This window comes from Gastrolobium bilobum, unplaced genomic scaffold (assembly GCF_033153095.1).
Source record: "Gastrolobium bilobum isolate Gb01-03AN ecotype WA unplaced genomic scaffold, APGP_CSIRO_Gbil_v1 utg4848, whole genome shotgun sequence".
Classification (NCBI taxonomy): Eukaryota; Viridiplantae; Streptophyta; class Magnoliopsida; order Fabales; family Fabaceae; genus Gastrolobium; species Gastrolobium bilobum.
This window is the reverse complement of record NW_026899359.1, coordinates 519,868-660,124: the sequence shown is the minus strand read 5'-3', so window position 1 is coordinate 660,124 and position 140,257 is coordinate 519,868. Positions and strand designations below refer to the sequence as shown.

At 33.3% G+C, this 140,257-nt stretch overlaps 10 protein-coding genes and 1 long non-coding RNA gene across 17 annotated transcripts; 3 read left to right on the top strand and 8 right to left on the bottom strand.

Moving 5' to 3' along the window:
- The first annotated feature begins 20,194 nt into the window (after window positions 1–20,194).
- Window positions 20,195–23,008, top strand: LOC133289847 (ras-related protein RHN1-like). 2 transcript variants are annotated; one of them, XM_061487855.1, is made up of 7 exons: window positions 20,195–20,392; window positions 20,765–20,842; window positions 20,950–21,117; window positions 21,695–21,743; window positions 21,905–21,978; window positions 22,164–22,257; window positions 22,457–23,008. In XM_061487855.1, exons 1-7 carry the CDS (start codon window positions 20,354–20,356, stop codon window positions 22,552–22,554), a joined length of 600 nt encoding a protein of 199 aa, XP_061343839.1. In that variant the 5' UTR covers window positions 20,195–20,353; the 3' UTR covers window positions 22,555–23,008. The 2 variants fall into 2 exon arrangements, with proteins under 2 accessions (XP_061343839.1, XP_061343840.1); XM_061487856.1 differs by having other exon boundaries at window positions 20,215–20,396.
- Window positions 23,009–25,645: 2,637 nt separating this feature from the next.
- Window positions 25,646–26,526, bottom strand: LOC133289839 (uncharacterized). Its single transcript, XM_061487842.1, has one exon. The coding sequence runs from the start codon at window positions 26,524–26,526 to the stop codon at window positions 25,678–25,680; it is 849 nt and encodes a 282-aa protein (XP_061343826.1). The 3' UTR covers window positions 25,646–25,677.
- Window positions 26,527–27,091: 565 nt separating this feature from the next.
- On the bottom strand, window positions 27,092–30,903 carry LOC133289874 (uncharacterized). The gene is made up of 7 exons (XM_061487896.1): window positions 30,764–30,903; window positions 30,493–30,625; window positions 30,129–30,232; window positions 29,245–29,389; window positions 29,011–29,151; window positions 27,458–28,880; window positions 27,092–27,371 (listed from the first exon to the last, which is right to left on the bottom strand). Exons 1-6 carry the CDS (start codon window positions 30,802–30,804, stop codon window positions 27,468–27,470), a joined length of 1,977 nt encoding a protein of 658 aa, XP_061343880.1. The 5' UTR covers window positions 30,805–30,903; the 3' UTR covers window positions 27,092–27,371; window positions 27,458–27,467.
- Window positions 30,904–53,639: 22,736 nt separating this feature from the next.
- On the top strand, window positions 53,640–55,721 carry LOC133289838 (indole-3-pyruvate monooxygenase YUCCA2-like). Its single transcript, XM_061487841.1, has 4 exons — window positions 53,640–54,332; window positions 54,906–55,154; window positions 55,328–55,450; window positions 55,533–55,721. The coding sequence occupies exons 1-4, from the start codon at window positions 53,643–53,645 to the stop codon at window positions 55,719–55,721; spliced, it is 1,251 nt and encodes a 416-aa protein (XP_061343825.1). The 5' UTR covers window positions 53,640–53,642.
- A 15,228-nt stretch (window positions 55,722–70,949) lies between these two features.
- On the bottom strand, window positions 70,950–72,847 carry LOC133289885 (uncharacterized). Its single transcript, XR_009748543.1, has 3 exons — window positions 72,552–72,847; window positions 71,730–71,820; window positions 70,950–71,209 (listed from the first exon to the last, which is right to left on the bottom strand). It is a non-coding gene; the product is annotated as an uncharacterized LOC133289885 (long non-coding RNA).
- A 4,042-nt stretch (window positions 72,848–76,889) lies between these two features.
- On the bottom strand, window positions 76,890–77,606 carry LOC133289837 (uncharacterized). Its single transcript, XM_061487840.1, has one exon. The coding sequence runs from the start codon at window positions 77,604–77,606 to the stop codon at window positions 76,890–76,892; it is 717 nt and encodes a 238-aa protein (XP_061343824.1).
- Window positions 77,607–87,090: 9,484 nt separating this feature from the next.
- LOC133289836 (transcription repressor OFP8) lies at window positions 87,091–87,996 on the bottom strand. The gene has a single exon (XM_061487839.1). The coding sequence runs from the start codon at window positions 87,994–87,996 to the stop codon at window positions 87,091–87,093; it is 906 nt and encodes a 301-aa protein (XP_061343823.1).
- Window positions 87,997–94,970: 6,974 nt separating this feature from the next.
- Window positions 94,971–96,799, bottom strand: LOC133289863 (polyol transporter 5-like). 2 transcript variants are annotated; one of them, XM_061487879.1, is made up of 2 exons: window positions 96,605–96,799; window positions 94,971–96,428 (listed from the first exon to the last, which is right to left on the bottom strand). In XM_061487879.1, the coding sequence occupies exons 1-2, from the start codon at window positions 96,711–96,713 to the stop codon at window positions 95,017–95,019; spliced, it is 1,521 nt and encodes a 506-aa protein (XP_061343863.1). In that variant the 5' UTR covers window positions 96,714–96,799; the 3' UTR covers window positions 94,971–95,016. The 2 variants fall into 2 exon arrangements, with proteins under 2 accessions (XP_061343863.1, XP_061343864.1); XM_061487880.1 differs by having other exon boundaries at window positions 94,971–96,491; window positions 96,605–96,702.
- A 12,475-nt stretch (window positions 96,800–109,274) lies between these two features.
- On the bottom strand, window positions 109,275–114,574 carry LOC133289845 (subtilisin-like protease SBT6.1). 2 transcript variants are annotated; one of them, XM_061487848.1, is made up of 8 exons: window positions 113,558–114,574; window positions 113,157–113,273; window positions 112,740–112,924; window positions 111,971–112,234; window positions 110,761–111,832; window positions 109,837–110,334; window positions 109,613–109,673; window positions 109,275–109,523 (listed from the first exon to the last, which is right to left on the bottom strand). In XM_061487848.1, the coding sequence occupies exons 1-8, from the start codon at window positions 114,344–114,346 to the stop codon at window positions 109,435–109,437; spliced, it is 3,075 nt and encodes a 1,024-aa protein (XP_061343832.1). In that variant the 5' UTR covers window positions 114,347–114,574; the 3' UTR covers window positions 109,275–109,434. The 2 variants fall into 2 exon arrangements, with proteins under 2 accessions (XP_061343832.1, XP_061343833.1); XM_061487849.1 differs by having other exon boundaries at window positions 113,157–113,283; window positions 113,558–113,697.
- Window positions 114,575–115,807: 1,233 nt separating this feature from the next.
- LOC133289866 (uncharacterized) lies at window positions 115,808–118,236 on the bottom strand. Its single transcript, XM_061487882.1, has 3 exons — window positions 117,987–118,236; window positions 117,772–117,863; window positions 115,808–116,457 (listed from the first exon to the last, which is right to left on the bottom strand). Exons 1-3 carry the CDS (start codon window positions 118,134–118,136, stop codon window positions 116,052–116,054), a joined length of 648 nt encoding a protein of 215 aa, XP_061343866.1. The 5' UTR covers window positions 118,137–118,236; the 3' UTR covers window positions 115,808–116,051.
- A 1,912-nt stretch (window positions 118,237–120,148) lies between these two features.
- LOC133289854 (pentatricopeptide repeat-containing protein At5g21222-like) lies at window positions 120,149–124,625 on the top strand. 4 transcript variants are annotated; one of them, XM_061487868.1, is made up of 5 exons: window positions 120,149–120,205; window positions 120,478–120,533; window positions 121,271–121,389; window positions 122,319–123,230; window positions 123,451–124,625. In XM_061487868.1, the coding sequence occupies exons 3-5, from the start codon at window positions 121,384–121,386 to the stop codon at window positions 124,330–124,332; spliced, it is 1,800 nt and encodes a 599-aa protein (XP_061343852.1). In that variant the 5' UTR covers window positions 120,149–120,205; window positions 120,478–120,533; window positions 121,271–121,383; the 3' UTR covers window positions 124,333–124,625. The 4 variants fall into 4 exon arrangements, with proteins under 4 accessions (XP_061343852.1, XP_061343849.1, XP_061343851.1 ...); XM_061487865.1 differs by having other exon boundaries at window positions 121,271–121,412; window positions 123,451–124,624; XM_061487867.1 differs by lacking the exon at window positions 120,478–120,533 and having other exon boundaries at window positions 121,271–121,412; window positions 123,451–124,624.
- Window positions 124,626–140,257: the final 15,632 nt, after the last annotated feature.

Sequence of the window (140,257 nt, the reverse complement as noted above, 5' to 3'; positions counted from 1 at the left end):
AGCTAACCTCAAAAGAACAAAATTATTCTCTTTTTAATTAAAAATTAAAAACATCCAAACCCAAGACCTGTGCCACCAAAATTTTCTACCCTGATTATGTGGATCACATTCTGTATAGTAATAACTAAGGCACGTGATGCACGTGACAGACTGCATGTCATTGTCATGTGGAACTGTTTTCTTCTGGGGCAACTTTGCCATGTGGATCTGTGCTTAGGCGCAGCATTGATATACTTTTTCTTTATTTGATGTATGCTTTTTTATACATCATGCTTAAGAAAGATAGCCAGATTGAGCGGCATTCGCGACTGCAACTTTATACAAGCCCCGTTAAAATACCACTATTAGCCGGGGAGAACTAATTACTGAATCCACCTCCTGCTCAATAAGCAAGTTAGCTCGTACAATCCCGTTCTGATACCATTGCGAGCCGAGAACTACTACCAATATGGTAAGGCTTCACCAACTACACTAAATGTATCCGACACCAAGTTTCAACCAAAAAATTTTTAAGAGACTTATGTTTCTTCTCACTTATTTTTAGGAGGAGTTTAAATCATTAATCTTAAACTCGTCTAAAAAATGATTAACTCCACATAAATACATATGATTTATCTAAAAAAAATAAAATAATAATCTCCACTTTTTGTAGTAGGTGGAAAAAAAAGAAAAAAGAAATTTAACCTTGGGGGACAGGAAAGGAAGAAACAAAACAAGCCCTAATATCATGTGAAAATGCTTTACTCTAGCTATTCGCAACGATGGGGTTGGTTTTCCCAATAGTGACGTGTCACGTCTCTTATTCAAGATATGAAACCTTGTAGGTGATTTTCCCATCAAGGGTGAGCGGAATCAGGGGTCAATTCAACATCCTTACGGTGAAGTAACCCAAATCAAATTGAATTCAATTCAAATGATACTTTAAAGAGAGAAAGAGAGACGGAGAAAATACATGAACCACTGCGGGAAAGAATAAAAATAATAGAACAACTGCATCCTAATTTTCATTAATAATTACATAGCATAAAAGATTAAAAGAAAAAAAAAAAAGGAATTCCTGATATTTTTATCGACTAAATATTCAGAGAAAATATTCAAAAAATTAAAAGGATGAAGTAGAACAATAATCAATGGAACATATATGTGATTGCCAAAGCCACCAGCATGAGGAGGTAAGCAATTCCTTGATCAACCGCAGTGCCTGCATTTACAAAAAAAAAAAACAAAAAACAAAAAAAAAACAAGTTAAACACGTTTAGCAATGAAGAGTTAGTTATAAGAGAAAAAAATATGAAAATGAAAAGGCATTGTTTGGAGTAGTAATTACCATCGCTGGTAGGAGCAGGAGAAGGAGTAACATCGAAAGCTTGGCCGAGATCGGAGATGGCCAAGAGCACCAAACTGAGAATTGAGAAAGAGAAAAGCCTCAATGCCGTCATTTCCAACATTTTCGGGGAAAATTGACCCAAAAAAAAAAAAATAGGGAGGCGAGTGAGAAGTGAGAATGAAAATATCTGAGGTGGTTGGCGAGAGAATGGTGGAAGAGATATACTTATAGGAGAAGGAGTGAAATAAAGGAACTTAGGGGGCGTTTGGTACACGGCATTTGGCCGGATTCCCGGGAAACTGAATTTTTCTAAATTTTAAATTTCCGGATATTATGGTAAACTGAATGTAAAAATCATATTTTTGAAAATTGAGATTCCCGGACAAATAAAAATTTCTCCTGTACCAAACGCCCCATAAGAAGCGCGTCAATTGCCAACTGAGAGAGTTCCAAGACCCGCCACCATTCTCGACTTGAATCGGATACGACACCGAGTTGAAAACGTGTTTAATTTATTATTTTTTTAATGATAATAAATATAAATTAAATATCATTTTTTTTGTATAATTTTAGAGAAATAGATGTATCATTTTTTAGAAATTGGTTGTGTATGGTATAGACACAATTCATGTAGACCCCACCACTTTAAAAAAAAAAAGTGCTGGGGTTCATATTGATTGTGTCTATAACATGACACAATAATTTCCTACAACATAATACATCTAATTCTCATAATTCTATGAGTTTTATAATTGTTATTTAATATGATAATTGAAATCTTCCTATTTTCCAAAAAAAAAAAAAAAAATCTTCTTATGCATTTTTTGATCTCTGTGTTGAGTGGGTCTCACATATAATTTTTTATTTCTATGACATAAGATTTCAATTTTCATATAATTTGAGAATTATAAAATTCTAATTCTATATTTTGCCATTTTTTAGGATTGATTTTATGGTGTATATTAACTGGGTGTTGTTTTTCTCCGAAATAAACAACATTCTTCTTATTGATATATCGATTGTCGTGATTTCTTATTTTGTATTTTTAGCTAGTAGGACCCATAAATTTTTATCAATGCAGGAATTAATTTAATTTTTCCAACAGCATAACATGTATAATTCCCATATTAATTATTGATTATGACATGTAAAAGTGGTGTGTTTTTTTCATTCATTTCCTTTTTATCGAGGGAATATTTCCAATTCTGTTTCTCATATTTTCTTTCCTTTAAAATTAATGTAACAATCACGAGTAAAATAATTATAATTAGTCAGTCATAGGCATGTCTTCCACAAATAAAATCAAATGATGAATATATTATTAATTTTTCAAAAGAAACAACTATTAAATATGTATTGATTGAATTGAATCGGATTGATTCAAAAAAATATATTCTAATCCATAATTTTCTTGTAATATTATACATCTGGCTTCTTTAATTCAAAATTTAAATTTGATTCAATCTAAATCAATTTAGATTTGATATTTTTTATTTTTTATTCGAAAAATCTGAAATATTTATTAGAATACTTTTTTTATTGTACACAAATCATCAATTTCATCAAAATAAGAAAAATTAATTTCATCAAAATACATCCGTTCAAATATAAAATGAATATCAACACATAGTAAATGTAAATTCATTAAAATATAAATATAAATTCTTAATATAAAATGAAGTTAATTTTAATCTAACGATATAAGTTCAAATCAAAAAGAAAAAAAAATAAGTTTAACTTGTGAGATATGATAAAAAAAAGTTTATAAATAAGAGTAATATAGAATTTTTAATTAAAATATTATTAGGGAAAAGTTCACCAATGCCTTTCTAGTTTGCTTCAGAATCATCTATGTCCCTGTGAGTTTTTTTATCACATATGCTCCTTGATTGTAAAAAGTAAAAAATCACAGGAGTATGTGTGATAAAAAACATACTTTTTGCAAAATATAAAAGCATATGTGATAAGAAAAAATCACATGAGCATAAGTGATCTTGGAGTAAATCACATGGGCATTGGTCCACTTTTCCCGTATTATTATCTATATAATATATGTATACTTTAAGATCAACTTTTACATTTACATTGGAAAACTTATTCATTCCAATAATTTTTTTTCATTTTTTATATTTATTTCATGTCTTAGTTTTTTTAAAATTTTGTTTACATAATTCAATTTAAAAAACGCATCACAAATTATAATATCTCAAAAGAAAATAAAGATTTTTTTACCAAAAAAAATTAAAAATAAATAAAGATTTTGAATTTTAAAACCCTATATCTGTACCCCAGAACGCGCTGTGGGCCAGGTCCAGATGGCTTTAAAGGGAAGATTTGGGTCATGCCCGTCACCACAAGCAACATTTATGTGCGCTGATTTCTCGATGAAATTCCCATCCGGTGAAATCTCCCGAACACGAAGGGATGCGATAACTCTAATTTTCAAAAGAATGCTTTATTAAAGCATAATTAACGAAATTAAATACTAGGATAAATTAGATAATTAATTGATTACTCAAGGAAACAAACGATTTGCAATCATTTGATATTCTTTTTCGTTTTTCTTTTTTGTTGGTTATTTTGATTGCTGGGAGAGAGTCTCGAGTTGGATTACTTTTTTTCTTTCATTCACAATATTTAAAGGGAAAAGTGTTTGTTATTTTAAGAGAGATAGACACAAGAATTTTTTTTATTTAAAATTTAAATTAAAAAAAACCACTCACTTTCTCTTCCATGATTTTCATTCCTTGTATCTATCTCTCTTTTAAAATGACATAACTTATGTTATTTAAAATGACAAACACTAAACCCATATTTAAATATGATATTTTACTCAAAGAGAATTAGAATTTTGTGTAATGAGAACTAAATAAATCTTTTTATGTTTTATTTAATATGATATGATTACGTGGATGAATCATAATCATACAAACGTGCATCATGAACAATAATGATGATTTTATAATTACTTATTTCAATATATTTTTTCTCTATTTCTTCATTATTATTCATTCACCTTATTATGATTTCATCAAATAACCCTGTCATATTACCTCTCATGTTAAATAAGACATGGAGGATCACTATCACTAAATTATGAAATTTCCGTCGGAATGTAATGAATCTTCTAAATTGCTTTTGGACAATTTTATTATTAAGGGAAAGTAGCGCAATCAGATCCTTTATTTTCAGCGTTTGGAACTTGGGATTTGCTCGTGCAAAACGCATGGTCGTAACTCGTAGTCAAAGCTGATGAGCAGATGCACGTATGAAATCCATGTCAAAGAAATTTTGAAGTTTGACTATGCTATGGGTTGAAGACTTGCAGCGGACAATTTTACAGTGATTGTAAATTGAGGCTTTGGTCCTTTTATGGTTCACACAGATAGGTTCTAGAAAAGTCATATGTTGCCAAAATTCCATAAATGGTAACATAACTCGTCAACTCATGGCTCATTGCCAGGCCATCAATCAATGTCCTTTTTTACCCTTGATGAACAACTTTCATTGCAAGGAACAATAAAGAGTGGAAAAAAAACAGTTGTGAGATTAAAACCTATGGGGGCGTTTGGTACGCGGAATTTTGAGGGATTCTCGGGAAACTGAATTTTTTTAAATTTTAAATTTTCAGATATTATCGTAAACTGAATGCAAAAATCATATTTTTGAAAATCGAGATTCCCGGACAAATAAAAATTTCTCCTGTACCAAACGCCCCCAGAGGTACATAAGTTTCTCTTGGATGGAAGACTCACGCAATTCAGTATAATTTTTTTCCCAAAATTATTTATTAGAGAAAATCTCTAAATTTTAATCTTATCATGATTTGAAAATTCTTCAAAATTCCTTTTCAAAAATAGAATTAATTTATAAATTAATTTTATAAATTTTAAATTAAAAAAAATCAAAACTTTTTAAAACTAGTCAAAATTTTCAAATTAAACAAAATCAAATAAAATCAAACTTTCCATAATATTTTGAATCAGTTTTTAAACCAATTTTGATTCAAAACTAATATGTATATCTAAATGGGCTTCAAATCGGCTCAAAACTAATAAATTGATTTAAAAAAAAAATCACAAAAAATAAAATCGGCTGGGATTAAATAATATAATTCGGTTCTTTGAAAATCTGGTTCGAGTCGAAAAATATTCACCCCAATAACCAAAGAAAAGATGGGATGATCCAAGACAAATGACTCACCGGTCATAGCCTTTAGAAATTTAAGCCATAACACTCTCGACTCTCGAGAGTTGACTTATCCGCCAACTTTATCCCTTTCTTTTCTTGTTACCCACATATTCTTTTCTTTCCAAAACTCCTAACTTCATTAAGTAAAGAGCAACAAGGAGACAAGGAACAATCAATGTGTCACCAGGGGTTTCCTTTGGTGGTGCAGAGAAGATGGCATGTATTCCGGGGGGCACCTTTAGTGGTTGACGCTGCGGCAGAGCATGCACCGGCGGTGACAGGGCAGGCTTGCGGTGGTGTTTCTAGGGGAAGAGGCAGCTCCGGCGATGATGGCTCAATAAAGCGCTGCGTGTGCTCGCCGTCACAGCACCCGGGGTCATTTCGGTGCCGCCAACATCAATCCAATTATGTGTGGTGCAGCAGAACGGTCAAGTAGAAAAAAATTGCCCAGTGATTCAATGAGATGTATCAAAGCGAATAAAGAAATTACGAAGAACCAGTGCTTTCTTTGTTTTCTGTCTTAATTAAGCTAACGCAGTATAACTATTATCATTTTTTAGTAAACAATGTTTTCTATCCATTACTTATCATTTGATGAGTACATAAATTTTTTCTATGGATTGTTTGTCATTTTCTCTAATACTCATTTTTATGAGGAAAGAAAAAAAAAATGACGCTTCTAATTTGTAGAGAGTTGCTTCTGAGGGGAAATCAATGAGAGGAGAGTAGAGGAATATAGATAGTAGCCACAACTTCTTTGCTTTGAGAATGCCCCTTGAATTTAGTTCCTGACATATCTATTTCCTCTCTCTTTAAAGCCATGATTTTTCTATACCATAACTTTTTTAGCAGGACTTGGAAAAGCAAGGTGTGTGTGAGTGTGTGTGTGTGTGGGGGGGGGGGGGGGGGGGGGTGTTCTAACGTGTCATATCCACTTCACAGTGGCAACACGTGCATTTTATTTTTGTTTGTGATCACGAAAAGAAAAAAATAGTTAGTATTGAATTACTGTGCTTAGTTGCAGGTATAAGTTCTTCTTGGCATGCTTCGGCCTCGAAATAAGCGAGCATTACATCTCCTAATCTTTTTTCAACCAAAGAAAACAATGAATCACAGAGTATTGGTCTTCTTCCTCTTCCTCATGAGAATGAGAATTAGCATAAATAAAAGGTTTCATATTTTCTTATGTTGTAGGATTGCATGAGATAAAAAAAGTAGAGAGAAATTAAATGTGGGTCCCACATTTTATATTATAAAAAAAAGAAAAATTAATTTGCACGAAAAATAAATCTGTGTAGGAAAATTTTTTGCTCTCATGTGACATGAGAAGATGATTTTCCTAAATAAAAAGCATCCAATCCTTTATGGTACAAAAAAAAAAAAAACAAGTATATATCCTTCGTTTATATTTTTCCCCTTTTTATTTATTCTTGGTATATTTGCCACCACCTACAAATCTCATGCTCTATCAAATGTAGGGAGGAGTTAGAGAAGATACGTTGAATGAGTTGAAGTGAAAGAACATTTAAATTGTGTTGTGGACCCTCATATCGGTCCCACACGTTTTTGTCTCACTTCATTTACTCTATTCATAACTTACATGAAAATTCCACCAAATTATGGGATAATTTCAATATCCTTCTATGATAATGGGAACCTAAAATTAGCATCTACCACTCTATGATGACAAGAGCGGCGAATCTCCCTTTCAGGTATGCACCATTGAATTCTAATCACATCCTCCACTCTGGCCACACACTTTGACTGGAGCATTGGAGCACCAATTAGGACACACATCTGCTTCAACATTTGGGACTGGATACCATGAAGACCAGCTTCTAACCACTGCTCATTCTCCCTCGGGACCGAACAAATCGCAAGATGAAATTAATTTTATTGAATATGTGAATGATAAAATTTAAAAAAAAGAATAATAAATTGGGCAGTTGTGCACCCTTAACGTATACTGCTACCCTGAACCCCTGATCACATGTGGTGTTTCATTAATTAGATGTAAAATTCACGGGGCGCATTTAAAATTTTGTTAATTATTTTAAGGGTTTCAATTTTTTTTATGCAGTTGGAGAAAAATTTCTCACGATTTTGACACATTTTGTGTGGGGCCAATATCTATTAAAAAACAAAAAATATTGCACAAAAATCAAAGAGTCACCCATGAAAGAAAATAATTCTCTTACAACATGTGACATATTATCTGTAATATATGACAGTCGCACACCAAATGACAGCACCTCATGGACTCATGTGGTCATGTCATGTCGATTAGAGAAGAGTTTTGGTTCTTCGGAAGCATTAAATTTTAAGTAGTCAAAACCAATAAAAATTGACAACTAATCAAGAGAGAGAAGAGAGTAAAAAAAAATTTGTATACAAATATCAATCCTCCAATGGAATACGCACACGGGGACAGGACCACTAAATTTTTTTCTTTCCATTACAATGAGAATAGGTATTTTTTTATCAAAAATGAAAAAAATTGAATATGAAATAAAATAATCATAGAAATAGAAATAATATAAATATATCAAACAAAATTCATATTTAATAAAGGATGTACCTGACTAATAGTACATTTATAATACCGAATGAGGAGCAAATACTCAAGGATGTACCTGACAAAATATTTCCATTACAACAAGCGGAATGAGGAGCAAATACTCAAGAGGCCTCTCATGTAAAAACACTTTCACATAAATACTCCAAAAACGAAGAATATAATTTCACCTCAATTTTTATATTGGGTGAAACGTCACATCTATTAACTAAGAAGATGAAGCCTACAAAAGTTCGATTATGAACAAAGTGAAAAAATCTTTTATCATTTCAACAAATAAAAAAGGATATAAGCGATGGTGCAATCACTAAAATCGACTAACCCCGGTAAATTTTATTTATTAGATTTATTGATTATTTCAATTAATTTAATAAATAAAGAAAAATTTGATAGAACAGCAATAAGACTTGTAATATTATATGGAGCTTAATCTTGGCCAACACATAGATAATATAAATATAAAATGGAAGTAGCAGATATAAGGATGTTATGGTGAATGTATGATTATACGAGGATAAATAAGATAAGAAATAAAATATTCGACGTAAGGTAGGAGTACTATCGCTGGCTGAAAAGATAAGAGAATATAGATTGAGATGACTTTTGGACTTAATGAGAAGGCCCCTAAATTCTTCGTAAAAACAAAAATTTGTTACCAAGAGCTCGACAAAAAGAAATGTAAAAGTAGATCGAAACTTACTTGGAGAAATGTAGTAAAAGCAGACTTAATAGAATAAGATATAGATTGAGGGACAGTGTGCTTTAGGACGAAATGAAAAAAAAAAACTATTAGCATAGTGGAGAGTTAGACTCGTTGTTATTCTCATATTCAAGATTTTTTAGTCATTTTTCCCCTTTCTTCTTTTCCCCTTATTTTCATTTATCTCCTTTTCTTTTCCCCAACTTTTTTTATTTTTTTATTTTTATGTATTTTATTTATTTATTTACTTTACACCCTTTTATTTTTACATTTTTTATCTTTTATTTTTATCCCTTCATATTTTTTATTTGATGTTGATATTAAATTAATTATTCGAATACCAAAAAAAATTAATTATTCGACTAATACTATTCTAACACTAACATCAACCAAGAGCTTGTTTGTTTCCCCATCTAAAAAAAGTAACTTTATCTCTTTCTTATTTTATAAGTCATTTTTACAAAAGTTAAAGCTATTTATATTTTTATAAAAATATTTAGTTTTTGAAAAAAATATTTGGCTTTTGACTTCTGCTTTTTTTAGAAGTTAAAATTTTTAGCTTCTGGAAAAAGTAGGTTTTTGACTTTTTTTTGTGACTTCTGTTTTTTTTTAAAGCAGATATCCAAATGAACTAAAACTGAGAAGTGCTTTTTTTCAAAAAAAAAAAACAGCTTTTGGAGAAAAAAAAAAGCCCATCCAAATGGGCCCCAAGTGACTTAAGCAAATGAATAATGGACTACCAAATTCTTTCTTCTTGAAGTAGAAAAAAAAATCAAAAAAATACCTAAATGGGCTGCGTAGCCAATCCTACAAGTAGAAAAAGGAATTTAGCGAAGATTTTGAAATATTAACTGTTATGAAATCTCACATTTATTAATAATGAGTTAATTGAAGATTATTTAAATGCAAAATTCCATAAATTTAATACTTTAAGGGCCCATTTGGTGCACAGTACAAGGAATATATGATAGGATATATTATCATATCTTGCCTTTATCCATTGTTTGGTGAACAGGTAGAATATGATGAGCTTATCATGTTGGCTCGTTTTATCATGTCCGCAATAGGATAAGCTATCCTAAGGGAGAACTCAGGTTATGAATGGACAAGATAGGATCACAAATGTTACATCCTTCTTATTCCAAATATAGCCTTATACTCTTCTACAGCGAACATTACACTGAGAAGCTGCCACCGCTGCCTCTGCCAGCCATCAGCTACCTCTATCACCCAATACATCCACCACCATCACCACCAGCATCACAATAAGCTACCATCCACCACCATTGTCACACGCTCTGACCACCCCCAACCAACAAGCACCAACCACCCACCACCACTGATCAGCCCCCACAATTTCCCCCACCCACCACTGCCACTTCCACCAACCAGCCACCATCTCAAGCCTCCAAACATCGACCATCACCGCCACCACAAGCCAACATTACCACCATCCACTTTCATCAATTAGCCACCATAATTGCCACATGTCAACATCAGCATCGCCACCACCACCACCACCACTTCCACCAACCATCCTCATATGTCGTGATGCCACCATCGCACCAACAACTAGCACCATCACCACCGGTTCCATTGGCCATCTGCACCTCGAACCACCAATCACCAACCATCATCGCCATCAATAAATCATCATAATTGTCACCTATTATTACCGGCGCTATCACCACCACCCATTGCCACCTACCCCCACAACTAATATCACCACCAATTCAATCGGTCACTTATTGCACCAGCTTTCACCGTCACCACCCATCACTATCACTAATTATCGGCCACCAATATTAACAATTAATTTAAATATTAATTTTAAAAATTTAATTGGTGTGGATATACTTTTTAATATTTTTAAATTTTTTGAAAGTCATTTATGTATTTTAATATATTTATTTAAGATTATGACTTTTTATTTTTTTAAAATAAGAAATAATGTGTAAATAAGTAAAAAAAAAGTAGTTTTAAAAAAATTTATGAAATTCTATTAAAAGGGTATATTTGTCTTTTTATATCATATCATGACACTATATGATTTGCCCAAACACTGGATAAGATAACATTATCCTATCACACTGCTTATCTTGTGCACATCAAACACAAGATATGAGCTTATTAGGCTCATATCCTATCCTGCTCTTATCCAATCCTTTTATTCTATCCATTCATATCCTACTATGTCGACAAAATAAGCCATAAGATTTTAGGTTATGATATGATATTAAACCATATGATAGGATCAACTAACACAAGTGTAAGAATAATAAGTCTTACATCAAATTTTAACCATTGATTTTCGTGCATCAAATGTTGAAATTATTGGAAAATAATAATAAATTAATGAGTGAGACCCAATAGTTCTTCACATTAATCAACGGTTAAGATCTGATGTAAGACTTATTATTCTTATCCTAGTGTAAGATGATCCTACCCCTTAGACCATCTGTTACGGTTGGTCCACCCTCTTCGAGTATCTTTAAGGTGTGTTTGGGAGTCGATATTAAGAAGGAAAGGAAACGAAGATAAAGGTTTTTCTTATGTTTTCCCCCATATATGAGTTTTAAAAAATGTGGGGTGGGGGGGGGGTGGGGGTGGGGAATAAGAGATTTTTTAAAAATCCTCCAATATTCTTCTCTCCCTTAAAATCAGAGTTTTTCCAATTTGGGGGTCTAATAGGGAAAATATAAGTACATTATTTATATGCCCTTACTGTCTTTCTCAAAAATATTATTTTCTCTCTTTCTTAAAATTATTTGAATTTATTTGATGAAACTATTTTTTTTATTTCCAATTGCATTATTTTGAGATAAGTGATTTACTTTTATATATGTAATTTATAATTTTTTAAATAATTTTAATTTAGTTATAACGTGAAATAGACAATTTTAGAGATAAAAAAATAATTTTTAGAGAGTAAAATTTATTTTTAGAGGGATAATTATTTTTTAAATAATTTTTAGAGAGTAAAATTTATTTTTAGAGGGATAATTATTTTTAAAATATGAAAATTATATAAATATTTTTTTTTAGAAATTTTAATTTAATTTAATTTGTAAAATAACATAATTATATTGATATTTTAAGAAATGGTAAAATTATAAAGATATCTGATTAACTCTTCGTTTTTTTCCCTTATCATATTTTTAAATCCCAAACAAAGCAAATGTAATATCCTTTATTTTCCTTCCATTTCCCCTGCTTCCTCTTGAATCATCTTCTTTCCATTTCCCTCCAAACTCCTAAACACACTCTTAGTAAAAAATAATGTTATTAAAATCGGCTTGGTCATTGACCCGGTTGAGGTATTGAGTCACTGGTTCAACCAGTGGGTTACTGGTTCAACCACATGACCCGGTAATTATATGTAATTTTATAATTTATATTAAAAAATTATAAACATACTCAAATATCTAAAATAAATGATAAAAATTTCAAATATTTTAATATAAAAAATAATAAATCACATATTATTATCCAATAAAAGATCAAACAAAAATATTGTGATCGTGATACAGGGCTTTAGGTTCAAAAAACGACATCTCTAACTATAAATCAAATCAAATTTTTTTGCATAGTGCATAATTGAGATAATATTAGTGTTGTAGGTACATAATTTATGTAAGTCTATAAGCAAAAAATATTCAAATATGTCCATTATGATTTTATTTTAAAAAAAAAATTAGAATTTTTTTTTGGGACTGGGCCAGGTCACCAGTTAACCGACCGGGTCGCACCGATTCTGATGCATGGCCGATCCGTTATTTCAATCGGATGACCAATTTACCGATTTCCGGATCGACCCGGCCGGATCGGTTTGATTTTATCATCATCAATGAATTTAAACTATACCAATCACAATAAGTAGGTTAAATAATATTACTAATATTACTTTATAATTGATTAAAAAAAATGAAGCTTTATTAATGATAGATAGCTCACATTTTATGAAGTACCCAATTTCAGCAAAGTACTCTATGATTGTACAAAACCCATGTATAATGAATGTTCGAAGTAATAGTGATACCAATTGTCGTTTTGGATTTTTTATACCTTAGAAAAATGTGATAAAATGTGATATACAATGAAGATATGTATCTTTAAAATAATGCAAATGAATAAGAGTGACGACTCTCTGCATAACCTGACCATGTGACTAAAAATTAACAATGATTTCCTCATGAAAGATAATTAGCCGGCACCTATATCATAGCTAAAAGTTACTTCGAGCACAAATTAAGTTGAATCATCACGATTAATTACATCAGTTGGTGCAAATTTCAACCAATGTTAGAAACGCCATGACTATAGGCTTTGATTTCTTTTGGTTCAAATGTTGAAAGAGGTGGCATCGAACAATTATTTATTCAAGAACAAGTAATATTTAAAGACGGTGAAATGATCATCTTATTTGTTGTTGAAGTGGAGTATCATAGAATATTATTGTACAATATTTTTTGAAAGTTGGTGAAAAGGAATCCATTTCTATTGATCTTATCCAAATTGCATTTTGCTTTAATGTTTTTTATTCTCAAAAGAAGAAGGTAGTTGAAACGGAGGAAGAAAACGACAAAAATAACATAAATATATATATGTGGACACGTAACGATGTGTACAGTAGCATTGCATCGTCATTGTCAAAGGCAAATAATTACATGGTAATTTGGATTATTTTTTTTTTGGTAAATGGTAATTTGGATTATTTTACTTGTGCATTGAGTCTTTTAAATATGGCTTCTTTTTGTTTGAGACAAAATGATACAATAGTTAAAATCAAAATTTTACTAATAAAAATTGTCAACATCAACATCAACAACACTTTTATCTCAAATTAATTGGAGTCAGTGGTAGATGAATCCACATGAAAAATACAAAAGGGTTGAAAATAAAGTAAAAAAAAAAATAAAAAAAAATAATAATAACAAAAATAAAAATAAAAATAAAAAAATAAAAAATAATAATAAAAAAAATAAAAAATAAAAAATAAAATAAATAAATAAATAAATAAATAAAAATACACAAATAAAATAATAAAATAAAATAAAATAAAATAAAATAAAATAAAAATATATGTATATATAAATAAATAAAAGTAAAAAAGAAAGGGATAAGAAGAAGTGGGGGGAAATGAAGGGGAAAAGGACTAAAAAGGGACCATCTGGAACATAGAAACATAAAAAAATTCAATAAATCATTGGATATTGATAGAATTGCTATGCTTAGTGTGCGACTCGTTGGTTTTTTTTTATTGCTTTAAATTCAAAAAAACTAATCTATAATATGAATTTAATGAATAAAGAACTAATAACCAACTCATCGCTTTTCTTTATCCGAATCTCAAGAACTAGTAAAAATAGAAAATATAAATAAAGATTTGATATATTAGTGGATATAATTATGTTGGGCCCCGGGGGATTGACGGACGAACTGCTAGTTTTCGGATACGAGATATCCACTCTAGTCACTATGGACGCATTTGTCTGATTGACACGTCGGAAGGAATCAGTGTTGGACTTATTGGATCCCTAGCGATTCATGCGAGGATTGGTTGTTGGGGGTCGATAGAAAGTCCATTTTTTGAAATTTCTGAAAGATCACGTAAAAAAAATAATAAAAAATCATAAAAACATAAAAACTTATGAAATTTTGATAAAATCATTTTGATAAAATAATCGTAAAATCATAAAATCGTAAATTTAAATCGAAATTTTAACTGTCATAAATACCCCCACCAAAAAAAATCGATACAATACAAAAAGGGGGAAAAAGAAATACAAGTTATCACTCTTTTCGTTCGATATTATTTAATAAAAAATGAAAATATGTAAAAAAAATAAAAAATTTGACATGGCACATAAACTTCTTTGTTTATCTAAGACGAAAAAAGATAAAAATAAATAAATAATAAAACTCACAAAATTATAATCCCTCCAAAAATGTTCCTTCTTATATATAAATGCATATCAAATAGAGAATAAACAGAATCCCTCTGTTTTTTAATTTTCCCTTTCTTTTTTCTTCTCTAACATGGCCTACATGATATATGATGGATATCGAACATGGCCTACATGATAGATTGATATATCTTCTTCAATTTTATCATTTGCAATGCGCCTTAAATCACCGGCCATCCGAGGCACATCGAAGCCGTTTCGTTATTATCCAGAGAAACAATATCAATACACAATATGGGTGAACCAAACAAGGGTATAGGAATCATATATGTTATCATTCTGTAGATCATTAAATATCTTTAATTCCAATTTCTGGTGGATATACACCTAAAAAAATCGTATTATTAAGAAATTATATGAAATATTATCCTTATTCATTCATGAATAAATTAATTTAGTGCGTGGTATATATGCTGCTGCTGCTTCTTCTTCTTCTTTTGATTCTACAACAGCAAACCATAACTCCGTGATATATGCAAGAAAGTGCTTCTGCTTTGCAGTCTGGTGATCATGTTCCAGAATATAAATCTCTCAACTGTGGTAAAGCGTGCTCCTTTCTTATATGACAAAAACGTACATAGAATTATTGAGAAGAATTTTCAGTTAAAGTTCCAGTCTTACAGATCAAAACCTGGGCGATATTCAGAAGAATTTTCAAAATTTGCTTGAAATCAAACACCTTTCCTGTTTCCTAATTATTGAGAAGTTAAATACCCGAAAAAAGAAAATAAGGAAAAAAGAAAATCGCCTTTCAAATTAGTAGTGTGGTCTCTGAGTATGAGAAGACAGAGAGGAAATTAAGAGATGATTTGCTACAATGAAAGAGACATATACATGATTAATTAAAAACAAGTTAAATAGTGATTAGTAACAATTTGAAAGCTAGCTACACGATCCACCGAAGCATGATTTACACATATATATATATATATATATATATATGACTTACATGTAAATTAGAACATGACAAACTTAATAGCAGGCTTCAAAGCTTGAAGAACTCGCTCACTGTGGAGAGACAGAAACGACAGCCTTATTAGCAGGCATGGACTTGGATCGTTTCATCCAAGCTGGGGTGGATGATGAACCTGTCCCTGAGCGATGAAAACGGCACCGGAAGGACCCTTCATGTGTCGTTGGAGAACACAGGCACTGCCCTTTGGCAAACGACGCTGCTCCACCGCCGTTGCCACTATCATTTTCCAATGATGTCGAAACGGTAAGCTTGCCCTGACCCTGAGTTTGGGAAGCCATGAATGCCTATTTTGGGTGAAAAGGTTCAAGGTGGTCGAAAAACAGAGGACTAGAAGCTTCGGTTATATAGAAACCACACCAAGGCTAGAGTAGATAACTGAGAAAGAGTTATGCTTTTAAAATGCATCCTCTGGTATTAAAAAAATATGATAAGATTATATTAAAAATTATAATTATATAATAATAAATAAATAAATATAAAATTATAATTATTGATTTATTATAATTTGTGCGATGATATTTTTTTTTTTAATCTAAGAGGATGCATTTCAATAAAAGACGTGTGTACACATATTGTTATCCTGTCCTACATACAGTCCAAGAGTGCTGCCCTTCCATTGATCACTATTTTGTCCACTGTGTAACTGCATAGGATAGCTACGATATCGAAAACAAATATAGATACATTCAATTGCTCATGTGTACTAAAGTTTATCTCATAAAAATCAATAGTGACGTGTTCATTAATTAACTGATAATGAATTGATTTTTTTATCAATTTTTTTCCCTGCCTAATCTCTAACCAAAATTTCTTAAACAACACTTTAATTCGAGAATTTTCCTAAATCCTAACAGATTTTAATAAAAAAATGCTTACAAATATTCAGTATATATGAGAAGAAAAAAACTTACAACAGAAAGTGTCCTAGGTTCCCACCTATGGAGTGCAACCAGGGACCAAATGCGGGTAGCTTATCCCAGAATGGTCTGAGTTTGATGTGTTTTGTTTTGTAATCTTTCCTTGTTATCCAAAAAAAATAATGGTGTTGAAAAAATAATAATGATAACAGGAAAAAATCTTTTAAAATTTGTGATACATTTTTAAAGCACTACCATACAGAATAGATAAGTTCCGAATTTTTATAGATAGTTTATATATGTTAAACTAGGGCCAATTAACGTCAAGGCTCGGAGTAGGGCCCTTGTGATATCATGACAAAGCAATTGATGATAGTACATTATGTTTGATTTGTAATTGTAAGTCAATATTTCTAATTTTTGTGAACAGTCCAGATATTGTACAGTAGGGCCGATCAACGTCATGCTTCAGAGGAGGGCTATCATGGCCTCGTATATCTCGATACGTGATTTTTTTTAAAAAATTGTGTGTCCGACAAGCACACGTTTCGACACGCGATTAATATTTTGAGACACGTAATTAACTTTTTGACATGCTTTGACACATTTTCTAACACACAGTCAACTTTTTTCGACACGTGGTCAACGTTTTGACATGTTATTTTTTTTTAATCTTAATTTTATTTTATTAACTAAAAATAAAAAAACATTTATAAATCAATTTTTTTTTCTATTATATAAAAAATTAACAAGGTATACCACTAGGGTTAGCCTAGTGGTGTGGGGTGTGTGTATTAAGAGTATGTGTAGTATAGAGTGTTGTGTTCAATTTCTTGTAACCTCAAAAAAAAAAAAAATTAACAAGGTATGATTTTTTTTTTATATTTATGTTACGAAATTTAAATATTTGATTAGTTATATAACTTATATGGACTGTTATATGTATTAAATATAAATTATATTATATATATTAAAAATATTATTTAATATCAAAACGTGTCCCAACGTGTCCAAATATGTCATTTTTTAGAATTAACTTGTCGGCGTGTTGTGTCCCGTGTCAGTGTCCGTGCATCATAGATCATGGCTAGTCTAACAAAATGGGTTCGGCTTGACTTGTTTCATCCATCAAGTTGAATGAAGTGACCTGAGTTTTTCAATCCAGTTTTAAAAGCAAAACGAGCTCATTTTTTGATCGGCTGAGAGAGGCGGATCGAGGCGGGTCAATATAAAACATGTTCAGACTGACGGGCCAATATTTCGACAAAATGGGATGAACCAAGTTTTTTAGCCTATTTTCAAAAACGAGGATAGGAGTCCTAGGGGTGTAAATAGGCCAGACTCGCCCAGCCCAGCCTACATTAAGCTTGGCTTGGCCCAGCCTTTCAGAAAAGTAGAATACGCTTAGGCTTTTAAGAAAGTTTTTTTAACAAATAGGCCGTAGGCTAATTTTGTCAAGCCTGGCCCAAAGCCTTGTAGGCTGGCCTATTTAATTTATTAAAAATAAAATAATATTTATTTTATGTGGCACGACAAAGTACCAATACCAACCCTAATTTTTAGATGAATGACATTCTCTTGTAGACTTTATTTTAGCATCCAATAATTGTATTTTTCTTATTTTCCCCATTTATTTGACTCTATTTCTCTATGATATACATTCTAAAGCTGGGGTATTATGTTGACTCTTTCTTATTTGTTATTTTTTTCTTATGAGAAATATTAGTGCATTCGTGAATGAAACTTTCTTTGCTCTATACAATTATTTTCTTTGCTTAGTATCTACAGTGGTAGGCCTACAAGGCCTGTAGGCCATGTCGGTCTTTTTTATGTTTAAAAATAAGCCGGGCTTGACCTACAAATAAAGCCTTTGATAGGCCAGATAGGCTGAATTTTGTTTTACGTAGTGGCCAAAGCCCAGCCCATTTACACCCCTAGATAGGACAGACTAATTCAATTTTTGGAGGGTTGATGGCGAGGTGAGCGAGCTCGCCCACCCACTTTACCACCTCTAATCATGACAAAGTAGTTGATGAGAGCAACAAAGCACCGACACACAATTTCTTTTTAAAATTGCACGTCGGACACGTGTCGAACATCGACACGTTCCGACATGCATATGAAATGCGATCAATATTTTGGGACACGCAGTCAATGCTGCGACACGTTACGACACACGATAAACTTTTTCTGACACGCATCGAACACTTTTTTTTTAGATCTAAATTTTATTTTATTAACTAAACATGAAAAAATAATTTTTAAATATTTTTTATTTTATAAAAATTGACATGAAAAATTAACAAGGTACGAAAAATTATATTTGCTTTATATTTATGTTATGTAATTTGAATATTTGGTTGGTTATATGATTTATTATATGTATTAAATATAAATTATATTATATATTAAAAATATTATTTAATATCAAAATATATTTTAAAATGTCAAAATATGACATTTTTTAAAATTAATATGTAATCCACGTATTATATCGCATATCAATGTCGATGCAAGAGTATCAATCAATAATTCTAATTTGGAGGATTTAGGAACCATCAAATGGGTATTGGTAGATCTTTTTATAGAGTGCACAGTTATGTACCGCTTATTGAGGGGAACCACACAGAAGTTCGTGGTTGATTTCCGGTGTCGCTATTGGAATCAATTAGTGGATCCATCACTAATAAACACAGGTGATTGTTTTAGCTATAATTCAGGTTTTAAAAAACCTCCGTTTCGAAATATTTATTGCTTTACACGAGGGGATGCAAGACTAGTCTGATATGGATGACCAGAGTGACATGTGGCACAACGAGGTGAATTGCGCATCTATTCCATAGAAGATTAGTCTTGCACCCCATGTGTATTTGACAGAATCGTGCCACATGCCATGTCTTATGATTATCATAAATAATAATTGGTTTTAATGTTTATAAAATGAATGGATATCTATATTTACTCTCAAAATATCATCATTTTAAGTTGAAAAATTAAAAAATCATAATGTAAAAGATTATTATAACCTTAAAATAAATTATAATTATAAAAATATCTTGATTTCTGTCTCAAAATGACTTCGTTTTGGGCTCAAATAAGTTATCTACGTTGAATGTAGCAAAACGAACCCATAATAATAATTATATAATAATTAAGATTGTAAATAACGTAATTACTATTTTTTTTTTTGATAACAGTAATTACTATTTTTAAACATTAATATTGAATTTATTTATTTAAATAATAATTAATACCGTAAATAATATTAAATATCTGGTGTAATTTCAGACTTCTTTAAAATTTTAAAGCATTAATGTGTTTCCTGTTTTCCATAGTTAATTTGAAAATTTATGATATAATCATTTTGAACTAGAGATTGTAAATTAAATTCACGGTTTAGTTTTGCATTTATCTTATATATAAAATAGTCCCATAATTTATAAAAAAAAAATTTTGTCTCACTTTAATCTCAAAAAGAATTGACTTGATATAAACTCTTAACTCTTATGCGTAATGCAGGTGATTGATAATTTTATAGGATATGTTTTTTATTCATATTAGCGTACCTACAACTACAAGTCCAACTAACAAACTACCATTCTTCTTCGATTTTGTTTTAGGCTTCCAGCTCTCTCATTTGTCATTGCTATCATATATATGACTGCCTTCTCTTGTGTTCCCTTTTCAATCTTAGAAAATCCTTCTCTGCTATATTCAAGAAATTTTCTCCTTTTTTCCCCCCCTCATTGATCAGCTAAGTTATGGCGAGGACAGGAAACAAGAGTTTACAGGCCAAACTGGTGGGTATGTCTTCCCTTTTGTTTTCTTTGATAAAATAAGGATAAGTTCTCTTCAATAAGTAGAAATAGCTCCTGTTTGACATAATAGGCGTTAAAAACAGAACTAACTCATTACTAGTACTATGACAGGAGAAGCAAAGAACTTGTATCAGTCATTTAAATTCAACCAAATTTCTTATGTAAAATCTCTATTGGATTCTAAGATCTCATATTTGATTTTGTGACATAAATAGTTGTTTAATGCTTGTTTGATCATTGAAATGTGCTCTGCATGCTCCTTTCTAGCTATTTAGTTTCATATGAAGAAAAGGGCATGCATAATTTGCAGAATAAAATAGTCTCAACTTGTTAACATCTTCCATGATTTCCCAGGTACTTCTTGGGGATATGGGAGCAGGGAAGACAAGTTTGGTTCTTAGATTTGTTAAAGGCCAATTTTCCGAATACCAGGTTACTATTATTGCTTTTTTCTTACTTTATTATTTTAATTTTCTTTAAAAAACTCCTCACATCATCGTAGATTCGGAGTGGATTACCATTGATATATATGTCTGTAGGAATCAACAATTGGAGCAGCATTCTTCACTCAGGTTTTGTCCTTAAATGAAGCCACTGTGAAATTTGATATATGGGACACAGCAGGGCAGGAACGATACCACAGTTTGGCTCCTATGTACTATCGTGGTGCTGCTGCGGCTATAGTTGTGTATGACATTACAAGCATGGTAACTAGATATCAAGTTTCTAAGTGATGTTTATTGTTATCATTTCTGAAGTATATTTTCATTCTGCTTATAAGTGATTAGTTGTTTGATATATGAACTAGAAGCAAGGGATTTTCACTTACGCCCTTTCTTGATGTAGTGAGTACTTTATTTTGATAGTAAGCTTAACCTTCAATCTGTCCTACGTAAAATTAGAAGTTAATAATGTATTGGGAAAAACCAAATTTGGAAAAGCAACTATACATGTTTTATACAAAAGAAGAAGAAGAAGAATAAAGAATAAAGAAGGTCCATACATGGGGAGTGTATGAAATATGAATACAAATTAAACAGGATGAAGTCTCATTCTCTCCACAAGCTTAAGCTTTTGCAGTGAATGGTGATTCATCAATTTGGCGGATGAAATTTTCTAAAATATGCTTATTAGAAGTATATCACTAATTAATGATTATTCTAATGTATTTATCCTTTAAAAGATTCAGTATTATGTTTTGTTTAGATATTTATTGCAGAATGTGTAACTACATTTGCAGTGACAACATATCTGACTAAATAAGTGATGCATTTTCTGACTCAGGATTCTTTTGTGCGAGCAAAGAAGTGGGTTCGAGAAGTGCAAAGACAAGGTAAACTGCCAAAAAATGAACAAACTTGAGAAGCAATTGAGCTTAATATAAATTATCTGATACTAAACTTGCAAACGTTTGGCATGTATCATAAGCATCCAATTCATTTGTAAGAGTGAGATTTCTAATTTGATACTAATTTCGCGGTATACTCATGTCAGCAAATCCGAGTTTGACAATGTTTTTGGTGGCTAACAAGGCTGATTTGGAAAACGAGAGAAAAGTCAGAAACGAGGTATTTCTAGTAAATTGTTCTCTTAACTTTATGATTTCCATATTATATAATTTTCAGATATTCATTTGACTCTTAATGTCTATACTCAGGAACCTAAACTAGTTTACCTCTCCCCTATAGAGAGAGGAAGATTTTGTTTTTGGTAATCATCTTTCATATGATCGTATTTGTATTAATGTTTGCAGGAGGGAGAGGAATATGCCAAAGAAAATGGCCTGTCTTTTCTCGAAACTTCAGCAAAAACAGCACAGAATGTCAATGAACTCTTCTATGAAATAGGTAAAATAATTTATCATTCACCCTCTGTAGTATTTTGTCCAAGAGACAGTGTCCCCTCTGAAGTTGTTATACAACACATGCATTGCCTTTTGGATGGGTCAAATTTTGTTGAATCGTATGTTCTGGCCATCTATTCTGTTAAAGGATAACAACATCATTAAGAAGCAATTTCTCACTTATAGAAACAAACATTTTGCAGCTAAGAGATTGGCAAAAGCCAACCCTTCACGTCAAACTGGAATCAAGCTGCATAGCAGACCTCAAGAAACTAGGAGGAGACTGTTTTGTTGTGCTTAATGGCATGTTTTTAGTCTCATCATTTTGGAAGTATTGTTATTTATAATATTGGCATGTCTTTTGTACTCAAATAAACCCGGAAACATAATTCACTACCCACTGCTCTATGGGAAATCGTATCCACATCATCACTCTATCCATCATGAGTTAAACTTGTTAACCAGTGGGAGCGAGATACATCCAGAATCCAGGTCCATTGTTGATCTCTACCTACTTTCTCAGACAAGAAGAACAAACATTTGTTCAGTGTACATTTAAGATCTCACACCCAAAGTTAATTTTTACATTTTTTCCTTTTTAACGCTTACAACTGGTTTCTGTAAAGACATTATCTAAGTACAAAAGTGTGGCTCTGTTGGTAACGCTTGGTGTTGGCGAATTTTACATTGTACGAGTTTTATAAGAGTTATGTTGTAGTAAAAATAATTATATAATGTTATAGAGATTTATTTTGCGTGCTTAATTATTGTACGAGTTTTATAAGAGTTATGTTGTAGTAAAAATAATTATATAATGTTATAGAGATTCATTTTGCGTGCTTAATTTTTTTTGTTGTTGTTGATTTAAAAAGTGCAGGCCCCACAAAATGTTGTATGTGTAAGAAATTTTTTCTTATCAGGACAAACTAAAATCCCTTCATTTATGCGACAAACCGTCGGAAGAACTCAGTAAATATAGATGCTATTGTCAGAGTCATGAAATACCAATTTTAGCCCTTTCAAAAATGAACTGTACATTAAGATTAAGATGTGAACTGAAAGACTTTAAAAATCAAATTTTATCAGAGTTTTAACACTTTAAAGAGGGGAGAATGCAATTATATTAAGGCTATACAAACTGCTAGTGATAGGATTTGATGTTTTCATATTCGTTTACGTGCCATAAACAAAGTGAATTGTCTAAAAATAGTTGGATGAGGGCAAAAGCTGACAAATTTTAGGTCAAGGTAAAAGGAAAATAGTAAAATACACATGGGAGCTATCTGTGTACTGTTTCCCAATATAATGACATCGTTGGCATGTCTAGTAATTCCTACATTCAATCTTGCGAAATTTCCTACTTTGCCTACGCAGCACAATAAAACTTTGATAGCTTGACTTTAGTTTTAAAAGGTGTTTTAATATGGGTAATCTCATTTCACCTTTTAAACTAGTATCTTGTTATTTTATTTTTAAGAGAAAAAAACTCTTGTTAAATGAAAACGTTACTTTATTCATCTAGATCTTGGATTGTGTTTTGGTTATAGCAAACTTGTCCCGTTAGTTACTTAATTCGAGTAATTAAATAGGACAACCTCAATCCGTTCTTTTTCAAAACTGGACATTTGCAATTATATTACTACAGCAAAAAGCAGAAACATTTTCCCCATTTATTATTATTTTTGCTTTGCATTTTAAGGGTAAAGTGTTATTTTATGAAGTTATATTTTCTTTCCTCTCATTTTTTTTAGTATGACAAAAAAAAAATTTAATTTTATTTCCATTTTTTTTTCTCAAATTTGAAGAAAAAATTTACTCGTTCAAGTCTATTTTATCTCAACTTCCTTTCTTTTCTTTTTCTTTCATCTCATTTTTTCTCTCAACCAAACTAAGGCAGTGTTTCTTCTTCACTTCAGATTATTTTACTGTGAACATCCATTGCTCATTCGCTCCCAGTTAAATCGTATATCTTTCTTTATCTTAACCATACAAAACTACTGATCAGAACATAGCACAAGGCGAAAAGTGAAGCTTCTTTCCTAATGGGGTTCCAACAGAGCAACTGCGGTCGTCCTTATCGAAGTGGACTAAAAGTTAAAGACTGTGCTTACAGATTGCAGTAGGCGACAGTTTTTTTTTTTCTGAGCTCACCCTTCATTGCATTGCATTGGAATCATAACTCGAGGCAGTCCTTAATAACCGAGTTAGAAACATTTTCATTTGATTATTAGGTAAAATAAAACAAGAAGAAAATTATATATTTTTTCTACTAGAAAACAGAGCTGGCAAAACGAGTCAACCCGGTCCGACACGTCCCAACCCGAAAAAAACGAGCTAGATTAGGGTTGGTTCGAAAAAAAACGAGCCAGAAAACTCGACTCGACCCGAGTCGGGTTAGCGTTGGCTCAAAAATATGGTTCGTGGGTTAGCTTGAAAAAATAACTTGCAAGTTGGTTCGCGGTTGGCTTGAAAATTGCTCACGAGTTAACTCGTTTTCAGTCTATTTAAATGACCATGTAGTATTAATGCATCAGTTTACAAAATGAGAAATAAAAGCAAAATATTTTAGTTTCAAATTTTCTTACAAATTTGCATCAACATCAAGAAACAATCAGAACCACTTACTAATAAGTGTGTAAGATATTTGAACTAAACAGAACCAGCATAGCCTAACAATATAAAAATGACAGGATATGAGAAGATTAGAGACTTAGGTTTAGAGAAGAAAGAAAAATAATAACATGTGTGAGTTTTGTCAATTTTTATATATTATATTGAGATAAAATATTTTTACTACCAATTTTTTTTACTACCAACTAGTCTAACCGAGTTGGCTCGTTTTTTCACGAGCCAACTCGTCCTCGGGACGAGTTCATTTTTATTAACCCAACCTTTTGGTGAGTTACAAGCCAATCCGATTTGCCAACTAGGAAATGCAACTAGTTTACTAGAAAAAACTAGCGGTGTGCCAAATGCGAATGTAAACAAAGACTGTCCGTCCATATACCTAATGTAACTGGCAAGATAAATAAAAATAAAAATATAAATGAATTGCCATGTACCACGCTTGCAAAAAGAGAGTACTGATAGCTTTCTCTCAGATGCTGAGCTCATACTACTTTTGTTCTTATCACTTACCGGTCATCATTGGCACTAATAATATAGGATTTATGTTTATCTTATTTTTACATACGATAAATAATTTTTTTACACACTTAAAAAATAATTGGATCTCATCATTTTTTTTTCTCTCCTCTTGACCGTGGGTCTTAATTATAATTTTATTTCTACGTCATAAAATAACTATTTTCAATGTAAGAAAAGTATTTCTCGTAATATATTCACAAAACTACCCTCGTACAAAATAAACCAAAAACAAAAGCTTTCACGCTAGTAGTCTAACTTAGCTATTGAAGAATTACAATTACCATGAAGGAGAAGTGCAAGGGGAACCAGAGTATGAAGAAGAGATACCACTGTTGCAATGGGAATCACTGCCTCCCAAGGACCTTGCATCTCTAAGAGAAACAGAACAAGCCTCTGCAGGGAGCTTCTTCATTGGAGTCAGAGGAGGTGTACATGGAGGTGAGTGAGTACCACAAGGGGATGCCTGAGCCACGTCATCCTCCTCGGAAGAACCACTTATAAAACGCGAAGGTGAAGTATCTGGTGTCTCAAATGGAGTATCTGATCCACTGGCTTGGCTCTCATCGTTTTCATAAATGGGGTTGGAAATGTACACAAGGTGTTCCCCTACGCTGTAAGGTTTATCAGGACAAAGACTTGTTGTACTGGTACTACCCGGAAGTGAGTCTTCATGAGTTGGCTTTGGTTGGGAAGAAGCTGAGAGAACTCGAACCTTACACAGGCTTGCATTTGATTCTTGGGTTTGGATTTGAACAACCCGATGAAGCTCAGTATTCTGCTTCTTTGGCTCAGCTACGTCTTCTTTGCAAGAAACTGCGGGTAAAAGGATGCTTCTGGGAGCTTGGAGTACTCCTTGTGTATAAATGCTACTGAACGGAGGAGGAGGAGAGTACAGTTGTTGGGGGTGTTGTGTGTGTGAAGGTGAAGAAGCATTGGGTCTAGTTGTGGTGGTTTGAGTGGTGGCAGTGGGAATTGCGTTGGAGTTACTGTTTCTGAGCTGGCGACGGCGGAGTAAGAGAGAACAGTAGAGCTCAGCTAGCAGCACAAGTATAAGGCCTAGGACCACCGCAAGGGTCACCACCATTACCAAGGTTGCACCCATAATCACTTTGGATGTGTCTTTCATCTCTTTGGCGTCTGGACTCTGGAGTCTGATCTATCCCTCCTTCTCTCTCTCTCTCTCTCTCTCTCTTACTTCATAGGATGTGGTGGTGAAAGAGGCATGGCAATATAGGGAAGGTTAGAAGAACACCTTCTTGGCGGGAAACAGTCCTTTGCCTTTGGCAGTGGGTTGAGATGCAGACAGATGAATCTTAAAAAGAGAAATGGTCCTAGGGAACACAAGGGCTTTTTGTTCTGAAATAGTTAGGACTTAACAGTTCTGACATTCAGGGTCAGAGTAGTCAATTCGTTAATTTACTGGGAACTGCTCCCATGGCAAAACTAAAGTTTACAACTTGCATTCTTCCTCCACATTCATTTCAACTCTCAAGATTAATTTCACTTTCAACCTTTTACTAAGTTACTCCTCAATATTCATGCTTTGAAGCCTGGGAGAAGAGGAACAATCTTGGTGCAAGTCAAAGCACATTACTGTTTTCATTTGTAAGAGGTGACATAATCAAGATAAAATAAAATAAAATCAACTACAATTAAATAATAAAATATATATAAATATAAAATAATGCACGTCTACATAACGTTGTTGGAAAAAGAGTAAGGGATGGGTAAGAGCACAGAACCAACAGCGACGATCTCAACTTTTATCCTCAACCCGTAGAAAGTAGTGGAACACCATCAATTTTTGTTACAAACACTTTACAATCATAAAAGGCAAAACTTAAATTATGGGATCAGTAAGATGATGGCAGAGTTACTATTTCAAACCAACACAGGTAGACCATCTATGATAACTTTGTACACCTCCGGAGCAGTCAAGGATTTGCAATAAAAGCACCACCGTGCAATGTTCTGCAATTTCAGGTACATATGAGATTGAAGCGTGATGACCATAATGAGTGCAACCATACTAATGAGGGAGTATTTATTCATTATACCTTCTATCCTTTATCTTCCTCTCAAGGCCGCAAACCTAGCTGCTAAATCATCATAATCAGGTAACTTAGGATGCACGTGCGATGCTTCGTTTGTTCCATCTGGCTGAAATGAAGCAGCACGAGTAAATACTTTCTTAACTTCCACTGCTTTGGTTTGTTCACGAGGAAGGGAAACTGATCGTGGTGGAAGAGTGGCCATCTCCGGCGTCTCATCAGATCTATCTCCGCTTCCATTCTGCAGCCATTCCCTGGTAGAGTTATCCGTTACATGTGCATGGCTTTTAGACTTTCTTCTCACTTTTTCGGGAACAAGGATGGATGGTTTTTTGCTATAATGGATCAGTAATTTATCTATTACCCTTTCCTCTTCAGCATTTTGATACCGCTCATCATCAAACAAAATTTGCAGGCCACGTCTTGATTCATCTTGTCTCCTGCTTCTGCTCCTGGATTTTCTCACAAGTCCATTATCTTCATCAGTGGCATCATAGTGTCTAGGTCGAGATCTTGAATGCTTCCGCCTCGTAGATTTTGGTTTTACCACAGGGACTTCTTTAGCATATTCACGAATAGAGAATTCTTTTTCACGACTCTGTTTACTCAGTCTCTCATGTCTACTGGCCTGCCAATCCTTCTCAGAATTATACAAACCTATTTGGATCCTCTCCAACGTAGAAGGAGCATCAGGCTCGTCACGTGCTGAATGATATGTTGAGATGCCGCCACTATCAGTATGTGAAGATACTACATTGGCTCCACGTGTACTGTTCTGCTGCTTATAATTAGGTTTAACATATGGAGGGGGAATGACATTACTGTAGGAGGGCTTCAATGTAGGTGTTTCATCCTTTTGAACTTTTCTCTCAGGTTTATAAGTATCAGGTAGGCTAACATGATTAACAGCAAATGGCTCGTTTACATTACTGTTGAAACACAATCCTGCATGACTAGGAGACTTCCTAGCAGTAGCAGTGTCCTGGATTTCTCTTAGAGGGGTGGTATTCCTCAAACTATCATGCAGCATGGAACCACTTTCAAATTGTTCCACTGTTTTCTCCTGAGATGAACGTTCAATTGGTTTTAGCATACCACCCTCCTTCCCATATTTTCTATCACTCTTTTTAGCAGCAACCTCTTGCCTTCCTGTTAATGGACTCTCATGGCCACCCATTTTCCGAATGACTTCACAACCATTTAGTGGCTTGAATACATTTCCAGGATGTGGGGGTTTAGACTGAAGATCATGACCATCTCGGTTTAAGACAACAGCTTCCTTGTCATTCTGAAATCTGTACCCATCATTGGCATGGTTAGGACTTATCTCCAACAAAACATCATTCTTCATTCCTTTTTGGGTAGAATCCTTGCCATGTGATGGTTTATCATAATCAGGCAACTGGTTAGACATATTAGCATTGTGGCCCTGTATGAGTATTACCACAAATAATGACAATTTCAGATACATTCTCAAAATTTTTAAGTAAGAATTGGTTAAGTATTCAATTTGACAAGGAAGCCAGTCGAAAATGAAAAGGGAATGCGGAAGACAGCACCTGTGCAAATGCAGAGGATCTTGACATCCTCAGTTTAAAAGCCTTAGAGTCCCAGTTTATTGAAAATTCTGATGCAATCTCCTGCATCAAGCAGACCTTCTTCTCCAATGTAGAGGATTTAGAATTCAAATTTGCAGCAAACTGATAATGAGCAATTTAGTCAGTCAGTGCAGGAAACCAGGAAAGGTCATTAATATGTCAAGCTCTAATAAAAATAAAAATATGAATAGTCACCTCTTGGTTGACATAACATTCCAGGGAACTCCCATATCTCTCCTGAAATATCTGCCTAAGGTCACGTAACTCTGGTAAATCAGAAAATCTTGCAGCAGCAAACATCAGAGACGATACAGCCACCCTACATTCCTCAGGGCAACCACTGTAAAAGAAATGGAAGCAGTTATGTCAATATAAACTTCTGAATTTAAGAAAAAATATGAAACCGCTACCCAACCATAGCAATTTGGGAATGTATCCAAGCAATCATATCAGTCAACCAAAAATTAAATAAAAGGAAACATGAAATTCAACATCAGACTGTTTTCAAACATACCTCCTCCCCCACCTACAACATAAACTGAATGTGACATTTTATTCTGACTAGTTCATCACACACCAAAATCATTATTAGAAGATTACATTATCGTTTCAGCCAATTTATATGATGGTGCCTAAACATAGAAAAACTGCACGCACAAAGGCCAAAGCAATGTTAGGCCACACACATGTAAATCTGTAGACGCACAACCATATTTATGGTCTAGCCAGTAGTGTTGGTGACCATTAACGCTGTTTTTCTTTCAGAAATGATGGCAGCGTCATAGAATCGGAAAATCTTTTCTCCTAAAAATGATGCAATTTCTGCAAATATGTTTATTGAGCAGACTGCGAGGAAAGAAAAGTTATTGATGATATCAGGAGAAACAAAACTGCCAACTAAAACATAATGCTCACCCGGCGCCCGAATTTCATACACTAATTTTTTTATATGAGCAATTATAATACTCCCAAAAAACTGGCAGATTGACTTTATCAACCATAATTCTGAATTCAAATGAAAATTTAGGGAAAAAGAAATGACACTAATATCTTAGCAGAAATTTAAAACAAACTAATACCTCATTTTCTGTATCACCGAGAGGTGCTTCAGCACAAGCTCACAGGATTTCTCAATAAAACCATAACAAGATGACAGTGTCAGCTCAACCATGAGTCCTTCAGCCTGTTTGATCGCCTCGCAAGGAAGATACAACTTAATTGAGATAATTGCAAGAAACAAACCAAGGAACTATCGACACAATTAAAAGTCTCATATAAACCACCATTCGATGAAAACTAGCATGCTACTTGCAATGCACAACCCTCACAAATTATCACATTGATCCAGAGATCTCCCCAGTGAAGAATCTAACACAACCGAATGCAGAAACTGCACTAAACAAAAATACAAAAGAAAAAAGAAAAAAAAGAATCAGTTGTTACCCTTCCGTAGGCATTGATATCTAGACCATTGAGCAGCAGATCAGCTATATCTTTCTTCAGAAACTTCTCTGTCGCCTTTCTCTTCCTCCTTATCACATCGATCCGAGTCTTGGTCAGTTTGATCAACGATTTGCTGAAAAGAAAAATAGAAGAAGAGAACGCGTATCACATTGAGCAGCAGCATAATCACATTTATCAAAAACCGGATCAGGTTACAACCATCAACAAGCAAAACAAAAAGCAAAGCACACAAGGAAACAACAGGGCGAACCATTTTGCAGCGAAGCCTCTGCCCAGTAACCCGTCCAACATGTTGGAAGACCTCTACACGAGCTCGACTCGGTGGTTTGACTCAGTGAGCTGCTTAACTCGGAAGCTCAGAATGCGAGATTCACCATGGACGAAGCCTTCGTAAGAGAGCAACAGCACAGAGCACGCAGTGTTGCAGCCGAAGAAGAAGAAGAAGAAGAAGAGGAGGAAGAGAGAGAAAATATAAATAAATAATAAACGAAAGTAATAAAAAACAATTTCTAAATTAAGAGAAGGATCATTCTGAAGGCGCTTCTGCTACGACCATAATAACCTTTGGCTTTTTCAATAAAGACAATCGTAAATACGAACGTTAGAAGGGTATTTTCGGTAGTTAATGGTGTTTTGTTCAGATGCGGATGAACATAGTGGTTCAGACATATTCTTTTGGGTCCTTCTAAATTATGATATTCATTTTAGTTCTTATCAAATAAATAAAAAGATTATTTATGTCTCTAAGAAATTTAAAATGGACTCATTTTAGTTCAGGATTAATGTGGGTTACCACAAATTCAACAAAATGAATTCATTTTAAATTTTTTAGAGATCATGAATAACTTTTATTTTTTTTTATTAGAAACTAAAACGAATATTATAAATTTTGATGAGGATAAAAAAAATATTTATTCTTAAAAAAACTCCGAACGTATGCTGAGCTGGATCGCATGACGGTAAAGGAGATGAAGTGCGCGCTATTGGTTGTGGACCAAAAGGGTGGGTGGGTTAAGAGCCGTTGTGTCAGTGCTCTTGGTGTTTAACGGTGTTAACCTGGACCGGGAAATTCCGCAAGAATGTGCTTTCCTTTTGTCTTTTTTTAATTCCCATATGATTTATAACAAATTTTATATAAACTTTTAGAATAACAGAAAAATATTTCTGCAGTTATTGCAGATAAGTTATTTATATTTATTTTTAAAATAATGTTATTTTGGTGTTAAAATATTAAAAAATTATAATTATAAAAATTATTATAATTCTAAAATAAATTAAAAATTACAAAAATATTTTGAATTTTGTCTCAAAATAACGTTGTTTTGGACTCAATGCAAATAACTTATCTGCATTAACGGCAAAAAAATGAACTCATAGATTAATAGAAAGATAAAATAAGTTTTTTTAATAGAAATAATATAATTTTTTACTCATATTTTCTTATTTTTAAAGATCTCATATTTGATGTCTAAAAAATAAGTTTACTTTCATTACATTAACATTTTACATCATCGTTCAAATATATTTTAACATTTTATTTAATGCTTTTGATTGAAATGACAGAATAAAAAATATTGCCTTACATCTCTTATATCTACTGAAGTGACAGAATAAAAAAGGAAAAAAGCAACTATAATTAAATAGTTATATATATATATATATATATATATATACAGAGTGTTTATTTGAATTCTTTATTAAAAAATTGTTATAGAAAAAATTATCTTAAAGTAAGCAGAAAAAGATATTTTTATTTTCCTTTAAATTGCTTAATAAGTTAATTTTACAGTTGATCTCATAATGATAGGCTAAGAAAAATAAAAATTACAATTGAAATAATAAATTACAAAATTAATGTCACTTTCAAACATTTTACACAATCAGTCGCATATCAATTTTAGCGCAATTCACCAGAGCTTGTTACGTTGCACTAAACGCACCCTTATATTACACAAAATCACAACCTTCAGTGCCACCACGTGGCAAGTTCAGATGAATTGTTTCCACATTGATGCGCAACTAATTGAGCATTAGTTTGTGTGCAACTCAATCAAATGGTTTTTTGACCCTTTTGTTCCTCATTAAATAATTAATAACTAATTTGCTTCTTTTCCAGAACTATCCACCATCCTGCCCCCATTTAGTCGATTAAATTGCACTTTTAATCGACTAAATGGACAAAACTCAGAAATCATGAAACGCGAATTTTAGTCGACTAAATACTTACCTTAATCGACTACGTTCGTTGCACTTTTAGTCGACTAAGCCCATTATTTAGTCGACTAAATATCGCGAAAAACCCTATATCCAGACCTCTCTCGGTCTCATTTTCATTATATTTGAAATCAAAACTCCTCTTTATCTTGTTTGTCAGCTGTGATCCTTCCAATCACCCTTCCATTTCATCCCACCACCTCTAAGGCATAGTAATTGTGAAATCATTGTCATTTCCCTTTATTTCTCAATTGTTTTCCCCAAATCCGAACCCAAAACCCTAAAATCTGATTCCTACCCCCAAAATTCGTGTGAAAGATGAGCTCAAGTCCAAACATGCATGTTACCATGATTTACTATGATGGAAAGCATTATGAAGGCCCCAACGGTGTTCAATTTGAAGAAAAAACGAAAATGTTAAAAATCAAACGGGGCACTACGTACAATGAGCTGAAGAGGAGGATTCACAAAAAATTGGGGTTGCACGGCAGCCATGGCGTTCAACAGATGATCGCCAGGGTAGAGTCTACAGTTGGTAAGGATGCTATATTCTACATTGGTAATGATATATGTGACGACGAAGATGTGGACTGTGTTATAGATACATTTGTGGACCGAAAATTTCAAAACTTTATTGAGATATATGTTGAAATAGACTCTGGTCAATCTTCATCTGCACCTGTGCATGGAAGAAGTCAAAGTCAAGAAGACAGAGTGGTCGGTTTATCTGCACCTGCACCTGTCTTAAGTCAGATAACACTGAGGGAAATAGACGAGGATGAGGATGAGCATGACGAGGATATGGACAGTGAAGACGATGGTGAACCCGAGAGTGTTATTCCGCTGGGTGACACCTCAGATACGGACTTAGAGGGGAATTTTGACGCTGATACTAGTTCAGGAAACTTGAGTTCCCAGGTTATGCCACCACTCTGTGTTGACCCTGTTAGCAGTGGTAAGATTGTAAATTAAAGTTTTAATTTTGCATATATATATATTTGTGTTTTATTTAGTACTGACGGATAAGTTTAAATTTGGACGTAGGTTCTGAGATTGAGCCATTTTGGAACGACAGCCCACACTATTCCTTCATTAATTGGGCTCACCCTAATGATGAGACGGAGATATTGTATGGCGACGATGACATCCACGGTGGCTGGCATTTAGGGGATCCATTATATTTGTACCAGGAGTTTCGAACTAAATCTGAAATACAACATGCAGTCAAATTATATTGTATGAAGTCTCATCGTACTGCTGTGGTGGCAAAAAGTGATGACCATAGATTTGTGATGAAGTGTCGACACCATAATGATGGTTGTCCCTGGTACGTGCGGGCTATGTTGCCCACAGACTCTTCTCTGCTCCTGCACGGCATCACCTCGTGTATATCCTGGAAGTATGGTCTCGCTGTCTGCGTCATATTCCACAGTCTGCGCAGAATCAAAGTCATACCCCAGTAACTCCAACCATACCGGAGCCGTCATGATGATCTCCACCCCGCAGACCCTAGACCTCAGCTCACCCTGTACGTAGCTGAGGTTATGGTAGAAGGCTCGTACATGCAGCTCAGAATATGAACACGACAGTTCAACCAAGGTCCTAAGAAGTGATTCCTCCAACCACCTCACAATGTTAAAACCTTCTTGTTCAAAAAAGGTTGTATCAAGTGATTTGGCCCCACATATGGGTCGGTTAACAAAGTCACGGACAAATGATTCATTAACCACGGGGTCATTCTCGAACAAGTATCCGAATGAGAGGTCGACAGGAGCGAGCTCTTCCTCTTGTGGCCTTGACGAAGACAGACGGTCTTGTCGTAGCTTCTGTCGTCTCTCATTTCCAGTGCTAGACGATCTTCTACGGCCAGCCATGGGAACAATTGTACCTACAATGCAAGTGGAAACAATATCAATGAACAATAACAATATCAAAAAATTTAAAATTCAATATAAAAAACAAAACCTAATCCTAAAATAAAACAGAAAACAAACCCTATACCTATACCGTACCATAAAAACAGCAAACGTAAACTCCAAACCCAATCAAAAATAGCACCCCAAACCCTAACCCTAGCTCATCACAAAAAACCATTCTTAGCCCCTAACATAAAAACATCAACCCTAACACTACAACCCAAACAAAACAGCAACATAAACCCTAACCCTAACCCTAACCTTACCCCTACCCTAACCCTAACCCTAACCCTAAGGTACCACATCAACCCTAACCCTCACCCTCACAACAAACTTAACACCCTACCCCTAACCTAAATCCACAAAACCGCAAACAGAAATCAAATGCATGGAGAAAAAAAAAAAAAAAAAAAACCTAAACCTAAAACCAAATGCAAGTCAGAAAACGTTACCTAAATGTCGATTTCGCAAGTGTGAACCAAGGATGCTTCAATCGCACCTTCAAGGGTTGAGATTCGGACTTGGTTGGAGAGAGGGGACGAAATGGAGCGATTTAGTCGATTAGGGTTTGAAAATAACCCCCTTTGCGAAATGGTTTTTTTTTTAAAACCTGATCTGCGACATTTAGTCGACTAAATAATGGGCTTAGTCGACTAAAAGTGCAACGAACGTAGTCGATTAAGGTGAGTATTTAGTCGACTAAAATTCGCGTTTCATGATTTCTGAGTTTTGCCCATTTAGTCGATTAAAAGTGCAACTTAATCGACTAAATGAGGGCAGGATGGTGGATAGTTCTGGGGGAGGAACAAATTGATTATTAATTATTTAATGAGGGGCAAAAGGGTCAAAAAGCCCAATCAAATTGATGCACAACTAATTACACATTAATTTGGGCGCAAGTGTGAAATATTTGAAAAATACATAATTCTATAATTTAATTTTTAAATTGTAATTTTTTAGTTTTTTAACCCATAGTAATATTAGTAAGAATATTTAGACAGAGAAAAAAAAAAAGATGTTGGAGTGAAGTGCTGTTTTGAAACTCTTATTTTTAGTTTCTCTTCTCCTTAAAAGTATAAGCTTAATCAAACATAATTTTATAAAAAAATTATAATAAAGAAAAAAGCTAAAAGCCTCAAAGACAAGCTTTTTTTAAGATATAAATCAGGCTTTGGAATTTTCATATTTATTTTTTTAATTATATCCTTATTTTAAATTTTTATTTATGAATTTTATTATTTAATCTTATAATTTATGCTAATAATAAATTATTTGATCTCTTTTCCTTTAAAACTCAAAAATAACTTCATGCAATTATTAAACAGTTTTTAAATTTTTTTTAACATAACTTTTAACTTAAAAAAAATAAATTGCCAAGCAAGGGCAAATAAACTCATACATATTGATCCAACTCTATCAAGAAACTCATCCGGCTGACGCATTGCGCCCTTTTCCAGAGAAGGCGTATCAGATCACCTTGGTTGACCATGGCTATGATAGGTGTGTGAATTTCTGATTATTTCTCTTGGCAATTTAAAAGGTGTGAACATAACTTTTTATTTTAGATATTAATCTTTAATTTAGTTTGTGTTTGAATATTTTCTTTCTTTTGCTATTCTCAAGAATCAAAATCAATATACTTTGGGCAAGTCAATACTAAAGGCTACCTACATCGTTACTAAATCAGTAACTCTTTAATGTGTGAACAAAGATTTTATGTCACAAGCAAACTTAATAAGTCAATGACAGGAAACATCACATGAAAGGTAGTATTGACGTTAATTGTATAAAAAAAGTATTGGTGTTAAATTTTTGTGTTTCATTTGTATTTGTTGCTCTTCCGTATTTTAGTAACTTGTAAGCTTTTGTCTATTTCTCTCTAATCTATAGGTGCAATGTCGTGAGAAGGTCATTTTTGTTATTGGTGAAGGTATCGAAAGTTGTTGTGGACATTTTCAGAGCCTAATTCGTCCAACTCAGGTGAGACGTTCTGATCTTAACATTGATTTTTCTTCCGATATATCAATTAATATATGAAAAAAAGTATTTCTTCAGTGATAAAGTTATATCCAGTGAAAAATGATGTCTTTTTGGATTATAAGATTAAAAATTTATAATGATAAAGACTAATATAACCCTGCAATATATTAGAATTACAAAAAATACCTTGATTTTCGTCCTAAAACGACGTCGTTTTGGGCTCACCGGAAATAACTTATATACATTGATTTGAGAAATCTTTTACCCTTAACACACACACGCGCGCGCGCACACACACATATATATATGAGATTTACATTTCTGCAGCTGCTGCACGTGCAGCAATCAAATACTTGCCATATATATACTTGAAAGTATTAAATGCGGGGAATCATAACCATACCAAAGATGAAAACATTAAATGTGGGAAATCATAACCCTACACTGTTGTTGTATGTAAAGCGGCTGCATAAATGATTATATATATATATATATGAGTTCGCTTTTTCTGCAGTTACTGCAGATAAGTTATCTGCATTAAACCCAACGACGTCGTTTTGGAGCGGAAATCAGGGTTATTATAGTCTTTATAATTATGATTTTATAATCTTTCAATCCCAAAACGACATCGTTTTGGAAGTAAATGCACATAACTTATCTGCATTAACTGCAGAAATATATTCTGTATATATATATATATATATATATATATATATATATATATATATATACATACATACATATATGAGGTAGGATCCTTTGACACCAGTGTCAAATTTGAAATTTGACACCTCATTTGAGAGCCGTTAGATCGAAAAAGATCAACGATGTCATATGCTTACAAATCAGAGTCGTTGATCTTTTTCGATATAACGTCTCTCAAATAAGGTGTTAAATTTTAAATTTGACACTGGTGTCAAAGGATCCTACCTCTATATATATATGAAAATCATTTTCTTATGTTATGAGGCATCAAAATTCATGTTATCTTCTTTTTATTTTTTACTTTTTTAACAAGTGGTGGGACCTATCACTTGTTGTGTCTATAACATAAGAGATGTTATCTCTTGTGAAATGAGAAAAGATAAACTTATATATATATATATATATATATATATATATATTATAATTATATATATGGAAAATGATATATTTACCACAAAAAATTTTTACAACATTTACAACCAACATAATCACTGTTGATTTCCGTCAATCTAACGATCATAATTTATGGAAATTAATAATTAATTAATAAATGCAACAAAATAATTTCCAATTAATTATAATAGTTAGATTGACGGAAATCAGCGGTGATTAAGTTGGTTGTAAACTTTTTGGTGGTAAGTATATCCTTCCCCTATATATATATATAGGGGCAGGATATTATTACCCCAGTGTAAGAATTAAAAATCTTATACTCAATTTTGATTATTGATCTACTTGTATCCGATGGCTCATATTACTAAAAAATTAGAGCCCTTAGATATAAGTGAGATCAATGGTCAAGATTGAGAGTGTAACTTACACCGGTGTAAAATGATCCTGACTATATGTATATATATATAAATTTTTTTGGAAATATTCCAACCGGTTCATTATAATTTTTTTTGAAAATATTCCAACCGGTTCATCGCTTTGCGACAAGTCTGATTTGAGACGGGTCTTGGGATTAAGGCTTTAAATCCCTCCCAAATATGCTGCTTAATTTCCTGACGCAAACTGAACTAAAATTACTTAATCTAATTAATATTAAGATATATCACATCATTAAATTACACGCATATAAAAAGCACCACTTATAAAGTCGTAATAATAATAATAGGATATTTGTGTTTCTCGTGTTATAAGATAATTTTATCTCATATATATATATATATATATATATATATATATATATATATATATTTATATATGAAAAAAAATATTTCTCCAACAACTTGAGATAAATTTATCAAAATTATGCCATTTTGTTTATTTATTTCCTTATATTAATTGATTTTCCTTTGAATGGTTATGATTCTTTTTTTTTCTCTTTTCCTTTATCACCACCGATCCATCTTTGCACGGTTATGATTTAGTAAACAGAGATAAAATTATCTAAAGCAACTTGAGAAACGATAAGCCCTATATATATATGAGGTAGGATCCTTTGACACCTTATCTGAGAGCTATTAAATTAAAAAAGTCAATAGCTCTGATTTGTAAGCATTTGACACCATTGATCTTTTTTGATCTAATGGCTCTCAGATGAGGTGTCAAATTTCAAATTTGACATTGGTGTCAAAAGATTCTACATATATATATATATATATATATATATGGGAAAAAATTTCTCAAGCAGCTTCAGATAAGTTTATCTCCAGCCACCCCAAAACTACGTCGTTTTATTTATTTATTTCCTTATATTAATTGATTTACGTTTGAATGGTAATGATTCTCTTTTTTTTTCTCTCTTCCTTTATCACCATTGATCCATCTTTGTACGGTTATGATTTAGTAGGCGGAGATAAAACTATATCAAACAGCTTGAAAAACGATAAGCCATATATATATATATATATATATATATATATATATATATATATATATATATATATATATATATATATATATATAGGGAAGGTTATATTTATAAACTTTTTGTTTACAAACTCTTACAAACTACACTATGTTCTCCCGGGAGTACATAGTGTAATTTGTAAAAAATATTTGTAAACGAATCATTTATATATATATATATATATATATATAGGGAAGGTTATATTTATAAACTTTTTGTTTACAAACTCTTACAAACTACACTATGTTCTCCCGGGAGTACATAGTGTAATTTGTAAAAAATGTTTGTAAACGAATCATTTATATATATATATATATATATATATATATATATATATATATATATATAAGGAAGAATTATATTTACAAACTTTTTGTTTACAAACTACACTAGGTTATACTATGTTCTCTCGGGAGTACATAGTGTAATTTGCAAAAATTTGTAAACGGATCATTTCCCATATATATGGAGAATGATGCGTTTACCATTTTTTTTACAAATTACACTAAGTATGACCGGGCATACATTATTGATTGAAGTATGACCGGACATGCATTTTTGATTGAAGTATGACCGGTCATACTTAGTGTAGTTTGTAAAAGTTTGTAAATATAACTTTCCTATATATATATATATATATATATATATATATATATATATATATATATATAGGTAGGATCTTTTGACACCTCATCTGAGAGTCGTTAGATAAAAAAAGATCAATGGTGTCACATGCTCACAAATTAGAGTCGTTGATATTTTTCGATTCAATGACTCTCAGATGAGGTGTCAAACTTCAAATTTGATATCGATGTCAAAAGATCGTACCTCATATTATATATATATATATATATATATATATATATATATATATATATATATATGAAATAAAATTTGAACAAAGTTACAATTCACCGATGACCAAAGTTACAATTCACAACCCAAGAGTTGTTGGGCAAAAGTTAGAAAAAGAAAGTATACCAACAGCAACTCAAGGAGTTGATGAGGAAATAAAGGAGAAAATTTTCTTGATCAAGCAACTCCTGTCGAACCATTCTGAGCAAAACAGGATTGCGTGGCAATAAACCGCTGTTGTAAAGTAAGGTTGAGATTGACGCGGCAGGCTCAACAATTAGCGACCTCAGAAGCCTCACCATTGACCTTAGCATCAAAGTTGTAAGAGATTGCACCATCCAGTTCAGCAGGTAAAGACGAAGAAAATTGTTACCTAAATTAGCTATAAATATAAGTTAGCTCCAGAAAGAAAGCGCCTGTTTGCTTGGCGCTGTAGAAAGAACAAAAGGAAATGAAAAGGGCCGAAAAAAGAGAGGATATAGATTATGCACCATATTCTAACTACGCATATGCCATATAAAGTCGCTTAATATGCATACCCAACCGTAACTGTTAGTTCAAACGTTGATTGTGTAGAGTGTAGACCAGAACAGCTGAAAGGAAATTATGGAGACTCAAGGAAGTTAGGTGGACGCGAAGAAGGTTTGGTCATCTTATTTCCTCAATCCACCTAATATTGGTCTCCTCCTATTCCTATGCAATTATTTTTTTTCTTATTTAAGGTTATTTTCTACTTATTATTTTATGTTAGACTATTTTTTTAATATAAATAATATTATTTTATTAAGGTTTTTGGTTATATTAAGTTTATAAATAGACTTTAATGTAAACATTTCAAACATATTCTCAAACTTTATAATATTGAGATTTAATTTTTATGAGCAAGTATCTAAAACCTTAGTCACAGAAAAATAATGAGTCCTAGAAAAATAATCTAGGTTTTCCGTTATTCCTTCGTCATGTGAAATAGAAGTTGTTTTAAATAATAAGTATAGGCTGGACACGTCAATTTGGAAGAAAAATATATGTTGGGTGATAGGTGTTCGACGTGCGGTCAACACTCGCGACACATTTTTTGACACGTTCTGACAAGTGGTCAACGTTTTTCGAAAACATGTTTTTTAATTTAAATTTTATTTTATTTTATCTTTTTAACTAAACAAAAAAATTAATTTATAAATCAAATATTTTTTATTATAAAATTTGATATGAAAAATTAATAAGGCATGAATTATTTTTTTTTTTTGCTTTATAATTATGTTATGAAATTTAAATATTTAATTGGTTATATAATTTATTATGGGGAGTTATATGCATTAAATATAAACTATATTATAAATATTATTTAATATTCTTAACATATCAAAATTGTAAAATTAATATATCAATATATCGTATCATATCATATCCTATTACGTGTGCAAGATAGGCTTATGCCTTATTTCTCTTTGCCATTGCCTTGTGAATGTGAAGAGGACATGAAACACAATATATGATTTTTGTCAGTTGGATTTTATCCTCTTTCATCATTATATATATATATATATATATATATATATATATATATATATATATATATATATATCATTAGAGGTCTGAATTTGGTTATTGTAAGATTAATATAACTAATTTGGTTTCAGGAAGAGTAATATAAAATAGGTACCTAGTTTTAAGATTTCAATTGAAAATTTATTTTAAAAATAGCATTTTTAATTTATGATTTTTTTTCTTATTTAAAAAATTATCTTATGTTAGTTTATCTAATGAGTATTAAATAAAACTAATTTATTAAGATATTTAGTTATATTAAATTTATAGATAGACTATATATTAATATAACTGTTTAATATATTATTATAATATTGATATTTGTTTTTATATTGACTATGTGCAATGTTAATTCTGCCAACAATACTCGGGTAGAGGTATTTAGACTTATATCACTAATTCAAGTGCCCCTTTTCATTTCCTTTCCGTTTCCGATGATGTGTTACGGAGTGATCTCGGGGTTATTATGGAAGAACAAATGGCTGGATATAAAGCTTGAAGGGTTGTTCGACTTGGAAGAATTTCGAAGCCGGGCCCAAGCCCAAACCAAACAAAAGGCAGTGCAACCAATATATATAAGCCAAGAATACGACGCTTCACATTTACCACTAGATCATTCATTCGGATTCATCTCTTCGAAATACCTTGAAACTGGGCTTTGGTCATCGTTTAGGATAAGAGGTTTAAAGATTGCAAAGTGCCAGAAATTGGGCTTACAGTCTTGCAAAATATTCTAGCCAGCACATTGTGTTTCTGGCCCATATTGAATTCAGTATGGTCCATCATAACAAAATATTGTACACAAAATAAAATAAGGATTTGGTGTTTGTCATTTTAAATGACATAAGTTATGTCATTTTAGAAAAGAGATAGACACAGAAAAACGGAAATCATGGGAGAGAGAAAGTGAGTGGTTTTTTTAATTTAAAATTCAAATTTTCTGTGTCTGTATCTCTCTTAAAATAATATAACTTTCTGTCATTTAAAATGACAAACACTTTTCCCATAAAATAAATATCCATCCACTACATCATAACTAACTAACGAATAATGACCAATAAAAGAGGAATTTGGATCCCTTGCTTTGTTGGAATTACGAGGGATATTGTACTTTAATGAGGTGAATCCCACAAGTTGGCAAAGAGACAAATGAAAAAATTAAGGGTGTGTTTGGTACAGGAGAAATTTTTTGGTGACCGGGAATCATGATTAATGGGAATACAGTAGAAATTGAGTTTACTTGGAATCTTACGAAAGAGGTGTTTGGTTCGCCAAAATATTACCGGGAATATTGGATAAAAATTACTGATTCCATGTTTGGTTTAGAACGAAATATGACTTGGAATATGAGGTTATTTTACAAAAATAACCCCAAACTATTTTTACTTTTGTAATTGATAGATTGGGTCTAGATTTTTATGTGTATTGGGGTATTTTTGTCTCAAAATTTATTATTGTGCTTTCCCTTTACTTGGTATTCTGATTGGTATTCCGAATTACCATATTATTTTTGGTAATCTGAATAGTGACTTTTCTTTATAAATCAAATTACCGGTAATCCTTGGATATCCGGGAATCGAAATTTATTCCTTCTACCAAACGTGATAATTACATTTACCAAAGAAGGATTACCGGTAATCCTCTTCAAAAACTTGAAACAAACACCCCTAAGGGGTTCAAGTTCAAACTGAATTTCCCCTCGTATGAAGACTAAATAGGCATAATATATATATACATATAGAGGTAGGATCCTTTGATGCCGGTGTCAAAATTCAATTTTGACACCTCATCTGAGAGCCGTTAGATAAAAAAAAATCAACGACTCTGATTTGCAAGCATGGGACACCCTTGATCTTTTTTGATCTAACGGCTCTCAGATGAGGTGTCAAAAATAAATTTTGACACCGGTGTCAAAGGATCCTACCTCATATATATATATATATATATATATATATATATATATATATATATATATATATATATATAAAGCATAAAATATTATAAAATGGAGATTTGAAGTAATTAATAGAAAAAAAAGTTAGTCACATAAGTTAAATACTTTAAATTATCATTTGACTAACTATCACAAAAACTGAAGCTAAAGTTTAAAACAAGAACAATTTAAAGACACATCACACAAGAGCCCCGTATGATGGTTCAAAATGTATCCTATGTTTGAAACCTAATTTCCGCTCACTCAATTATACAGCTTTCTATGGGTCTAGTCACAGGCACGCCTACTTTTCTCTAATTCCAATGGAGAAAGTCCCACAGTTCCACTATCATTTTATTTTATTTTTCTTTTCTTTTCTAAAACTCCACATTAGAGGTGAATCTTATTTTTCTCAATAATGCATCTTTAATTTATCCTCTATCATTATTAGGCACCTTCTGTTGTCCTTCTTAAATCTTCGAGTAGGGATATCATGTCTCCCACCAAATATAACGGTCTATTTTGTACTAGGCGACTTAAATTCATTGTACCTTCAAAGCCCTATGTTTTCTACCAAACTACTTTCGGAGTTTACATTTCTTTATTCATGTCCATTAATCAATTATTTATCATATATATATAAGTGATAATATTAAATATGGAGAATCATAATCATATAAATGTGAAAATTTTAAATATTGTGAATCATAAATTACACTTATCGTTTCTGGACATCAAGCAACTGGAGAAATAATTTTACCTATATATATATATATATAAGAAGGTTATATTTACAATATTTTTTCGCTTACAACTTCTTATAATTAAATCTTGACTGTTGATTTCCATTAATGTGACGATTATAATTTATTGTGAATTAATTATTAATTAGTAAGTATGACCCAATAAATTATAGCTGTTAGTTTGACAGAAACCACAGTTAAGATTTGGTTGTGACCGAAAAAGGTTATAATATAACCTCCTTTATATATGAAAAAGTATGTGTCATTTTAAAAGATGTAAAATTGTGTCATTTTAAATGAGAGAAAGAGATAAATTATGAGGGAAGAGAGTGGACAAAAAAAGTAAAGGTGTGAGTCCCATCTCTTTGTGAGAGTGAAATGACACAAGTTATGTCATTTAAAAGGACAAATATTTTTCCTATATATATATATATATATATATATATATATATATATAAAAGAAAAAATATTTCTACAGCCACTTTAGATAAGGTTATCTACATCTATCATTTATAATTATGTTCTCCCGGAAGTACATAGTTATAACATTAAAGTTATTTTTTTTTCTTTCTCCACGTCAACAAACAAGTTCTGAAAAGTAACTGAGGAGAGAAAAAAAGCAACTTTAATGTTATAACTATGTACTCCCTGGAGAACATAGTTATAAATGATAGCTGCAGATAATCTTATCTAAAGTGGCTGTAGAAGTATTTACACTATATATATATATATATATATATATATATATATATATATACAGATTAATATTTATTATGTTGTAGGAGATAAGTTTATCTTTAACATACACATAAAAGTATGTGTCCTATATGAGCCTATGTGAGAAGAGAAGAAAGAAAAAATAAATATAAATCTCACATATTTTTATATGTGTATAAAAAATAAAATTATCTCTTATAATATAAGCAACATTAATCCCATATATAAAATGATACTGAGGTAAAATTTTGCATGCCACTTGACATTTACGTGCAGCATGTCATATCCAACAGTACTACTAGATCATAATAATTTATACTATCAAGCATGCAATTTAATAAGATATTTTCATTTGCTGAATACTTTATTTTTAGTACAACATTTGCTGAATACTTTGGCTTGTCAAGTTGGTGAAACAAAAGAAGAAATTCCTTACGCCACTTAAATTTTATATGTATTATTTCGCCCAATCAAGATGTGATTCTAGCCCAATAACTACTAATATTATATATTTAGTAGCATGCGTTTTAATCAATTAGCTCATCACTGTATAAGTAGTTGATTTTTTTTTTTTGGGAAATACTCCAATCGATTTATTGCTTCGCAACTAATTCGATTCGGGGCGGGTTCATGATTAAGGCTTTAAACCTCTTTCAAAGATGATACCAGGAAGATTCGAACACATGTTCTCACCTCCACGTGTTTAGCTCCCATGCGTCAACTGAGCTACCACCATGTGATCATATAAGTAGTTGATTTTGATATAATCATCAAGTCATCTTCGTCAACGGCATCCATATGGTGAGAACATGCTAACGATGTCACCATTGATGTAGAACACCTCCAATATTGAATATTATATACTTTGGGATACATTTATAACCCAACATGAAAGAAAAGAAACATTTCCGAAAATGTCTAATCATGCTTTCAGTTAGACATACTATTTGCAGTGGGTCTGATAAAGGGTAAAAGGTAGAATATGGTGCACGATGAGAAACAAGTACAATTGTAAATTCAAAAGGTGGCAATTCGGCAATATAAATTCGATACGAAGACAATATATTCAATATGAATGCATGCGATCGATATGAATTTGAAATAGCTTTAAAATTTTTGATACAAAGATGATTTATTTATTTTGTGGGTTAACACGATATGAATAATCTGTCAATCTCAAATTGTGTTACTTATTATGTGGATCGACACTACACGATAAGACATGAATAATATGTTTATAAAAAGACACGACACAAATAACATGTAAGAAAATTAATGCACAATTTTTTTGTGTTGTGTTCGTAGTGAATTGTTGAAAATTGCTACCTGTCGGGGGAAGCCCGGGGCCAACACCAATGAGCTAAGAGGATCAAATACATCAAGTGAGTCTGACATCACATCTCAATCCAAAATCTTAAGGCATTGGATCCATGGATCCTTCCACTTATGTAGTCTTCACTTAGCGCATTACCAACCAATGTGGGACTAACACAATATCCCAACAATCTCCCCCTCAAGTGTGAAACCAACATTTATATGCTTCCCTACAACCGAGTACCCCAAGCCCAAGTACTCAACCCGCCTCCTAGCCAATAGCTAAGCTAGCTCGAGCCCTCAAAAGTATTTTTAGGTTTAGAAAGGGAGAAACGCATACATATTTATTAGCTCTCTGATTTTTTTTTTCTCAAACCAATGAAGTGATTAGTTCAATTTGGAAATGGAAAAATATTGGCACAGACTGCACCTAATTTGTGATTCTACGAAGTGATCTTTGTTGAATAACTACAACAGAGTCGAGCTTCATCTGTCTTCTGTGAGTTTGTCAAGCATAATAGAAAGTAGCCTCAGAAATATTTAAGAAAAATAAAAAGAGTCAGTTTCACTAGATGCGTTAATTCAATAGATTGAAGATACTCAATACTAATTAACCGCTTCCATGGAGGTCATCCACTCCGTTTCAGGACAAAATTAGAGATGGAAAACGACAAATGACTGAAGGAAATCAACTCGCTATAGGCGATTGAAAAAAGTTACATACATTTCTTTTATTTCTCTAATAGAAACAGCGCTAATCACAATGCTGAAGGATGAAAAGAATTTCTTTTGAAAGAGCTAGCCAATCATGATACGAATGATCCCGGCTCAAATAAGAATACATGTAGTTTATGAAAAAAAATAAAAAAAAAAAGCTGTAGCTTTTGTGCTCTTTCTTTTGTTTGCCTAACTTGCCTTTCTATTTGAGGCAAATCAGAAGCTAATTATTATACAATCTGGCTTCCTTTTCAGTTGTTTGTTAATTCAAGCAAATGCATTTCGACAGTGTCAAACTACTTTGGGCTCATTTAATCCAACGATCAATGTTTGCAGAAGAATAAAATGCACATTTTTATGACATTGCTTGCCAAAGTAGCATAATCTATTGCACCGGCCATTTTAGCCAGTTCATAAGACTGTTCCCGCAAATTACTTGAAATAGTCACCTATGTATGTTTTGTCATTCTTGAAAGAGCCAGATAGGATATGTTAAACAGAATATCAGATGCTCACACTTGATTAATTATGCAGAGAAAATAAAGTTCAAAACTACATAATCGAGTTACATTTTTTTTTCCTTAAAGAAAAGTACAAATAATATAAGGTAAACGATTTCTTCCGTCAACGGAGATAAAATTATCTCCAGTGAGCCCAAAACGACATCGTTTTGGAACGGAAATTAAGGTATTTTTATAATTTTAATATATTGCAAGGTTATATTAATCTTTATCATTATAATTTTTTAATCTTATAACTCCAAAACAAAGTCGTGTTTTGAGTTCACTGGAGATAACTTTATTCATAGTAACTGGAGAAATATTTTTTCCAATAATATAATGCTAATTAATGTACCTTTTTTTTATCCCGATAAATATATTTAAGGATAAGACTAGGATAGGTTTTAGGTTCCAGCCTGACCTATTAATTGATTACCTGAGTAGTTAGGGTGTGGAATTTGGTTCCATTACTAAAACTTATGCTAAATTGAACAAGAAGAAAGTTTTGTTTAATTTTGAAGTCGTGAATTTAGTAATACATTACTTCTAATGTTCAGATTCAAGGTGCTTTTATGCTTTTATTACTTCTAATATTCAGAACCAAGGTGCTTTTATAATTTTTGTTTTATTTAAGTGTTTTTCTTCCATTTTGCAGTATCATGCTTCAACCTTCACCGTCGATGAGTTCTTTTGGCTAAAGGTTTCTAATAAATATTTTTATAATGTAGTGCTGATACGAATAAAACCAAATAAACAACTGAGTTGGAGATAGAAGAGTATGCTATTGTCTATAGAATAATTGCATTGCGCATGGATAGTATTTTCAACATTCGTGAAGATGAATAAAAAATTATATTTCTCTGTACGCCAACGGAAGAAGATCAACTATGAATTTTTTTATTAGAACATGTTTGGAACTTGGAATCTTCTTCACAAATCCATCCTCGTCTCATTTCCTGAACATTGAACCCCAGGTCTATTTTCTCTACACAGTTTTAGAGTTTTCAATACACATTATTTGTAAACAAACTCAGTGGAGGATCGATAAATATATGGCTAATTAAATGAAAATGTTCAAAAACGATTTTGAATTGTTTGACAAGTGAGACGAGACACGCTGCAAAAGGTCAACAATATTAGAATAACTGTTGTTGTGGGAGCTGACTTTTCACAATGTAATTAAAGTGATCTTTTACAAAGAAAATTAAAGAACCCTAAGAGCTATATAGGAGTTAGTAACTAGGACGTTTTAAGTACTTATAAAGGCTAGAAATGCTATTCATCTCGAAGGTCATTGTTTATATATATCAGTGCGACGAACACGTGGATCGTGCTAAATGCTGCAATGAGGAATATCTAACATGCATTTATGTACACATCAAATAATATATTTATCTTTTTCCTAAGACAAAAAGAATGGTTATTGTTACCTTTTAAACCCTCAAGTAGACGCATAGCCTTTTCATTTGTGTCATTGTATGGCAATATATAATACGAAGTTGGCTCAGGCAAGCTATACCTCTGCCTCCCAATTAAAATCCACACGGAGCAACAGAGAATAACGATTCTCTGATATTATAAACTTATTTATAGTTTACACGAGTCTGTTGATAATATAATATGTTCCTTTAATCTAAAGCGATACCTTACGGTTGACTCGAAGGGAATGCACTAATTATTTTATATTTTTAGTTGATAATTACAGGCCAGAGTCCCATTCGATCGTATGAAAATTTATTATGGTCATAAGATCAAGTAAATGCACCACTGACTTGAATTTGCAGTTTATATTTATTTTATATGTTACCACACCGAAAAAGAAAAAAGAAGCTTAAGATTTACTACCACTGAATCAACTTGCAATCACTTCACCGGAATGTGGCCATATTCTTATAAATACTATATAAGTAATCAACTTTATTGGTTATGTTTATATCTTGAGAACGAAGCTTGAGTTTAGCTTAATTTTTTCTTCTCTAGTGCTTGTCAGTATTACGAATTACTTTTTATTTTCTTTAGAAAAAGAAATCATATATGCAAGATTCTGATTAAAAAAATATATATTGCAATGATCAGATATTAATTAAGTTGCCAATATGATATTCTAATTGGTTCGTATTTAATTGCATGGTGACTGGAAGCAAAATATGATAAGTGATAACCATTGCTGATTCATGTTTCAATTCCAACAATGTCAAGCTGTACTTGCATAGAACCATGCCGCACCAAGCAACAAGTCTTTCTTTAAAAATTTAGTACAAGATGCTTAATTGATGAATATGCACAAGGTAGAATAATGGAACTGCAAAATCAGCTTTCGAATTGCATTACGTAGAGAACATCATCATGCTGTCAAAAAAGAAGATTTTAATGGCTCTGTTCGGGAGGAGGAAAGGACTAGGCTTGGTATAAGGCTCACAAAACACTTTGTCAGACTAAAATAGTAATAATGGCCACATAAAATATTATAAAGAATTAATTTAATTAATCCAAAAATTTAAGTTGGTAGATGAAGTTATAGTAATAATTTTATATATCTCTAATATGCCCTTTATACATAAACACATATGAATTGGTTCTTTATATCAGAGTCAATGATCCTAATGTCATGTGTTCAATCCTCACTACCTCAATTTTCTAGTGGAATTAAATAAGCACAAGATAAATAAAAAATTGATTATGTACAATATTCACACTTTAAGCTCAAATTAAGACTTTTGCTTAAGAGAATGCATTAGAAAACAATATAAATTATTAAAAAATTTCTAACCAAATACCTTAAAATTTTAGGTTAAATTAATTCTTTACAAACCTAATCAAATTTTCCTCGTTATAATAACCTGTTCTACAAGTAGCAATTCTTATATGACAATTCGTTGTACTCTAGTCTATAACATAACTCAAAGTTGACCATGTAACATACCTGGTCAAACATCCCGTCAAAGCTTTCTAACGTTCATTGGAAAATAGGCAGCCAACAAGCCTCACTCATTAATTGATAATAAATTAAGTGAAGTTTGTTGGAAATGGTACAGGGTGAGTTCAAAATCTTTGCAAATGTTTATTCATCAATGGGCAATTGAGAAACCATAATAAATGGGCTGACACCATATCTTAATCCAAAATCTTAAGGCTATAGGTTTATGGGTCTTTTACACTTATATGGTCCTCAATTGGTCTAAGTTTAGACTATGTGAGACTTACTTCACCACTACTCACTCACACTTGATTATTTCCAACATCCTCCCTCAAGTGTGTGAGGCCCAATATCATTCTTATCTTAAGGGCAATTTTTGCGGAAGTTTTTTTGTTTTTTTCTCTTCAAATATTAGGGTCACACTAGCCTTCTGTGAAGATCTTCCAAATACTTTTACAAATGGGGGAGAAATGGTACGAGGGAGCCCAAAACCTTTGCAAATAATTTATTCACCAATGGGCCAACTGAGAAACCACAATAAGTGAGTTCACACCACATCTTAACCCAAAACCTTAAGGCTATAGGTTTATGAGTCTTTTACACTTATATAGTCCTCAATTGGTTTAAGTCTAGACTATGTGAGACTTACTTCACCACTACTCACTCACACTTGATTATTTCCAACAAAGTTCCTATAAAATGAATGAACTCATAAACTCAATACTCTAAGATTTTGGGTTTAGCTAGATATAATATTAGTCCCACTTAATGTGATCGATGTAGCTTAATAATCTCCACCACAAGCTCCGGTGCCCGCTTGACAAATATGTGGGACATTTTTCATTTTGAATTTAGGCATGTTTCAAGGAATTTCAAAATTAAAGTGGAAAAACACTAAACAGCCCAAATGAATATATCACATTGCTGATTGGGGTGTACGTAAAACTCAAAAACGAAATTCCATAATTTCCAAAAAATATATTATTTTCTTAACTTGTACAAGGAGGATATTACCCAAAAGCAAAGAAGACGGGGAAAGAAGGACGTGAAATTAAATATGAAATTATCTATCCAAAAAAAATAAATATGAAATTATAAAGCAAAATCAAAAAATATATAGATCAATTTGAAAAGAAAGAAAAATGAAAGATGACACCGCTCCAATTCTTTTCGAAGCCTATTAGTTTATTTTATACTCAAGTGGCAATCAAAGAGTTAGTGTATTTGGATTGATTCCCACTAATTAAAATAAAATTAAAGTTATGCCATAGTGCTAAGCACATAAACTGCGATTGGCCTAGGCTTGTATATCTTTAAAGAAAAGAACATGAGCGTGAAAATAATACGTTCTCGTAAAATTTTTATATTTGTTCTTGAATTGTTTTTTAAAAAGTGAAAGTTATTCATTTCTGTTTCATGAGTCTTTTTTCTATGAATCAAGAAAACTTTGTTTCGAATTAATAACCAAAATAGCTCCTGGAGTTATCTTTGTTGTTGAAATAGGAGCAGATCATATATATAAAACAATCTGAATCAAATGAAAAAAATCATCAAAGGGCTTTTGTTTGCACTTGTGAGAAGGGAGTTAACGAAAGAAAGAAACTTGTAAGAACAAAGCTAAATTAGGTTATATGTTAATTTGGTGTTACATCAAAGTAATAATTTTATTTAAAAAAAATATCCAAAAGAATGTGTGTGTGTGTGGGGGGGGGGGGGGGGGGGGTGCATTTGGATGGTTCTATACTTCTATTGACAGCCTAGGGCGACATGGAACTTGGAATAGAGTGGTCTAATTCACATTTAACGTTCCCACTAAGAGCTCAAAAATCGAAATACAAAGACTTGCATTTTAGTGGTCTGCTTTGATGCAAATTGTTTTAGTGGAAAAGCTATAAACCCTTTTGCAAAAGAAAGGAATTTAAGAGGACCCAATGAATTCATCACCGGGTCGTCTCTCATCTACAAAGATCTTCTTTTCATATTAAGCTAACTAACGTTTTAGGAATTTGACGACGGAATTTACCGTTGTCATGTTTTATGTGATCAAATCCTATATGTATTTCACATTTTCTTTTTCGCATTTACGTTTCCACTCCCAAAGTAGTACTTCTCAAAGGATACTCGATAGACCATGTGAACTAAATGCTATTTGATGGAGATCAAACCTATTTGATGAGGACCTGCACTTAATTCAACCTAAATGCTAAGCTATTAAGTGTAGAGTCTGAAAAAGTTTTATTAACCAAACGCAAGGTGGTGTATAAGTGTTATATATATATATATATGGTATGATACATGATCTAAAATTGTGTGTAAAACACTAAAACCTGAACATGTAGAAACATTTATTACTTGCTCTTAAAAGCATAAGTTTTCTAATAAAGCAAATTTTATTGAAGTAGTTAAAAATTATTAAACCGCCGACGGTAATATAATATACAAAAAATCATCTCAAGACAAATAAACATAAGCCAGTCAGAGTAACCGTGAGAGCCTTCAAATCAAGCGGTGTAGAACTCTCCATGGGCCCAGCCGAAAAACATCCTAAAATATCAAACCTCGTATTGATTGACACTGGCAAACCCATTTTACTGTATTTAGTTGAAAATATCATTCTAATACCATCTCTAGAAGTAGTTACCTTAATAAGCTAGAATTTTTGTTATCTCCTGGTGTATGTTTTGTCCATATGATTATTTGGGTGGATGAGAGGGTGTTGTCGGTTAATGTTAGTTATTATTAATGTGGACATGTCTCAAACAACCAAACTCCTTTAACACTACCAGCACTCACCAATTCATATGTATATATATGTATATTTGTATATAGAACCCACCCCAATACAAAATCCCTTTTAACTTTCTTGCTGTCTATACGTTAGTTACTGTGTTTATGTCTTGCCACTCTCTTGCTTCCCGCTTTCTTCTCCATAATGAACAAAACCAAAGTTCAAACTCTTAGCCTCAGTTTATAACTAAAGCAGACCCTTAATTACAAGCCATACTGATTTGTTCATCAGAGCAATCAAATCATATTTTTATCTCATCTGCTCAGTTCTTACCTGAAGGGTGGCTTAGTAATTAATGAGTTTCATTGATTAACTGCCGAGAGCAAAACATGGCTTTATTTTATGAATTCACTTTGTCATCAAATTTTTGAAATTGTCCCCACACCCCTACCCTCACCCCCTTTTCAGGCTTTATTACTTGCTGTTCATGGAGGAGTACTTGAAGGAACGAGAAGGAAAAAGTGTCCATGATTATCACCAAGTAAAGATGGGTAAAGTGACAAGGCCTATATGGGTTCGGGGACCAGTGATAATAGGTGCTGGTCCATCTGGGCTAGCTGCTGCAGCATGTCTTAAGCAGAAAGGCATTCAAAGCCTAATCCTTGAAAGGGATAAATGCTTAGCTTCAATGTGGCAGCTCAAGACTTATGACCGTTTACGCCTTCATCTTCCAAAGCAATTCTGCCAGCTCCCTCTAATGCCTTTTCCCAAAAACTTCCCTTCCTATCCAACCAAACAACAATTTTTGGCATACTTGAAGGCTTATGCTGATCATTTTGATATAAAACCAGCTTTCAGGAAGACAGTGGTAAGTGCTGATTTTGATCATGGATGTGGGTATTGGAGGGTCAGGACTCAAGGTCTTAAAAAGGAGGAGACAGAATATGTTTGTCAATGGTTGATAGTAGCTACTGGAGAGAATGCTGAGAAGGTAGTGCCTCAAATAGAAGGAATGGATGAGTTTGAAGGGCCTATCTTACACACTAGCTCATATAAGAGCGGTAGTATGTTTTGTGGCAAGAATGTTTTGGTGGTTGGATGTGGAAATTCAGGCATGGAGGTTTGTTTGGATCTCTGCAACCATAATGCTCGCCCATCCCTCGTGGTTAGAGATACGGTGAGTGTCTACTTAAAATCTCATTATCTAAATCATACACAAGATCTACTTTAAAATAATAGAATCATTTTGTTTATACACATAAAAAATATATTTGGTGTTGCTCTTACTTTCAGTTGACTAAATCTGTTAAATCCAGTTAAATCTTCAGTCTAAAGGGTGCTTCGTGAGCCAATCTGATACCCCAATTGATGTAAGACACACGCTTCTGGCATAGTTTGAAACTGCAAAGTGAACACAGTCTGCTAATATATTATACTATAGTTTTTATAACAAAAACTCTCAAAGAAAAATAAAGAACTCTTAGCAAAGAGCTTTTGTCATTGTTCTCATGCTTTATTGGAATCCGTTTGCATGCGCATCCAATGTCAGCAACCCCAAATCTTAGATATTATGTTCTTTTCTCTGCACAGAACCATTATCAGTATTTACGGAAAATCTCTAGGAGCATGAAAAGATGATGGTTCTTTAGCACTACTCTCATGTCTAAAATTTCCTGAAAAAGGTTCTTTAGCACCTATTTAAATCTTTTTTTAATTAAATTTTAAATGTGATATTTTCTTTTCATTGCAGGTGCATATCTTGCCTCAGCATATGTTTGGGAAATCAACTTTTGGTTTATCTATGAGCTTACTAAGGTGGTTCCCTATACGTCTCGTGGATAAATTTTTACTTGTGATGTCACATCTCATGCTTGGGGACACAGCTCGATTTGGACTTGATCGTCCCAAATTTGGCCCTCTAGAGCTCAAGAACTTGTACGGCAAGACACCAGTTTTGGATGTTGGGACAGTTGCTCACATTAAAAGTGGAAAAATTAAGGTTAGGTTCTCCCCATACCCCAATCAAATCCAATAGGATTTTCATCATATTCTGTTTTATTTGTCATAATCAACCAACTTTTCCTTTTGCTTTAAGGTAAAGATTTAAAAGAAAAAAAAAATACATTTTTTCTGCTTCATTGTTTCCAGCATGATCTTGTCTAATATATATAGGTTTGCCGGGGAATTAAACTACTAACAAAGCATTCGGTGGAGTTCGTTGATGGAAATATAGAGAATTTTGATGCCATCATATTTGCAACTGGTTACAAAAGCAATGTACCCTCTTGGTTAAAGGTGCTTCCTTTAATACTGCTGCTAAATATGAATGAAATATAATTAACATATATTAATTGGGCTTGAAACTAATTGCAATCAGGGCACCGACATGTTTTGTGAGAAAGATGGGTTGCCACGGAAACCATTCCCAAATGGATGGAAAGGTGAAAACGGACTATATGCAGTGGGTTTCACTAAACGAGGCCTGCTTGGTGCATCTATTGATGCAAAGAGGATTGCAGAAGATATTCAACATAGCTCGAAAGCTACTCAGACCACGCATGTGTAGGAGTTCACCTTGTCCATTAGCATCATGTCAGAAACATACAAATGCTTAGACCCAAGACTTTGTATCAAAAAGGAAATTGAGGGGAAAAAAGAGAAGAAAAAAAGAAAGCATATACCAATAATATGTGTGATTCCTATATAAATATCCATTCACAAAACTACGGAGTTGGGTTACTTAGGTGGAGGAGTTGATTTGCATTTTACTTTAGTTTGATGGGTTTAAATTAATTAGGTGCTAGTCATATTATAGATTTGTCATTTGCATTACTTGTACAATGTACGTTGCCATATCTACCTAGCTAGTTAGTTGAATTCTTTGAGGAGATAGGGGCTGCTAGCTTGCAATGGTTTTCAATATTGATTAATTCTCCTTGGCTGTGATAATTGATGGTTGTAAACATACTTTATTACGTACGAGAGATGTCGATCATTTTGACCTGATTCTATAAATTATTGATCATAGATAATTTCATGCTTTATATTTTTTTTGGAGTTACCCAACCCTAATTACCTCTTTGAGGCGAGTTGGCTCCCTCCGGTATCCCCTTTGAGCCGGCTATGGGACTAATCCGGAGTGCGGGGGTCAGTAATGGCTAAAGGTTCAGCCCTCTCCCCAAAAATGCATTCAGCGGGAATCGAACACATGTCCAACCTCACTAACTCAGCGCCAAGGAACCAACTATTCAAAATAGAGAAAAATCCCACAGTATTAGATTAGGAAAAGGTCCCAATTCCTTCGAAGATGAAAGTGACCCTCTGGGTTATCTATAAAACTTAGGCATGCTAATCGATCTTGTCAGTATTTTACATGTAAATGAAAATAATCGTTATCTTCATTGCCTCATTGCCATGTCTTTTCCATTAGCTAGGGAGTGAGGAACTCGGACCACTTTTGCTATTGAAAACCCACAAAATATCAACCACAATTTGATTCAATTTTTGCCAGCGCCAAATCTTGGATGGGTTGGATAGATTGATCTAATAAATGATTGACAAGTCAGTGTTGAAAATTGAAGTCCAGTGCACATGTGTGCTGCATTCTTAAACGTTGAATTCAAAGATAAACGCAAATTTAATTCAAAGCACGTGCAATTCAAAGATGGTGTGATCATTACTGTCAAAAATTAATGTAAAAACGTAAAATTAAAATACAAGTAAAGACTTTCCTCGATGGTAAACACGTACAAACGGTAGAAACGAAGTTTTTATTATTCGAATATATTCGAATGACGTTTTTATTAATTTATTTACACAACTAAATATGATCACAAATACAAAATAAAATCAATTATATAATTGTTAAATTTTAAATATAATATTCTATTACATTTTATAAGAGTAAAAATAGATTAAATTAGATTTGATTTTGTAGACTTCATTGGTATTCCTAAAACAGGGGTTGCTGAGTATTTTTTCTTCATTTGCGTTTTGCTCTCCTTCATGTCGTTTTATGTTTGTTGATTAAACGCTGCAATTTTGCTTCTTCATATATACAAAACTGATATCCTTTATTTGACACAATTCGCATTCTACCTGATTGATATATCTCTCTCTTTGTCTTTCTCTCTCGTTCAAAAGGCACTCTGAAACCCTATCATAGGGTTTGCTGATTTCATCAAGAAATCAGCCCTTCGGTTTGGTTAATCTTGTGATTACCTGTGTGCTTCTTCTTCTCCTTGTGTGCACCTCTGTTTTCTCGTTCTCTTTTGCAGGATTGATTGAAGATCAAGATCAGGAGCGGCTGGGTTGTTCGCTCGGGACTTGGTGACTTTAATCCAAGATCGTAGAAGCTCACTAGTTCAGCTGGTGCATGTAATATCTGATACTTTGTGTGATATTGCATGCTACTGTGTGTTTTCTTTTCGTTCTTGTAATCTGATGCATGTCTAGATCTCTTAGGTGCTGTTCTTTAGAGTGTTGCTTTTGATTCTGAGTTGTAGATGTTTTATGTCTTTGCACATTGTATTGGGGTTCTGATTTAATGCAAGCTGATAAAGAGGATTTTAGCCATTTGTCCTTGATGTAGGAAACTTGCTAATAACAAGTTTCTGAACAAGTAAAAATATTGTGTCTCCTGTAAATTTTCTTCTGTTATCTTGTATCTCCACGATTAAATTTACAACAGATTTGCATATAAAAAAATTCAGTCGAAAATTTATTTGATATTTTATTATAATTTTTCGAAACAAAATTATTCAAATACTAAATATTTACATATTAAATAAAAAATTATGGTTACAGATATAAAATTAAAAAAAAAAAAGCGTGGATCATGGATATAATAATACCTGATATATATGCATTATCGAGGACTTTAAATAAATAAAAAAAGTGCCTGCATATCAAAGTTTTACCCCGCAACAAATAAGAATGAGTCCCTAATACTGAACTAAAAAAAGAAATAAATCTCAAATGATTTGGATTTTATTGAAAATGACAAATATACTTATTAAGGGAGGGGGTTAATTAGTTATTGTTTTAATATACATTAATATACATTGTTGGGGTGTTTTATTCCGACCGAATTGAGTTGGTGAACGGTGAACCCATAAGAATGGTTCTGTATGAAGACAACACGCTCCAGTGACCAGTGACCACCCTTCCCAATCCCAAGTACCAATCCTGCAGATAGACACTATCAGCATCAACGGTTTTCTTTTTTCGATGGTACAATCCAAGAGAGGACCAGCACAAGTGTGCCCTACAACTACTAATTATATATTGCCTTACCCATGACATTTCTTAATCACATCCTTAATAACGTGCTCTTAATTCCTCTTGTGCCCATCTTCTTTAGACCATTATGCTATCATTATCAAAATCATGATTCATCACTTCATCAACAAAAAGGAATAAATATAATAAGCATTTAAGGAAAAAGTTCAATGTTATACTTTTCGAAATTGAGAATGTTTCACCTCCTACCGCTAATGTTTCTTTTTTCAGCTAATATAGATTCCCACTAACAAATTTATATTATTATAGTTCCAGTTGCTTTTTATAGTTCCAATTGCTTTTTTCTCCCCCAAAAACATACGTAGTTTTTATTTCTCCTATCGCGTGAAACCAGCAAGGAAATAACATTCAAGGGATAAACCTAAAACAACTAATATAATGGGGATAAAAAAAACATTTTAGCTGCATCCAACTGTTTCTTTTATTCCATTCTGTCATGCTTTAATTATAGCTAGGAATCATTGACGTTTTAATGGAGCTATGGTGATATTTATTTTATTGACATTTCATAACCATCAAGTCTCAAATTATTCATCTAAACCCATAATTGTCGCAACTTATAAGATGAGTTTAGTGTTTGTTTTGTTATGGAGATAATGACATAATTTGTCGTTTGGGGAAAAGGAGGAGAAGGGGGGGGGGGGGGGGGGGGGGCGTATGGATTCTCTTACAGATACAAAGCAAATTCATATTACAAGATACAATTAAAAATTTTAAAATGTAGAGAATTTTTTTTGCGAATTCGGTTCGATTATATATAGGTGATAAAGTTTTTCCTACCAAATTTTAACTGCATTTTCAAGGATTTGAACTCGAGACCATCAATTTTTAGATTGATGTGTACGCACTTGAAATGTACCTGGTTAATTTAGATTAAAGAAGATTAGGAACCTATTTGATTGTATTCTGTTTTTCGTTTTCTTAAAAAAAATTTATAGAATAGTTAGTGAATTAGATGTTTTCTGTGTGTGTTTTTTGTTTTGTTTAAAAAGTTAAAAGTCAAAACACAAAATAAAAACAACTGAGATTCATGTGTTCTCTAAATTTGATTCTAAAAACTAAAAAACAATTATAATTTTTAAAACCTATTTGTAAAACAAATCTTATCAAACATATTTTTTTTTTTTTTTTGAAAATCAAAAACTATTTTTGAAAACAAAATTCAAACGGACCTATATTTTTTTCCCCATTTATTTGGATGAGTCTAATCCACGTAAAATGTGAGTATTTTTCTGACTGGCCCCGAGATCAATCCAAAGAACTTTCTTCGCTGCAGTCCGCTCTTTTAGCATAACTTCCTTACCAGGTGTGTCGCCCCTTGGAGTTGAGTAGATTATCATTTTTTTACTGAAAGATTAGGTTGACAAAATTAATTTGATAACAAGTTATTTCAACTTGCTATCAATAATAAAAAAAAGTAACTTATTTGTTTGCTCTTTTAGCTGGCAGACCGATTACGAGTCTATTTGGATCCTCTCTCTTTTTAAGTTAGAAGTTACTTTTAAGCTAAAGTTAAAAGCTGTTTGATTATTACATAAAAATTGTAGTTTAAAAGTTACTTAAAAGCACAAATTTCAAGAAAAGTCTCTCTCTCTATATCTTCGTTTTAAAAAAAGGATAGGATATTGTTATTATCAAATAATATGACTACCAATGTTACTACCGTATCTTAACCATTGATTTTCGTCAATCAACAGTTATCATTTAATGCAATTTAATAATTACTTAATGAGTTTAATTTATAAAAATAATAACCGGTTGATTGACGGAAATTAACGGTTAAGATATGATAGAAACATTGGTAGTAACATTATTTGGTAGTAACAATATCTTATTCCTAAAAAAATACACAATTCAAGAAAAGCTAATAAGAGCTTAAAAAAAAAGCTTCTCTTAGAAGCTTTTGGCTTTTTTCCATTATAAAAAAGAATTTTTCATCATAAGAGCTTTTCTCAAAACCTATTTGACCTAAATTCTGCTTATAAGGAGAAGATAAGCTAAAAATAAGATGATCCAAACATTCACTAAATCACGTTTTAGTAGGGGTGTAAATGAGTTGGGTCGAGTCAAGCTTTATCTTAAACAAGCAAAGATTATGAAAAATATTTTGAGCTTGGTTTGGATCATTAACCTGATACGAGATAAATTTTAGGCTTGGCTTGACTCGTTTATAATTATAAACTATATTTTTTTCAAACTCATATATGTCCAGAGGTTGAGACTATAAATGTATCAAATTCTGTATTCCTTCGTTAGAGAAAAATAATAATAGAACACATTAAGTTCCCATATAATTACATCTTTCATGCTATCTAGCGGGAACAAAATATATAATTTATTATAATAATATATCAAGTCAGTTCACGGGCTTTCAAATCAAGCCTCATTAAATTAGGCTTGAGCTTGTTTGCTAAATAAGTTTTTTTTTTAAAGTTTGAGTCCATTTTATTTATTAAACAAGTTAGGCCAAGTCGAGCTTAAAGCAAACCAAGTCTTGAGTCGCTTGGCCCATTTACACTCCTATGTTTTAGGCCTAAATAAACTCATGCATAAGTTCTTTTTTCTCACTATGTTATTGTTTATAAAGATGTGATTGTTGAGGTAGTTTTTCTTTTGTGGAATTACAATTAATTCAAAAAGTGAGACGGTTAGTTTTTTCTACAAAACATTTCAACAATAGTAGTTAAACTTATTTTATAAATACCTAAGGAAATCTAATTTTAAGCTGCTTTGTAATAATTTAATCAAAGGGCACTTAATTGGTCATTCACTTAAAATTTGTCAAATTATGATAAGATAAAATGAAAAGGGCTGTCACATGACAATTATTTTATGGGATTTATTATTCTTATGTTACATAAGATAAAATGTATCTCCTACACACACAAATTAAAGATGAGTCTCACTTTTTTTCTCTCTCTCCTCCTAAAAGTGGATCCCACATCCACAAATAAATCTGAAGGAGATCATATTTATCCCCATGAGAAAACTATTGTCCTTATTTTATAGTAATTTTTTATTCAAATTCTTCTAGAACAAATTTATTTTAGGGTTGATCTTTGTTATTCAGTCATCTATTATTGGCATTAAAATTCATTTTGGTTTTCTGTAAGATTAAGACCTTTATAGAACATATATATCTAATATTTACGGCAGCCTGATTGCATATGCTGGAATAAAGTGACAGCCAACTTGAAAATAATGCCTCGAAATTTCTTATAAACAAAGAAAGCGATATCTGATATCTCTATTAACTATTGTGAAATAGAATTAACGAAATATACAGCTAAGAAGATTATATTTCTAGTAGCATAATTTATTCCAAGAACTATATATCATAGTGGTCGGATAATGATAATGTGGTGATTGTGATTAAGGAAGGACGGTGGAATGAGACAACCATTATACTCGACTCGCGAATGATTACATATGTATGTTAAATACTTTTCACAATCCTTATACTAAGGTAAATCTCAATGTCAATTTTGCGAGAATTTAAAATTTACCCACGTATCAAACTCCTACTTATATAGGCTTTGTTGGAGAGTTTAGAGGGGAGATGAGGAAAAGGAATCCAAGAGGAAGAGAAGAAAAATGATGAAGAGTATTTTATTTTTTTATTCGGGAGTTAAAAAAATGATAAGAAAGAAAAATGGAGGATTAATGAGATTTACTATTTTACCCTTTTCTAAAAATTATTATAATTATTATACTTTACAAATAAAATAAAATTTAAAATTTCAAAAAAAATTATTTATGTATTTTTATATTTAAAAAATATTTTCCCTATAAAAAATTATTTTCTTTCTCTAAATATTATTTTCTCTATCTAAAATGGTCTTTTAACTTTTATATATGTGATTTATATATTTTTTGAGACCTAATAATTCATATATATATATATATATATATTTAGTACATAATGATTTAAGTATATGAAACTACAAACTAAAAGGTAAAATGTAAAATCATCCATGATTCCATGCATAATTTTACCTCGTGAGACTCAGTCTTGTTCTGAAGTGGAAACGAAATAAAGTTAAACGAAAGAGGGAACAGCATAGCTAATATGTGCTTGAATCAAAGGGCCTAACCACATTTTAATTGTATTGATAATAAAAAGTGAACACCCTAACTCACTCATACTACTTTAAAAAAATAAATATCAAAGTGTATAGTCCTCAAGTTCTTGTATTCGGTTATTACCACACATAAGCAAAATTCTTGATCAACACCAATTAAATGACCAGTATCATATCGACAATAGTTGGATCACATCAACAAATTTGCAAGTGCATCGATGATACGAATAGTTGTTAGTTGGAAATGGTATAGTTGTTAAGAATAGACCTAACAGTTAGAGAAAATTAATGAAAGAGAAAGTAACATTTTGTATTATTTTTTGCATAAGCCTTCTGTATAACACATTCCTCTTTTATACAACACTAACCAATACCCAAAAGTCACATGACTACATCCTACTAACAACTATTAACAAACTGACTCAACAACCATAACCAATTTACAACTAACTCAATAGAACCCTTTTAACAACTATACCATTTCCAACTAACAACTATTCGTATCAATCGATTTATCAAAATGAACAATACCATTTGATTTGCAGAGTCGAATCTCAAATTGTGGCATTTGATTACGTCGGAGAACGCAAAACGAAATTTTGAAGTGCATACATATAAGTACGAGAGAGAAGGTGTTTTGATTTTAATGACAAGGATAAATAAGTAAATTCGAATATTTTACCTCTTAAAATTCTCAAAATAGAGAAACTTAAATATTAAGAACAAGAAGAGTTTGGAACAATTTTGTCTAATTCCTTCCTCTCATTTTTTTAAACTCATAAATAAGAGAATGGATTAATAAAATCATCCTTTTTTTTCTCCCTAAAATTAACTCTTAAACAAGTCCGTACTTTCCTAGAAACAAGCATAAACAAAATGTGGAGATTTGGGTGTATTTGCTTATAATAATAATAATTTTTTAATAATAAAGTTTAGGATGATGAAATGCTCTCTTCATTATAAGATTACGGTAAACCGCCAATCTCATGGAATGTTTGGAAACTTCTAGGAACTATATATCTAAATGTAACGAGTTTAATTTTTAATTTTTTTTTTTGGAAACTGATCTTAATTATCTCTTTGAGGCGAATCAGAACCCCCGGTATCTTCACGGGTTGACTCTTTGAGCCGCCTATGGGACTAATCCAGAGTTCGGGTGCGAGTCCAATGATTACGGTACTTATGCCCCTCCCCAGATGGTGTTGGTCGGATTCGAACCGAAGTCCTCTCCCACCACTCAGTCTCCATGCTACCAAGTGAGCCACCCCACTTAGTTAATTTTTTAAATCTAAGATGTTCAGTAACCACTTAAAATTTGAAAATACAAGTTTTTTATAAAAACTTTTTGAGATAAAACTGCTTCCAAAGAATATTTTAAGGTTGAATTTGTTCTGGTGAATCCCGAGACTCTTCGTTGTTCCATTCCTAAAATAGAATGAAAGAAACTTACTCACTGGTATGCAAATCCTAGTCTAGTTAAGATTATTTGCTATCTTATTATTCTTAGATTTATCGTTAAAAGAATTAGCATTAGTTAGTATTATTGTTGGGGAAAATTTTCCATGGGTTATGTACTTAATTACAAAACAAACAAAGGATCATATTTCTCCTCAAGAGAATGATTAATAAAGTTTCTAGCTAGTTAGCTGCTACGTTAGCCCCAACTGTGAAGTAAGACCTTGAAGGACTTGCCCAGTTGCCCTAGGTAGCTAGAACTGTACATCTGAAATACTATGGTCCAGATGGCACGTGAATTAAGATTTCCGGTGTACGCGTGGTGCAGGATGATATATATATATATTGAGATATATAGTCCCACATTGGTTGTATGTGCAACTAATGTGGAGTTTATAAGGTCTTGGGCACTCCCACCCTTTGAGCTAGCTTTTGGGGTGGTGACCTCAAGATTCTTAACATGGTATCAGAGCCTCGCCGCCCCCTCCCCCCAACTTTCTCCTGCGGCGTTTCTTAGCACAGGTAGGTTGGGCCTGTTGCATTGTTCACTCTTCAAGCCCAATGGGCTCTCGTGTGAGGGGGCGTGTTGAGATATATAGTCCCACATTGGTTATATGTGCAATTAATGTGGAGTTTATAAGGTCTTGAGCACTCCCACCCTTTGAGCTAGCTTTTGGGGTGGTGACCTCAAAGTTCTTAACAATATATACTTATTAATTTAAAATATAACCAAATAATAGTAACTCGTTGACGTGAAAAAATTGAACATGTTGCAGTGGGAGCATTTGATCTTCACTAATATAATCTTTAGAAAGAATTTAAATCTTTACTCTCAAGATCATCTCAAATTGAATTAGTTACAAAGCGATAAACTTATTAGAATATCTAAAAAAAATTCAATCAATCAATCTAGACTATGTAATTCGTATATGTATATTTACTGTCTTTAATATTCGTGGTCCAAAAACGATTTATTGTAATAACCGTATGATTGGGTGTTCTATATCTTTCTGCAGGACCGTTTGCCATAAGTTTAGATGAAGGAATGCATCACCACTGACACTACTGAGGGTGACTTTGGCTAATTGCAGTCACTGTTACTTCTTTGCCAGAGTACGTAGTTGGACTGTTTCGTCAAGGAAGACAAACGTTTAAAGCTTAAGGTCAGCCTTTTTTGCCGACAGAATATCAAGTGAAAATATCAGGGATCTTGCTTTATATCTTATTAAATTAGAAATGAGTTTTTTAGTTTTGTTTAATGTCCGCATATTGCCTTGTCCAAGTTCTATTTTTCTTAATTTTCTCTTTTTGTTTTTTTAACAAAAATAGAAAACTCGAGAATAATCAAAACTAAATTACAAGAATAATGAAAGAATAAGAAGTTGTCTTTCTGCGTAAAAACTTATGTTTTTCTTTAATAACAAATATTTCATTAAGATTTGTCATTAATCACCTCTCTCAAAACTTAAGCTGGCAGCCTAACTTGATTTTATGTTGTTTCACGTAAGAATCCTTTAGATTTTGAAGCCTGGAGATAGTGCGTTCATTTTTATTCCAAAAATTAAACAGTCTAGTCGTTAACAATTTTTTTTTTAATTTTTAGATCATTGTAAAGAATCAATCCGAGACTATATTAATGATTTTATATATCTTTAATACGCCCCATCACACTAGAATTCATTGAATTTGAAAGGTGGATGATGCATCATCATCATCAGTCTACCGGTGTTAAGAAATTTCAAGAAATTTAATTAATTATTAATTACATGGAGGGCAGTGAGGATTGAACCCTAGACCCAAGGCTATGATATTATGTAAAAAATAATTTCAATCCAAAGACCAAACGTTGAAGCTATTGGGTGATACTATATTAATACTTTTATATATCTCAAACAATCTTTATCAATTTTCTTGTATACAAAAAAAAAAAAATCTTTATCAATTTTCTTAGTATTTACTCACACAAAATAAAAACTTACCAACTAACAGTTTGGACAAAAAATGGACTCGGCACTACACAAAAATGGTAATACCAAGGGTCCATATACAAAGAAAACACCATCTCAAATTTAGTGTGAGGAAGTGGGAGTGAAATGAAAGCATGGATTTTGTTCTGGATGACCCAATTAGTTAGCCCATTAAGGCAGGCCTAAGCTCTCACTTCTCTCGTCCACGTTAGTCTTGCTGACCTAGGATTATCATCCCTCTCTCTTTTCTGTCCCCATATGACAGTCATTCAGCCTAAGACATCAAAATGTCCTACGTTGGGATGCTACCTCCATTGGATAACTCTTCCATACCCTCTAAATAGGTGTTTCATCTCCATAATTACAGTAACAGTAACTGCCACCAGCAATGCTATTGTAGCAGCAACGCCATGCGCCCATAGCATACCCCAAAGAAAGTTGACCTGGCTCGCCTTCCATGCAAGCAAAGCATCATCTCCCCAATAAATAACCCTTTCATCACCAAACAGAGGATCCAATCTTTATTTGTCGTTACCCCGGCAATTTCTTCAGCTTTTACTGCAACTCAACACCACCCGCCCGCTGCCCCACTTACATTAACAAAATCATATGTGCGATGTCATTAGCTAGGTCTCTATTTTTGCTGGCAACGATACTTACCCCTTCTTAGGCTACATATTGGACTTAGAGCTTTTAATGGTACAGATTTAAATAGGGAAAAAATTAATTTTTTTTTGAAAAAAAATGTACTAAATGAGTACATCCGATATATGGAAGAAAATACCGAATGAGGGATGAGTGTCGACAGCTGAGTACAAATTGAAGTCTGACACGTAGTGAGAATGAGAAGCTTTGGGACGTAAGGTAACTTTCATGGATGTGACAAGTAATGATTGCTTTAATTGGGATAGAGGTATGGCGGCTTAAGTAACTATAGATACGAGCATTGTTAATTCTTGTAGCTATAACTAGACCCTAAAACAGGGTTGTTCCAAATCTTGGAAATTATATTGTTTAGCTTTGGTAGCCAAAATTATGAGAGCAAAATTATGTTGAAAATGAAGGGTGCGGTCCTGGAGGAAGAGATCTTTGCAGAATATAAGCACACAGAAAATTACAAAGGGCACAATGGAAAAAGGTTGGCTCGGAAATTGGAAACGGATCTTTGTCTGTGTACATGCTCAACTTTGTTACGTAGATGAAAAGGGCAAGTCATGGAGGCTGGAGTGCGCGTGAGCGTGCGCATGCGCATTTCGAGTCGTCAGAAGCATTAGTAAGAGGAATGGAATCGAAATATTTTTAGTACCACCGAATTCGATACACTTATTTATTAAAAGTAAAAGTTCACCAATATTTTTGTCGTGGTTTTCTCTAGAATTATTTATGTTTTTGTAGATTTTTTTATCATATATGTTCTTGCGATTTGTAAAATGATATGTTTTTTTATCACATATGTTCATGTGGTTTTTATTTCTTACAAACCACATGGGCATATAATAAAAAAAATCATAAGGGCATAAGTGATTTTAAATCAAACCATAAGGGCATTGATGAACTTTTCCCTTTATTAAATGAGAAAATTTTTAAAAGAGTAAATACTCTTTTTGATTCTTAGCAAAATTTACTATGTCGGCTTCAACCCCTCGCAAATAAAAAGGCTATTCGTGGTCCCTAAGAAATTTAAAATTGTCCAATTTAGTTGAAATCGTGGTCCCTCACAAATTCAAAAACGATCCACATTAGTCCCTCAAAAGTAGGGGTGTGTATGGGTTAGGTCGGGTCAAGTTTTTGTGCCGACTCGACCCAACTTGATTTTTATAGGTTAGGTATTTTGATCCGACCCGATTTAATTTGATTCAAGTCAGGTCTGACTTGGTTTAATTTTTTTTGAATTAGTTCAGAACCAGGTCAGATCTGACCTGAGTTGATTTCTGAAGTGGGTTTGACTTGGTTTCTGAAGTGAGTCAAATCCGACCTGACCCGTTTTTGACTTGGTTTCAAAATATGTTTTTAATTTGATTTTTTTATAGTTATTGATTTATTTTTTAAACTCATGTAATTTAATTATTTATTTGTTTTAAAATATATAAATTTTATAATAAATTTGATATTTGTTGAATAAATAAAGGAATGTAATTTTAAGCCCCGTGCACATGTGAAGCAAAATTAGTGAAAATTAATGAAAAGTAAAGGATGCGAGAACTCTATTCCCATCTTAAGATGACAAATCACTAATTTTAACAACGATATATTATAAAATTACATAATGTCTACTGACAGAAAATTCATAAATTCAAACCCAAATTATACAATTATTATTAGCGAAAGATCAATTAGTTTAAGACAACTCTTGGCTAATATGATTGTACATATATAATTCTAGTTATCAACTACAAAGAAAATAGAAAATGTAAAGGAATTAGATTGATAAACAGCGACATATTATATAGGTAGAATGGTTGTATAGAAACTTTTTCATTAAAGTAATAATTGTAACTCCACACATAATGACTCCAATAAAAATGGGAAAAGTGTTTATCATTTTAAATGACACACTTATATCCTTTCACTCTCACAAAGAGGTGAGACCCACACATTTTTTTTTTTTGTCAACTTTCTCTTCTTCTTTATCTATCTCTTTCTCTCTCTTAAAATGACACAACTTTCCTTTAAAATGACACACATTTTTCTCAATAAAAATTGAACAAAGAAATAGTTGCTAATTTGCTGAGCTCGATGCAGCGAGCCTTCAAGATTATTATGAGACATTTATGAAAATTCTCAGTTACCTTGCACCTAAATTTTACCAGAAAAGCTATGAACATTAAAATAAAATAAAAAATGAAGGAATAGAGAGAAAGGAAATCTACTGCTTGTTATGAAATGAAGGAGGCGATGTTGAAAGGATCAGAGAGTTAAATCCATAGCCAATATCAAATACCATTATAGCAAAACATGGCATCAATAAGGTATTCAGGCATATCATACCATATGGTTTTAAATTAATCAAGAAGCTCGCGATTGAGCACAAGAAAAGTCGAGAAGCATATGGGAGATCCTCTTTGGTGGAGTGCGAGAATGTGACAGAGAGAAGAGAGAAGAGAGAAGAGAACCATAATTGTGATTTTTTTTTTCACATAATGGGTGTGGGTCAAGTATTGGATGAATGGGTCATTATTAAAACAAGTCAGGTCTAAAATTGACCCAAGTAAAAATGGGTCAGTATTTAAACCCAGTTCAAAAAAAATAGGTATTTATGAGTCAGGTCAAGATCAGGTCAAGGGCAGGGCAAGTGAACAAGTTTTTTTCCACACCCCTACTCAAAAAGACTAAAATAGGTTCACTTTGAATTTCTTAGGGACCACGAATATTCTTTTTATTTGCTAGAGACCAAAGCAGGTATCGTCAAATTTACTGAGGACCAAAAAAAGATATTTACGATTTAAAAAAATATAATGAAGAATATAAAAAAAAAACAAGGATTAAAGTGAAATTTTTTTTACTCTAGTAAATGAGTGTCCCGAGTTCGGCACACCTATTGTATCAAAAGTTTGTTGGAATGGAAGGAAGGACGGATATACATAGCAGAAAAATGAATTCTTTATGTTAATCGAATTAAATATCTATCTTTTTTATTTATTTAATTTATGTGTTTTTTTGAAAAATAAATAAATAAATTCCAAATATTATCATTCTTTCTATAGTAACTTTTGTTATTACCTTGAGCTTACTTTAGTGTCTACAGAAAGCTAACGAAAAAATTTCTTACAAATTTTATCTAGACATTGAAGCACTATTCACGCGTTAGGAGGGTAAGAAATAACATGCAAAGTAGACAAAACTGATTAAGGCAAACTAACATCCATGAATTGTAAAAGTCAATATAGTTATTTAATTGGTGCTCAAGAAATCTTCTTATTTGTTACAACAATCTCAAGAAGTTTTATTACATTCTTATAGATGATTTATTTCCCTGTTCATGAAAAATAAAAAATAAATAAAAAACTTGGTCAAAGAAAATTTTTCCATTAAACTTGTTTCAGTATATGAGCATAACTTTCTCTTGGTGTGATTGACTTGATTCCAGTGACATTGGAAAGATAGAAGATAGGTAAAATTAATACACCAAGAAATTATGTATGAGCTAAAATTAGGAAATCTCCCTATCAATTGATTAATTAAAACGTAAGTAAGTTAGAATCCTAAATATTAATTAGAAAATCCAGTAAAGTCTGAATCCCTAATTTCTTTATCACTGTTTGTTCATTTCATAACTTGCTATTGTGAAATTCTATTTATTTTTTTTATTTGTTTTGGTTTGTTTTTCTTTTTCTTGTTTCCTTTTGGAGTTCTTTGAATCAATTTGTTGCTTAGGTAGTAGTTGAATTCGTGAATTGGTACTTGACAATCAAATACTTATAGAAATGATACTGTACTATACACTTTAATTTATTGATTTTGTGATTAATTTAGTGCACTTGTCAAATATATCAACCATAAGAGCTTCATCTTGAGCAGGGCCAAAGTAGGTTTCCATGGACCACCACTTGCAAATTGTCCGGTTCAATCATTTACACCAAAACCTCACTCCACATGTTTTGGGATTTCAAAGCAAAGATGTTGCAATTAATTTCCACGTTGGTGAAATCTCTCTATCTTTCTTCCTCACCTTTGGGAGCCTTTGTAACATCCCCATCTCGAGCCGGTTCAATTAACATACATATGATAAAACAGAAAACAGCGGAAGACTTAACTTCTGAAAATACGAGCTAACTTTTTTCTTTTTATTTTTAAATTCTCATTCGTCGTAAACGAAAATCGGGCAGAGTTTCCTCTATAAATCGGACAACTGGGGATTTTCCAATCCCACACAGAAGCATTTCCTGATAAACAGTTTATACAAATATACTCAAATGCCCATCCATGGGCGCATGCATAACTTGGCTCAGTGCCACTATATCTAACAGCATGCAATCCAACAGGTAAACATATCTGAATACTACCTCATCACATAACGTGCCTGAATACCCAAATGTACATGCATCAAAGCGACAGACGTGTACAAAACATATACAGGCCATATACAAAATAAAGGATCAATATCATGATCCATCAAATGCGAAAATACTAAAATACATCAAACACTCCAAAAAGGTAGTAGCCTACAGCCACTCAAAATCCGATCTGTCAACTGCCTCAGCCACGTGTCGTGTCCCTGCCTAGTGAGGACTCACCGGGAATCTGGGCACCTGAAAATGTGTCCCCAAAGAGGGGTGAGATTACAAATCTCAATAAGCTCCAGGTTTATAGAGAATTCTACATACCCCTGGCTCACTCCTGCATGAAAGTCAGATACAAAGTATACGAATACAACATATAACAGATATCATAACAGAACAGAGCATATATCCATATCATATCAGAGATGTGCGCCGTCATTCCCAAGGGAGGACCCCAAGCGGAAATCAACGCACGTGTTCCCGAGGGAGGACCCCAAAGCGGAACCAGACATATCAGAGGCGTACACCATCAGTCCCGAGGGAGGACCCCAAAGCGGACGTCCGGGTACTATACAATCAATGGCCAGAGATTGTTACAGAAATCATATTACAGAAGTCATATCAGAGCAAGACATATCATGTTATCAAATAACTCTATATGAATGCATCTATACAAAGCATCTAAATAACAGTCATACAGTCCAACCATAGTTCACTAACCATGGTGGAGCACTCAAGCAGGAAAAGACTCCTTAAACATAGAGCTTACCTCTTGAAGCTTTAACAATCAGCTTACTTGTGGCTCAAGTTACTTATATATCTTCAAGAGATTCTGATTCCTTTTCAGTCCCTAGGTACACCTAGAGCAAGAATCCACAAATACCAATTAATAAAATGTCATCATGCCTAGTTTTCACATAAGGCATACATTTTACCGCTTCTTTTCATTTCTTTGTATTTTTGCCAATCCTATGCCAATACACAAGTCTAGACCGTTTCACTATATAATCTTATTAATTTCATACATTGGATACTCAACACTTTAATAAAATAGGACATAATCTAATTCTCCTTATTTTTACCCTATAAGGCCGAATTCCTAAAGGAAAGGCCAAGGGTGCTCTTTCTTTTCATTCCATTTCTTTTCCTTAATTTTGCAACTTGCACCTACATGCATATTTATACATTATGTCCAATTAAATTTTTTTTTAAACAATAGACCCCTCAATGGCACATTATGGCCTAGCCTAGAGGCATGACACCCTAATATTTTTCTTATTTTTGTATTCTTACTCATTCATCAATTTTCCACTTATTTCAACACATGAAGCCTTCCAACTACATGGATTAAAATTTTATACATCATTCCCTCATAATCTTATGAAGGCCGAAATTAAAAGGAAGCCCACACCGTGGATTTTTTTCCATTTTAAACATATACAAATACTTACTTCCATTCCTATATAACACCCCTTCATAATCTATCATCAATCCAAGTGGTGAACTACTTTATTTCTCACTCAAAATATGCTCACAATATTTTTCACAACATAAATCACAAGACTAAGTCATAGGGTTAGAGTTTTGTTACCTTAAAGCAACTACCCAAAGCCTGGGAGACCTCTCTCAAGCAAAACTCCATGGAAGCTCCACTTTTTTTTCCTTGGGATGAATAGTAACTCAGATTTGGGAGGAGGGAAAACTCACCCAGCTCTCAACAATAACTCAAATTGATGGTTGGAATAGCTTCATTGGACTTTTTCCCATAACTTTCATGTAAGGCATAATTCCTTTTGATGACCAAAAGAGTGAGAATGGAAGGAAAGAAAATTTGAAAACCCTAGGTCTCCATCTCCAAGCAGCCACGGGTTTGGGAGGGTGAGAAGAGAGAGAAAATGCTTTTTGGGTAATGAGAGATGAGTGGTTTGGTTCTTTTAAGCCCATGTGGCATTATTTTAATCGGATGTTTTTCTCTCGCGTATTTCACTTAAACTAACTCGGATCTAACTCAAAGATACTAATATATTTTTATTTTTTTAAAGTCATTTACATTAACTTTTATTTTCTAAGGAGCACTATTCATAATTTGCAGTGTGGTTTCTGCACCGTTTTTGACGAAATGCACAAAAACCCACTAACTGTACTTTGTTTATTTATAAAATTTGAAACTTATAAACTTATCATTTTCTTGGGTCTATATTGACTTGCTTGGCATATATTGGACTTTCTTATTCTTATTTCATCAATTATTTATTTCTGGACTCTACCGGTTGCTCAAATAGCAGTACAAAATACCCGGTAGAAACACTATTCACGAGATTTTCACGGAAAGTGCCAGACTATACAATTTTTCATTCTGAACTCATATTTGTCGTCAGAATTGTCAAATTATGTCTCTAAAATAATTTTGCTTCTTTAAGCTCTGCCGGTTAATTCACGAGACTGTGAATTCTCCGACAGAACGCACTGTTCATAACATAGTCATGATTACAGTCAAAATACTCGGAATCACTCACTGAATCTAATTATGGCATTTAAATCCTTAAATTAAATCTCTAATTAAGATTTACCATTTAGGGTCATTATAGCCTTCAATTTGTTTTTGTCACTCACTCATAACATAAAATTATGGAGTTTGTATTTGTCATTTAACATGACACAACAAAGTTTCCTACACACATAACATTTTGTGGGGCCCACATTTTTTGGAAAAAAAAAAAAAACTACGGCAAAACGAATCTCTATAATATTACACAATCACTTTTCCTACAACATAACTCTTATAAAACCTTAAAATTATATGTAAAAAGCTATAGCTTGAGAAAACAAAACAAACTTGCTACTGCAGAGTGCAGATAAATCAATGCCTGACATGCCAAACTTAATTTAATCAACAGTAAAAACTAAGAATAATTTATTTGGAAAAAAGATGTGGTTTTCTAGCTATTTTTTATTTTCATGATGTGATCAAACCACCGAGTATAACCTATATATTATTCTATCAAGATGTGATAGATTGTGTCGAATCAATCAGCTGTAGTGAAGAATAAAGATAACATTCGAGAGTGGGGTTAAGCTATAAAGTCGACTATATATCATCTAGACATTAAATGTCCATTAGTCAACAATATTATGTCTTCCATTGTGTCTTAAATTTCTCATCATTTTATCCTGATTGCTTGGAAGTGACAATTTATCATGCCGACTCCTCCATTAACTTCTTAAAGTTTTGTCCTGTGTGTAGTATAGTAGCGATTAATTGAATTGGGCAATGAGCGTAATTTGAACTTACCTACTAGCTAGCTGGAATTATAATTCTAGAAAATTTGCCTCTTTATTCACTGCTAGCGCTTCCATTTTACCATAACAGAGCTATTTGAGAGAAACAGCAGTGAAAGAGTGATCTCTTCATTTCCCTACTGCTGCCTGAAAGGGGAGACTCCAACTCAGTGGAAGCCACGTGACTTTGACCCCATATTCTTGGAATATCAATGGATACCGGTTCACACACTCTTTTATATATATGCACAATATCATAAATCATCATTGACATGGGCATTTCACTGGAATTGATCATGTGACCTGGCTTTCCTTTCATTTGTTGATTGGTAGGTGGGTGATGAAATGGGATCCACCATGCATAGTGGAGAACCTTCGAATCTGTACTTTAGTGGTCATTGATTCTCAAAACTATTGGACGTTTCTTCCCACTCCAAGTGTGTGCATTCTTTTACTTTTAATCATGGCAATTGAATCATGTGAACATATTCCAAGCACATGCTTTGATCCCCGCTATATTTATTAACGTCATGGCCCAAGTGGAAAATGGGTTCCCGGTGTTGAAAAAAATAGAAAACCATCTCTCCATTCTAAGAGGGAGAATACTCTTTGATCAATGGGAACATAATAAAACATATATGGGCTTTAGACCATCAATGTATATTCAAGGGCCAGCTTATTTAGGCATTCACCTATCATTTAGGCCTCACGAAGCAGAAAGTAAAGCGTGTGAGGATTAATTGAAGAGGTTAAGGCTCATTTTTGTTTTCTAATTGGCGCTGACTATGTAGGCCTTGTTAACTGTTAAATGAGAAAATGTCATGGTTACTGTCACACTGAACCCATTTCAAGTTCCAAGGGGTCAGCCCATAGTGAGAACAAGCCTTATCACTCAAGAAAAGAGGCCCATAGATAATGCCATATTATTTGAAAATCTCATATTGATTAAAATTTAGTAAGAGTTCAACATTCATTCAGCAATTATTAAAGATTGTGGTATGAAAGTGTCAGATACAAATAACTAAGACGTGACAGGATTTTCATATGCAACAGAAAAACCACCCAATGGATTCTAATGTCATTGTGATGAGACACGTCACCTTACAATTAATTACAAGTGTAATACCATTCTCCAAAAAAAAAAAAATTACAAGTATAATACCTATTGCCCTCAATTAAGGAGAAAAAAAACATTTTTTTCAATGACTTCTTTAATATATTAATAAAAATAGAAGGGATAGGATATTGTGACACCCAAGTTATGTTACACCCATATGACACCCAGTCAATCTCACCGTTAGATCGCTTATGTTGATCCAACGGTTATATTTATTTCCATCTTTGTATGGTCATGATTTCCCAAATTTAAAGTGAAAGCATTAAATATGAGAAATCATAACCATACAAAGGTAGAAATAAATATAAAATATTAAATTTGAGAAATCATGACCATACAAAGATGGAAATAAATATAACCGTTGGATCAACATAAGCGATCTAACGGTGAGATTGACTGGGTGTCATATGGGTGTAACATAACTTGGGTGTCACAATATTCTATCCCAAAATAGAAACTTTATGGTCAATGACTAACATAACATATTTATTGTATTTAATAATCACATAATCACTTGGAATGACTTTTTTAAATGACTTCTTCAAATTGAATGACTATACTCAATTTTTTCTTAACTTTAGGGCTTGTTTGGTGTATTGGATAAGACCTGATAGTATAAGACCTGATAATATAAGACCTGATTGTATAAGACCTGATTAAATTTTAATACTATCCAGTGTTTGGTATGGTATTGTATAAGATAATATCCTCCAATATTTTTAAAATTAATATATTAAAAAAATTTATTTTAATATATTAATATTGAAATGATATATTAGTTCTTGAGAATTGTATTTGTAAACAATATTAATACATCAATCCCTAGATTACCAAAAAAAAAAATACATCAACCCCTTATTATGCTTAATTTCACCCCCTTAAGCCTAATTAAGTTATACATCATTCATTTTGACGTATTAAGGGGTTTTGCTGTATAAACTTATACTATACAATGGTGACATCAAACAACTGAAAATGTCATAACGTATATTATAAGTTTATACTATCAAACCTTAATATCATAAAATCGTATTGTACAGGGATAAATAGCTACTTGTCGGTGCTACATAAGCAATAGTGGATGAATTTGCTGCTGATCTGTTTAGATTTAAAGAGCATCCATGCATATAATCAGGATTCAGGAAAAGAAAGCAAAAGAATAGGCCTATAAGCCTTTCCTCGAAGGACTCAAGTACCTTTCCATTCCGCAGATTGAGCTAATAAAGGTCTTCAATATTTCCCCTTTATATCCCGAGGCACCACCATACATAAAAAGATATTGAAAAATATATCTACTTTTTCAAAAACATAGCAATTGCTAAAATGCATTCTGAACTTTGATATATATCTAAGTGCATGTCTAATTGATCCATTGATCAACGAAACAAATGAAACAAAATAAATTTGGATTTTAGACACACCGAACAGCTATTACCATCCATGGACTTGGACAGAAGGTTAAATAGCAATGAGAATCATCTAATGAAACGTTAAATACTAAGATCAAGTTCAGAAAAAAGACAAAAGGCAAGCCTAAGATCCCATTGATCTCAGCTTCAGCTTAGAGTTAATACTATGAGTACGAGGTGTAGCAGGCCTCGCAGGACATCCAAAGAACTCTGAGTACATTTCCATGAAGAATTTTTCCATAATTTCAAGATATGCAGGGCAAGTGAGTCGAGAATAGTAATGTAGAACCTCTTCAATGTCCAGTATATAATCCACATTGCTCATGTCCAACATTTCCAATTCTCTCAGCTTTTTTTCCACCATGCAATTTCTATTTTCCCTCATACACATAGAAGTTAATGATGAATCTTGCTGTTTTCCCCTTTGATGAGTTAAGGTGCTCTTGTTCTTTTGGTTGTCATATTCCTCTCTTTTCTCCATCTGATTGTTCTTCTGCGCAGGGATTGCATTGTTCAAGCCAACGAAGCTTTCATTATGCACCTCCTTTTCTTGCTTTGCTGGAGATGATAACACTGCTTTCTTCTTGCTTTTTCTCCTAGCCTTCTCTTTTTCTGAATCCCATTGCTCGGTGAAGTCACTGTAGAACTTCTCCAAGTCCTGATAACTTGGGTTATCATTGTCCATATCCATGACACTAGCCGCAGCCACAGAATAAGAGGTGTGATTGTGGGGAGGTCTTTTGGGAAGCTTTTGGTAACCAGGAGAGAAGAAAGACTTGAAGTTCTGTAGAGTCTTTTGGAAAAACTTCTTGGTGTTGGAAATGGAGCTTCCTAGCAGCATTGGTGATGACAATTATAGTATTGATTCCTGTATGAATGAGATTTTCTGTTGTGTACTGTGGTGCCTAGAAGGGACACAGAACAATATGTGCCAATGTAAATGTGTCTATTTTGAGGTTGTAGTTGTATATGATCTCAGTGATTATTTCTTTATACATATGATAGAAGCAGATGAGCCATGAAAGATGCTTTAACTTTTCCTTTTTGAATGATCAACGGAATTACCTTTTCTGTCATCGGCTTCCCTTGCTTTATTGTTCTCTTTTGTCTTCACACGCTCCTTTGTTGCCCCTGTTTTCTTTCTGCTTCTTAACGGGACCCCACAACTTCCAAACTCGGCTTCTCACTCATATTTACTCTGTGCGTTCCTTTATAAATAAATTTTATAAAGTTTCATTGCTTTCACTTTTGATGGTGGAGTTGGTGTGTAGCCTCTTTGGGGGAATGAAAGGAGCGGGTGGTTGTTGAATTTTGTCGTTCTAGAAAAGCTCTGTTCTAATATTTTTATGGCAGTTTTTCTCCTAATCACTGATCATATTAATGATTGATTGGTTAAATAGACCATGCTACGGGTTTAATTAACTAGCCTATCTCTTAAGAAGTTGAATGTGATACAAGTTTGAATACAAGATAAAGGCAACCCATTAGGTTAGCTTAGTGGTGAGGGGCTTAGGTAGTTGTGTATTCAATTTCTCAATGTATTTAAAAAAAAAATACAAGATAAAAGCTGTTAGGGTTATAGTAACAGAGGAGAGATATTTTCACTACCAAAATTTTCTACTACTAACTTACTACTTATCTAATCACCATTAGATTAACATTTTTTCTCTCTTCAAAAACTTTTTAACATTCTCTCTCTTTGATCCAATGGTGATGTGATAGGTAGTAAGTTAGTAGTAAGAATTTTTTATAGTTAGAATATCCTCATTCATAGTAATATTGTATGTTCGGCCACATGATTAATTATTGGGGTTTAATAGCCCGATCATTATTGGCATTAACTTATAGTCCTTCATCCTAGTGTGAGGTTTTGACGTTCTGTATACAAGTGGTTAAAAAAATCATTAGGACAATGTTGGGTTTGTATTTGATAGAACCCAACATTATGTGCTTGATCCTAACACATTTGATATTAGAGTGAGGTCACATGTATAAATTGTCCGGAAAAACAATTTTTAAGATGTAATTGTTGGGAACACGGGGTCTTAACAATTTTCCTTGTGCACTCCCAGAATTAACCTTCCTTTAACAGTCCGATTTGTTTGCAAAACATGCAGCCCTCATGTTTGTCCACACATTTTATTGGCATTATGTACAAAACTCAGGCCTTAGACGAAATCAGAAGCTACGAAACACATTGCATGGTATTTCGTGGTTCACTTATGTGATCTAGTATTTAGCAACTCTTTTATTAAATTCAAGTCATGCTTTTGATAAACGCCTTTGAAAATAAATGCATTATTAATATCCTTCTTGTTTACTCTCCTGTCTATGTCATACATATATACGTGTAGTCTTACATATATTGGTCATTTGTCACACAACAATTATTTTACGGAATTTGGCGCCACAACTTTTAGTCAACCTACTGTATCATTTGCATTGTACTACAGATATTTTTCAACAACATGTAGCATTTTGATTTCGGTCCCATACTCCTCCCATTAAGGTTTTCTTTTCTGCTGATCTCTCACGTTTTGCTGAGGAAAATATTTTTAATACTATGATTTTACCGATTATTCGATATATTCTTTATCAAATATTGAAAAAATAACATTTATATTATCATTATCTTCATAATTATTTTTCTTTATATATATATTTTTCTATTATTGGTGAAAAATATATGTTCCTTGCTAAGAGCTCATGGCCTTAATTAGTTTTCGTATGTCCCCCACCTTATGTGCAGTGTTTTAAAACCTACTCCGAGGTCGACCCCTCGGGTCACTAATTTTCTTTCTTCAAGGGTTGGCATCAATAGTTGGACACTACATGTACGTTGATCATTCCGACTCCCAAAATCTCCCCATTGAACCCGTAACTTCGGAGTTAGGGGGGTCACTGCATTTTTTTTTAAAATGAAAAGTTACATATGAAAGGATGTCGTTTGGTGTATAAAAAAAAGAAAAAATGTGTGTCATTTTAAAGGATGTAAAGTTGTGTCATTCTAAGTGAGAGAAAGAGATAGATAACGGAGAAGAGAGTGGACCAAAAAACTAGATCTGAAATCCGAATCTTTCTTCTCAGTGTTATTAAAACTGGACCGGCCCGGTCGATCCGAATGGTTGGCTTGGAAACTAGCCCATCAACCGGTCCATTCTAGCAATGGACCGGATATGTTATTGACTCGGTATCGACCCGGCAACCCGATGGTCAACCGCGGTTCAACGGGTACCGATTTTGGAAAAAATATTTCCTATGTTACAGCCGCTGGGATTCGATCTTGTGTCTCATGAGAATTGCAAACAACTAATTATCATCGGGCTTCATATCATTTAATAGAATTGTTTCAAAAGTTGCATCTAGTGAATATTGAACTCTTATTATGAAGATATAAATCATAGTATCTACCACTAAGTTACATTTGGTTCTTGGTTCACTTGCACCATTTAAAATATTTAATATATAATTAATTATAAAATATAAATTTATATACATATCCGGTCATGCAGTTGAACTAGTGATCCACTAATCCAGTACCCCGACCAAGTCGATGACCGTCCGGGTTTAATAATATTAGTTCTTTTTCTTCTCTTTTGATTTTCTCTCCCAGACCCAGTCTCCTTGATCTGGTTATCTCCTCCGTCGTGGTAGTGGTTCCTCCTATCCTTTTTGGTCTTCTCTCTCTCCTCTACCGTGCTAGATTTTCTCTCTCACCATTGATTTGTCGGATCGCCGCCTCTCCTCCGCCGTTCTCTCTTGGGTAAGGGATCTCCTTACACATGATGTTGGAGGTGAGTGAGAAGGACAAGAAGCGTCTAAGTTTGATGATATAACTTTTCATTAATTCCATTGAAACATGTGTTTTATACTTTGATAGATTGATATTTTGATTAACTTGTGTAATTTTGACTTGTGGATATAATTGGTTGAATTATATTAAGTATATTTTGAATCTTTGATGATTGATGGTTTGATTTTTTAATTTTTCATATAGGATATATATTTAAAAAAATTTAATATATCAAACAGGGTCAATAAAGTGACCCCGTGACCCTCTGATTAAACCTATGACCCCATAATCTCTGACTTTGGCCGAGTCGATGGCCAGGTCGAGTTTTTAAACACCGCTTATGTGGACCACAATTGCCATAAAATGATTAATAATATGAGTGAATATTTAGTCGTCCGACATATGTGGGCTGGGAAGAAAGAAAGTGAGAGAGAAATAAAGAAGAGAGGAGAGAGAAGGAAAAATAAAAAAGGACTATGAAATATTTTTCCTAATAATAGTACCATATAAAAAGGAAGACAATGTTGTCTTACATGTACTTACTCGTGAATCGTGATTACCACCTAGTTAGTAGCTAATTATCTGATAGCTCCTGCAAAATCAATGAATTAAAGATAATATTGAGTTATCAAATTTATAAATATATATATAATAAAATTCTCATATAATATTTTATAAATTTATACATTAATGAAAAAACACAGAAATTATTTTTATATTTAAATTAAAATAATATTTATATAAGTGGCAAGAATTGAGCTGAGGGGATTCAGTAACCAACAAAAACGTCAAATCAGATAGGATAGTTGGAGATACAGAGAGCTTGACAAAAAAAGACGCAAGTTTGAACGTGAATGGAGATTAATGGTGATGCATCTCTTTTCTCTAATCTCAAGGGTTAGGAACCCATCTGCATCCAATAAAAATAAAATGAAGAAAATGACGTTAGTCTACAGTCTATACTCGTGTTTAATTTTTACAATACGATTGATTACAAACATTACAATCGTATTAGTTTGAGAGGTTTCACCGTTCAATCTCTCAAACTTTGTTTTCTGATGCACCCACTTAGTATCTTTATACCTTGCTACATGGTACTCACTTCAGATAAGATTTGCTTAATTGCATCAACACTACTTAAGCACAACATTTATTGCAAAGCTAAGGAATGTTTAGTTAAATCTATCCCCATGTCCTGGACATGAGCTGTGGTTTAGTCAGTAATTAGTAAATAAAATTTTATGTGAAAAGTCAGAATTTGAAATCCATTCAAAGTTAACTACACACCAAAAAAGTTCGGACCACATAGGATTTTACGGAAAAAATGTAATTATTTTTTTTCTATAATCTTTAATAATATTTTGAAAAAATAAATTCATGTACAATCACTCTTTTAATAAATTATAAGAGTGGAGTAAATAACTTAGTATATATACAGTACCTAATTTGAAAATTTTATATATTACAACAACGAACATTGAAAAAATTCAATCATCAATATTTGACATTATTCTTTCAATAAATTATAGCAGACTATCAAAAGTTTAAAACCCATGAATTGCAAGAGAGAAAGACAACAATAATTGCATGCTTGGATTTTTTATTAGTTTGTTTCTAAAAAATAATTATTTATTAACTTTAAAAAAGATGAAATAAGACAAATAATTATGTATAACTTTAAATCATTTACCAGACAACTAAATCATTCAATATCCCTAAGGTCTCGTGAGCGAGAGTCAAGACGCACAACCAACAAAGACAAAAGCTACGGGTGCATTTGAAAAAACCAATAATAAAATTATTATATCAAATCGATAAACCCCGCTTATTCTTATGTTATAAGGCCTACTTGATTTTATCATCCTTACAATAAAGCAGTGAGTGAGTCCAAATAGCAAAATTGATTAGTTAATACTTTTTTAAAGAGAGCTTTTGAAAGGCCAATTGAAGATAAAATTTTAAATTTTTTATCTCAAAAAATAAATAAATTGTGCATCCTTAAAAAATTTCACGCACAGTATAGTTAATAGCATGCTATAGACTTTTATTAGTTTTTTACATTAGCATTCAATATATTGTTATAAACCTGGTATTCATGAAAATATATAAATTTATATTTGAAATTCTGACTTCTTTTATGAAACCAGAGTCTTTTTTTTTCAAAAAAATATTTATTTAATTTATTTTTCAAAAAAATTTCAAACTCATGCTATTAATCTCACATGTTAGTTGTACATGACAAATTTGTAAGTTAACGGTGTGAAACTTAATGTTAATATGAAAATTTCACACATTGATCACACGACACTCTTTTAAGTCTCATACGTTAATCATGCGAGACTTAACGTTAGCTTGACAGTCCAGCATGACAAATATATAATACTTTATTGCAAATTTGTGAGACTTACAAGCTGGCATTAAGTCTCGTACAATCAACGTGCGAGACCTAAAATGTTCTTCATTAACGTGCGAAACTTTTATATTGACATTTAGTCATGCATCATTGATATACAAGACTTGTCTCGTACAACCAACATGCAGAATTGATTGCGTTAGCTTGAAATATTTTTTTAAAAGTGAATTAAATAAGTTTTTTTAATATAAAAAGTAATTATTTGGTCAAAAAGCCTTGAAATTCCTCTTGTTAATACACAATCACAAATCCAATTTCAAATATTAACAACTTGTTGTAAATAAATAATGGGTTTAGCTTTTCTTATGTTGTAGGATTGTAGGAGAGAAAAAAAGTAGAGAGAAGTTAAATGTGGGTCCCATATTTTATATTAAAAAAGAAAAGAAAAATTATTTGGCACGGAAAACGAATTTGTGTAGAAAAATGAGAGTATCTCATGTGGCATGAGAGTATTATTTCCCATAAATAATAGTATATGACAGCGACAATTTTAAGCTAGACCATAGGAAACCTTAGGAATTAAATGACAAAAAGAGGAAGGGTACTATGGGCAGCCCAATTATGTGCTGAAGAGGTCCATGTTCAGAAACCGACACCCCATGAATCTAATTAATTGGCGCTTTTTATGGCCAAAAATTAATTGCACATATTTGGTAGTGTGCATTGACAAGGAGATTTGGGGCTCAAGAACCCAAAAAATGCGATCATTAATGAGAGTGGCAACCAAACCAAGACATAATGGATTCACCACTAGCAGACATTCTTTAATTTGATTTCCATTTGAGGCAAATGGGGACACACCTCTACGGTCTTTTTGCTGTTTAATCTGTCACCAAAATGAAGTTGACGTCCTAGATTGCCACAAAACAAAAAAAATCCGATTCTGCTTAGAAAGATGGAGAGAAAGCAAATTCCCTATCCATCTGTGACTTTGTTTTGTTTTCTCTCGTGTGTTATGTTACATAGCTATCATAGTTAGGACACATCATGGTAATTGGGAAAAGATACATTAAAGAGAGTAGCTATGCAGTCCCCACAACTAATAGAAAGATAGAAACGTTTTGGTTTTATATTCTTTCTGCAAACCCTCATAACAGTTTTCTGCAAACCATCGTAACAGTTTTCCCCCATACTTTCTCATTCCGCTGTTCCTTCTCTTTCATTTCAGTTTTTAAGCAGCACCCATTTGTTTGACATAGACGTTACGCCCCCAAATTGATGTTTCATCTTCAATGGCAGTATAATGGAATAGGAAGTGTACGTTTCAATCCTCTGACAAACACATGACCAATCCTTTCCCCTTCTTCTTTTTTTTTTTAAATAGAAAATTATTACATTTTTATTTAAAATTCTCATTCGTTTTTGGGCTACCCTTGTTTTCCATTAGTTTGTTGGATGCTTGGAGCTGCAATCTATAATCCCATCAGAACCCAACATATCTTTAGTTGTCATTGATATATGTACATGAACAGTCCAAGATCCTTCCTTGCAACTATTATTTTGAGATCTATAAATTTTGAAGTATATAGTGAAGACAAACAACATGATCTCTGTCACTGGGACAATGTTTGTTGTTAGGGGCGTGTTTGTTCTGTCCTTTCTTGGTTGCTCAAAGATAATGAAATTGCATTGACAGATATGAATATAGTCAATAACACAATCTTATGTACCCAAAAAAAAAACACAATCTTGACATGTTTTTTAACCCAAAAATGATATATTTTATTTGGTATGTGCCAACAACATACTAAACCAACTAACTAATTGTTTTCCCTTTCCTCTGTATTTTTGGATGCCTGCTTTAATTGACTTTTAAATTATATTGTCCACTAGTCTGGTGACAATATTATTACTAACTTATTTATTAACTTTTTTTTTATATACCCATTTGAAAAGAATTCAATGAATCTTTTGGCTGCTATTGGCTAATAATTGTTCACAGGGTTGTTTGTTGTGATCCGGGCCCAAGAGGTCCCTTTCTAAATATAGAATAAAAAAAGGTGGAGGGAGAATTTGAAAAAAAATATATATATATAAATGAGATAAAAGTTTACCCAAAATAAAAAAGGATCACAAAAAATGATATGGACGAGGATCATAATAAAAAAATCCCACGTTACCTTAGTAACTCACGAAGCAAGAGATAAATAAAATTGCTTTTCAACCATATCTGCATCTTGGTTCTCCAACTTGGCAATTCTTAATTAGAAAAGGTGGATTCAAATAAGAGATGCAGACAGAAATATTTGCATCATGTGAATCCTCTTCTGTCTCAAGAGAATAGTAGATTATTCTTATAGAAATAAGGTCAACATGGCTCCTGTCCCTGACTTATTTTTCCCCTTTTCAGCTTGGACACATTTAAAACACACAAAAAAAAAAATGGAAAAGAGGAGAAAACTCAAACCATTAACAAAAGATTCCCAAATACTCATTCCCAACAAGGTATTGTATTTGTAAAATATCATCCCCAAACTCCACTTTTACAAATTAAGCACAACTATTTGTTTGTCGTGATTAAAAATAGGAAAAAATATGTTTGCTTTTGCTGCAAAAATATTTTATCTGTTACTTCCACATAAAAATAAATACCCTATTTTATAAAGAAGAAAAAAAATAAATTAACGTGATTCACTTACTTTTATGTGAGTTTGACGTAGAAATTATTTATACGATAAAAACAGAAATGTTAAACTCTTAAAAATAATAATAATTTGGTTTTAAAATAAACTTAACACCTATTCCTTGGGGATGTTAATTGGAGTGTTAGAATATTATTAGTTAGAATATTATTAGTTAAACCCTTAATAATAATTTGTAAGTATAATTGGGGTGTTAGAATATTATTAGTTATCATTAGTTTATGAAGTTTATCCATATTTTGTTACCTGACTTGACTTAATCAAATGCAGATCTCACTTTTATCCCAAGAGTTAAATAATAATATTAAAGTAAGAAGCGTGGTTTTTTTACCCTACTAAGCGTATCTCCAACACTAAGCGGCCTCTCATCTAATGATAACCTACTAATTACAATGGAAAGACAAAAGCGCCTCTTCCTTTTCTCTTATTTTCTGGGGGCACTATAGAAAACGAGCAAAGTCTTTTTGTATTCTTTTGGCGCATACGAATAAAAAGCATTTCGAAAGGTCCAATAAAACAACACGAGAGAGAGAGAGTAAGACAGCTTTGGTGTTTTCAAGCATTTTCCTTCATTCAAATAAAAAAAAAAAAGCATCCCATCGCCATCTTTTTCAAGCTTCAGGGTCAGAACTCAGAAGTGCAACCTAGAGGACACATGCAAGACCCCTTCCCTTGTTTTCCCATTTCCATTGGGCAATCTTTTCCAAAGGGGCGTTTGGTTCAGGAAATTTTTTTGGAATAGTAGGGAAATGAGATAGATAGAGAAATGATTGGAAAGATAGATAAAGTGAGATAGGTAGAAAAATGTAAAAAAAAGTTGTTTGGTGGGGAAAAACTTTACTGGGAAAATTAGGTAACTTTATGAAATCAACAGTGCATTAAAAGTCAGATAACCGGTTTTCTGAAAAATCCCACCTTCAAATTGGGTTTCTAAACAGTGCGGATATCTATCTTTCTCATAAATCCAGACAAATTGGATAGATGGGTTTTTGGTGAAAAATATTGAAACAAACATGGTATTTCTAAAAGCCATACTTAAGAAACATAGATATCCTCTAAAAAAACTATCAACCAAACACCAGCTAAGGATAAAAAAGGCTGGCACTCCCCAAAACAAAACATGTGCCCCTTTTTTTTAGGTCTTTTCACAATTTTACCACCACATTTGCAAATACAGTTCTGTGTCAGTATATCCATACGAAGACTTAAACAGAAACAACAAAACAAAATAAACAAACACCGGATGAAGAAGATTCAGCTTCAGTTTGTAAAGAGACAAAATGTCTAGCAATGAAAATGGAAGTAAAGAAGTAAAACTCAGTAAATTGAGCAGCAGATGGAATATCATACAAGCATACTAAGTTAGAAGAACTAAACTAATATCCTTAGAAACTAACACAAATAACAGAGAGAAAGAAGATTAGATAGCTATTTTCTTTCTCCCTCTTATTTTTTTTCCCCCTTCAAAATATGTATATCAAAGCCAGTCAGAGAACAGTGCTTCCCAAATCTCTGTGAAGACTTCAACAATGATCTTATGATGATGATCCGAATTCAGTGACAGAAAACACTGCAACAGATTCTCTAAATCCGCAGGCGAAAATATCTGTTTCTCAACAATCATCTCCACCATCGACGTCCTAAAATCATTGTATGGATCACTCGAGCGCTTCACCACCGCGAACGTGTCCTTCACCTTCCCGTGCAATGGCAGAACACCCATCTCAGAACTCCGGTCATTTTTCCGGCGTGAAGGGTGCCGGCGGCGAGACCTTGAGGAATCAGAAGACAGGCTCTTGGAGGAGAAAAGGGTGTCAGTTTCATCGTCTTCATCATCGCTGCTATACCACCAATACCCACCAAAGTTTGTATCTTTAGCACAAGAGTTAAACGGGAACATCTCTCTGGCCTTGCTTTTCTTCTGGGTATGCTTCTTCTTCTTTTTCTTCTTGTTCCTTAGGTTTCTTGCTGAAACCTTTGTTTTCTCATCGAAACCGAAGTGGTTCTCGTGGATAGTGCTGAAGGTGGTGTTTGGTGAAGCTGGGGGACACGACCTGCCATTGAGGCTTCCATTTCCATTGCCATTGCCATTGCCACCCAAGACAAAGGGTGATGACCACTCTGAGATTTTGCGTCTGCGAAGAGAATCCTTAACAGAAACGAAGCATCGGTCATCGATGGTTTCAGACCCTTTGGGCCTGCAAATGGGTGGAAACGGTCGAGTTTTGGGAGATGGTGGCTCGATCAGGTGGAAGCCACGGTGGTTGGGTGGTGCAAACACTGCTTTTTCCATTACATCAGTTAAGTTTCGGGTCCTGCAGGAACCGAATGAGGATCGGAAAACGCGAGAGATTCGCATTTTGAGCTTGTTTTGATTTTCCATGGAGGAGTGTGAGGGAATACAGAGCCACAATGGGGAGAGAAAAGAGGAGTGAGTTATTTGAAGGAGAATAATGAGGAGGGAGAGTTATAAAGGGATGAGAAACTGAAAGTTGTATTAATTATTATAAATTTAAAAAGAAAGGGAGAAAAAAGAGAGAGTGATGCAACTTTTTGCTGTTTTTTCTCGTCCTCTTCTCTGTCCCGATTGTCCAGTGAGTGGATCAATGACACAATTTTGTTTTTGTTTACTTAACACTTGCAACAGTTGAAATTGACCTTCATGCTTTAATGTAGGTAGCCACCGGGTTTAACTTTTTCCTAATAAATAAAAGCTCTAGTATAGTATGCATTAAAAAGTATACTTATGACCTTCTTAAGTTACATTTCAGCATAAATGTTTGACTTGAATGACATTTTTTTCCTTTATCTAAAATTTATTATAATATTTTCTTTTCTTTTCTTTTCTTTTTTTGGTGAAATATCTTCTGTTATTCATTATGCACTAAAGTTAGAAAAAAAGAAAAATAAAAAAGAATTTTTTTATGTTCCGTGAATAAAATTTTATAACCTGATTAAATTGGTAAAATAATTAGAATTGTATAATATTCTTTAAACTGTTCTTTTATTTATTATTAGTACTATTATAAAAATTAAACAAATTATAATTTTTTATACTATGATTTACTTTGTTTTTTTAACAAATCACATGGAGCCTTTTGTCAAATTTTACCCATTTCAACTCCTCAAGTTAAGGTGTAAAATAAATAGTTGGCGTATAGGAGAATTCAAATTTGTTGGGAGTAAATTTTACCCTTTGTCCTTTTATGTTACGCTCTAACTTCAACTACTGGTATGAGTGAAACTCTGAAAAGCACAAAGCTTCCTGGATAAGTACCAACACCAGGACATGCCCGCATGGGTGAGGCTTGCAGGACAAGAAATTTTTTCGATTATCTTAGAGAGAAAAAATTGTCACTACTTTTACTAAAAAAAATAAAAATAAAATAAAATAGTCACTGGCATAGTTTTTTTTTTTTTTTTAAATAACTCGCACAATTTCTGACTCGAGAGATCGAGAACATTTTTTGGTGCTTCAAGAGCACCATACCCCTTTCCGAAAAAAAAGAGAGGGGATTAAGAGAGAATTATAAAAATAAAATTAAAAAAATTAATATTTTTATTTTGAAAAAAGGATCATCTAATTTTCAATGGTCGTGGATCACTAAAAATTTTCTACAAGAGATCGCATCACGAAGAAGATTTATAATGCTTTTTTTCCTTTTTTTAATTTTTCTTCCCTGGAAATTGAGTGGAGAGCCAAGAAGTTTAGATAATGGATAATATTTTTCTTATATTATATGAGATAATATTATCTTACATAGAGATATAATTAAGTGAGTCTCACAACTAAAAATAAAATATTGATTCAAATTTTGATAAATATAAAACATGAGATAAATTTTCTCATACAATATGAGAAAAATATTTTCCTTGCATAATACCAAAGGTGTTCAACCTGACGTGTAAAATATTGAGAATGAAGTCTATTATTCTAGTAATTGACTGATTGTGCCAATTAAGTCAAAAAATAAATTTTCAACTGCAGCGCATGTTTGCTCTGGGACATACATGGTGGTAGGGGACCAGGATCAAGGACATAAATTGAACTAGCTCAAAGCGCTTAATGGTGTTTGAAATTCAAATGGTAGAAAAAGCGAGCCGGTATCTCCTAGTAATACGCAATAAGAAAAATAAAATTAAAGTGCCACATTAAGTCATTAACATAGCCTTTTCAATAACAGTTTAAGAATCTTTACCTAAACTTGATTTCTTCTACATAGACCCGTGATAGATTGAAAGTATTATATCAAAAGATTTACTTTAAAACAAACTAAGCAATAAAGTGCCTTCCTTTTATTTTTTAATTCTTTATATTTGGAAAGTATATATTGTGACTTAAAACCAAAATGAAATACTCTCGCATGTTTGCTTATTTTTTCATTGTTTTCCTCTTTCTCAATACAAACTCAAACAAGGAAGGGTGGAAGCTTTTTCAATTACTTTTTCTGTTAGATGTCAGACGATTGTTCACATCTAGCTACTTGATGGACAGTATAACAAAATAGCAAGCTAATAAGGTTTTTAATGACATGCCCACCTAATAGTTTTTTAGTCTTTGATTATTTTTAATGAAGGTCACGGATAAGTATATATTCACATGAGATATAATGTCTGTAGGTACTATATAACAGCATTTTTAAATTATTTCCGGTGTCCCCTCTAAATACAAAATTACAAACCCTCCTCTCCCAAAAAAAAAAGAAGAGAAAAAAATCTTAAAATCCCATTTTATTAATATTATATAGGTTTGGGTAGCCCATTTTCTTGCGGTGTGCTCCTTTGCAAGCTCAACAACCTTCAGAATATGCTTCAGGAAAGGAAAGACAATTAGGTAGTGTTTGGTGAAGGTTTATTTTAGGATGGATGGGAAAGTGTAGGTGCATATTGGAAAATATCACGTTTGGTTCAGGTTTTTTTAAGAAATACCAGACAAATAGGATAGATGGGAAAATGACTTTTGTGTTGATTTTTGGATGAAATTCACTGTTACAGAATACCACTTGAGATGTGGTATTGTGAGATGACTGGGGAAGTGAAAAAACAGGTGCAAAGTTTCTCCCGAACATAGATTTTGCATATTTAAATAAATTTTCCTGGTAATATTTGGGTCAACTAAACAACTTTTTTTACATTTTTCTATCAAACTCACTTTTCAATCATTTTTCTATCAATTACATTTTTCTAGTAAAATTTTTTTTCTACCGAACCAAACAGAAGCTGAATGCTGTATTACTTATTGCTTACAGATGGGCATGGAAGGGTCTTGCGGGGCACTAACAAATAGTACCTAGTACCTATACTTACAGTACTCAACTGAAGGAACTGAGCATCCCATATACCAATTGTTGAATAGTGACTTTTTGACCAAATCATTTCAATCAAAATGGTGGGTTGTTTCCATTTCAGATTGCTGCATATTTCAAATAATTTCTACAAGTACGTTAACCCCAAAACCAAGAAAATAGATTTCAAAAATATATGGACTAGAGACCAATCAACCTAACCTATCATCTATTATTTTTTTCATTTGATCTTGGCTCTTTTTTTTCTTTTTCTTTTTAATTGGATTTAAGGAGGTAAGAAGTGGGTGGGAGCTCCCAAGTACATTTTTTGAGTTCTCTGAGTCTGAATTTGGAAGAAAGCTACAAAAGTTGATAGTGAATGTTTCAGAGAGAGAGAGAGAGAGAGAATGAGGGAAATTTGATTTTCGATATGTGAGATACGGGAGTGGAGGACAAAGGTAATATTGTCATCTTTCCCATGTTCCCATCTAAATTGATATTATTTAGTAACTTTGTCAACATGCTCGTGTCTTGCTCGACTCGTCCGGTAGTTAGAAGACAAGATTAGAGGTTTGAAGTCTTTGGCTACACCAACTTGAATCTTAACAAAGTACTACACTTAGCTTCCCCAAAAAATTAAGGGTGATAATCCCTTCTATTACCCTCTTTATTTTCCTATATCCCATTTAAACACTAGCACTAAAAAAGTGTACTTGAAATCAAGAGGTCAAGTCCTTTCTCTCTCCGAAGAGAATCTCAAAGTCTTGGAAGCTTCCAAACACATAACGACACATGGAAGAGAACAGCTCTTACCCTTTACCTTCAAATGCCCCACCAACCAAGGGTTAACAGACAGTCTGGGATAGTTACAGTCAGCTTTTGAAATTCACGTGAACTTAATGACAAGAAGAAACATTTACAATTACATGGATTTCTTGACACACTGTTGCTCCGATTTGCTCTGCTTATGATTATATAAAAGGCTCTGAGCCCTGTTTTTGTTAGCTTATGGCTTGTCAATGAAAGCAAAGGGAGGTGTTAGTGTTTGACATTTGGATCATGACGTATGGTCCTGATGTAGTATACTCTTATTTTTCTCTTTATGCACAATTTCATGTGCTTGTCCTTTCTATTGGCTATACATACGTGACACATTGTGTAATGCTTCAAATCCCACACGTAACGCATAGTATATTTTTTACAAGTGAATGAAGTGATTAGGTAAATATTTCAAATCCCCTAACGTTAAGTTTGTATCGAACTGTTTTGTCTTGCAGAATCAGACAAGGGCATTGAACCAAAATGACACCGTGAGCAAAAGTCTGGACACTGATGCTTCATCAAAGAGCGGAGTATAATATATGTTTAAAGTTTTGAATTGAAACCAGCTAGTTGCAGACACAAGCGAAGTAAGTTGCAGACACCAGCCGATGCTTTCGCAAATGGTACAAACCAGTGATTTTAAAGTCGAAGCAGAAGCTAAAATATGTCCATTTCGATAAACTAAACAATGCAAAAAGTGACTAGGAACATGAATTTCGTATACCCTCTTTGCCATATGACTTAGATTAATGTCAACCCGCATCTGAGGAGCAGAGTAGCCAATTTTATCAAGGATTCAGCACCCGTGACTCAAACTGTAGCTGTCTTTTATCCACACACGTTTTTTTCCCATTTTCTTTATCATTCAACAGATAAAACTAGCAAATTAACAACCCCAGGGTGCTGGTTCATTAGGGACCAACCAAGTCCATGGGGATGGCAACTGAGTCATGTTTTTTTTCTCGTAAAACAGAAAAGCAGGTTAGGTCTCAGTATTTCTCCCTGAGGCCAAACAAGGAAGCATTCAATTTTCTGATTGTTGAAAGTCATTCAGTTTCTCCATGATGCTAACTTTGATACCCATATTCCTTTTAGCAACGTAGGGATGTATTGAAGAGCATTCCTCTTTATGGTTAATACTAAATTTATCAATAAGCTTGTAACTCAGTGGCACGGGCACTCACCTAATCTCAGGGGGTTCTTTTGTTTCCGGAGAAATTTTTTTTTGCAGGAAATAGAATTACTTTGTCGGAAAGTGATTTTAGTAGGAAAGTTTAAAAAAAATTGTTTGGTATACTGAAATATTAATGAGAAAATTGGATTAAATTTTCGGAGTGTATATTTGATTGAAAGTAAAATATTGATGGAAAAATTGATTAAAAATACTAAAATACCCCTTTTAAAACTTTTTGAATGTAAATTACCGTTATGTAAAGTCTTAGTGCAGTGTGTGTTGGACAACATCCGTTGTGTAAAGTCTCAAACCAGTGTGTGTTGGTCTGCATCAGCTTTCCCTTCTTGCCCATTTAACTTGTCAAACCCAAATACCACCTCCAAATTGTCTTTCTAAATAATGACTTCTATATGAATTTTGCAAGCATTTCTAAACGCTATGCAAATATGGTACCCGGGGGGAATTTTAAATCTCGCTACCAAACATGGCTTACACACTTTGCCAAACTTAGATGCATAGGAAAGTATTTAGAAAACCTGAATCAAATGCCTCCTTAAATACCGTAAAACTTGGTAACTACAGTGTTGAGATATATAGTCTCACATTGATTGTATGGGCAACTAATGTGCCCTTTATAAGGCCTTAGGCACTCCCACTCTTTGAGCTAGCTTTTAGGGTGGTGACCTCAAGGTTCTTAACATGCTATCAGAGCCTCGCCGCCCCCCACTTTCTCTTGTGGCGTTTCTTAGCACATGTAGGCTGGGCCTGTTGCATTGTCCACTCTTCAAGCCCAATGAGCTCTCGTGTGAGGGGGCGTATTGAGATATATAGTCCCACATTGGTTGTATGTGCAACTAATGTGGAGTTTATAAGACCTTGGGCACTCCCACCCTTTGAGCTAGCTTTTGGGGTGATGTATCCCAATGTTCTTTATATGGTATCAGAGCCTCGCCGTCCCCCACTTTCTCTTGTGGCGTTTCTTAGCATAGATAAGCTGGGCCTGTTGCATTGTCCACTCTTCAAGCCCATTGGGCTCTCGTGTGAGGGACGTGTTGAGATATATAGGCCCACATTGGTTGTATGTGCAACTAATGTGGCCTTTATAAGGCCTTGGGCACTCCCACTCTTTGAGCTAGCTTTTGGGGTGGTGTATCCCAAGGTTCTTTACATGGTATCAGAGCCTCGTCGCCCCCCACTTTCTCTTGTGGCGTTTCTTAGCACAGGTAGGCTGGGCCTGTTGCATTGTCCACTCTTCAAGCCCAATGGGCTCTCGTGTGAGGGGGCGTGTTGAGATATATAGTCCCACATTGGTTGTATGTACAACTAATGTGGAGTTTATAAGACCTTGGGCACTCCCACCCTTTGAGCTAGCTTTTGGGGTGGTGTATCCCAAGGTTCTTTACATGGTATCAAAGCTTGAGTGATTATAAGGTCACAAGTTCGATCCTCACCGCCTCCCATTTTCAGGTAGAATTAAAATAAAAAGCACAAAAAGGTAAACCAAAAATTGGGCCTGTGCAATTCCACGCTTCTCGCCCAAAGGGCTCTTGCGTGTGGGGGCGTGTTGAGATATATAGTCCCACATTGATTGTATGAGCAACTAATGTGATCTTTATAAGGCCTTGGTCACTCCCACCCTTTGAGCTAGTTTTTAAGGTGATGACCTCAAGGTTCTTAACATACAGTTTGAAGTTACTTTTTGTAATATGTTTTTTTGTGTTTTGGTGATTTTTTGTGTGGGGATTAATTGTACTTAGTGTTGTTCATTCTCAAAGAGACTTACAAATATATATATATATTTTTCGCTGGGATTGAAATTTTTTGCACTCTGGTCCTTTATTTTCCTGTCCATCCAGTTGAACGTTGGCATCTCATTAAAAAATTTCTCTGTCACTTACTTACGAACATTAATATTGGGGTATAATGCTACTTGCCTCGTACTTTTTTCTAGCATTAAGCACAATTTCGTAAATGTTTGTAGCTAAAAGCATAATTGATCGTGCTTAGAATTTGTTTAATTAGATTCAGATATAATCAGCAATGCAATTGCGATTTAAGATAAAATATCGGGTAATCAGAAAGGAGAAAGGAAACACATACCCGAATCTAGCAACACCTCCCCCTAAACAACTTCTATTTCCGTCCCCCTATCATTACTATGTTTCTTATTATTATTATTATTATTATTATTATTATTATCCTCAAAAAGAGTTTCCATTTCTTCTAAGGACTTGCCTTTGGTCTCCGGCATAAATACATAAAAGAAAGCCGTAGCCAGCACCATGATCCCTGCCAGCACAAAGAACATTCCTCCAAATGTTATCTTCTTGGATATGGTCAAGAACGTCATGGACACTATCCCACTCACCAACCGATTCACCGAAATTGCAAGACTTGAACCTTGTGCCCGAAGCCTCATTGGAAAAATCTCGGATGAGTATACCCACGTAATGGGCCCAAGCCCAATAGAAAAGAAAGAAACATCGGCACACACAGCCACGATACACAACACAACAGCCCAGACGGGCTTCCTGGTTGAATCCTCTAGAATCTTTGAGCCCAGGCCCAAGCCAGACAGGGACACCGCCATGCCAAATGAGCCCAACAACAAAAGAGGCCGCCTTCCAAACTTGTCCAAGTAGAGTGCAGAAAGCAAAACAAAAAAGCTCTTAGCCAAACCCATGATCACATTAACCCCAAAGAGTTGTTTCTTGCTGTGAATTCCGGCGGCTTTGAATATCTCCGGGCAGTAATATATAACGGCGTCGTTTCCGGAGGCTTGCATGAAGAAGTTGATCCCAATGGCAGAAACAAGCATGCGCCTAATGGGCCGAGAAGGGCTTAGCAAGAGCTCCTTCCAAACACCCTGGCCAGACCAATTACCAATTGGGCTTGTGCTTGGGCTTGGGCTTGAGAGCAAGGATGCGGCTTTGGTTATTTCTTGAAGCCTTGACTCAGCTTCCTCAGGATTTGATGAGATAGTGAGGAGAACACGTTTTGCATCGTCAAGTCTTCCTTTCATAGCGAGCCAACGAGGGGACTCGGGCATGGCTATGACACCTAAACCAATACCAATAGCGGGTATGGCTGCAAGGCCAAGCATGAGTCTCCAACCCAAGTTTTGAGGGAGACCCGAAAGAGAATAGTTGATGACATAGCCAAGGAGAATGCCGAGAGTGATGAAGACTTCGGGGAGGGAAGTGAGGAAGCCACGTGTCATAGCAGGGGAGAGTTCAGTTGTGTAGAGAGGTGCAATCATGAGTGCATAGCCAACACCAATACCAGCGACTACTCTACCAGCTAATATGAAATGGAAGGATGGTGCAAGACCCATGAAGATGGCACCAACTAGGAATGTGGAAGCTGCCAACACAATTGTGTAACGCCTTCCAATCCAATCAGAGGTTTTTCCAGATGCCAGTGATCCAATTAGAGAGAACACGTTCAGGGTTCCCACCAACACTTCCTCTTGCACTGATGAGATTTTTAGGTTTTCCCTTATCAACACCGCTGCCCCACTCATAACCCCAATATCTGATCCATCCATCCATCCATCAAACACACACACACACATTTCCTTATCAATTAATTAAACTCCTAATAAAATATAAAAGTAAATCATTTTATTTGGGTTAGCTTGTTTTTCTGCCCCTAAAAAAATAAAAAAAAATGTAAGGATATACAAAATGAGATGATGGAAATTAACTGACCATAACCGAGGAGAATGGAGTTGGTGGAAGCGAGAAGAGCACAGAGGAGTGTGAATCTGTTGAGGCGAGTCTGGGTAACTGCTGTGGTTTCTTTGCCATTGCTGTCCATTAATTTTTTCTGACTGGTAGGTGAGTGAAGAGGTGGAGAATGAGGATGAGGATGGATAGGGACTAGAGAGAGAGAGAGAGAGAGAGTTTAATTAGGTGAGAGTGTAATTGCAGTTTGCAGACAGAGCCAAATTGCGGTACTTAAAGCAAAGTAATTGTCGGCTTCCCATTTAATGGCAAATGAGAAGTGAAAGACTAACGAGTTTAAGAAAATGCAAATGACGTGGCAAAATACCACTCGACCCTCTTCCCTCCAAACATCCCTTTTTTTTTTTTTTTTTTTTTTTTGATGAATTCTCCAAACATCCCTTAATAGCCCCCTATCTTCACCTAATTATATTATTTACGCTTCATTTCTTTTTACATTTTTCTTTATCATAAAATAATACAAATATATTAGGTTGTAAATTAAAACTTCATTTTCACTACATGATTTTACATTTTCATAACCATAGGTTTTGTTTTATATAATTTGAGTGGAGGACAGGCTGTCAGAACACCGAAACACACAACATCGTACGATGGCGTGTTTGCAAAAAATCTATGTTTTATGAATTCTCGAAGAAATTTTTAACAAGTCTTTTCTAAAATTTTAAAATCGATTTGCGTATATTGCTTTACCCGGTTTTTATGATTTGTCGACAAAGTTCTCAGTTCCCTTTTTAACACTCATCCCTAAAACACAGGAAATGCGGAGCTTCAAGCATTAATAGCAAAAATTTTAAAAAAATTCAAAAACATTATTCTATTTACTAATTAAAAATGGGGGAAGGGGTGGAACTGTGGAAGTAAGAAAGGTATGAACTTAAATATTTTTGAGCATGAAAATTGGATTTTTTTCTTTCTTTCTCTTTCAAGGAATTAAAAAGGATTAGTAAGTTTTGTTAGAGAATTTCTATTTATTATGAGTCGTAAGCTTTGTGACTTCAATTTACTCCTCGATCAATTAGTTAGTACCCAAAGAGAAAGAGCATGAAGCTTCAAATCCTTGGTCGTATCGAAGGAATTATGGGATTTGGCACGGATTTCTGGGAAACTGAATTTTTTAAATTTTAAATTTTCAGATATTATCATAAACTGAATGTAAAAATCATATTTTTTAAAATCGAGATTCCCGGATAAATAAAAATTTCTCCTGTACCAAACGCCTCCTTAAACCATTGTTGTTTGGAATATGACGAATTATCTTATTGTGCACATCTATGCAATATCTCATCGTGTTTGATTATTCTCCATAAACTGTTCTTCTCTGTACGAACAAATTTTTTGAGTCTAACTAGTCGTAGATCTTTCAGATTATTTCTCAAAGAAAAATATGGTTGGTGTGTTAGCACTCTCTTACTATCATATAAATAACCTTACCTTTAGATTCTATAACTACCAAGTGAAGATTCCAAGAGGCTAATGAATATAACCCTAGCCCTAAACTGAATGAGGTGTAGGTTTTGTGAATTCTTCTTATACACTAAAGTTATTAAAGAGAAAGGAAACATTATATTTGGTTTGGGTGTTGCAATTTGTACTTTCTTTTGTTTAGTCGAAAGTCAAAAACCAACGAAACACGTATAAAAAAAGGGCTTTATTAATCTCATGCAATAGAAGAGAACTCTCTCATGCAATAGAAATAATCATGTGTGAGACTCACCTATTATAGAAAAAGAAAAAAGAAATAAAAAAGTAACACGGAAATCGATGTATGTGTAGGAGAGAAAAATTCTTTCATACAACATAAGAGTATATTTTCCCATAAAAAAAAACCAACTAAACGATAGTGACAGACTTTGGAAGAATATGCTGCACAACTACACTCATGGTTCATAGTTCATATGCTTTAATGGTCACACAGTCACACAGGCAGGTCAATAAATACATTTGTCCATGTCACGTAAAGAAGGGAAGCCCCAAATTCCAAGCAACCCTTCCTGTGAAACACCTACTTGATCAAGACAGCGTCATCTCACGGAATAAATTTTTGGTACTACTGTTGTATCAAAAATTCAGTGCATTCTACCAATGACAATATTACATATCAGTTAAAATTCTTTTTTTTTTTTGTCAAATCTTTTCTCTCTCCTCTGATGTGTACTGCTCTCATTGATGATATGCACTGAATTTAAATATAGCAATAGTACCAAAGATTTATTACATTCCACGCGCGGTGTCCTAAATTTCGTGTTCTGTAATCTATCCAAAGCATGTGATATTAATGTATCAACTGTTGCAGCCTTTTCCAACATGCATCCAATTACGTACCTTACCAAGCAAAACAATAAAGGCAATTTATGTGCCTACCTATTCGACAAAAACCACCTCTTTCTCTTTTTTCCAATATTGCCAAGATGCTCAAATCTTTAGTTTTGATCATTGTTTCTATTAGATCACCACTTGAGTTTTGGCAAGATTATTTTTCGTGAGCAATGAGTTAACTATTAACAGCGGAAAGTATTGAAGCATTCATTCTTTTATTGAAAAACTGAAAAAAAAACTACATTGAGATTAGCTGATTTATATATCAGCTAGTTACTGTACAATCAACGGAAGAAAAGGAACTGAAATAAGCTAACTAACATAACGGTTAACTAACTTATTAATTAACTACAATCTGTTATAACAGAAAGAGAAACTGATAAATCCACATCAGCATTTCAGTCAGCATTTCAGTCTCCTTATATGTTAATACCCCCCGTCAAGTTGGAAGGCAAATGTCCATGAGCCCCAACTTGGAAATAATCGAATGAAAAGGAGTATGATGTAAAGCCTTGGTCATCACGTCAGCTAACTGGTCCTTGGTAGAAACCGGCAGCAGATGAACCAATCCATTGATGATCTTTTCGCGGATTATATGACAATCCATTTCAATATGTTTGCTCCTCTCATGGAAACTGGGATTGTGTGCCAAATATATTGCAGATTGGCTATCACAATACACAGAGGATGGTTTGGATGTAGGAACATGAAGATCATGCAACAAGTAGTTCACCCATTGAATTTCACAGGCCATGCTAGCAAGAGCACGATATTCTGCCTCGGTAAAGGATCTTGAGATAGTTGTCTGCTTTTTCGATCTCCAAGTAACAAGAGCTGCGCCAAGGAAAACACATAAACCAGAAACTGATTTGCGGGTGTCAACACAGCAACCCCAATCAGCATCAGCAAAACCAGAGAGGGAAAGGTCATTTGAGCTAGGAAAGAATAACCCCTTACTTGGAGAACCTTTAATATAACGAAGAATCCGTTGAGCAGCCTGCATATGAACATCCATTGGGTTGGATACATATTGGCTGATTTGTTGGACCGCAAAGGAAAGATCTGGACGGGTGGTAGTAAGGTAAAGCAAACGGCCCACCAATCTTCGGTAGGATGAAGGATCAGTGTAAGGTGAACCTTGTATGCGTTGAAGTTTCTTGGTAGGATCCATTGGAGTGGAGCAGGGTTTACATCCGAGAAGGCCTGCATCATCCAGTAATTCCAAGGCATATTTACGTTGGTTCATAATAATTCCAGTAGAGGAACGAGAGATCTCAATTCCAAGGAAGAACCGTAAGGAACCTAAATCCTTGATTCGAAACTGATTGTCCAGATGTCTTTTAACTCGAGAAATTTCACTGATATCATTTCCTGCAAGAATTATGTCATCGACATAAACTAAAAGTGCAGTAAAGGAATGATCTGAGTTTCGGACAAACAGTGTATGATCAGCAGACGATGGAATATAGCCAAGATCAGTAAGGGAAATGGACAGCTTTGAAAACCATTGCCTACTGGCCTGTTTTAAACCATAAAGGGATTTTTCAAGTTTACAAACTTGATTTGGTTTGGAGGCAGAAATTCCAGGAGGTAATACCATGAGGACTTCTTCATTTAAATCACCATGTAAAAACGCATTATTCACATCCAATTGCTCCAAGTGCCAGCCTCGAGCTGCTGCAATGGCAAGTAAAATGCGGACAGTGGACAGCTTAGCAACTGGTGAATATGTATCAAAGAAGTCGACACCCTCAAGTTGAGTGTACCCTTTAGCCACAAGTCTGGCTTTATAACGCTCTATGCTTCCATCTGATTTGTATTTAATCTTGTATACCCATTTGCAGCCAATGGGTTGCTTCCCTTTAGGAAGATCAATCAGACTCCAAGTTTTATTCTGTTCAAGAGCTAAGATCTCAGCATCCATGGCCTGACGCCAGCATTCATGTTTAACAGCCTCATTATAAGTTTTTGGTTCAGAATTGACACTAATGGTAAGGCAGTATTTGGTATAAGCAGGTGAACATTTATTGAAATTGACAACAGAGGATATGGGATATGGAGTTTTAGTGTTAGAAGATATACCTGTGGAAGCTGATTGCATTGCTGTAGAAGAAGATAAATTGCAGTAAAAATCATTGAGATATGAAGGTGGACGTCTTTGTCTTATAGATTTTTCAATGACATTATGAGAGTCATTGACATTAGGATTGTGAGAATCAATAGTATTTTGAGTTTGAATTTGAACAAAATCATGGTTTGATATGACAGTAGGATTGGAATTATTCAATGAAGTAATGAATGGATCATTGAAATCAAAATAAAGTGGGAAAACAGAATCATGATTTGAATTATCTTTAGAAGATAAAAAAGGAAAATTCATTTCATGAAATACAACATTTCGAGACACAAATATCTTGTGGGATGAAAGGTCCAAAACTACATACCCCTTTGTTCCATCCTTGAAACCAAGAAAGATACACTTATGAGCACGAGCTGAGAATTTTGTTCTATGACTTGATAAAGAGCTAGCAAAACACAAGCAGCCAAGAACTTTAAGATGAATTAAGATAGGAGGGGAATGATACAACACTTCATAAGGTGTTTTATGATTTAAAAGAGGGGTAGTAGTTCGGTTGATTATGTGTACTGCATGTGAAATGCAGTATGACCATAGTTGGAGAGGCAAATTTGCTTGAAAGAGAAGAGCTCTTGAAACATTAAGGATGTGTTGATGCTTTCGTTCAACAACTCCATTCTGTTCTGGAGTTTCAACACATGAGGTTTGATGTATGATGCCATTATGTTGATAGTATGTAGGCATATCAAATTCAATACCATTGTCACTTCTTATTATTTTAACAGTGGTATTAAACTGATTTTGAATTAAGGTAATAAAGCTTTGTAAGTGACCACGAGTTTCACTTTTATTTCTCATGAAGATGATCCAAGTAAATCTAGAATAGTCATCGACTATAGTTAAAAAGTAACGAAAGCCTTGGATGCTGGGGGTTTTATAAGGTCCCCATATATCTACATGAATCATTTCAAAAGAATGGACACATTTTGTAACACTGGAAACATATGGTAATTTCTTTTGTTTAGCATAATGACAAATTTCACAAGGAGTTACAGATTTATTTGGAATAAAGGGAAATTTACATGACATGGACTTCAAAGTAGATTCAGATATGTGTCCTAGGCGAAAATGCCATAAAACAGAATCTTTATTTTGAGAAATGGAATTGAAAACAGCTTTATTAGTATGATTGGGAGTCTCAATGATGAACAACCCATCTTCTTCTTTAGCTATACCAATCATCTTCCTGGTATTCATCTGAACAATGAAACATTTTGAGTTAGTAAAGGTTAAAGAGCAAGGTACTGTGTGTGATAATTTGCTAGCAGATATCAAGTTTACATGGAATTCAGGGACAAATAGTGCATTATGAAGGGTAAGGTTGTCTGTTAGGTAAATCGTGCCAGTTGATTTAGCAAAGACCTTCGAACCATTAGGCAGTGTTATGGGAATTGGCTTAATTGGAGTCAAGGTACTGAAAAATGAGGAAAGATGAGTTATATGATCCATTGCTCCGGTATCTATAACCCATCTGGTACTGAGATTACCTGATAAAGTCATATTAGGATTGGCAGAGGGAGGATTGGTAGTGTGGTTGCTTGAGGCTGTATGTGAGGAGTTCGCATGAACAAGATTGGATACATGTGTATCAGTTGGAACATTCATTGAGGATTGGATCATATTCAAGATCCTTTCATACTGCATTTGAGAGAACACATCAGCTTCTTTACTGCTTTCTTTGTCAGCTCCATCAGTCATTGCCTCTTTCATTATCAGATTAGCAGCCTTCACTTGATTTCGCTGCTTGAAACCTGATGAGTAATTATTCCTTTCAAAACCTGGTGGATAACCATGTTTTTCAAAACAGGTTTCCACTGTATGGTTGGTTCTCCCACAGTATGTGCATAACCTATTTCCACGGCCTCTACCATTATTAGATCCACGTCCACGGCCACGAAATGAGTTGTTAAACCCACCACGTGGCACAAAATTTTGTTGTACTGCAGTGTTTGTGAGAATTTTATGACCTTCATTCAACTCAGATTGTGATTCATTGTTAAGCTGTCTTTCTTGCTGACTCACCAAAGAAAAAATCTCATTTACAGATGGAAATGGTTTCATAAGCATAATCTGAGATCTTACATTTGAGAACTGTTCATTGAGTCCTCTAAGGAATCTAATGGCACGATCTTTCTCCCTTCTTTCTCTTACTCGGTTTGATAAGCCACATCCACATGGCACAGTGCAAATGCATGTTGGGAGAGGCTGCAGAGTCTCAAACTCATCCCAAAGAGCCTTGATTTGAGTATAGAAATCAGATACAGAACGTTCACCTTGATAAATGCGATAGATCTCCTCCTGAAGATCTGAAATTCTGAATGCATCTGCCTGTGAAAATCTTTGAGAAAGGTCATTCCATGCATCTATTGCATTCTCTGTCCATAAAACTGACTGTAGAATGCTTGAGTTTATTGATCGATGGATCCATGATAAAACCATCATGTTGCATCTTTGCCATGGGTCATACATTGCATCTGTAGGATTGGGAATTGGAATTGTACCATCAATAAATCCCAATTTGTTCTTCGAGCGAAGTGCCATCTTCATAGCACGAGACCATGAGTAATAGTTCTTTCCATCGAAAAGACTTGAAACAAGAATCAATCCAGGATTTTCACCAGAATGGAGGAAGAACGGATTTCCTGGATTTGTCAAGTAATCTGGAAGAGCATTTGCCATTTTGTGATGAAGGAAAAATGACTGGAAAGACACAAGATGAACAAGAATCGAAAGGAAAGATAAGAGAAGAGAAACAAGAAAACAGAAAGGTTCAGATGAATACCAGAGCTCTTAGTCAGAGCTCTGATACCATATTAACAGCGGAAAGTATTGAAGCATTCATTCTTTTATTGAAAAACTGAAAAAAACTACATTGAGATTAGCTGATTTATATATCAGCTAGTTACTGTACAATCAACGGAAGAAAAGGAACTGAAATAAGCTAACTAACATAACGGTTAACTAACTTATTAATTAACTACAATCTGTTATAACAGAAAGAGAAACTGATAAATCCACATCAGCATTTCAGTCAGCATTTCAGTCTCCTTATATGTTAATATTAACCTTACACTGAGACTCAAGGTGCCTCATCTTCAATCTCCTTTAAGCTGTTACCTTTGTTACTAGCAGAAAGCAATAAAAGAACAGGTAGTTAGCCCTACAAAATAAAGTGAAATGCATTCATCTCATTGTAGGAATCAAATCTTTTATATGGTAAGAAAGGGACAAGAGCAATTCATTAAATAAAGTTCCCATTCACTTTTTTTAATATTACATACCTTGTCTTTTTTTTAACATGACAAAAAATTTGATTCATATAACATGAAGGATATAATTTCCCAAAATAAAATGTTAGTGAAAAATGTCAACAATCACAAATTTTTGGGCCTTAGCCCAATTACGAAGAAAGAGACTATAATACACATTAGAACCATGGATGCATTGATGACAAATTTGGGATTAGGGATGGCAATACGGGCTCAGCCCGCCGGCCCGGCCCGCCCTGCCCGCCAGCCCGCATGGGCTGGATTTTTTAGTTTTTCTTTTTCTTTTTTTAGTGTAAAATTTGACGGGCTTGGCGGGCAGCCCGCCCCACCCGCCCTAACGGGACGGGACGGGCTGAGTTTTCTTGCCCACTTTCACATGCGGGGCGGGACGGGCCAGCCCGCTTTTTGGCGAGCTTATGGCGGGCACGGGCGGGGCAGGACAGGCAACCCGCTTTGCCATCCTTACTTGGGATTGATATTAGAGTGTGTTTGGTAGAAGAGAAATTTTTTTTGTCTGGAAATCACAATTTCCTGGAATATGATGTGAAAGTGAGTTTTCCGAAAATATTACCAAAAAGGTCTTTGGCAAGCTAAAATATTTCCGAAAATATTGAGTTAATTTTCCTAATAATAAGTTTGGTTATTTTTATCTGAAAAATTAATCCATATTTTCCTATCATCTGAGATTCTTGAAATACCACCCTCTAATGTTATTTTTTGGTGGTATTTTGATTTAGAAAATACACACAACACGAAATCCAGAAAATAACTTTCTCAGAAAAAATTTCTCCAATGTGCTATCAAACATGAGATTCTAGAAAACTCACCCTTATTTTTCTACGCATCTAAAAATAATCTTCTACCAAACAGCCTCGAGAAGTGCAAAAATTTGGAACCCAAGCCTCTAGAACAAATTGATCCCAGAACAGGGCTCAGATCCAAACAAAGCAAGTCTTTAAAATATAAAATTAGGTATGTTTGAAATTTATTTTATGTTTTTTATAATACAAATCGTCAAAATTATTTTATAATATAAATTTTTTTTTTAAAAAAAAAACTTATTTGAATAGAGTTGGATTTAAAATTAAAAAAGTAAATTTATTTATAAAGGTGCTATTAATAAAAATATTAATAAATTTTTATAATTATACATTTTTTATCGCAAAAATGACAAAATTATGAAAGTATCTTTAAGTTATTCTTCAATTTTAGTTTCAAAAACTAAAAAATGATCATTATTTGGGGAGTTATTTTTACAAAATAATTCAAATTTAAATCAAACATGGCCTAATAGAGGATGGACAATCATAAACTTATGTACCAATGATTGAATTCTAAATTATTTTATTCTAAAGACATAATACTATATTATGAATTAGTACTAGTTAAAGTTGTTGAGTAATTTACCAAAAAAAAAAGTTGTTGAGTAAAAATAAATGAATGATTTTTTTTATACGTGATATCTCTAATAAATTCCATTTATTAGATAACACGCAAAAGGTAAAAAAAAATATTATGCCGCTTATTGATATTTGTTAGGTATATATTTAGATATAAAAAATTTTAATTGAGTTTGATGTTTGTCATTTTAAATGACATAAGTTATGTCATTTTAGGAGAGAGATAGAGACAAGAAAATGAAAATCATGAGAAAGTTGATGGTTTTTTTTAATTTAAATTTTAAATTAAAAAAATTATTTTGTGTCTATTTCTCTCTTAAAATGACATAACCTTATGTCATTTAAAATAACAAACTCTTTTTCCTTTTTAATTAAATTATCCCCATGCATGCTTAGTGTACTGTACTGTAAGTATTAAGTAAGCATTTTATATAATCGTATGAGGCCCGTCTTTGGTTCAGATTAAAAATGAGAAAATAATCATATTTTTTAAATTCTCTTTGAAAAATTGTGATAAAGAAAATAAGCTAATACACATACACATTAAGTATACTATTTTTTGTCGCAAAAAATAAAAATCCTACAAATGATTATTTCTTGTGTACACTTTTTTTTATGTCTTAAAATATTACAAACTAAACTTTATTCGTATGTTTCGCGTTTATTCTATTGTTTGGATGCATCTGACACAATAAATGATTTTATTTTACTGGAAAAAATTTCTTCTGTTACATCTGTGCTTTGAACGGGTTCAATAGCTTGTGAGGTACATATGAAATGTCTATTTTGAAAACTGTCTATTTTGTTGTTTTTTTTTTTTTTTACAATGAGGTTGGAACCTATTATTCCTCACCATTATATCAATTGTACCGGCTTATTGTTATTTTGTTTTCTACATCTTTGGTTAGAGCATCTATACCTTGTTGCCAATTGGTTGGGCCACCACAGGTTGCTTGCAACTGTTGAACAATCGAAATTGAAATAACTGAACACACTCATTACGTATGGCTTCCTGGTGCAATAAAATGACAACATATCAGATTGGACCACTATAGGTTTCTTTTATGTCATTATCTGAATAAAATGACTAAAGGTGCAAATAATTTTTTTGAATTGTCATTATCTGCTATAGGTTTCTTCTAGGCCTTAACAATAGTTGTAAAAATAAATAAACTATTTTTGTTGTTATTGAGTTCCTAACTAGAATGAAACCTATTGTGTTGCGTCATCTTTTCTATTTAAAATTAGTGAGTCTGTTATAATGATGTCATGATTGTTGTTCAATTAAATAGAATCAATGTTGATTGTGCTTGCTGTGGATTGTGCAGATATGAGTACAAGATAGGACACAAATTAAACAATGGTACATACATTTGGAGCGAAACCTATCAGTTTAGATCAGCTCCCTTTCCTGGGCAGAAGTCTTTACAACGTGTAGTCATATTTGGTGATATGGGGAAGGTTTGAGACCCTATTGTGTCCTCAATGTGAACCATAACCCTTTTATTTTGCAATTCTCTTTGAGTATTTGATACATATTTCACCATGCAGGATGAAGTGGATGGTTCCAATGAATACAACAATTTCCAACGGGGCTCCATTAACACTACCAAGCAGCTTATCCAGGACTTAGAAAACATTGACATGGTTTTCCATATTGGAGATATATGTTATGCAAATGGATACATTTCTCAGTGGGATCAGTTTACAGCACAGGTTGAGCCAATTGCATCAGCTGTGCCTTACATGATTGCAAGGTTTTTAATAGCTTAACCCAAAAATTAGTCAAGGAAGTAGTGCTTCTTCTTTTTTCTTTTTAAATGACATGGAAATCTTATGCTGCTGTTGTCCTTACAGTGGAAACCATGAGCGAGACTGGCCTGGGACAGGATCCTTTTATCAGAACATGGATTCTGGAGGAGAATGTGGTGTTTTGGCAGAAACTATGTTCTATGTCCCTGCTTCAAACAGGGCTAAGTTCTGGTATGGCAATGTAGCGGTTTGTAATTCCATCCTAATTATAATTAAGCAGTTTTGTATGATACAATTCACCTCTAAGCATTTTGGATGATAATCAATTAATTTACATTTTGGATGACAAACAATTAATTTAGTACATGTTAGGGTTTCTACCTTGCAGAAAGAAGGTTATTGAAGTGAATAATGCTTAATACAACTAAAGATAAACTAAGGAGTAAGAGTTTCATTCAAGAAGAGTAAATAGCCAAACTAGTGCTTGAAAGCTATAACATCAATCATATTAGTCCTCAAAAGATAAAAATTATCACATAGAAGTCTCTAAAATATGCATTTTGTCGGTCAATTAGTCCATGAGTTAAAGGCATCAAGAATTAATTGAACCAACAAAATTCATATTTCAGGAACTTATATAATTTTCATCTTTCAGTGTCTAATATGATCAGACGTTCTATCACGCGTTCCTATATGTCGTTCCCATCCCCTGAATAAGAGACGTCCCCGTCACCTGAACAGAAGATGTTCCTCTCCCCTGAGCAAAAGACGCTTTCGTCCCCTCGCAAAATAACTCTTTCAGTTTTAATATTTCAAATTTTCGGGAAGCTTCTGTTTTAACCAAAACTGGAAACGTTTCTCTGCCTAAATAATTCTCAAACTCGAAGACAAGAAACTAGACTCCTGGGGCCTTAAAATGATATAAAATACAACTCATTTCGTTAAGGAACGATAGAGGTATGGACATTCTAAGTCGACCGTATTTGTCAACATTAACACTTGACAGCTCTTGGCTGCACTTGCAATGTAAGGAACCTTCCCATACTCATAGGACACATAATTTAGCATTAAACTCCATAGGATTCGTACAATCTTATATGGTAAAAATCATATTGCCTAGCAATCAATCCATTGCTTAGGTTCTTTCATACATCTCATACCTCTAATATCAATATAATTATTTGCTTCATTAAATCAATGCACCATGGCATTCAATGTTTACAACAAATCAACCCTATACATGTTCTTCTAAACAAATATATATAGGCTTATACAACAAATGCATAGATACTATCTATGCTCTCAAAAATACAGAATCATGTCATATTCATCACAATTCTCATGCCATGCAATTAGACTCTATCTTGGCCTCCTGCCACATTATGCTAAAATGTATATACAAGAAAGGCATACAAATCTTGTTTCAATTTTACTGAGCTAAATAGTACATATTGAGTATTTGTAATTCAGTAGTTTTTGAACTAAAGAGTACACACACACAGTTTATGAACTAAAAAGTACACATACTGAGTATTTGTAATTTTGTAAGTAACACGGATTTAGATATTTAACCATTAATTTAGACGACTAGTCCCTCTGTCAAATGCTGTTATTCAGAACGAACTCTAGATTTTATATACCAATCTACTGAGAGGGTAATTGTAATCTACTGTTTAATTGCATATGGACCCAAACATTTTGTTTTAATAAAAAAGAAAAGCTAAATGATAAACGGTTATGTGTAATTTGATACACAATTTCATTATCTGATTGAAAAGCATCCACCAAAAAAAAGGTAATTATAGGGACAAAAAAGGCAACTTGTCTGTGGCTATCTTCTACTACCACACTGACTATGCTACAGAAAAAATTCTTTAGAGGCTATTGTTACAATAAATAAATCAGCAATGTAATGAACTATAAATTGGCCAATCTACCAGAGCCTGATCCTTTCCTTCGTCTACGTTGCTTTTGGCGAATGCGCCAAAAACACAACAGCAAAATACCTGCAATAAAAGAAAAATAAAGGTAATGAAACATGAAGATACACTAGTTTAAACTTGGATGGGAAATTTAATGTCTGTTGTTTACAAACCAGTTGCTGCAACTACAGCAGGAACAAGCCACTGACTACCAATAAGCATAGGTGCATCAAGCTGCAAGAAATATCAAAGAATCAGAATATCAGCAATATGCAGCATCTGAATTATTATTACAAACACATAGACCAAGATAAATCACAAACACACAGAACAAGATAAAGGGAACTACATCACAAAGGAACCAAACCAAACAACTGTTTCTATTTCTTATTATTACCTCATCCCCATAGAACAGGCCCAAGTACCTGTTCCCAAGAGAGTCACCCTTATTTCTCACAGCTAATTCCTGATGCCTTATCTTAGAAGTATCAAGGGTTGCATTGAAACCTCTCCCCAAATCAATCACAGGATAACCAGGCAATCTTCTGTTTCTTCCTCTAACCTGCAAATTGTAGCCCTTAGTTCCCCATATTTCAAACCTTGAGTCAGTCCTGCAGATCAATTCCTTCCCCGCAACAGCGGAATATATAGAGAAATTGACATCAGTTCTGCGAGATGGCAATTGATTGTCATCTTCATACAATGGAGTATCTCGTTTAACTGAATCAGAGAAAAGCACAGGATCCCTGACATCTCCATTAGTAAAATCAAGTATTTTCTTCAGAAGCCAATAACAATTAGTAACCATATGGCTACTGTCCAAACAATTAGAATCCCCATACACAGCTACACGACCTTCACCCATCACTGTAAGACCAAGAATTGGAGAATCTGCCTGTTTCATCCAAAGAGACATTAAATTTCTATATAATATTAGAAAGTATCTCAATATAGAAAGATATCTTTTACCTAAACCATTAAAATTAAAGACTGGTTTAAAAGATGGGCATTCTGTAAGGATCAAATTCAACATCATATAATTAAACCAGCAGAGAATTAACCATTGTGATGACTATTTATTACAATAAAAATTGCAATTTTGTCATGCCCAATGACTTACATATATGTAAATCTTTTGGTGTGTTGAAAACCCTGCCTATGAGCTCATGATTTTTATTTTTATTTTTCGGGGATAGAAATGAGCTCAGGAATTATAAATCTCTTTATGGTTTTTCCTTCAGAGACCACCATCTGTAAACCTATTAATTTAATATTAATAATAACTAATGCAATAATATGTAGAGATGCCCTCTCTGCTCACCTTGGTCATGTCAGAAGTAAGCAGCACATTCTGAGTGGCTCCACTTTCTGAACTATCCAATAAAGAAAAGCTGTGTACGTAACCACCTCTCGGAAACCTCACTATATCTGTTCCAGAAGCATATCGACTCTGCTCCCCTAAAAGTGAAAAATCACCATTCAGGATCTTATTTCCAAAAGCAATCCCAAATGGAGCCAAAAGATCATTAAGAGCTGGAATATTTGCGCCTCCCGTAACTGGAGTCCACCAGCTCCGTGTATTGTCATCAAAGAATCTCATCTTTACCATGGTATCCACATTATACCATTCAGCAAAGACAACTAGTCCCAATCCAGTATTTATAACATCATCTCTTAGTTTTTCAATCTCCTCAGCAAAGTATTCATCTTCAAGATCCACCATCAAAAGTGTTCCATATTGACGAGCATCAAAGCATGTAAGAGGAGAGCCAAGTGTTTCAATATAGTAACCAGCATCTCGTAGCATGTTGAACAGGATGTGAAAATTCGTGTGCAGATGATCACCATGCCAGTCAAGAATGTCATTACGAACATCCAAAGAGTCTCTTGGAATATAACCAGGTGGGTATTTAATACTATGAAACTGATCCCACAAAATTCGTTTTGACCGAGGTGGTGTTGGTACCACTTTTAACTTCAATTGAAGCATGCAGATACTGATTCGAAGGTCCTTCTCTCCTTGAACTGGAGGACTGAAAACCCTGAGAGTCACATTACCTTCAATGTTCCCAGAAAATTGAGCTCCTTCTTCCTTGATTTGCATGTGAAGTGCCAAATAACCAGTCCAAGGCCAGATGACCTCTGAATATGTAAAATGAATGCTTAAAAGATTCCCTTCTTCACTACAAGGCTGCCACGTTGGTGGACCTTCAACATAGCCAACAACACCCATCCCATTCAAAATGGTGGCATTAAATATCACAGGCATAGAACCTGCATAGAGTGGTTGACGACAAAAGGGCCATGAGTAAGGACAATCTGTATAATCAAGGACACTGGGGAAGATGCTTGCCCTGGGTTTGTAACTCTTAAGTATCTCATATGATTCTAACCTGACAATTACAGCAACAAATAAGAACATATAATTAAAAGATTATAGAATCAAACAAAAAAACACTAGTGGGTAAGGCAACCATTGCCATATCAAAACAAAACAAAACAAAGGGGACAGGCTAAATAGTTGAACTTACAAATCAACTCTGCCAGCACCCTGCTCAAACATGTTAGGCCCAGCAAGCTTAGCAGCACCCTCCACCAATGCTTGTTTCATGCTTGCTGGGTTCAAGATATCTTTTCGAACAGGTTCAGGGATGACACTAACAAGCAAGCATACAATACCAGCAACTACAGGACTTGCAACACTAGTTCCTGATAAACTTTTACAACCCGTACTAATCTTGGATCCCATTATGTCCCGTCCATATGCAACTATATCTGGCTTCACACGCCCATAACTGCAAAAGTACATATGTCAATATCAATTTAAACATCTATCGGAATTAAGGAACCAAACTTGCATATGAATGTCAATCTCTTAAAAAAAAGAATGGCAAGCACCAAATCAATTATAGCCAGAAATATGAAAAATCTAAATTGTTGCAGAACCCAACTTCGGTTAAAATGATTTTCAAAATTTCATATCCACATATCATTGTACACTTATAAAAAAGTTCAGGGATCACCATTCTTTGCTGTAGGAGCACTAAAAGATGAGGATATGAATACATTAAATGGGTTTTAAGTTGTTTGGACTTTGAACTCAACATATATATATATATATATATATATATATATATTCATTCTTCATCCAGTAAAAACATTTTCCTCAACAATATGATATTTAAGACTCATGCGAAGAACAAATGCTAAAACTCCTCATTAGACTTGTATTCAATCAATACTGGTTGGAGAAGGATCATTAAATCAAAGATGTACTAGAAACAGATAAGTAAACAGTACCCATGAGGAAGCTCCCAGGTACTCATGCCACGGGAGGAAAAGGAAGCTATATGGTCACTATAGTCAATGCCGCCAACACCAATGACATCACTTTGATCAGCTGGATTGTTCAAAGTTCCATAAAGTGGTCCATCATTTCCAATTGCAGAAACCATGATAATGTTATTTGCTGTTATCTCCCATATCTGATCAACAAATTAACATAATAAATTTCTCTAAAAGGATATTTCTGCGTTTACTGCAAGAAATATTTACCATGTATGAACAAAAATTGTCTTTGGATATACAGTTTATGGTAGATAAAAACACTACAATGTTCATAAACAATACAGTTTAGTAGCTGTCCACCTCAAACTACATCAAACATTTTACACAATCAAATTACAGAGCTAGAACAGATAGACAAAATAAATTTACCTTCTCAACAAATGGGAGATCCAAATAATCAGGCCCACCTATGCTCAAATTTAGCACATCCATATTGGTAGCAATTGCATAGTTGAAGGCATCAAGGAACCATGATGTGTACGAAACCTGCAATAGGCTGAATGAATTCTTCTCAAAATCTTGCAAAATATTACAGCATAACAATATTATTAGCTGAAGAATTGCAAAAACTACGCAACTTAATTATAAATACATCTGCATTCTCCAGTTTAGATCTTGCTAATGATTGCTCGGCTACTAAACTTAATGATGAGTACATCATGCATTTATTGGACACACAGACACACACACGCATATTGAATAAACTAAAACCCCACATCAATAAAGAGAAAGACAAAGAAAAGAAGAATAACATATCCAAGAGGCATTACCTGTGCATCAGTGAATACACGAAATGCATAAATCTCAGTATCAGGTGCAAAGCCAAGGCACTCAGCATCTACACCAGCGATAACACCAGCAACAAAGGTCCCATGTCCAAGATTATCATTCAATGTATCCTCGTTGGTCCAATTGGTACGCTCCTTGATGTTACGGAAATGAGGGTGATTGGCTCGAATGCCAGTATCAAAAATAGCCATTTTGACTTTAGAACCAGTGTACCCTTTCGCCCAAAGATCCTCCGCTCCAAACATGGAAGTAATTTGAGATCTCTGCATCAAAAGGTCCCTCCCCGAAGAGTAGTTTGCTGAGTCGCTAAACGACATGGACGTGAATATCTTTCCAGGGCGCTTCTTTACATCGACAAAGGAAGAAGATTCGTGTTTGAGAAGATCCCTCTTATACCCCATATCCACATGCACGTCTTTCACCAGTTCAAGATTCCGAATCTCGTCGGTTAACCCATCTTTAACCGAATCCTCAACCGAAACTAACCCGAAATCGGTGGGGTAGTTGGCGGCAGGATTCCGGCGCTCGATCCACTTCCAGCCTTGGGATCGGAGGTTGGATTCCAGGTAGGCACGGTGGTGCTCGGCGAGCTTGTATTCAAGAAAGCGCACGATGTAGTTGTAGTTGTGGTTGTGGTTGTGGTTGTGGCGGGGTTCGGCGGAATTAGGAGGGGGTAGGGTTTGGAATTGGAAATGGAAACGGAAACGGTAGAGAGAGAGTGCGATGAATAGGAAAAGAATGGAGAGAGAGTTGCGTTTGGTGATCCCCATGGTTATGGTTGTCTTCTTGTTGCGTTAATGAAGAACATCAAGAACAAGAAGAAGAAGGTTCATATGAGGTTTGGTTTATTAGCGCATTCATTGGAAATGTGATGTTGAGTTGCTACATACATCGGAGAAGACACAGCGACAGTGATTTGAATCTGCTTTCTTTCGTCTAAACTAAACTGTGAAACTCGTTTCTCTCTCACTCTCGAGATGATCGTGTGCCTCTCTTATCTTTTTATTTTAAGATGAGGGCAAGCTACCAAACCTTAAAAATTAGACCATATCATTTATTAATGGAGAACTCATAATTTAAATTCAAGTCATACAATCATTATGAGATTATATTACCTTTCTATTTTTTAAATCATAGTCTTTATGTAAAATATATAGTTTGAGTAATAAAAGTTACAAATTAAATAATAATTTTTTTTTTTATACTTAGCCTGCAATTTAAAAATTAATACAATTTTTTTTTTCCAATAGGTGTCCACACTCAATTGGATGAGACTAATCTCATTTGTGTGATATAGTATTATTTTATTTTTATTTTTTTTACCGTTAGCCCCTAAATTGCTTCACTTAGAAATAAAGTTTTTCTTTTTTCTTTTTCTTTTTTGTTTAAGAAGAAGAACTGAAATATACCTATCATGAGATTATAAAGACATAAAGCACTAGCTTGAATTTTGAACTTAATAATGACATTTATTGAACTTCAATCAGTTTTATTACATATTTATAGATAAAAAAGCTTGAATAAATTAAAACTTCATCTAAAATATTGTACTTACATTAACTTATTTTGTATAAAACGAGGTTTATAATTAAAATATTAAACACTAGTAATTTTGGCTGAAAAAAATATTTTATATAAACATTAAATAAAGAAAAAAATGTTTGTCATTATAAAAAATACTATTCTATTTATAAACATAGTGTTATTATACTTACTACTATTCTACGCTTATTACTCTTACTATCACCGTTGAATCAATTTGAAATCAACGATCGAAAAATAAAAAAAATCAATTGTCATTAATTTTAAATTGATCCAACGGTAACCTAATGATAAAATGGTAATAATTATAATCTTCCCCTATATATAACATATTGAGTACTTTTATTTTATGTTTTTTTAACATCTGTCATTCATGTATACTATAAATAATTTGGGGCATGATATACTTACCACCCAAAAAATTTACCACCTTTACAACTAACCTAATCACCGTTGATTCCCGTCAATCTAACGGTTATAATCTCTAATAAATTAATTTTCAATAAATTATAACCGTTAAATTGACAGAAATCAACGGTGATTAGATTGGTTGTAAATGTGGTAAATTTTGTTGAGAGTAAGTATATGCTTCCCCAAGTAATTTTATAATGATGGATCCTGTAATTGCTTGTATAGCATGAGAATGATAAATAGGCTGAACAAGTTTTTTGGTGATTTACATCTTAACCGCTGAACTGCCCAAATTATATGTACACAAAGGAGTGTCACCTCGAAGCAACAAGTAAATCGAAAGAACAAAAATTGTAGATGTATCGAATTTTATCTGTCTTTGCTTCTACTTAAAACTATGTTAAAAGAATTGCAACAATTAACTCCAAGTCTATTTATCTATGACAAATTTCAAAACATCAGGGAAGCAAAATATTCCAAGGCTTTAATCAATCAATGTTTAAAGTTCCATCAATCTCCTCATCAGCATTGACCTCCTTTATCATTCGAAGAATGAAAAGAAGCAAACCATTGTTTCCAAGGTGCATCCTTCTGTTGCTCCAACCATGAGAGAAAAGCACTATCCAGCAAGCAGAAAAAGTTTACATAGAGAAGCTGGTATTTCAAAGGAATATACCGAAAATTAAAAACCTGCAAAACTGGCCACACACCACCTTCTAAAATCAAGGCTGGGACATAATTTTTCTTCAAGTCCTCCTTCACTTGAGGAAGAGTCTTGCCAGCGCACAATCCCATGTAAGTAAAGAACACAAACAAATGGATGGGACCAAAAATCATGCCATCCATTGCCACTTTAGTAGCTACCGATCGAGCAGACTTTGGCATTAGTTGAAGCTTTAGCCTTATAAATTTGTCCAAGCCTTCATACCTTCAAGACATGATGAAGGTTGGTTCCAAGTGAGTACACATTCTTAAGCAGCAGGAATTATAACTTAGCTTGTAACTATTTTCCGAAAAAATGTTCTTTAAGCTTATTAGTTCTTAGTAAAAATGAACGTCACTTTTTCTCAATCTTGAAATCCCGGAGCTATCAACTTGCAAGCTATCTCAGTGCATACCCCAAAGTCTTCTGAAATTACAATTACCTTTTAAAAAAAATCAAATATTCATGTGAAGTTAAGATCCAAGAAAGAGTTAACAGAGGCAACAGTTACATGGGTCCTAATCGGTTCAAGTGCATTCAGGTTTTCCAAATCAGAAAAACAGGTACTTTGTAGCTGACATGATATGATCAACAAATTGCCTCTAAATGATATAAATATTTGATTAAAAATTTCTTCTCCCTATTTAGGCATCTGTCAATGATATATACCCCCTTGTTTCTAACCTTTTTAATTCACTTCATAGTTCATAATCTATCCTCATATATACGTTCGAGAAAAAACTTCCCAAGTAATTCTCATGACTCAAAAGGTCCTCACAGCAGCTATGAAGCCAACATTTTAGCCAAACTGGAATCCAAGCCTAACGTCGATTTCTATGCTTTTTCCCCATTCCAAGAAGGACCTACCAACTAAAAGCATAAACAATTACAGAAGGAGGGGTTTCCTAAACATGATGCACTTACTACAGAAAAAATCACAAGCCAATGTCCATGACCGCATGCTATCTTGCACCGATACTACAAAAAATCTGATGTGTATCTCCTACACTCCAACACGTGTTGTAGAAACTTAAAAAAGATTTCAAGAATTGCATTCGTTTTTAGTTACAACTGTTATAATCGTTGAATTACGATTATCATTTTATTGAGTTTAATATAAATATTTATGATATTTTATGTTTCTTTGCAAAATCAATGAGTATTATAAGTTTATCTTCAGTTTTTATTAAATTATTAAATATTAAATATAATATCCACTGTATAAATTAAAAATATTATTTAATATCACAATATATTTTAACACGTCAAAATCTAATATTTTTTAGAATTAATACGTCGAAGTGTTGTGTCGTGTCCCATGTTAAGTGTCTGTGAAACATAGACCACATGTCTCATAAATTGGGTGCAGTCTCATGCTGTAACAAACTGATTTACAGAAACCCCACATAAAAAAATAAAAAAATCATGCATGCTCCAATACTTGGCAAACTAAAATCTATCTTACTGACATGATATTGAAGAATTTCTTCACAGGTAAATTACAAGATTATGGGAAAAAAAAAAAAAAAAAACACATACCAGAAGTGGCCAACTGGTCCAACAAAACCGAATCCAAACATGCTTGTAACAGCCACGCGGTTCCAGTTGATAATAAATTTAGAATCAGCATCCTGCCAAATCAAACATAACAGATGGGAGTGATTACTAAAAATTGGAAAGAGATGGCCTTATTCTTCAAAAGAAAGATGAAAGAGAGGAAGAGGGAATTATTGGGTTGTGAAGGTTATTCTTACAGATAGTTGAAGACGCTTTTTTGCAGCTGAGTGAGTGATGTACTGAGCAGCAACGTCTCCAACGCCCCAGAGGACGCCAGAGCTTATCACTTGGGTCTTCACTGGATGAACAGAAAGGCAATTCTGGTACCAGTTCCATAGCTTCAGCATCTTGTTACTTACGCTCGTACTAAATGACTATGACTATGAGGTAACAACATAAGATGAGGTTTGGAAAACAATATGCAGGTAAAAAATGTTGCAGATTTTGGGGAACAGGCCTCTCAGTATTGCAGTTAAAACTGGCTTTGGGCTTTATACATACATGTTTAATCTTCATGTGTGTGTCTCTCTCTTGTTGGGCTTGGCTTCACTAGCAATTTATTTTTTGAATAGGGGTTCACTTGTATTTTTTATGTTTGAGTGTAAATCATACAAAGACACTTTAAAAAAAAAAATCCTTGAAGTTTATAATTTTTTCTATTAGTAGTCATTGGCTCAAGTTGTAAGAAGCTTATTTTATTAACCAAAATTTGAGTCTTAGAAATAAATAAATAAAAAGTTCTTAAAAGAGTTACCCATAATATAAATTCGATAGTAGTTAAACTTAAATATTCAAATAATCTATCAATTGATTTGATTTAAAAAAATATATAAAAAATATATTTATATAAGTAATAATTTTGTGTAATTTGTTTCGAAAAATTGCAGATTAAACATCTAACGTGACAAAATGTAACAACACATCTGCGGGGGAACAGCATAAAAATTATTTAATAATTTAAAATTTTGCACCAACTAAAATTTTTTATGAAAAAGAGACATTAAAATAAGGGTTTTGTAAATGTCTTGTAACAGAAAAATTGATAATATTATGTTACACATACATGCTTTGGTAGAGTCCGCCAAATATTAGAAAAAAATATCAAATAAAAAATATTACAAAGAAAATGATATGAGAGTACGAGGAAATATTTTTTTCCTCGCCTTTGCTTTTCCCTTGAAATAAAGAGTTTTATAAGGGGGTGTTTGGTTGAAGGTTTTTGAAGAGAATGATAGGGAAATGTGAAGTGGGGAAATTGGGTGCCCATGTTTGGTTGACAAGCTTTCAAATTTGCCCACCTAAATGAGTTTGCTAGGTATCCCATTTGCATGGCTATTTGGATCAAAATTGATGGACAAATATTCCCACTTTAGATGTGGTATTCCCCCCATTTGCATGGCTATTTGGGATTTTGTTGGTTGTTTTTTTTTTTTCCCATCTATATTTTACCTACAACCAAACATATACTTTATAAAAGTTACCTAATTTTCCTAGTTAAATTTTTTCCTACCAAACAACTTTTTTTTATATTTTCCTACCAAACTCACTTTCCTATCATTTCCTACCATTTTCCTATGAATATCATTTCCCAATCATTCATAAAAAATTTCCTCAACCAAACGCCCCCTAATAGTTATGTTGTAAGAAAAGTGATTGTGTAATATTATAGAGATTCGTTTTGCGTATCTTACTTTTTTATTTTGCTTCATAAGATGCGGGCCCCACAAAATATTGTATGTGGGACATTTTTTGGTGTCATGTTACATGATGAATGCAAATCTCTAAAATAAATGTCAAAATGAATTAAAATTAAAATTAAAATAAAGGAAAAGATAATCTGCATAAATATTATCAAGTACCAAAAGTGATAAGTATTGTCAAACATTTTTTTCTTGGTCATCTATGGTTAAATATAAAAAAAAAATATTTTGGAAAAATTAAACCTACCGTAATGTGACTACTTTTGGATCGAACAAAATTATTTTTCGTGAAATATTCATATGATTTATAAAAAATTATATGGGAAAACAAGCCTGATATTATTCAGCATGCAGTACCTCACAACATCAAAAAACTTTCCACTGAGGCTAATATGGTACATTACTTGTGGAGAACAAAAAAATACGTGGTAAATTGTGATCTTGCTCTTGCCAATAGAATGCTGGCGTGGCCTAATCCACTTCTTAAGTGATCTTCTCATGTATTTGTCGTTTTCTTATGACAGCCTCAAAAAAGTACCCCGAAATCTTATTACGATAAATGTTTGTGGATAAGAATCTCCCGTGTGTATGCCACATACTCACACACGAAACCCACTAGTCCATGATTGGTTCTGCTGCATTCATTACATTGCATGCAGCATAACTTCGCTGCTAACTATGCAGACCCAACTATCCCCAGAAGCTCCTCAACTGAGGTACCTATTCCTCTGCTTCAACTTGTTTCCAAACAATTGTGAACATTACCCGAATGTTATCAACTATGCAGTATATATCATAGTTTGTTTCTGAGTCTTTATAGTGTGTATTTCAATGCCAAATTTAGATGTTGATCAGAACGATCAAACTTAGATACCACTGTTGGATTTGGATTTTGGTTTGGATCTGTTTTCAGTTTGGTTTAATTATTTGTTGGGACACTATGGTTATTGTTAAAACTTGGTCTGAGATGTTTGGAAAATTTTTCCAGTTTTTTGGAGCTTCTATGATCAATTTGGGAATTCATACTCTTTTCTATCATCAGAGGTGAGAGGTCTCTGTCTTTGGTTTACAATGCAGGGCTGAAAGCTGACATAATCATCTAATGATTCTAATTGATATTTTTGCTCTTTAGTCCTTGCTTTGTTAAGTAACAATTGGATGATTCCTTTGTTCATTTTGTAATATTGTTGCTATGAATAGCAAATGAGCGAGATAGAAAAATGCTGTCATGCTTCCCGTGATCCAGTTCTAAGTTCAGCTTCTGAAATTCTCACCCCAAACATGTTAATGCCGAGCTATGGATTTTGTTTCTGCCTGTTTTTGTTTATTAGACTAGTTTATTAATAAAATGTAGATTTCTAGAGCTAATGTGGATGAGTATGTAGAATGTCTATGGATTTTTGTGGCATAATTGATCTATTTTCTCCAAACAACTTGGAGTTTCCCATGACCATGTAAAAGTACACACTAGCACAGATTCTCCTTGCTGCAAATGCTTTGACAGTAAGATGCATTTAGAACTCTTAATCAGTTGGAGCCTCTATGGAGCAACAAGAAAGAGTTTATATGAACTAATCTTCATCTTGTCCAAGATTTGTTTAGTCATTTATAGATTAATGCCATGGGTTCTTTTGATGATCGTTGTCCTTTTAAATACGCTATTTGATGATAGCCTTCTCTGGATGATACTCTTATGTAGTCTTGATAGAAAAATCCAGGACGGGGCATCTTCTTATGATGCTAGCATAATAGCTAACAATGTTGCTGGGTCTTGTGGCCAGAATCTGAAGGTAGTTTGCTGAGGCTTTCGGAAGCAGCCAACATAGATTTCTGAGAATCTGATCGAGTCTATTCATCATTATAGATAGCAGCCAGAAGGGGGCCCTCATGAGTAATGAAGGTGTTAAAGATTTATTAGTCATGGTATTGTGAACTATTTAACTTTTTTCTCATAATGATGTCAGAAATCATATGCACAGTTTTTTACATTAGCTATATCCTGTAATTAGGCTTAATTATCCCTATGATGTTGGACATATAGAAATCTATTACTTGCTCGTACAATCTCGTGTTGTTCATTCTTGAATTCTTTGATCTTAACAACGCTATATTTTAGCTGACTAACATGCAGAGTACTAAGAAAAACTTCACCTATATTTTATCATAAAAATGATAACATAAATCCAAATTATGGCAGAACAATTTAGTTATCTACTTGAATTGCAATGTCAGACTAACAATATAGATTTTTGTTTAGTATAATATATGGTCCTCTAGTGAAATCAGTATGTGCACCTGTCTGACTCATGCTTATAAGATACATGTTTTCATTAAATAATCACTCTTGTATTAGTCTGGACTTTATGGCTGTTTGAGCTATCCACTATAGTAAGTGACATTTGAAACTAATAGGGAGGGGCCAACCAGACTACGTTGAATTATAATGATGATCTGAATGAGAGTTTCCTTTGATTGCCATTTAACCATTTAAGTGAAATCTGTTACCGAATGAGCATAAGACTGATAAAGATCAACATCAGGTTCTTTCAGGAACTTTAGGATGATCTTAATCTAAATGCCTTGAGATCCTATAGTAACTCCAGTTCATCTTAGTAATGTCAAGCGAATGTTGAAACATTAAATTTCTAATCATTACATGATTATGACATCTTCCCAGTGAATAGTTCAGCTAATATAATTTAAGGCCTAAAAAATTATTTAATATTTGATTAATGTATTGTATCCTTACAACTGTCGTGTTAAAAGATAACCATCAAATGTATTGATACTTTCCCTATAATTTTCAACATTTTGGCAACTCCGAAACAGGAACTGCGTCAATACAAGAGCAACCAATCAAAAATAAGGTCTACCCCAAAAGAGACATTTAATCAATCCCGCTGCCTTATCTGTATGGGGAACAAAAGTTGTCAAACAGTTCATTCAAGAACAAAACTGATGAATACTTTGATTGGAAAAGGGAAGCCACAGGAAGCTCAGGCCATCTTCAACAATTTGACTGAAGAAGGACATAGGCCCACGCTTATAACATACACAACTCTTGTGGCTGCCCTAACCCGCCAAAAGCGTTTCAAGTCCATTCCTTTACTTCTTTCTAAAGTTGAAGAGAATGGAATGAAGCCTGATTCAATACTTTTCAATGCCATGATCAATGCCTTTTCTGATTCTGGCAAGCTAGATGAAGCCATGAACATCTTTCAGAAAATGAAGCAGTATGGGTGTAAACCTACAACTAGTACATTTAATACCCTCATTAAAGGATTTGGAATTGCTGGAAGGCCTTACGAATCTATGAAATTGCTAGATATGATGGATCAGGAAGAAAATGTCAAACCCAATGAGAGAACATATAATATTCTCATCCAAGCTTGGTGTACCGAGAAGGAACTGGAAGAGGCGTGGAATGTTGTGCATAAAATGGTGGCCTCTGGCTTGCAGCCTGATGTTGTCACATACAACACACTGGCAAGGGCATATGCTCAGAATGGTGAGACAGATAAAGCAGAAAGGTTAATATTGAAAATGCAGTACAACAAGGTGAGGCCTAATGAACGAACTTGTGGTATCATAATAAGCGGTTATTGTAAGGAAGGAAATATGACAGATGCCCTGAGGTTTCTATACAAAATGAAGGAGCTTGGAGTACACCCAAATCCAGTAGTTTTCAACTCTCTCATCAAAGGATATTTAGACATGACAGACACAAGCGGAGTGGATGAAGTGAGTTCTGATATCTGATACTTTTCATAAGATCAATATTTTCTTGTATGCATTATTTTTCCCACTGCTGTGATGCACTGAAGGAGCATTAACACAAAATGAAGATTAATAACCTAAGACAGGAACCATTTGTTGCATCTTATTTTGTGCTTGTATCCTGTAATTATTCAGTATCCAGTATTGTGATAAAAATAGTAACTTATAAATGAAAATTGGTCAGGCAATGACATTGATGGAAGAATTTGGGATCAAACCAGATGTAGTGACATTCAGCACCATCATGAATGCATGGAGTTCAGCAGGGCTTATGAACAATTGTGAGGAGATATTCAATGACATGGTAAAGGCTGGGATAGAACCTGACATCCATGCTTATAGCATCCTTGCAAAAGGCTATGTGCGTGCTGGACAGCCACTAAAAGCAGAGGCTCTTCTGACTTCCATGACCAAATTTGGTGTACAACCAAATGTAGTGATCTTCACCACCATCATCAGTGGATGGTGTGCTGCAGGCAAAATGGATCGTGCTATTAGACTTTATGGGAAAATGCATGAAATGGGAACTCCCGCAAATTTGAAAACTTATGAAACTTTAATGTGGGGGTATGGAGAAGCAAAACAACCATGGAAAGCAGAAGAGTTACTTATTACAATGGAAGAGAGGGATGTTGCTCCGGAAACGTCCACTATTCAACTGGTTGCTGATGCTTGGCGTGCCATTGGTTTACTTACAGAAGCCAACAGAATTCTAAATGGTTCAGAAGAAGTATCTCAGGTAGATAAAAAATTTGATGGTGACAAAGTACCAGTCCAGAGTTTGGAGAGGATTTATAAGAAAGAGAAACTCAGTGCTTCTCACTCTAATCTGCTGCAAGTACCTGAAGTGGTGGTAGCTCATCCAGAAAGAACAATTAATGGCAACATAAGGAGCCAAATGGTAGTAAAAGCATCTAACAGCATGCGGAATGCTACCATTTCCATGGTTTTTGTTCGCACAAGTTCATATTGGGTACAGCCATTGGTTTTAAGTAAGCAGCAAATTCAAAATCAGATTGTTAGGCCTTTCCTTAACTGTTGCAGAGTAGTGTCAATACATTGTTGAGGTGACTTTCAGCCGTGGTGATCTTTATATTAATTCTTGATGAAACACAAATCATGTCTGAAATATATTTATTTGCTGCCATGAAAGTACACCATGCTGATGTAAATTGCATTCCGGGACTTCAGAAATCAGATCATACACTATAGAGTTTTGACAAAATGGTGGTGTAAATTGCATTTGTTGAACTGCTGCTACTTGTATTCACTAGCCAATGAAATGTACAAGATACATGGCTGCAGAATTATGTATATTGCTCATTGTTGGGAAATGTTACTTTTATAGTTTTATATATACACACGGGAAAAAACGTATAACCAAATCAATAAAATCAAATCGCACGTGACTATATCACAAATGACAACAGACCACTATTATTTATATCTCTCTTTCTCACCCATGTCACCCTTTTTATTTATTTTCCTAACTCTAATAATTTACCAATACAAGTATTTATTATTTAAACTCATAATTGCTTGATAAGTAAAACTTATTGAATAAGGAATAAATGTAGGAAATTTATCTATGTCGGTATATTAATTAATTAGTTTTGTATTTTAAAATTAATTGGTTAATGAGTATTCTAATTTACATCTGTGCTTGAACGGGTTCAATTACATCTGTTGTTTTGTTTTCTACATCTTCCGTTTGAGCATCTATATATCCCTTGTTGCCAATTGATTGGGCCACTTGCTTGCAACTGTTGAATAACCGAAATTTGAACACACTCATTACGTATAGCTTCCTCTTATAACGAAGAACAGAGAACGAGAAGAAATCTTTCCATTAACAGTGAAATGAAGAATGGGTCTGTAAAGCAAAACAGTCTTAGAACATGGAAAAGTCTCGAAGTTACAGTGACCAAAAGCTAACCAAATGAAAAAGTAAAAAAAGAAAAAGCTAAATTGTAAGGTACATATGAAATGTCTATTTTGAAAACTGTCTATTTTGTTGCTTTTGTTTTCTACATCTTCCGTTTGAGCATCTATGTTCTATACCTTATTGCCAATTGATTGGGCCACCACAGGTTGCTTGCAACTGTTGAATAACCGAAACTGAAATAACTGAACACACTCGTTACGTATAGCTTCCTAGTGCAATAAAATGACAACATCGGATTGGGCCACTATATGTGATATACCTTAAGTGTTTGGGTTTCCTTTCACAGATAATGGGTCTGCTCTGGTATGAGAGCCCATTACAATTTGTATATCACCTGCGCAGTCTGTGAAGGATGAAAAATGTTAAGTGTAATGATTGAATAAATGACGTACTCACGTACAGGTCAAAAAAAGAATTATTTGAGCATCGGTACCTTTCTGCGAATCTTCTTGCAATTTCAGTAATCCGTAGAAAACATGTACGACATGTACGTAGCTGATTATTGAGGAAAACACATATATATTTGTAGAAACATATTGCTATTGCCACTGACATAATACCATTGAAGATGATCCACAACCGGAATGCAACGAGGAGGGTCCAGAGAAGTGTCTCAATGGCAAGTAATCCAGAAAAATGAAGGATAATATTAGCTGGCCATGCTTCATCTCTTTGAAGGATTATTATTGCAACCGTAGCAATGGCATGAGCCAATATAGCTATAAGGAAAAGTAACATGATTATGCCTGGTTCTCGATAAGGATGGGTACTTAAACCTTCATATTTAATTCCATTCACACCAACCAATAGTGCAATTACTGATCCGTAGACAGCAATCACTGCATGGAGAAAAACACCAGAACTGCAAACAATTTTTTTTTTAAAACAACGTCAATAAATAAAATTGAAAAAGAAGGGGTCCAATTTATTTTTTGTTTTCAAGTGTGTGTTCCGGTAAAAACAATAAATAAAGGGTATAAATAGCATGATTGAAATCTATTTTGAAAAATAGTTTTTTGATTTTCAGAATTAAAAAAAAAAAAAAAAACCGTTTTATAATATATGTTTGAGAAAAATATTTGTCCCTTTTAAATGATATAGAGTTATGTTATTTTAAGTGAGAGAAAAACATAAATTAGTGTTTTTTATTTAAAAATAAATTTACAAAAAATACTTATTTTCTCTCATATGATTTTCATTACTTGTATCTTTATCTCACTTAAAATGACATATTCTATATCTTTTAAAAAGTTAAACACCAAACCTATCTGTTTTATAAAAAAAATAATAAAAATTGTAACCGTTCTTTTTTTTTTAAAATCAAATTTAAAAAACATATCTGAATCATTTTTTTTTTTATTTTAACTCTTAATTTCCAAAACAAAAAATATATAGAAAACACACATTTTATTAATTATTCTAAAAAAAAAGTTTTAAAAACAAAAAAACGACAACACAATCAAACATACCAACTAATGTTTCTCAAATAGCTCTTGTTTTACACGTCATATATTCAATAATTAAATTAATATTTTTCATACTTTACAAACTGCTAATCTTATAAACTGTAATGGGCTCCCATACCAGAGCTGCAGAGCAGGCCTATTAGCTGTGGAAGGAAGCCCAAATACCTATAAGAATATCACATGGATTGTTCATATAGTAAAAGTAAACCACAGACAATACCCTCTCCTCTCCTTCACAAAAGTTAGGTTCTCATACAAATGCATAGAGAATATCCTCATATAGTAAAAGTGAGGAGGGTCTCATAAACCGATCTTCTCCTCGACTTATTTCCCAAATGTACCTCTTCAACTTTCCAACTCCACGGTTCCAACATATAGAGCACAGACACGGTTCTTATTCACAATTCCAACATATCATAGTACAGTACAGCCCATCCGCAGCGTCCTACAAGGATATTGCTCCTTGTCTGAGGCTGCGGAGATGGTAAACATTCCCCCACTCTCACTCTTATCTCTGATCTGACTCCAAGGAACCGTGAAGTTGGAAACTTGAAGAGGAAATTTGTCCCACGTTGAAAAAAGAAGAAGGAGGGGGAATCTGGGCTGTCATATGTTGTAACAGTAGTAACTGTGAATAACAAAGTTATAGTTGTGCTGTGATATGACTACAGCACATATTATAATTTGTTTAAAGAACTCCGGCGACAGTAAAAAATAAAAATAAAAAGATGAAGTATTAGGATACGTACCCCGGTGTCTGAATCTGTGGTGTTATGGTCGTGCTGTTGTCTCTCATATTTTGAGACGACGGTGTCCGAATCTGTGGTGTTATGTCTGTCCTCCTTAGAGACGACCATAAAAGACTCTGGATGGCACCTTCAGTGTTGAAGTAAAATATATAAGCTGCAAATGCATTTATAACAACTAGTGGAAGCCAAAAAAAAGGAGACAGAATGGAACGCACCCATTTCGATTTTCAGACATTGAAAACGACATCTTATGAATACCAACAACAAAAAAAATTGAACCTACCAATATGTCAATTTCAGACAGTAACGACGAAATCAACAACAGTCTCTGCTAATACGCTGCATAACACGATTTTGATGTACGAAGTCAACAAATATGCATAAGCACTACTTTGATAAACGAAATCAACAAATAGGCATAAGCTAACACTACTCTCTTTTTTTATTGGATAAAAGCTAACGCTACTTTGATACGCGAAAAAAGACTATTTGATGGCTAACACTACTTTGATGGCACATTGGCAATATCAGACAGTAACGACGAAATCAACAACAATCTCTTCAAATAAGGCCCCAAATAAGCTGCCAACGCTACGCATAACACCACTTTGACGAACGAAATCAACAAATAGGCATAAGTACTGTTGATGGCCTACGTAGCACCGATACGACACGCGACACATGACACGACACGACACTCCGACACGTCAATCCTAAAAAATTATGGATTTCGACACGTTAGGACACGTTTTAATATTAAATAATATTTTTAATTTATATAGTGTATATTTCATTTAATATTTAATAATTTAAAAAAAAATGAAACTATATTAATAATACCCATCGACACGTTATAAAGATGGAAGCTTTAATAAAAAAAATAAGAACTGGGATGAGAGAGATAATATCAGATAGAGAGATCAAATCATATTAGAGAGAAATCAGAGAGAAGAAGATACAATAAGAGCGTGATAGGAATTGACAACAATGATGCTGAGATGATCTCTTATCTACTTAAGGGAAAAAAAGACAAAAAGATAAAATTGATATGATCAGGTAGAAGCTTTATTAATATATTTTAACTTTTTAAAAAAAAATATTTAAAAAAAAAAATTAAAAAATTACGAAAATGTCATTTGACCGTGTCGGACATGGTCAAATTCGCGTGTCGGAATGGTCAACGTGTCGGAAAAAGTCAACCGCGTGTCCGACACCGTGTCGGAGCGTGTCAGAGCGTGTCGCCGTGTCAGAGCGTATCGGACCCGACCCTTCCTTTTTTTACTTCCTTGTTGATGGCAACAATAATCTCTTCAAATAAGGCCACATAAGCTAATTCACTACTTTGATGGCAAGTTCAGTGTTGAAGGAAAATATATAACCTTCAAATGTATATATAACTAGATGTCAATATGAACCAAAAATAATGAAATACCGAAAAAAAAAAAAAAAAAAAACCCGTCAATCCGTCCAACATCTTGAAATACCAAAAAAACCTATCATGAAATACCAAAAAAAAATCCGTCAATCCGTCAAACATCGTGAAATACCAAAATAAGACCCGTTAATCTGTCCAATATCGTGAAATACCAAAAAAAAACCTATCATGAAATACCAAAAAAACCTGTCAAAACCAAAAAAAGAAGAAGAGAAATGTATTTGTATGTTACATGATAAATGAATAGTTGTTATGTTAAAAAAAAGATAAGATAAATTTATTGAATAACGTGTTCTCTCACTTTTTTAATATTATATAATTTATCTTTTTCTTATCATAACAACTATTTATTTGTCATGTAAACATGACAAATGCATTTTCCAAAAAAAAAATCCCAAGAATCTAGATGACAATATCAGATAAATATGAAGTCAACGATAAAAGACTACTACTTGATGGCTAACACTAACTTCGTGGCAAATGTATATATACCTCGATGTGGAATAAATTTTAGTACATCACACATCCATTGAATTCAGTGTATTTTTTTTTATGATATATGGATAAAAAAATATTATATTATTTGAAAAATAAATAATAATATTTTTATTTACATGTCACAAAATAATTGGACGGATATGCTAAATTTTTAATTCGTATGATGCACCAAAACTTTATTTCTAGATGTCAATATGAATACCAAAAAAAAAAAAAAAAGGCCACATTTTCCTCCTTCATAATAATTTCTTCACAACCTAGATTCAATATAACTAAACCATTCTGTTATTTGAACACACTTAAAAAAAAAAAAATAAGAAAATTGAAACCCTTTTCTTCTCTTGCATACATTCTCTAATGAATTAAAAGATGTCAGCCCAAAATTGCGAAACTTCCCGGTGTTTTCCTACGACCCGTTTCATAGCTTTAACAAGTCATTCGAAAAGTGGATTCAGGTCGGCGTATTTTTATTTTTATTTTTGTTATTTTCTTATGGTATCACATTTAAAAAAACGGATTTTATACTAATATTATTAATAATAAAATAGGCTTATATCATTAGTGAAATATACATAAGTTAAATAAAAGTATATTTAAATATATTTTTTAAATAAAAGTATTCACATAGAAAATAAGGTCATGGACCAAAAGCATTGTAAGGTTTTAAATTGCATAAACTCATTATTTTTTGCATACCTTCACGTTTCACTATCACATCGTCTCACGGAAATTTATTTAAACTTTATTATTAATAGAACTTAAAAATATATATGTAACCCTTTATTTATAAAAAAAAATTACCTAATGATGAATAGAGCCCATTTTTTTTCTATATGGCTAGAAGGAGTCTATTTTATGGGCCATGATAAAATGTGATGGTGATACTAATTGACTCTGTTAACAAATTTTTTATCTCTTGATGATAGTTAACTTTTAATTGATTATGACAATTTTTCTGTTTAAGGATGAGAAAGAAGGTGATATGTGTGGACGGTGTAAGTTTCTGACGTGGGCCGTGGGCAATCGTCAATATAACCGTCATACTATGGAGTGAAGATTGGGAGTCTGAGTGTGCTATAATAAACAAAAATTTTACAATTTGAATGTGACAAATCAAAAGTAAACTTATATTATCTTCGTCCATCATATGAATATTTTAAATTTAAATAAAATCTAAACAACATAATTAGAAAAAACATGTAAAACTTTAAAGGAAATTTGCATAATTAAAATTTAAAATAATTAAAGTTTAATTTAAAAAGGAGAAAGAAAGAAGGACATGTATTGTTGTTTAGGAGACAAAAAATTGAGTTTTACAAAAAAGGAGATAATAAATTCAAATATTAAGTCACTTTAAAATATACTTTAACTTAATATATAAGAGTGCAGATAAAAAGGAATTAATGTTTCTTGAAACCTCAAAACAACGTTATTATGGAATTTGGGAAAAAAAATTAACAAAATTCATAATATAAGAATAAAATATATTTTTTTAAATTCCCTTTATTTTTTTCCTGGGAGAAAAATATTGTAACAACCAATTAGTGTTACTATCAATCAATTTTATCGTTAGATCGATTATGTTGATCCAACGACTTTTCCTTATTTAATGCTTTTACATTAAATATGGAGAATATTAACCATATAAAGATGGAAATAAATATAACCGTTAGATCAATATAATCGATCAAACAGTATATAACACCCTTCCATGGTTTTTGTTCGCCCAAGCTCATATTGGGTACAGCCATTGATTTTAAGTAAGCAGCAAATTCAAAATCAGATTGTTAGGCCTTTCCTTAACTGTTGCAGAGTAGTGTCAATACATTGTTGAGGTGACTTTCAGCTGTGGTGATCTTTATATTAATTCTTGATGAAACACATATCATGTCTGAAATATATTTATTTGCTTCCATGAAAGTACACCATGCTGATGTAAATTGCATTCCGGGACTTCAGAAATCAGATCATACACTATAGAGTTTTGACAAAATGGTGGTGTAACTTGCATTTGTTGAACTGCTGCTACTTGTATTCACTAGCCAATGAAATGTACAAGGTACATGGCTGCAGAATTATGTATATTGCACCTTGTTGGGAAATGTTACTTTTATAGTTTTATATATGGAGTTTGATTTTTTCATGTTAAATGAGAATTCAATTCTCATGTTAGAGATAAAAAATATGTGGGACCCATGTGTTAGAAAAAATTATATGTAAGACCCGTGTCAGCACGGAAATCGAAGAGTGGGTAGGAAAATTTGAATTCTCATGTTAAATGATAATTATAAAACCCTTTATATATACACACGAGAAAAAAGTTATAGTTGTGCTTGTGATATGACTATAGCACATATTATAATTTGTTTAAAGAACTTCCGTGAAAGCAATAAAAAGAAATAAAAGTCTAGTAAAAGATACTTACCCCGGTGTCTGAATCTGTGGTGTTATGGCTGCGGTGCTGTTGTCTGTCATCCTTTGAGAGGCTAACACTATTTTGATGGCAAGTTCAGTGTCCAAGGAAAATATATAACCTTCATAAGTAAAGTATATATATATATATATATATATATATAGCAGGATCACATCTCAAATGTATATATATATACAGGTAGGATCACACTAATGTCAAATTTGAACCAAACATAACACATAAGGCTCCCCAAGGCACTAAAGGTAAATGACGTGGAAACGTGGTGGAATAATAAAAAGGGATTCTTCCTCCTTCATAATAATTTCTTCACTACCTAGATTCAATTTAACTAAACCGTTCTGTTAGTTAAACACACTTGAAAAAAAAAAAAAAAGAATTGAAACCCTTCTCTTTCAATTTTATTTATTAAAGCGATGACATTTTTTTAAAAAAAAATTGGTTTGCTGTTTTTCTGTTTTATTACCTGCTGTCTACGGGTTTAATTTGTCAATCGATTATTGATTGGGAGTTCCACGCGGTGAATACTAACTGAGAATGTATGTGACTAACTGAGAGGGTGTGCAAAGGAGAATTAGATAAAATAACTGTATTCTCTTTCATACATTCTCTAATGAATTAAAAAATATTATGTTTCAGCCCAAAATTGCGAAACTTCCCGGTGTTCTCCAACGACCTGTTTCAGAGCTTTAGCAAGTCATGTGGTAAACTGGATTCAGCAAGTCATGTCTTTAGCAATTTAGCGTACTCAGAGTTTGTTTGGATGAGTTTTTTTTTTTTCAAAAGTTATTTTTTTTAAGTGAAAAAAGCACTTTTCAAAAAAAGTCTATTTTTTTAAAAAAAGCAGAAGTAAAAAAAAAAAGTTAAAAATCTACTTATTTTTTCAAAAACTAACAATTTTAACTTTTAAAAAAAGCAGAAATCAAAAGCCAAATATTTTTTTTTAAAAATCAAATATTTTTTAAAAAATTTAAATAACTGTAACTTTTATAAAAAGTACTTTTAAAATAAGGAAGTGATAAAAAAGACTTTCTTAAAAAGTCGATACAAACGTACCCTTAATAATTCTTTTACGCTGAAACTGATCCCAATTCTTTTAGGTTAATTATTTTAGGAAAATATTAGCATCATGTGATAGGAGAAGACAATAAATCTCTCCTACACACTCAAAAAAATGTGAGACCCACTTCAAAAAAAAATTTCTCATGAGACCCACATAAGTTTTTGAGTGTACCATGAGATATCTTATCTCATGTTACATAAAAAAATATAATCGCATTCTTTTATCCGCCAATTATATTCTGTCTCGCTTCAGTGTAAATGACTACTTGATGGGCATGGCTAACACTTTACTTTGTTGGCATCTAGCAGTGTGCAAAAAAATTGATTTATTTGCCATGCTCTTGATCTGATTTTGACCTGACTCATAAATACTTATTTTTTTGAACTAGTTTTAATTACTGATCCACTTTTATTTGGGTCAGTTTTAGACCTAACTTATTTTAATAATTGACTCATTAACTCAAAACTTGATCCATATCCATTATGTGAAAAAAAAAATCACAATTGCAGTTTTCGTTTTTAGGGTTCTCACTTCTCTCTTATCTCTGTCAACATTCTTCCACTGCACCGAAGAGGATCAGCCACCGCAATCACAATTGCAGTTCAAGGTATGCTTCTCGACTTTTCTTGTGTTCAATCCCGAGCTGATTGATTGATTGATTTAAACCCATATGATATGATATGCCTGAATACGTTATTGCTGCCATGTTTCGCTATAATAGTCTTTGTTATTGACTTTATATCTAACTCTTTGACCTATAAAAATCAAGTTAAGTCAAGTCAACACAAAAAAAACTGACCCGAAGTAACTTATGCACACCCCTATTGGCACCTTCAGTGTTGAAGTAAAATATATAACCTTCAAATGCATAAATAACAACTAGGTGTCAATGAATACCAAAAAACAAAACAAAACATGGCCCCCACATAAGCTGCCAACACTATACGCATAACACCACTTTGATGAACGAACTCAACAAATACGCATAAGTTAACACTTTTTTTTTTGGTACATAAGCTAACACTACTTTCATAAACGAAAAAAGACTATTCAATGGCTAACACTTGGCACATTTTGGCAATATCAACAACGACGAAATCAACAACAGTCTCTTCAAATAAGGCCCCACATAAGCTGCCAACACTCCGCATAACACCCCACTTTGATGAACGAAATCAACAAATACGCATAGCTAACACTACTTTGATTTGATGGCAACAATAATCTCTTCAAATAAGGCCACATGAGCTAACACTACTTTGATGGCAAGTTCAGTGTTGAAGGAAAATATATAACCTTCAAATGTATATATAACTAGATGTCAGGACACATTAAACTATGCATCGGAAAATATTATTCTCTTCACCTTAGAACTACGCGGGTAGGAGAAATTCTTTTTACCAGGATAAAATAATTTTCAGGAATGTGATGGATTTTTTTTTTCTAAGTAAGTTATTAAAAGGTGTTTAGTAAGTCAAAAATTTTCTTGGAATGTTGAGTTAATTTTATTGATGTTGTGTGTTAATTTTTTCATCACGTAGGAAAAAAACAATTTCACCTCTTCAATGATAATCTTCCCCAACTATTTTACATAGAAAAACAAATGATGGAAAAAAAAATTCAGTCATATTTTTACTTCACCTCTTACTAAACATAAGCAAATAATTTTTCCTAACTTATTTTTTAATGAAAAAAAAATTCCACCTCCTACCACACACCTTGTTGAAGGAAAATATATAACTAGATGTCAAGACACATTAAACTACGCATCTTCTTCACTTTAAAACTAGAGTGTTGATGGACATTAAATTACGCATCTTCTTCACTTTAGAACTACAGTGTTGATGACATTAAACTATGCATCTTCTTCACTTTAGAACTAAAGTGTTGAAGGAAAATATATAACTACGTGTCAAGACACATTAAACTACGCATCTTCTTCACTTTACAACTACAGTGTTGAAGGAAAATATAGAACCTTCGAATGTATATATAATTAGATGTCAAAACGCATTAAACGATGCATCTTCAGATTCTTCACTATATTCAGCCTCGCTTCAAGTTCCAAAACACAAACGTGTCTAGCCTTAATGAAGTGTTGGACCCGCCATTTTCAATCGGCGTATATTATTTTTTATATTATTTTCTTATGGTATCCCTTTTTTAAAAAAAAAAAATAACGCATTTTATCCTAATTTTATTAATATTAATAAAGTAGGTTTATATCATTAATGAAATATACATAAGTTAAATAAAAGTATATTTAAATATTCCTTTTCAGTTCAAGACAGTATTCCCATAGAAAATAAGGTAACGCATTGTAAGGTTTTAAATTGCATAATCTCGTTACATTTTTCATAGCCTTACTATCATATCGTCTCACGGAAATTTATTTAACTTCATTATAATTATAACTTAAAAGAAAAAAATAAAGTATCCAGATAGTTTTTTAATTTATTGAAAATAAATGCACTTCAATTTCTATTTTAAAAAATACAAAAATTAATATGTTGAAAAGGATAAAAATCAGAAAAATGTAAATTAAAATTTAAAAATTGAAATAAATAGTAATATACAGCAAAAGAAAGAAAATGAATTTTCTTTTAAATTTTGATGTTTGATCCCGAAGGATTAAAGATTACTGTTGAATTTATGAACTAGTCGATGTCTATGGGAAAGACATGCGCAAGTGGTGGCCGATCACTGTGTACTATGAGGAAGCAGAAAATCAAAAGGGGTGTGATGTGTGCATAATGACAGTGAATAAGAATTAGAGTTCAAAAAGTGAATAAGAATTAGAGTTCAAAAGTGCAAACTTGTGAGGTTTAACTCTTTATTTATAAAGGGATTTTACGCGATGATAGATAAAGCCCAATTTTTTTTTTGTATGGCTAGAAGGGGTCTATTATATGGGTCTAGCATAAAATGAAATGGTGATGCTAATTGACACCGTTAATAATTTTATTTTCTTTTTGATAGATGTGGAGGGCAAAAGCCCAAAAACAAAAGGAAAATAACAAATCAGTATTGCGATTACGGCAAGTATACTGATCGATTTCAAGTAGTAAAAGTGGAAGCAAAGTATCGTCCCACAAGGATTAAAGCACCAAGTGTTAGTATAACTAGTCCTCTTAATTTGAAAAATTCGATTTGGTTTAGAAAACAGATTTTGGATTAAAATAAAAGTGATTAAAATTAACTGCATTAAATATCAAGAACATTCAAGAACGTATGAAAAGATATGAATAAAGAACTGTAATAAAGAACTATAGCTAGGATAAACTTCACCTTTGATCCTCCTTTATAAATCTGAATTAATTCTTATAATTAATTAACTCAATAGTTCAGATAATTCATCTTTCTCAAATCAATTAGTTAAACCCTAATGTCTTAGTATATTTAACCCTTTAACCCAATTAGAATCCTAGTGTCCTAGTAATCCCCCTTGAATCAAACATTAAGTTGATGAATTAAAAAGTCTGCAATCCATACAAGCCTATGTCTAGATTATGCATAAATTGTTATTTTGTCTTTGTCAGGATTAAAATCCTAATATGTCTATTGTGAACTCTAACCCTCAAAACCCTATAAAATTGATTAGATCTAATAAGGATATGAAAAATTCATTCAAGGTAAAATAAAACTTATTGCATTAAAATAATTATAAAAACAATTCAGAATTCAATAAGGTTTCACATTGGATCCATGATCTTAACTACAAAAGAAAATTAGCCAGACATATCTGACTTAAACACAATAAAGAAAGAAAAAGATTTCATCAAGAAGAAGAAGAAAGAAGGGAAGAAAGAAAATCTTCAATTTCTCTGAGTGTTGATCTCCAGCATAAATCTTTTAGAACTCTCTCAATTTCTTGATTTCTCAAAACTCCCAGCCAAAGATGCCTTCTAATGGTTTTTATCCCCCTTTTATAGCTTTTTATCAAATCTCTCTATATCTTGGTCAAATCTTTGATTTAGAGTCCCTTTTCAAATAAAAACCCAATCCATTATTTAATGCACGTGGCATCCGTGCGATCCGCAATGTTACCGTGCGATCCGCGCGGATAGGCAATGGATTTGGCTATTGTTCAACATTCTTGGCGCGATTCGTGCCATTCTCGCGGCTGAGCTACTGTCACTTTCTCTTTTGTGAGATCATCCTTTTTTATGCATTTTTTCTTCTACAAAACACATAAATTTAGTGAAAGCGTGTCTGAGTTTGGATTGTCAATAATTCTAATAAATAATAACATCTATCACTTAATTAATATCAAATCCTTGCTCTTTTTAGTCTAGAAGACTCTATATGCTGGAGGCATATTAAACAATTTCCAGATTTAGACATTGTTGTCCTCAGCAATAAACAAGATCAAACAATAGGCAACAAGGATTAAATCTGTGATAAGAATTCATGTGGCTTAGGCATAACATTGCATTGAATAATTTCAGAGTTATTATGTTAAGCATGAATAGTTTCCAGTTTTGAGAATTTCAAAATCAGTTTCAAAAAGGAATTTAGAGCCTAACTTAATTACCTCGTACCAAGATATGCAATACACTCATCACTCAAGTGTTTTGGGTTTAATCTCTCAATCCATCAGTGCAGTAGTACTACCATAAGCTTGATCCCATTATCAGGTTCCTAACACAGACGACATGCACAACTGATCAAAAGGTCTTGCAGGGCTGTAACTTGGCCTGGGTTGGGGTTAGGAATATTTGGGAAGTAGTTAAATTATTGTTGACATTGGAACACGGATATTACCGCAAGGTTTGTTCATAACTCAAACAATGTTGTTAACTGCTTTTCTTCGTTTCAATTCAAGATTTTTCATCCCTTTTTTACCATTTTTCTGTACTTTTTCGCTGCTGCACAATTTTCATAATTTTCTTTCTTTCCTTTGAACCCAACTTTTTCCTTTACAATCACTTATGAGAACTTTACCTTGAATTTTATTAATCAGTGTTCAAATCTCATTCAAGGGTGAGTTAACAGGGATATAGGCTAAGTAATTTATGGGAAATTTATCAAGAGAAATCAGGCTAAGGCTCAAAAGGTTAGCAATGGAAAACTTTTCAGGTTAGCTATTTGTCCAAGTGGTTGATAAGAACAAAAATTGCCTTTATCATTTCAATTCATGCAAACATCATAGAGAAACAGATCAAGTTCTAGCGTACTATCACAGTGAGGTCTCTCTGGAAAAAATACTCACTATATAGGCTCAAATCTCACAGGTTAATTAATCAAGCTAGAATCTAAATTCTCAGTTTACATCAAATATAGTTTAACAATTCTCAACAAGAAAATCAACCAAACAAGTAATCATAACTCAGGCAATTCCAATACAATATTCTGACTGTTATTTATTGTGACTTCTCACAAAATATAACATATGTTCTCTAAGGTTTAATCAACTTATTGGATGAGTTGCTCATGAACATCTAGGCATGCTTTTCAGAGAATTATTTCTACTAAAAACAAAAATAACAAACTACAAATTGAGAAAAGAGGTTAAGATATCTCCCCTGAATCAAAAAAAAATTCTGTTAGATGTCTTTTATGCGTGATTCCTCATTATCGCATGTGGTGCGCCCAATTCTTAGATTTAAAAAATTGTTGTCCCCAGCAATAAAGCTAAACTAGTCGAAGAATAAAACTTCTGCGCAGTTGGAACACATTCACACTTGTTAACCATCATATCAAAATAAAACTAACCAGGTATATCAAGAACATCATAACATCCAAGTTGTCTCAAAATAAAAACAGAAATTAAAGCATCTGAATGTAAAATAAAAACAAAAGATAAATGGTGGGGTTAATGCAATCAGTCATCAAGCCATGCATCATCTATGGTGTCGCCTCCAGCAGCCTGTGATGTCTCCATATGCTCAGCTACTGGCTTAGTAGGGACTGTGGGCTCAATGTGATCCTCTGAAGTTGGTATCGGTGTAAGGTGTGGTCGATAACCAGAAGTATTAGCTCCTCCTGCTCGGCAAAAATCTTCCAGTATGTGTGCCCAGTAATCGCCCTGAATGCTCAATCTGTCAAGCTGTCCCTGCATGCGCTGGATGATGGGGGAATCTGCATAAAGAGGCTGTGGTGATGCTCTCTGTGGTGCTGTTGAGGGATGGATGTGCCTTGCGTGTGGGCTATACGGCTGATGTGGCCACATATGTGGGCTCCTAGTGAGCAAAGAAGGGAAGAAAGAAAATCTTCAATTTCTCTTAGTGTTGATCTCCAGCATAAATCTCTCAGAACTCTCTCAATTTCTTGATTTCTCAAAACTCCCAGCCAAAGATGCCTTCTAAGAGTTTTTAATCCCCTTTTTTTATAGATTTTTATCAAATCTTTCCATATCTTGGTCAAATCTTTGATTTAGAGTCCCTTTTCAAATAAAAACCCAATCCAATAATTAATGCACGTGGCATCCGCGCCGTTACCGCGCGGATAGGCAGTGGATTTGGCTATTATTCAACATTCTTGGCACGATTCGCGTCATTCGCGCGACTGGGGTACTGTCGCTTTCTCTTTTGTGAGATCATCCTCTTTTATGCATTTTTTCTTCTGCAAAACACAAATTTAATGAGAGCATGTCTGAGTTTGGATTGTCAATAATTCTAATAAATAATAACATTTATCACTCAATTAATATCAAATCTTTGCTCTTTTTAGTCTAGAAAACTCTATTTGCTCAAGGCGTATCAAACAGCCACTAAATGTTGACCCTAAGGGGGTGTTTGGTTCAAGTTTTTGGAGAGGATTACCGGTAATCCTTCTTTGGTAAATGTAATTACCACGTTTGGTAGAAGGAATAAATTACGATTCCCGGATATCCAAGGATTACCGGTAATTTGATTTATAAAGAAAAGTCACTATTCAGATTACCAAAAATAATATGGTAATTCGGAATACCAATCAGAATACCAAGTAAAGGGAAATCACAACAATAAATTTTGAGACAAAAATACCCCAATACACATAAAAATCTAGACCAAATCTATCAATTACAAAAGTAAAAATAGTTTGGGGTTATTTTTGTAAAATAACCTCATATTCCAAGTCATATTTCGTTCTAAACCAAATATGAAATCAGTAATTTTTACCCAGTATTCCCGGTAATATTTTGGCTAACCAAACACATCTTTCGTAAGATTCCAAGTAAACTCAATTTCTACTGAATTCCCATTAATCATGATTCCCGGTCACCAAAAAATTTCTCCTGTACCAAACACACCCTAACTGCCTAATCTAGACACTGCCACAGTACTCCTACTGATATCTGCAACTTGTATTCACTTCCAATGAAATGTACAATATACATGACTGCAGAATTAATTGATTTGTATTAATGTGCATATTGCACATTGTTGGGAAATGTTACTTTTATAAATACTTGTAACGAAA

What these genes read in the sequence shown, in the direction of transcription:
- LOC133289847 (XM_061487855.1), top strand. Translation starts at nt 20,354, where the DNA reads ATGGCGAGGACAGGAAACAAGAGTTTACAGGCCAAACTG. An exon ending in GCCAATTTTCCGAATACCAG is followed by an intron (nt 20,843 to 20,949) that starts GTTACTATTATT and finishes ATATGTCTGTAG; the next exon opens with GAATCAACAATTGGAGCAGC. An exon ending in AGAGAAAAGTCAGAAACGAG is followed by an intron (nt 21,979 to 22,163) that starts GTATTTCTAGTA and finishes TAATGTTTGCAG; the next exon opens with GAGGGAGAGGAATATGCCAA.
- LOC133289839 (XM_061487842.1), bottom strand. Translation starts at nt 26,526, where the DNA reads ATGAAAGACACATCCAAAGTGATTATGGGTGCAACCTTGGTAATGGTG.
- LOC133289874 (XM_061487896.1), bottom strand. Translation starts at nt 30,804, where the DNA reads ATGTTGGACGGGTTACTGGGCAGAGGCTTCGCTGCAAAATG. An exon ending in ATATCAATGCCTACGGAAGG is followed by an intron (nt 30,233 to 30,492) that starts GTAACAACTGAT and finishes GCGATCAAACAG; the next exon opens with GCTGAAGGACTCATGGTTGA. An exon ending in TCGGTGATACAGAAAATGAG is followed by an intron (nt 29,390 to 30,128) that starts GTATTAGTTTGT and finishes TTTCTTTTACAG; the next exon opens with TGGTTGCCCTGAGGAATGTA.
- LOC133289838 (XM_061487841.1), top strand. Translation starts at nt 53,643, where the DNA reads ATGGAGGAGTACTTGAAGGAACGAGAAGGAAAAAGTGTCCATGATTAT. An exon ending in CCCTCGTGGTTAGAGATACG is followed by an intron (nt 54,333 to 54,905) that starts GTGAGTGTCTAC and finishes TTTTCATTGCAG; the next exon opens with GTGCATATCTTGCCTCAGCA. An exon ending in ATGTACCCTCTTGGTTAAAG is followed by an intron (nt 55,451 to 55,532) that starts GTGCTTCCTTTA and finishes AATTGCAATCAG; the next exon opens with GGCACCGACATGTTTTGTGA.
- LOC133289837 (XM_061487840.1), bottom strand. Translation starts at nt 77,606, where the DNA reads ATGCTGCTAGGAAGCTCCATTTCCAACACCAAGAAGTTTTTCCAAAAG.
- LOC133289836 (XM_061487839.1), bottom strand. Translation starts at nt 87,996, where the DNA reads ATGGAAAATCAAAACAAGCTCAAAATGCGAATCTCTCGCGTTTTCCGA.
- LOC133289863 (XM_061487879.1), bottom strand. Translation starts at nt 96,713, where the DNA reads ATGGACAGCAATGGCAAAGAAACCACAGCAGTTACCCAGACTCGCCTC. An exon ending in CTCCATTCTCCTCGGTTATG is followed by an intron (nt 96,429 to 96,604) that starts GTCAGTTAATTT and finishes TGGATGGATCAG; the next exon opens with ATATTGGGGTTATGAGTGGG.
- LOC133289845 (XM_061487848.1), bottom strand. Translation starts at nt 114,346, where the DNA reads ATGGGGATCACCAAACGCAACTCTCTCTCCATTCTTTTCCTATTCATC. An exon ending in ACCTGGGAGCTTCCTCATGG is followed by an intron (nt 112,235 to 112,739) that starts GTACTGTTTACT and finishes GTACTTTTGCAG; the next exon opens with TTATGGGCGTGTGAAGCCAG. An exon ending in TGCTGTAGTTGCAGCAACTG is followed by an intron (nt 109,524 to 109,612) that starts GTTTGTAAACAA and finishes CTTTTATTGCAG; the next exon opens with GTATTTTGCTGTTGTGTTTT.
- LOC133289866 (XM_061487882.1), bottom strand. Translation starts at nt 118,136, where the DNA reads ATGCTGAAGCTATGGAACTGGTACCAGAATTGCCTTTCTGTTCATCCA. An exon ending in AAAAGCGTCTTCAACTATCT is followed by an intron (nt 117,864 to 117,986) that starts GTAAGAATAACC and finishes TTGATTTGGCAG; the next exon opens with GATGCTGATTCTAAATTTAT. An exon ending in GGACCAGTTGGCCACTTCTG is followed by an intron (nt 116,458 to 117,771) that starts GTATGTGTTTTT and finishes CATGTCTTGAAG; the next exon opens with GTATGAAGGCTTGGACAAAT.
- LOC133289854 (XM_061487867.1), top strand. Translation starts at nt 121,377, where the DNA reads ATGAGTAATGAAGGTGTTAAAGATTTATTAGTCATG. An exon ending in TTAAAGATTTATTAGTCATG is followed by an intron (nt 121,413 to 122,318) that starts GTATTGTGAACT and finishes ACTCCGAAACAG; the next exon opens with GAACTGCGTCAATACAAGAG. An exon ending in ACACAAGCGGAGTGGATGAA is followed by an intron (nt 123,231 to 123,450) that starts GTGAGTTCTGAT and finishes AAAATTGGTCAG; the next exon opens with GCAATGACATTGATGGAAGA.